Here is a 144,179-nt window from a genome sequence, read left to right on the forward strand (position 1 = left end):
CTAGATTACAAAGGTTGAGGGGACCAGGTCTCTGCTTTCTGTCTACATTAAGAAAATGAGTGAACATTATGGACCGGGTCTCACGCTCCGCGGCTACTCACGAGGAGATAGTCCGGGTTTGCGGAGCGCTTGCTCCACAAACCCAGGCTAAGGGGTGGGATACAGGAGCAGGTTAGCCGCTCCAGAATCGCGGACCTCTTCCTGGGCTGGCACTCGACTCCCTGCCCCCCCACTGAGTTGTGCATGCGTGAGTCAGTCCAGCTGCTCTCGTCGCCTTGCATGCATGTGTGGATTTGTGAGGCAACGACTAGAGAGCGAGAGTTTGTTTGTGCTTGCTGGGGCTCCTGCGCAGGACAAGGAGAAGGAAGGGGAGACCAAACAACAACATCGCCAACGCAATAAAGTGTTCAGTGGACAAGGTGTGTTTTCTTCTTCTTCCATTCCAATTATTATTTATATCTTTATTTAAAATAATTAAACTACTGGGGCGGCATGGGGGGCAGTGGGCTTGCAACTGTAGGTGGTGGCGTGGCCGGTGGGGCTGGGGCTGGGGCGGCCTTCACCCCGAGATGGAAGAGAGGCAGCGGCGGTGGCTGGCTCACGCCGCGCCTGGGGCCGGCCGCGGCGGCACTGGCAGAGAGTGATCCTTCCTGTCCTGCCTGTGTGCAGTTGGGAAACGACGCCTGGGCCAGACGGCAGGGCTTCGGCATCGCTCGGCTCAGAGGCTCGCTCGCGGCTGCTCTCATTATCCGCCCGCCACTGGGATGGGGAGTCGGGGACGGGTGCAGTGGGGAAGCATAGGGCGGAGGGCGGGCTACTATCTTGCTGCTCTCACACACACAATGGCCCCCAGACGTCCCTGAGTTGCCTCGGCCGCGCGGCAGCAGCAGGGCCGGCGACTGCCTCCTGCTGCAGAGGAGTGACTCTCTAGTCACTTGGTTGGAGGAAGGGAGGGAGAGAAGAAGACATCACATAACGCAAACCGATGGCCGCTGGGCAGTAGTCCTTCCTTCCCACACACACCCTGCCCTGAGTGCTGCTGCTGTTTACAATTCCCCATGAAGTTTACTTGAAGTTCATTTTTAAGCATTTCCCTGCCCTGAGTGCTGCTGCTGTTTCAAACAATTCCCCATGAAGTTTCCTTGAAGTTGGTTGGGGGGGTGGGTGCAATTTCAGTGCTTGCCCTAGGCACCATTTTCCCTAGTTACGCCTCTGGCTCACACCTTTGCCAGTGACTCCTTTGATGCTGGTGGATCTGACTGAGCCTAAGGAGAATCCTGCATCCACCATTGCAGCTGAGGGCAACATGCCTGCAGACCAGGGTTCCAGTGAGACGAGTGCCAGTTTATGGCTGTGGCCAGTGACTTTTATCCTTCTTCTTGGCAGGCTTCCACCTTCATTCCCGATGGTGTTTTTCCACTGGGGTAAAATTGGCAAGTGGGACAGATCGGTCTCCCAAATCACCCATGGGTGGGGTCCGCACAAGTGTGGCAGGGTACGGGCCTTCCTGCACAAAGCATCTGGCAGGGCGAAGTTGGTGCTAACCCCACACTATTGCAACCAGTGCCTAGTACTGAGAATTACGCCCTGTCGCCGTGGGGTTCCCTTACTGTTTGGCAATCATCTGCTCACTGCCGCTAAGGAACATATTTGGCGTAGGGAGTATGTTGACATCTTTCAGTTCTTGTACAGGGTGCCTAAGATGGTACCTAAGGAAGGGGAATAGGAGAGGGGCCAGGAGAAGAGTAAGAAAAAGTCCATTGACAGATAATTGGCTCTCAGTTTACACAATCTTTATGGGTGTGGTCATACAGGCCCAGTCCACCCAGTCAAATATTGGTCAAATATTTTGATATCATTCACCGTGGCTACAGGGATTTTGTGGGCAATTCTTGGCCTCGCTATGATCAGTCATTTAGGATGAGGGCGGCATTGTAGCCTGCTATGGCTTGGGATAAACAGCACCAGAAGCTCTGGCTCCAGATCATGGAACCCTCTTGACTCATTCAAGAGGAGAGAGTAGACAGTGGGCACATCATCTCCTAGTCTCCAGCACCAGCAGTTTCTCCATCGTTTGGGGCCTCCCAACAGCTGGTTAAACCCCAGCTTGTGTGTTGGGAGTTTAACAATGGAGGGTGGTGCACATGGTCCCCTTGCAGATTTTGCCATGATTGTGGCTTCTGCGGGGCTAAGCATCCCATAATGAACTGCCCCAGGATGCGGTTGTTTAAGATTAGTAGCAGGGACTCCAGGGCAGGTAGGAAAGGATCTGAGCGGTCAGCTGCAGCTGTTGCAGCTAAAGGGGCCTAGTCCTATTAGGCTAGTGGTGCTGCGGGAATGGTTGAAGGATCATCCCCTGTGGGAGAATGTGAAATACCTGTTTGAGGGGTTTAGTTTTGGTTTTCGGATCCCGTGCAAGCTTCCAAGGGTGGATTTTAACTAAAAAAACATTAAGGTCTGTCCAGGGCATGGAGGAGGTCATGCTTAGGAAAATCCAAAAGGAGGTGTCCCTCGGCAGAGTTCTGGGTCCCTCCTTGACCCTGCCACTTCCCAACTTCCGCATTTCACCTTTGCGCATGGTGCTTACAATGTGGCTCAGGGAGTTCTGGATTATCTATCACCTGTCCTTCCCTAGGGGCTCTTCCATTAATGATGGTATTCTGGCAGAGCTTTGCTTGGTCCGGTATATGTTGTTTGGTGAGGCAGTGTGTGTGGTTCGTGCCTGCGGTCCCGGTGCTCTCATGGCGAAGTTTGAAATTGAGTCGGCATTTCGGCTCCTGCCAGTCCACCATGATGATTTTGACCTTCTTGGATTTTCCTTTCAGTACTTTTTCTGTGTCGATAGTGGCCTGCCTATGGGGTGTTCTGTTTCATGCTCAGCTTTTGATACACTCAGCTCCTCTTTAGAACATTTTGTTCAGAAACCCACAAGGGTCTGAGCGATGAGCACTTGCTATGAACTTTCACAAACATCGGTGCAGAATTAGGTGTTCCCTTGGCCAATGATGAGACCGAGGGCCCCATCCATTAGGGATGTGTGAAACATCCCAACAAAACATGCAAATGAGAGTGGATTCATGGTTTGTATTGAAAAACTCATATGCTACCAGAGAATCTACACTCAGAACACCTCAGAAACAACAGAACCCTGTACCCCATGGGTTAGAAACCCTATGTTCACACCACCCTATGTTCACACTACCGCCACTCTCTCTGGGCCACCCCAGCACCCCCTAAGTGCAGTTATAGGGCTGCTGAAACCTCCATGATTCCCTATGAAGAAAAACCTAAAGAGATGCGTAAACTTCAACAAATCACCAAAAATCAGCCCTCTGCCCAAATCCTTTGAAAAAATTCTGGTAGCTTCCTTGCCCCCCTTGGGCACTACCACCAACCCCACACCACTCTAGGCCACCCCTTTACCCCCAATGTGAAGCGATACACTTTCAGTATACCTTATGGGGGGAAAAGATGCGTAAACTTCAACAATTCACCAAAAATCATCCCTTTACCCAATCCCTCTGCAATTTGGGTAGTAGCCTTCACCCATTAGGCACTACCACCCCACCCCACTCTTCTGCCCCAGATCCCACTTTATGCCCCAAATCTGCCCCAAAGACACTAAAACTTTAACAATTCACCAAAAAGCAATCCTTTGCCTAATCCCTCTGCAATCTGGGTGGTAGCCTGTGGCCTAATTTCAATTCTGGGCCATGTTACAGCATGCCCTTAAGCAAGGGGGCTGGCCCATGAGTTTTTTCCTTGCACTCAATCTGCAAAGGCATGATGTCTACTGCAGCCAGATCGTACCTATAAGCGGTATGTTCGTAAATGTTGATATTTGAAGTTTGTTTTCTCTCTCGGCAGGTCCAGCTATGGTCCAGCAGACTGCCAAAGTGTTGATTGTGGGGCATTCTATTGTGTTTGGGGCCCACAAGTGGTCTGGGGACACCAGATGGGGGATGCAGCTTGGTCTGGGCTGTCAAGCATCAATCTCGTGGATGGCTAGGAGGGGAATGGGTTTTTATCAGCTCTTGCCTATCATGCAGGAATTCCTTGCAAGCAACTCTCCCCCAGATCTTATCTTGCTTCATTTGGGTGAGAACGATTTGGTAGATAGGTCAGGGCTGGCGATGTCATGTCAGGCAATTGGGGACATTGAAACTATGAGGTCTTGGATCCCTGGGATTAGGGGGTTGTGGCCGGATTTGTTGCAGCACCGAGTGCGGTGTGGGGCTTTGAGGCCTGGAAAAGTTGACAAGGCTTGTAGAAAGATGAATCAGTCATTAAGTGGTTTTGTTTCCGCGACTGGGGGAAGTTTTATAGTGCACCCTAGCATTGTTTTCCCCTCATCCCAAGCTATTTTGAGGGGACGGGATGGATTTATTGCCCATGGGGTATGACATAGAGAGGCTATATGTGACATATTGCCTATGGGGTGTGATATTCAGAGAGGATTGGCTTAATTTTTGGATGGTTGGTGGGTGGGAGAGGTACCAAGCTCTGTTGGCTCCACCTTTGGCAGGCACAGTGTGGTAAGAAATGGGCAGTGTAGTTTCTGGTGAGCACCTTAAAGCAAGGCATGTTGGCATCAGGAGGAGTCCTTCGCAGTCCTTAGAGGCCACATGGCTCAAGGAGTGCTGGCCCTGGATTCAATCCTGCCTGGCAAGGTATCACCCTCTTTAAAGGACCTCATGGCTTGAAGGAGGTGATCTTGAGCCAGGAGGCTTTGACATAGGTCAGCTAAGATGGCAGCATTAACCACAGGGCTGATGGTGGCTGGAGCCAAGGTGCATTGCCCATTTTCTTTAGGTGGATTCACAGAGATCAGTGAATATCTAGTTTCTGCACTGTGGTGTGTGTGTGTGTGTGTGTGTGTGTGTGTAGAGCCAATCCTCCAGTTTTCCAGTTTGAATTTATTCAATTATTCTTCCCCTGGAGGAGTGAGAATATTTTGGAGAATTATTCCCCAAATCCCCAAATTTTCACGCTTAAAGTAACATACAGTTCTGGACATATTTCCAACATAATGTTGGTTATGTTTCCCATAGATGCACAAATGATGTTACACATTTAGAATTAATTCTGTTATCTTAAAAGAATGGAGAAATTGAAGTTGTTTTTATGGCGGGGAACCCAATAATGTAAATCATGTAACAGATGTCTTATTAATCTCTGGAACATTACTTAGCCTGGAACAGGCCTATATGAGATTCAGTTGACCATGTATTAGGTAGGGGGAAGGCCAAATATAATCTGATGAAATGAGAAAAACACAACACAAATCCACATGGGGATAAACTGTAGGGTGATTTACAGCAGAAACAGGGTTGCCACCTTTTTGGTTAACCTTTTTATCCCACCATTCTGTCTCAGAATGCCTCAGCCTTCATTTTCAGAAACCACAAATCTCCAGTCCAAGCTTGCTTTGATAACATGAAAGGGAAACACGTTCATGGCATATGTGGTTTCCTGGAGTGCTGGTCGCTATTATAAAGTAGCCCTTGTCCTGAGTTTCGAAAGGTATAAAAGGTCCCATTTGCAGAATTTTCTAGCATTTATAGTATTTCGGACTTGAGAAAAGAGCATTCCCCCTACATTTCATTTCCCTATGGTTCACCCCATCTTACATTCCGCCTCTTGGAGTCTGAGCTGGGGAGAAGAATTCATGAATTGTTCTCTTTGCTATGTAGGATGCACCCTGGTTTGTATTTGAATGGGCAGGTCTGTTTTAGAGAGTCCTGACAGGGAGTAGGACCTGGGGAAAATCAGCCAATGCAGGGGGGCCCTTACAGTTAATTTTCTTGGGAGTTAAAAGAGCGAGGCCCAGGACAAAATTTGTACAAATTTTGAATTGTACAAAAATGTACAAATTAATCAATCTACAGTTAAGACCATCATTTAACACTATATGGCAGGCAGCTAGTCTAGTTAATCTAAAGCATGTGTTAGCTCCAATCTCCAAGATATTTGGAAAGAAATGGGAAGCCAATTATATGGGCAACTGACACTCAGGCAATCCACATTTTACAGCAAGAAAGCAAGGATGAACTCAAATTTAAATAAACAAAACTTAGACAACAGGGAGTTATTTGTTTTATTCTGATTATTTTATAGGCCACCTTTAACCACCAATGGCAAATATAACTGATATTAAAATAGAAAACAGATAAATGGAATAGAATTGCAAACTACACTTCTTTCCTGCCATATTTATGGTGTGTTTGTGTGTGTGGTATCTATAGTGGCACATCATAATGCACTGCCTTGATACTGCTGCCTAGGACAAAACTCATTCCGCTCACTGATGAAAACAATTAAAGGGAACATTGACTGTCTGTATGCTGCACACAGCCTAAGCATACACAGAGTCGGGTGCTTAGAGCACGTGATTCCCAGGGGATCCTCCAATGCACCATGCTCATCGCATGGTGCATTGTGGGATTCCTGGAGGGTGGGGAAATGAGTCCCAGCCTCCAGTGATCCATGCAGCGGGGTGCAGTGCAGATCATGTGGCCACACTGAAGAGCAGCTCGAACAATTATCTGGCAGGAAGGTATGTGAAACCTTGCTTTCGCCCTACAAGTCCTTGCAACCCATGGTTTGGTCATGTGATGCCCATAGTTTGCTCATGAGAGTCCTTACTGACTGTCATGGAGATACCACTGTCCGGCTATGCACCTCTTTTTCAGCCCAATCCAGTCTGATGGAGCACTTGTAGACCTGGCCTCAGGGTACAGATGGGGAGGGGTTTAGTTTCACCTGCTTCCGCCTCTGCCCCGGCTGTCTGTTCCTTGTACTGGCCTTTCTCCGGAGGTTCTCATTACTTGCCCCCAGCCTCTCCCAGCCCCCCCAGCCCTTTATAAGCCTCTCTCCACATGATATGCACTGCCTGCCCCCAATTATGGGCCCAACAGCCCCCTTTATCTCTATATCTCATCCCTTCCAGCTGCTGCTGCTGCCTTCCCTCCTCCTCCCTCCTCCCACTCGGACCCCCTCCCTTTGAGAGGTGCGCTTTCAATGTCATCTCCACGTGCCTCCCTGCTGGCCCTCTCAGGGCTTGACATACTCATTGCCATCTTTGTGGCCAGTATCTGCAGCTTCTGCGGCCTGCTGGGGCTTGGTGGGGCCACTCCTCAGCCCTTCAGCTTCTCTCCCTCTGCCTCTTCCCAGCTGCAGCCCATCCTCACCTCTTCGGGTGGCCTCATGGTCATGTCTTCGGGGCTAAGGCTGTCCAGCAGGATCGGACAATCACCTCCCAAAGGGAATGGTGATCTTTATGTCTCATCAATAGCCCTGCACTCTAGACCTGTGGGGTCTATGATGTTTGCCTAGAGTTAATTAAGCTCTGTGTTTACCAGTTGTTCTCACTTAAAGAACACAATGTCCTGGAACAAAACTGTTCCTGAAGTGTTGAGGCTTTCTCAGATGGTTCCCCTGCTGAAGATAAGCCATGCGTGGACACCAGTCCTTCATCACCTCCTGTGTTTGTATGTATATGCCTCACTATCCTTTCCTGCTTGAGCTTCCTCCCATTTATGTCCGGAGGCAGTGAGGGTGGGGAGGATGTCCTCCAAAGCCTGACCCTTCCGGTTTCCTGCTTCTCCTCCCTGCCTCTGCTGTCAGCAACTCACAAGAAGGCATGAACACATGGGTTGGGTTGCCTTGGCTTCCTGATAACCTCCTTCTTTATTATCTCGGATTGTCTAGAATCATCACATGACCTGTATAGAAACCATTGCTTTCATTCTAAGCATGCCTCATTTACCCTTTGGCGTGTCAGCAAATAGTTAGATCTGACATTGTGTTGTAACATCACCCTATCGTGCAGGGGCGTAACTATAATCGGGCAAGGGGAGACAGTTGTCTGGGGGCCCACTGCCTTGGGGGCCCCCAGAGGCAGGTCACATGACTGACTCCCCCAGCCGCACACCTGCCCGGGCTTCCTTCAGTTGTATTCATCCTCCGAAATTGGTGTGAGTGTTAAGACCTGGAGCGACCAGAACAGCATGTCTTTCTCTAGCAGGGGCGTAACTACCATTAGGCAAGGGGAGGTGGCTGCCTGGGGGCCCCCCACACCTCGAGGGGCCCCCCAGAGGCAAGTCACATGACTATATATTGTGAAGTGTGTGTGTGTGTGTGTATCAGTGAGGGGCCCATTTTAAAATGTTGTCTCTGGGCCCACTCCAGCCTTGTTACGCCCCTGCTATCGTGTATGTCATCCCTGATTGGTTGGGAATCACATGAGGGGGAATAAAGCAGGAAAAAATGGCTGCCAAAACAGCAGCAATGAGGAAGATAAATGTTTGCAAACAATAGCAAGCAACTATGGAAAAGGAAGCATGGTGTGTGTGTGCTTCAAAAATGGATACAGGCATCTGAAATCACCCCTAACCCTAACCCTAAACCAAGGAGAATGTGGTGACCATTCTGCTCAGTCTTACAATGCAAAGTAAGCTCTTTAAACTTATAAACCCAATACCAAAAGGAGAAGGGGGAAAGTCACATATTTTTTCTGTGTGAGTAACCTCCTGGGATTTGGTGGCCATGGGTAAAAAAAAGCAAACAGTGATACACAATTAACAACCTCATTATTTATTGAGCACATCAACACAATCATTCAATAGAATAATTGCATAATGACCTAGCAACTAGTCCTTCTCATGCATTATTTAACCAAGTCAGAATGGCCGGTGTGTTAAGAATTCAAGAGAGAAACTCGCCTCTCCTGCTTTGGCAGAGACAAACTGTGTGATTAGGAAGGCTGTGCTGCAAGAGCTCATTTCAAAACTGGCATTGATTTTTCAGTCTTTTTCACTCCATTTCCTGACATATTTGGTGATTTTGGGGGCCCCCTTTTTAAGTTGTAGCCCCCGCCTCCTGTTTTAAACTCAGTCACCCTGAGATCTTGCAATAAAATCATGAAAGAAAAAGAAATGGCAATGCCCTTATGGACTGCTGGGGAGTGCAAACGGAATCCAAAGAACGTGCTGTGAGACTTCATTTTCAAAAACCTGCTGGCAAGCAGAGAGCCCCAAAGACCTGAATCCTGTTCCGACATTAAGGTTGTTCACACAACCAAAAGCAATGGGGGCAGGGAGGGATGGGGAAAAGTCAGGAGCCTGCCTGCCTTCTCCCATACTATTGGAGCTGCTCCTGGACTCCACAGGGTCATGCATCCCAGTGTGCGAGAGCTCCAGTGCTGGGTGCGAGTGCTGGGTGGCCTTGCATCCCACAATGCACCACAAAAGGAGAGTGGCATATTGGGGGATTTCCCTGCTGCTGGGCACTCCTTCTGCCTGGCTATATGGATGCTCGGGCTGCTGGCACCTGCATTCAGATGTCCATATACAGATACATTGTTTGGGGTGTCAAATTATACCTGCATTCATTTCTAAAGCAAACCTGAGTACAGGACCTTTGAAATGTAGGATACAGCTAGTACCATAGGAACAGAGAAAGCTGCCATATACTGAGGCTATTTACACGATGGGGTGAAATCGGGCTAGCGGAGGCTAGCCCGATTTCGCCCCATCGTGTGAACCACCGGGCTCAGCTGCAAGCCCAGTGGCTCCTAGGCGGGTAACCTGCCGAAATACCCCTGCCCTAAAACCAGGTTTCCATGCAGCGCCTACTCAACGAGGACACCCCCGGAGAGGAGGTAAAAAGCCGCCTCCCGGCTCCGGGGGTCTCACCAGCATGCTCTGCACACTTGCGTAGGGCATGCTGGAGCTTCTGGGGGCCAATCAGCCCCCACTCACCCCAGCCTCTGCCGGCTCCATCACAGAACCAGCAATCATGTGGGCTGCTGATCCGGCTGCCCAGGGCTCCCTCCGTGATCATCTGTGGGGAGAGCAGGCTTAGCCCGCTCTCCCCGCTTAGCTACAAAAAATGGGTCTCACTGATTGTGAGACTCAGCTCACTGAGTCAGACCATTGGTCCATCTAGCTCAGTATTGTCTATGCAGTTTCTCCAGGATTGCAGGCAGGAGTCTCTCTCAGCCCTATCTCGGAGATGCCAGGGAGGGAACTTTGGACCTTCTGCATGCAAGCATGCAGGTGCTCTTCCCAGAGTGGCCCCATCCTCTAAGGGAAATATCTTACAGTGCTGCTCACATGCCATTCCCATTCAGATGCAACCAGGGAGAGCCCTGCTTAGAAAAGGGAACAATGCACACTTGGTATCACAAGACCAACTACCTGGATGGCTTTAAGAGGGGTTTGGATAACTTCATGGAGGAGAGGTCTATCATCGGCTACTAGTCGGAGGGCTATAGGCCACCTCCAGCCTCGAAGGCAGGATGCCTCTGAGCACCAGCTGCATGGGAGTAACAGCAGGAGAGAGGACATGCCCTCACCTCTTGCCTGTGGCTTCCAACGGCATCTGGTGGGCCACTGTGTGAAACAGGATGCTGGACTAGATGGGCCTTGGTTCTGATCCAGAAGGGATGCTCTTATGTTCTTATGACCAGCTCTATACGGCTCTACTTGCCATCTATATGGCTCTACTTGCCAGCACTCTGTGCATGCCTTCCAATATGTTTCAGGGGCTCAAGAGAGCTCTGTTTCCCTTCAAGGTACACACACACGCACACCAGTGCTGGGCAAAGCACAGCTCAGCACAGTCAGAATGGCTGCCTCTGCTTAGTGCCAGGGAGATTCTACATAGTACTTGGCTACAGCTTCATACAGGTTCAATAAACAATTAGTCAGGGGGTTCACTTAGGGTTGATGAGGACCCCTCACGGCCCCCTGGTTCTTACGATGAAGAACACTGAGCTGTTGGTATCTGCATTCTGTACCTGCCTTCAGCATAACATGTGAATAACTGTACCTGCATGCAGATCTGTTGTAGGTGTTCCAAACCCCCTCTGTCATCACTACGCCCCTTCCTCCAAGGCATCCAAAAACATATTTGGACAGAGAGAAGGAAGAGAGCAGAGAGAAGTGGGCACTCCAGGTCTCATTATTTTTCTGCCTACCAGGGCTGGAGCATAACTACTTCTCCCCTAAATCCCCCAAATTCCACTGGCTTACACATTGAGCAACACTATGGGGTGGTGTTGGCATCAATTCATTCTGGCTGCTGTAAGAGGGGAGCTGGTCTTGTGGTAGCAAGCTTGAATTGCCCCCTTTGCTAAGCAGGGTCTACCCTGGTTGCATATGAATGGGAGACCAAGATATCCCCCCCCCCCGTGCATGTAATATGTAATTTGTGGAGAGCATCTGAGGTCCAAAGTTCCCTCCGTGGCATCTCCAAGATAGGGCTGAGAGAGCCCTGCCTGCAACTAGCATGGTGTAGTGGTTAGAGTGCTGGACTAGGACCAGGGAGACTCGGGTTCAAATCCCCATTCAGTCATGATACTTGCTGGGTGATTCTGGGCCAGTCACTTCTCTCTCAGCCTAACCTACTTCACAGGGTTGTTGTGAGGAGAAACCCAAGTATGTAGTACACCGCTCTGGGCTCCTTGGAAGAAGAGCGGGATATATTATTTGTTTGTTTGTTTGTTTGTTCCATTTCTATACCACGCTTCCAAAAATGGCTCAGGGCGGTTTACACAGAGAAATCATAAGTAAATAAGGTGGATCCCTGTCCCCAAAGGGCTCACAATCTAAAATATAAAATGTTAAAAAAAAAAAAAAAGAATCTTGGAGAAGCCTGCCACCGGTCTCTGTAGACAGTACTATAAGGCAGCTGGCTGTGTTACTCTGTGATACCTCTTAATAACCACAGCAGTGTTATCCACACAGATCAAATGGATACCCTTGATGATTTAATTAATTAATTAATTAATTAATTAATGTCTTTGGCATGCATTCCTAGAACACAGGCCTCTTGAACTGTCAATTGCAATAGTATGTAGAATCGGTGAGTTGGCCAGAAAGATTTGTGCTTTCCAGGAACAATTGCATATGGTCTGAAATATATAATAAAGGGGTGGGGGGTGATGCCTCCCTGCCCCCTTTATTAGCACACCTTTCTAGTGCTCCTTCTAGTATAAGACCCTAGGTAGATACATTGCTTCCACTGCAGCTCCGCCAACCTTAGCTGTACTGCCAAATTCAGCACCAGCTCCCAGCTATTGGATTATGCTGCCTCTCAGATAATAAACACGTCTGTTTTCTTTCTCTTTCTTTGTTAATAGGAAAGCATTGAACAATAAGCTCATTTCTTTTCTTCTCTCCCCCCCCCTCGATTTTTCACTAGCTTTCCTTAGGCTGCAAAATGTGTGCTTGGAGATATTTATTACTTCCTCACTGGATTAACTTGACTCAAGAAAGAGAACAGAGCTGGCTTGTCTTTAGCAGAAGGAATTAAAACTAAACTTTAAAAAAGATTAGAAAGCTGGAAGGTTGAATATTTTCCTCAAAGGCTTGTCTGAAATTAAGGACTATCGCCTCCAAAGAATTAAGCTATAGCTTGTGATCCTAAATCCACATAAAATGGAGAAATAAAACTAGCAATCGTGTTTAAAGTGTTAGCCCATCTTTGGGGAATCGCCTATAAAGGAAACATCGCCATTGAAGGCAAGGATTTGCTTTTAATGTGTTTATTTTTTGCAGCTAGACAACTTCTTAAAATATGCCCTTGGACACAATCAGGCTTGCCAACTTCTAATTTAACACATGCTTCCTAGTTCTCAGAGTGGCTCGGACAGAATCTGGTGTGTGGGTGGAATGGTATGGGCAAGTCCTGGGCAGAGCCAAGACAGACAGATAGAAATTTACAGTATTACATTCTGAGCCCTTTCTCACGATCGGAGAAAGGGCTCCAAAGGGGTGAGGGAAGGAAGCCTTCAAAAGCTCCCCTCTCCCGCAGAGGATCCGCCGAGACATGTGGCTGCCTCCTCAAGCAGTGTGGTGGGTCAGGGGGCTGGGAGCATCTCCCCACCCCATGGAACTCATGAGAACAGCCTCATGCTCGTGAGAAGAGCCTCAGTGTAAACAAGAAGTGAGGCTCTTACAGTGAGAAGAGCCTCAGAGAAGAACTCGTGAGAAGAGCCTCAGTGTAAATGAGAAGAATGCCCCATGCGAGTACTCAAGGCATTATAGGGATTCCCCTGATGCCGCCAAGCAGCCAGGGCTGGCAGACAACCATAGAAATGAGGTTAAGAGAACACTTGCTCTCGTAACCTCATTTTGAAGAAGAGCTCTGCAGATGGGTTTGCCGTTGTGGTGGCAATGGCAGCCGCTTGCCTCCCGCTCTTTTTCACGAGCAGCCAAGAGCAGGCTTGACCGCCTTACCTTCTCTAGACTGCTCGTGAGAACAGCCTCTCTGTCTTTCAGTACATTAATATCCCAAAGGTGATCCCTGGGATAAGAACATAAGATAATCCCAACTGGATCAGACCAAAGGAATATCAAGTCCAGTATCCTGTTGCCAATAGCGCAGAATTTCCTAAAAGTAAGAGCTGTTGGACAGTGGAACTGTGACTGTAGAAACTGAGAAGCTGGTCTTGTGGTGGCAGGAATGGCTGCCTTTGCCAAGCAGGACCTGCCCCAGATGGCATTTTATGGGTGACTACATGTGAGTGCCGTCTGATGTAAGACATTCCCCTTAGGGGATGAGGCCATAGCTCAGTGAAAAAGAAACTGCTTAGCATGCAAATTAGCATCTCTGGCATCTTCAGGGACTCTACGAAATCTTGGAGACCCACTGCCAGTCAGTGAGGCTCTTCTCAAAATCAGTGAAAAGAGCCTGGATGGGGTTTGTGGGGAGAGCTCTCCCCACAGACAAGCAGTCAGTCTGCTCCAGGCGGCCGAACTGGCCACCCACACAACTGCCGGCTCTGTTACGGAGCCAGCAGGGGCTGGGGGGATCGGGGGGGCGCGTGGCCCCTGGAAGCTCCAGCATGCCCTGCACGAGCGTGCAGGTCATACTGGAGAGACCCCCCGAGCCAGGAGGCTGCTTTTAAGCCTCCCAGTTGGGGGTCTACTCATGAGTTGCCACAGTGTGGAGCCACGCTGCAGCAACTCACGATCTTAGAGCCCGGGTTAGCAGAGCATTCACTCCACTAACCTCGGCTTAAGTGAGGGTTACTTAAGCAGGTCAACCGCTTGGAGGCCACCAGGCTCGCCTGCAATCCCATTGGTTCTCACAGTCAGGTGAAATCAGGTTAGGCTCCCCTGGCCCGATTTTGCCTGATCATGTGAACAGCCTCAGTGTAAACAATGCTGAGATAGATGGACCAATGACCTGACTCAGTAAAAGGGAGCTTGCTATGTTCCACTGAACATATGTTTCTCTTGTCCTATGGTATACCATCTTATATGAACCAAAAAAGGGAGAGAGATAATAAGGTGAAGCAACAAAAACAAAATTGGAGGCATAGGAAATTCATCCCCAAAATTATTTCTGGAATTGATTCATCGGCCATCACGTGTTATTCGGGATATTAAGAGAGATCTTTTCTGCACTGATGAACTTTTCAGCAACTTTGCACCCATGTTGGAAAGTAGGTTTTGACATTTCTCACTGGGTCTGACAGGTGTAGTTGATATTTGTAATTGCAATGTTTTGTCTTGTCCTCTTGTAAAATGCCCATCATATTGCTGCCATCGTTCGTGTTGCCAATTATACTGGAAATATACAATGGGCCTTTTTCATGATCGGAGATAAAGGGCATGAGAGACATCGGGGAGAAAGCCTCGAAAACCTTACCACCCTGCAGATATTTAACAATTGCCTATGGTCTGGGTGTGGAGATTGTTCACCCAGATGTGCAGCTGGCTTTTCTGGCAGTGCAGAGGGTTGAAGGCCCTGAATGCATTGTCCTGCCCCTCCCAAACTCCCATAATTCACCATGTGAGTGTGTGGTGCATTATGGTTATTCCCCCGAAGCCACTTGGGAGCCCCTACAATGATTAAAAAATGGGGCTAAGGGAAAACTAGCAACCTTAACCCCATTTAAGAACTAGCAACCTTAACCCTATGGCTTGGCGGGTTTGCTGCTGAGGCACCGCCAGGATTGGGCACAATCTCATAGGAACATAGGAAACTGCCATATACTGAGTCAGACCATTGGTCTATCTAGCTCAGTATTGTCTTCACAGACTGGCATCGGCTTCTCCAAGGTTGCAGGCAGGAATTTCTCTCAGCCCTATCTTGGAGAAACCAGGGAGGGAACTTGAAACCTTCTGCTCTTCCCAGAGCAGCTTCATCCCCTGAGGGGAATATCTTGTAGTGCTCACACATCAAGTCTCCCATTCATATGCAACCAGGGCAGACCTTGCTTAGCTATGGGGACATCTTGCTTGCTACCACAAGACCAGCTCTCTTCTCCTGATATCTCATCGGTTCTCATATGTGGGCAAGACAGGGCTTGGCTTCATTAACCCAGTTTTGTCTGCGCTGATTGAACAGCCTACTAGCACTTGATCTTTGCTTCTGATCATAAAATTATTGGCAGGGGAGCAGTTGCTAGGTGCTCAGTATGTTTTGTTCAGGTACCATAGATGGTGGGTGGAATGCATTCAGCTTGGTGGGTCACAAGTTGAGCAGGCCTCATTTAGAAGGTTTCCAATGCATGTTTAAAACTCTGTTTTCCCCCATTCTCCGCCAGTGGCCAGGTACAAGAAGAGTTTCCAAGTACTTAGCATTGATTATCCCCATTAACGTGTGCGCTTCCATAGATCAATTATGCGCTGTGTGAAAAAAAAGTATTTCCTTTTGTCAATCCAAAATTTCCTGGCCTTCAATTTCAGAGGGAGAACAGGATGTTTGTATCCAGCCCAACAGAACATTCATCCTGGTGGCTGTTGCTGGTGTCTAACCTGTGTTTTGTTTTAGATTATTTAAGGTGTCTGCCTTGTTTGTTTTAGATTTTGTTTGTTTGTTTGTTTGATTGATTGATTTCTATACTGCCCTTCCAAAAATGGGTCAGGGCAGTTTACATTAAAACATCACTAAAATTAATTAACTGTTAAAATCGGAAACTGTAAAAACAACATAAAACCTTTATTAATACAATTAAAACAGTTTTTTAAACCCTGGAAAACCAAGCCAAACCTTTATGGTTTAATTTGTGGGTCTTTTGGGGACAGGGGACCATCTTCTAATTGCTTTTGCTATGTAAACCGCTTTGAGAACTGGTGTGCTGAAAAATGATATAATAACAACAGAAAGATATCAAAAATATTCCAGAATTCTTATTTAAAAGATCAAAGATTTAAAAATGTATGACAACCAATAACATCCAAAAGGCAGCTCAATACATCCTTTAAAAAGTACTAAATCCAGAAAAAAATCAAATAACTGTGGAATAAAAATGGCAGTCTGCTGAAAGATGGATCTAGATGAGTCTCCAATAGAAGTGTGTTCTTCAGGCTTGGCATCAGGGCAGAGAAGACCCTGCCTCTTGTGCCTGTCTAATATCCTGATCTCAAATTGTTTAGGGAAGGGGTTCTAGAAGCTGGTTCCCCATATTTTACTGGGTTACAGCTCCCATTATCCCACTCACAATGGCTTTGGCTGGGAATGGTGAGACTCAGCTTTGGGAACCCCGGTTTAGGGCCTTAGAGGTCAAAACCATCACTTTGAATTTAGTCTGGGGACAGACTGGGAGTTATAAAGATGGCATAATACAGGTGTGAGATTATCTAACCATCAGACTCCAGTCAATAAGCTGGCAGCAGCATTTTGAACTGAAACGTGCACTGTCATCAAAACCAGCCCTGCATCCTATTTTAGGTCGCAGGAGAGCTTTGCTGAATGCACAGTGGCTCCGACCTGCACACACACCTCCAATCCAGCAAAAAGTTCTGTGTTTGTCTTGATGCTGAGTAATGGGCTTTATGCAAAACTGCACCCATGGTCCATGCAACCACACTGAAGTGAGGAAGAGGAGCTTTGAATGCATAGAGTTCTCTGTCCTGCAGAGACTGGGATCGTGCCCTTGTCATTTATTGATCCTGGCTACTTTTCAGGAATGTTATTGTGAAACACAGACACTCAGAGTACAGTGTTTGTGTGGAACATGGTGTGACATCTTAAGCAAATATCTATGTTAATGTGCTACTTTTAAAGGAAAACATTCATCATGTTTATAATTGCATAATGTATATTAATCAGAGGTGACTATGCTCTGAATCATGACGACTACAATTCCATGTCAATTACAGCAATTAGACTGAATTAAATGGTCTGTAATTGCTCCTCCAAACTTTGCTTGCACATTAATTTAATGGAAAAGTTAGATGTAAAGTTAATCACTAATGGTTGTGCTCAGGGTCAAAAGAGAAAAATGTTCCTCTAGCAGAACTTGTGGTGACTGAAATAACATCAAAATCATTCTTTGCCACAATATTCAGTAAGGAACAGTAAAAACACACAGTGGGGGACAGTGTGGCTTGTTTTCCCTTTGCTTAGAGGTGGGTATTGGAGGGTGACTAATAAAGGACAGAGGAGAAGACTTAAGTCTTCTGCAATCTTTGAAGTAATTTGCTAATTTGCACAAGTCCAGACTGACCAGGAATTATAGGTGCACATAAACAAGCAGACATGTCGAGACAGTGCTAGTCCCAAAGCAACCACAGCATCATAGAATTCCACCACAAATCATCCTGCCCAGGAACTGATTAGGAGCTCTGCCAGAGCAGGTAATGGTTTCTGACCTCACCAGCACTGCAGACAGAGGGAAAACTTGAGGAGCAACTCCTCACTTAAATTTGGAGAAAGAAGGGAGGGAGAGAACTCTCTACTTTTAGGGAGAGAAAATATTTTTTGGAGGGAATAGGAAGGCCCTTTTAAACACAGATGGTGGAAAATACTTTGGGAGGCGGTAAAAATAGGGGGAGTTCAGTAAGATGAGAGGGGAACTCCTCAAATGCTTGGGGGATCTACATCGTAGACCTCACCCCAGTAGGTGTGTGTGATTGAAGTTGCATTCATGGAAACTAAGATGGACAGTGAATCTGTCGACACCCTGGTTCAGACTTGTAATAGTGAACTAACTGGGGCAGTAGACATGGTTGCTCCTAAGCACCTCTCCCAGCCCATTTCTAAATTAGAAGAACTACAGGGACTGAAGCAGCAAGGCAGACGGTTAGAGCGCAGGTGCATGAGGACTCAACTCAAATCCAACAGATTACAGCACAGAGTGCATATGAAGATCTATACTCAGGCAATACATGCAGCAAAGAAGCAGTTCTTTTCTGTGTGCATTGCATCCGCAAACTCATGTCCAGCAGAGTTGTCTAGGGTTGTGAAGGGAACTAGTATATGAATCTCTTCTCTTGAATCAGAATTTAGAGCTATCAGTGACTTGCTATGACACGATCATTGAGTTTTTTGTGGCTAAAATCTTTTGGATTAGAGCCAAACTGGCTTCCACAGTTAATGCAGAATCTATTATGGAGGTATCCAGCAAGTCCTCTTGTATGGTTAGGTTGGATCAGTTTCAGTTTCTGACTCCTGAAGATATTGACAGGCTGCTTGGAGAAGTTCACCTTACGACCTTTTCTCTTGATCCTTGCCCTACATGGTTCATCCAATCTAGCAGGGAAATGATTGGAGAGGGCCTTGTTAGTATCATCAATGCCTCTCTAAGGGAGGGCAGGATGCCTCCTTGTCTCAAGGAGGCAATTGTTAGATCAATTTTGAAGAAACCTGCATTGGGTTGCTCAGAGCTAGGCAACTATAAGCCTGTCTCCAATCTTCCATGGTTGGGCAAGGTGATTGATAGAGTGGTGGCTTCTCAACTCCACTCAGTCTCGGAAGAAGCAGATTATTTGGACCCATTTCAAACTGTCTTTTGGGCAGGCTATGTGGTGGAGACTGCCTTGGTCAGCCTGATGGATGGTCTCCAATTGGGAATGAACAGGGGAAGTATGATCTTGGATCTCTCAGTGGCTTTTGATAACATGGTATCCTTCTGGACCACTTGAGGGGACTGGGAGTGGGAGTCGCTGCTTTGCAGTGGTTCTGCGCCTATCTCTTGGGTAGATTTCAGATGGTGTTGCTTGGAGATTGTCATTCTTCAAAGTGAGAGTTATTCTATGGAGTCCCACACGGCATTTTAACATTTACATGAAACTGCTGAGAGAGATCATCATGAGATTTGGTGCTGGGTGCTATCAATATGCTGATGATACCCAGATCTATTTCTCCATATCAGTCTTGTAAGGAGATGGCTTAACCTTTCTAAATGCCTGCTTGGGATCAGTAATGGGTTGGATGAGGGAGAACAAACTGAAGTTGAATCCAAACAAGATGACGGTCCTCATTGTGGGAGGCCAGAACTTAGGAAGTGGTTTAGAGCTGCCAGTTCTAGATAGGGTTTCAATCCCCCTGAAAGATCATGTATGTAGCTTGGGAGTACTTCTAGACCACTCTCCATGAGGTTGAGATAGTGTCCAGGAGTGCTTTTTATACACTTTGGCTGATATGCCAGCGACGTCAATTTCTTGAGACAAATGATCTTAAAACAGTGGTGCATAAGCTGATAATGTCCAGGCTTGAAAACTGCAATGTGCTCTACATTGGGCTGCTTTTGTAAATAGTTCAGAAACTGCAACTGGTGTGGAATGCGGCAGCCAGGTTGGCCTCCGGGGTCACCTGTAGAGACCACATTACTCCTATTTTAAAAGAACTACACTGGCTGCCAATTAATTTCTGGGCAAAATATAAGGTGCTGGTTATTACCTACAAAGCCCTAAATGGCTTGAGTACTCAAGTATCCTGATTGGCCCAGAGTACTTAAGAGAGCTTCTTCTTCTTCATCAGCCCTGACACCCATTGGGATCATTGGGGGGAGGTCCAGTTGTGATTGCCACCATCTTCCTTGATGGTGACCAAAACCATCTGGGCCTTCTCTAAGGTTGCCCCAAAGCCCTGGCCCATGATGGCCAGGTGAGTGCTGTGGGTGGGGCAGATGCCACGTGGAATGCCAGGCAGGGCACTGCTGCTCCTCACAGTGTCCAGGTGCTGGTGGCATTGCTAGTGAAGACTGTGGAAGATAACTCTTGCTGCCCCACTCCGATGCCCTAACCAGCCACCACTGTTTTATTAGGATGGAACCAAAATGACACAGAATTTTAAGCCAGGTTTTAAGTTCAAGAATACTCCATCAAGCTGAATGTTAAGAAAAGCAAAAGCTGAAGAGAAAGCAAATGGGAGGGGTAGAACTGAGAATGGTATAAGAGGTCAAAAAGTCTGCAGTTCATAACAGTCTTCAGACGAAGTAAAGGAGGAGTTAAATGGACTCATGTCTGTTTGCCTCACTGGGTGCTAAATAAAATTTCAGACTGCACCCAGGGCTCCTGAGATGAAAAAGAGACAAGAATGACTGTTCCCCCATTTTTCAAAAATACAAAGTACAGCAATTATTGATTCTGGATCTAAAGAAAACCACTTGAAAATTCTTTAGCGATTGTATTATTCACTAGCAACAATTCAAAGAATGTTTCCAACTGTTAATCATCTTTGTTGTCAAAGATATTTCGGCACCTTTAACCATCTCTGGGTGGATGTAGGGATGTGCAAGAATAGTGGAAGTATTTAATGAAATATATCCATTATGTAATTTGATATGAAATTCCTTTATCTCCATTAATATTTCCACCAAATTGTTCAACTCCTAAAGTTCAACCTTGGCACAAGTCTTTAGCAGTAAAAGCTTATTTACCTTATCGACATCAGAAAAAAAAATTAATTGCAAAGTCTTAGTAATAGAATAAAATATCCCACAATTGAAATGTGGTTTAGGAAACGTTGATATGTTATAGTGATTTATAAAATATTCATTCTTCCCCCTTCACACACTCAGAGCCGTTTTGCTTTTTCACTACAAAAGGAGAAGCTGTGGCATTCTTTTCCTTCCCACCCACAAAGAAAACTCAACTTTCCTTCCCATTTCTGATGTCCTGTCCTGTCACGTCCTGTCCTGAGGACAAAAGTCCAACTTGTCTTCCAAGTTCTGGAAGACAAGTTGGAGCACCATGGACAGCTCTGCAGGACAAGTTGCTCCTACAGCAGTCAGTGGTAGTCTGAGCTCTTGAATATAACTGAGCTTAGGTTACCTGTTTCTGGCTCTGACTTCATGCCTAAAACATGGAAACCTTAATGGGTCAGCCTTCTGGCCCAGAGAATGGCACTCCTCCTGCTCTCTGTGTAATCCTGCCTATGTCAGCACTGGCATGCAGATATCAGAGAGTATGATGGTGTAGGGGGGAGGGGGCTCTTCCATGTTCCAAAGCCCCCATTTTGTGGGGCTCAAACTCTGAGGGTGCTGTTTTGGAGTGCTCTGATTCTAGATTTCTTTCAGGATCTGGCTCTCTCAGGTTCTGTGACTGGATCTAGTGCTAGTCCAGTGTACTCAGGGTCAGACTACTCAGAGTGAGGGTATGACATCTGATTTCTGTAAGACTACTTGGGCTGGTGGCAGCCACTTTCCTGCTGGGACAAGACTGTACCCTAAAATATTTTATTGGCCAGTCAGTGATCTACTGGATTTGCCAGCACTATGGATCCATAATCTTCAAAAATACATTATTTATTTTCGTCAGACCAATGGAGACACAGACCTCTGCAATTTGCTAGAATTTTTAACATAAGCTAAACAGGTAAGGAGAGAAAATGAAAGTGAAAATATGATTTGGATCCACACAAACCTGGTCATAAAGAAGTATGGGGCGGGGGGGACGGGACCTGGAGCCAACTTTTAAAATGCTGCAAATTAAATGATTTTTCAAAGGATTTTTATCAAATTTGGCCAGTATGTAGCCAAATCTAGAGAATCTAGGTGGAGTCTCTGTGCCAAATTAAATGGACATCCAGACTAACACTGCACTTGAGCAAAGATTTGGAGTTTGCACTACCTGTATGAGCCTTCTGCTTGGAAACCTCTTCCTAAGCCCACATATATTGCTAGGAATATACACTTTGCAAATGCATTGTGAGCTCAAGAGATTGTGCAGTGTTCAACATACATACAGCTGTGCTTTTTGTGCGTGCATGCAACTTCGTTAACTGTGCTAGCACAGCATTAGCCAGGATGTCAGACATTGGTTTTATTTTATAATGAACAGAATTTTCAGTCTGTGATGATTGAATTTTGGAAAAGGCTCTCACTTTAACTATAGGGTTGCCCTCACAGCTCTATAATCACAAAACCTCCCTTTTTCTTGTTTTTTTCTTCTCTTTTCTTCCCCACCCTTCATTTTTTCCTGTTCACCCCCAGTTTTTATATCCTTTCCCCCAGCTAGTTTTTATATTAATTAAAAAAACCTCCAAGCATGATCAAGTACAACAAAGCACAAGGGGATGGCTGTGCCAAAAAGGAAGGAAGGAAGGAAGGAAGAAAGGAAGTCTAGTTAGGTGTGGGGCTTTAATCCACATTCTGCCATTTAGACATCTCTTCTCATTTTAGTCTCTGGAAGCACATAATGAGGACATGACCAGCCCTACTTGGATAGGGCAATGCTAGCCCAGATAAGGCTGGTCATGAGAACTGACGAGATGGGTTTTCCCCCCAGGTTAAAAGTGAGGTAGGAGGGTGTTTGCACACCCCACCACCCAACTACCTGGTCATGTGGGAGCATGGACTACCAGCACCCATTACTACCACAGAAGCCGGGGGAAGGAGCGACCCAGTCTCAGGAGCACTGTGGGATTCCTGGCAGCCAGGCTTCACTCCCCCAGCCTTTGGCGTGTCATGCCACCTACCATAGTGTAGATTGTGTGGGCACATGAGCAGCATGACGGGTCAGGAAGTGGCTGTTGTGTTGGGGGAATGTGGTTACGATGTAGGTACAATCTTGCCTTCCACAGGCCACAGCCCAAGTGGTCGTGTGAACAACCCTAATATGTGCCACATACACAATTGTTATCACTTTTCATTTTTCCTTACCTCTTCAGAGAGGGGAGCAAAAATGCTGAGTTTCTTGATGGAACATGCATATATTATTCCTCTTGTACTCACAAATGGGAGACAATTAATATAATTTTTGTACGAAGAGTGGATTGAAATCTATATCATTATCTAGGGAAATTTATTGATAAGCTTTAAATGGTTGTCTCTAGAAATCTGTATTTCAGAAATATTTGCATAGGCAAATTGTAAAACCACTTCAATTTTGCTTTATTAATTTCAAGTCACTTCCACTCCACATTGGCAGGAATGGAGTTCTTCCTGCTCACTTCCCTTTTAGATGGTTCCGATATTATTTACAAGTTTCAGATACTGTGTAAGGTATTATTTACCATAGTAGTTCATCTACTCTGGAAATAATACTTGCATTATACTTTTAAAAATGTTTTTAATTTGGAGTAGCCACCAAATTCCACTCAAACATTGGAGCTTCCTTTTCAAGTGAAATATTTGCGGAAGAAACTAGTGATGTGGAAAAAATGGGTTTTCCATTTTTTTGCTTGGTAGATTGGATCATTTCATTCGCTCGTGTAAACAAACATTTTGCTTTATTTTGTGCCCAGTTTGTGAGATCACTTTATTTCCATTCTGAGTCCTGTGTTAATAGTTGCCCATTTCAACAGGCAAATTGGTAAAATGTATGTTTTAGGACTGGATTCCATTTGAAGTGATGGAAGCTAGACCTGTGCAGCTGGAGAGTTCAAGTGGGCCTGTTGGAACAATAGTCCCCTCTTAATCACAGAAACAACCACTATCACACTTAATGGTGTGTGCCTCTTTGAACTAACACTGTAAATGCAGGGAACATGGTGGTGTGAGGCTTCTCATTGAGGCTATTCCCATGATCAGCCAAAATCGGGCTAGGGGAGCCTAGCCTGATTTCGGCTGATCGTGGGAGCTGCCAGGCTTGCAGGCAAGCCCAGTTGTCTCCCAGCGGTTAACCCACCAAACAACCCCTCCCCTTAAACCGGGGAGCGAGCGCTCCGCAAACACGGTTTTTAAAATTGTGAGTAGCCATGGCACGGCTCCACACCACGGCTACTCATGAGTAGATCCCTGGAAGGGAGGTGAAAAGCCGCCTCCCAGCTCTGGGGGTCTCTCCAGTATGCCCTGCGCGCTTGTGCAGGGCATACTGAAGCTTCCGGGGGGCGTACGGCCCCCAATCCTCCCAGCCCCCACCGGCTCTGTCACAGAGCCAGCAGTTGTGTGGGTGGCCACTGCGGCTGCCCAGAGCAAACTGGCTGGTCATCTTCGAGGAAAGCGCCCACACTCTTTGCAAACGCCATAGAGGCTCTTCTCCACGATAATGAGAAGAGCCTCATTGTGTCAGAGTTGGGGCATGGCTTTTCAGTGCTCACTTGGGATACTATACATGAATAGAGTGTCCCTTTCTTCGACTGTCTGATAAGGGCTGGTGTTGTGTAGTGTAAGTGTAGTTATTCACATATTATGCTGAATGCAGGTACAGCAGTATTCTTCCAAAATGCATCCTGCATTTCAGGGGGGGCGGTACCAGAATCATTTTAAAAATGAACACATGTATACACATTCATCAAAAAGATGTACGTGTGTACTTTCCCCCCTGCTAACTGGACAAAGAGGCACCTTTTCAAAAGTGGTGATTCACTTTATTTAGCAGAGGGAGAGCAACTGGTCCTATCCAGCTCCAGCACAACATCCCTCCAGTGGCTGTTGTTGGTTTCTATTTTATATTTCTATTTAGATTGTGAGTCCTTTGAGGACAGGGAGCCATATTGTCTGTCTATCTATCTATCTATCTATCTATCTATCTATCTATCTATCTATCTATCTATCTATCTATCTAGCTATCTATCATTTCTCTATGTAAACTGCTTTGGAAACTTTTGTTGAAAAGCAGTATATAAATATTTGTAGTCATAGTTGTGGAAGTAGTATGGACACCTCAACTCACGTACCACATCATAGGATTCTTCTCAAAACCATAAACTAGGTTGGTCAAGTGTCTTAAGCAGCTTTGGGATCTGGGCATGCTCCCAATTTTTGATCGTGAATGTGTAAAAACCTGGATAGAAGGAGTGGGGAGTGATCACTTGAGAGCCTCCTGCTGGGTAGGATGGCATTGTCCTACCCAGCAGCCATACCCAGGTGCTTAATGAGGTAGGAGGAAAAGCCACCCTACCCAGTGTGAGGCTCCCACATAATGACTTTCCTCTCCTCCTACCTGGTTTTCTATTCACGCACAGTCAAAAATCAAGAGCGCACATAGATCCTGGCACGGAGTAGATAAGCCTAATGTCTAAATAGGGCTAGAGAGGCCCCATTTTAGCAGCAATGCTGTGGAATGATTCTACCCCCCAACTATGATTCCCCCCCCCAAGCATAGACACCCCCTAAAGTAAAATGAAGAGGAAAGACTAGTGCTGGTGATAGTGCAATGTGTGTGAATTGACCATGACCACCAAAAATGGTTAGGTCTTACCTTCCTAGAAGCCTGAGGCGTTCTACTGCCCACTCACTAACTCTGGAAAATCCATCCAACTAAATTATTACTAATCCATATTCTTTCCAATGATAGTTCTGATGTTTCCCTGAAGAAATATTACATAAAGGAGAGGTATGGTTGCTATTAGGTTTTATGAGCTTAAAAATTACTTTCCATGATGGTACCTAGATTACCTTTCCCGAGTTGGTTGACTGGCTGCATGTGAAATAGCACTGAATGGTTATCTGGCCAAAGAAGTGTACTTTATGTTCAAATAAATTAGTAATACTGGTTGATTAAAAAAAAAAAAGCACATACACATTTTTACTATTGATCTGTTGCTTGGAGAGATAAGGGAAGCAGGCTTACTTGTGCGTGGCTTCACCTCTCTTCCTATGCGAATGTCACAATTCTTCTCATATTTCAGTTCCTTTGCCTCTGCAGTCCCTTCCTATCGTGTACTTTGAACCAAATTCACACGTAAACAATAGCTATGAGGGGGACAAAAGCTGTCTGCTGTGTACAGCAGTAGAGGGATCTTATAGCTATATAAATAGATAAATCAAATAAATCAAATAAATAAATAAATAGCTGATTGCCATCCCCTACCCACCACGGGGGGGGGGGGGGGGGGCGGGAATCCTTGCATCTATAAAATTGTCAAGGCATGGCTTAAACACTTCTTCCTGAGAATTCGCTCAGTGCAGGGAAGTGGTCTCCCCCATGTTTTCTTTTTAACATAGAGACACATTCAACCACCCATTTCCCCACCTGCATTCTTCAGTGACGCAGCCAAGGAATAGCTTGACGAATATTCCTTGGCTGTTGATCATTTCACCAGCTGTTTGACTGAATGCTGCCATATATCTATGTGCATCCTGACTGCAGCATTTTTGTTCTCTCCCAGTGTCTGATGAAGCACAAGACAAGAGAAAGCCAGCGTGGTGTAGTGGTTAGAGTGCTGGACTAGGACCGGGGAGACCCGAGTTCAAATCCCCATTCAGCCATGATACTAGCTGGGTGACTCTGAGCCTGTCACTTCTCTCTCAGCCTAACCTACTTCACAGGGTTGTTGTGAGGAGAAACTCAAGTATGTAGTACACCACTCTGGGCTCCTTGGAGGAAGAGCAGGATATAAATGTAAAAAAAAATAAAAAATAAAAAAAATAAGAGTCAGTCTGATTGGCTGGCTGGGGCATAAGAGCAGTTTGGATTCTTGCCCAGATCTCCATTTGGGATCTTTCAAGGCATCCCTCCTTCCCACCCTGGGGAACAGTGTGGGTTTTGACTTTGTTGGCCAGGTAGGAAATTTTTAGCTCCCATCAAATTAACTATAGATGGGGATCTTTTTTGCTTATATCATACTGTTCCCTCAAGCTAAATAGGCTCTTTCCCCAGTCACAGGTGCAAATATGAGAATCCCTAAGACATTGAGGCTATTCACATGATAGGAGGAAATCGGGCTAGCGGAGGCTAGCCCAATTTCCTCCCATCATGAGAACCACCAGGTTCGGCTGCGAACAATCACCCGCTTAAGTAGCCCGGCAGTTAAACCGGGTTTGCGGAGTGAGCACTCTTCAAAACCAGTTTTTCTGCTCATGAGTTGCTGTGGCGCAGCTCCACACTGTGGCTACTCATGAAGAGACCCCAACCGGGGGTCTCATGCAGGGCATGCTGGAGTTTCCAGGGGATGCACGGCTCCCAAATTCCCCAGCCCCCACTGGCTCCATGATGGAGCTGGCAGTCATGTGGGCGGCCGCTGAGGCTTAGCCCGCTCTCCACACAAACCCTCTCATGGCTCTTCTCATGGATCGTGAGAAGAGCCTCACTGTTTTGGTGAGCTTTCTAAAGTGCACATTTAGCATGAGGAGGTAGCCTATGAAGACCCTTGAAACTTTATGGCTCAGGGTGTTCTGGTAGATGTTTTCCTCTGTGCTTCAGAGATACCTCCAACTTTAATGAATGCATGGCTTGTGAGGGCAATCCTCCCTGTACATGCCTTGAACTTTTGGTCCACTAAGAGGAACAGCATGGGCCTCAGAGCTAAGATGATGCCCTGAGTTGGGGTATAATCACCAGACACAACATAGGCCGGGGACTCACTCATGAGGTGCAGAGTTTAGTTTCCATGCTGTAGGACCATGTCTTCATTGGGTGTGGGTGCAATCGGGCCTTCATGATAACGGTAGAAGCTGGGTGTCAGATGAGAATAAGTGAGATTGATAAAATGATACACACTAGGGTAGGGGACCAAAAGGGCTGAGAGTTATGGGTAGGACTGTGCACAGACCATTTGGTGCAGTTCGGTCCAAATTTGGACCAAATTCTGACTGAACTGTAGGTATGCACACTGGTTCATTCAAACCAATCAGCTGGGTGGTCAGTTTGATGAGCCAGCTCAAACCGGTTCAAAGCAGTTCATAACTGAACTGCTTGAAACGGTCCGGTTCAAGGCAGTCTGATTTGCAATCAAACTGGATCTGCACATCCCTAGTTATGGGAAGGAAGAGAAGAACAGAATGGGTAAAGATGGAGACCGAGTGAGACAAAGGGAAGACTGCTGGAAGGCAGTAAATAGCCAAGCGCTTTCCACATATAGGTGGTGTGCATACCTACAAGGGGACACCTTTGCATGTGTTAGAACATAGGAAGTTGCCTTATTTTGAGACAGGCTTTTGGTCCACCTAGGCTTTTTTGGTCCACTGTCTACACTGTCTGGCATTGGATCTTCAAGGTTTCAGGAAGGAATATTTCTCACCCTTACCTGGAGATGCCAGGGATTGAAACTGGGACCTTCTGCATGCAAAGCAGATGCCCTATCACTGAGCTATGGCCCCATCCCCAAATGCATCACAGCCACTGCCACACAGCCCTGTGGAACTTAATCACCTTGAACCTAAAAGAAGGGGTGGGGTATATACAAAATTACTTACATTAGGAGGTCTCAAGCTTGGGTCCCCAGCAGTCTTCCCTCTAACAGGGATTCCCAAATGTTGTTGACTATAACTCCCAGAATCCCCAGCTGCAGTGGCTTTTGTTCGGGGATTATGGGAGTTGTAGTCAACAATATATGGGAGTCCCTGTTAGAGGGAATACTGGTCCCCAGCTGTTGTTGGACCACAGCTCCATCATCCCCAATGGCCAACAACATCTGGGGATCAACACGCTGGGAGCCAGCATGTTGTAGTGGTTAGAGTGCTGGACTAGGAGCGGGGAGACCCAAGTTCTAGCTGGGTGACTCTGGGCCAATCACTTCTCTCTCAGCCTAACCTACTTCACAGGGTTGTTGTGAAAGAGAAACTCAAGTATGTAGTACACTGCTCTGGGCTCCTTGGAGGAAGAGTGGGATATAAATGTAAAAATGATAAAATAATAATAATAATAATAACATTTGAGAATCCCTGACTTAAATGAATATATGAAGTCTAGCCCCATCTGTGTTCTCTACCATTTATCTGACACACACCATCTCACTTTCTGCTTCTGAAGTCTTTCTTACATCATGCAGAAAATTACATTGTTACTCTGGGCATGAATTTACCACCCGACACTGCTTGCTTGATGACACTAAAAGAGCATATATGCAATTCTTCAATATCCTCTCTTGTTTATGCCAGTACATAACTTATCCCCAAAAGAAGCAGTAGGACTCTTTATAGGTTTCCATGTCCAGTGGCAGCACAGCTTTAAATACCAGATGCTGGTAACAAGAAACAGGAGGACTGTTGCCTTCACGTTCTGTTCTGCTTGTGGACTTCCCCGAAGCATCTGGTTTGGCACTGGCAACTCTTTGAAACAAGATGCTGGACTAGATGTACCCTTGGTCTGTTCTAGCAAAGCTCTTTTTATGTTCCTTTGTTCTTCAGGCTTCCGCCTCTTGATCTTTCTGATTACATTTCACCTCATCTTCTTCAGTTTGATCTTTAGCAAATTAAAAAAAAAAAAACAAAATATACTGGCCAAAGGGTGAACATCAGATATCCACAATGGAATTTCACCACAATGGCATTAACTCCACTTAATTTTCTTAATGCGATTAATCCATTGTAATACAATCTTGATACAAGGAGATGTGTAGGGTCAGTGTTTCTCCCCTGAAACCTAGTTTCTGGTGGCTTTATTATTTTGGAGAAATAATTGCTTAATCACTTCAGTGGGTTGTGAAGATCTAAACGGATGTGCTTCTCCATCTGTCTTGCTTAATTTCTTGAAACATCGCCATTTGAGAAGGAGGCAAAGATTAAAAAATGAATACAGTTTAGAGAACTACCCACCTGTCTGAACCAGGGGCAGGGCTAAGCAGAGGACACTAGGCTACCCGGCTAGAATGTCTATCCCCATGCATCTCCCACCCATCTCCCACTCATACACAATCTCATTCTCCATATTAGGGGAAAGGAAAGGATGTGTGTTCTTGTGCCACTCACTGGTATGCAGAACGTGCTACAAATCTTGGAAGCGCATCTGGTACACTAGCTGCCTTTCTGTGCCAGGTGTAGGGAAGGAGGACAGATGGCTTTCTTAAAGTCCTACACAGTACGGGTCATCCTAATGAGCCAGTGGGGAGGGTGGGGGCTGAGAGGCACACATGGAGCAGCTGGGAATCAGAGGCTGCTGTGCCTTGTTTCATCTCCCCCCCTCCTCCCCACCCCAGCTCAACAGGATGAGCCACTACTGACCATCCATGGCAGAACCCCTACCTGTATATAATCAAGTGCAGAACTGGGGCAGGGGGAACTTTTTGAAACATTTTTGGTTTTGAATTAGTAGAATGTCTTCAAGGGGGAGCAGCAGGCAGTCCCCACAAAAATATTTCCCACTCCCACTTGCACCAGACGGGAACTTTACAGCCAAGTGTCAGATAATACAGTCATCATATATGATGATGTTATGACTTAACGTCATTATTTTCAAAGGGCTCCGTTGTTTAAAGAAACCTCATTCACTCACTGCTCTACCCCAGAACACACAGTAGGAGCCAGGTAGGTAAAAGACTTAGAGGAGAGCTGGTCTTGTGGTAGCAAGCATGACTTGTCCCCTTAGCTAAGCAGGGTCTGCCCTGGTTGCATATGAATGGGAGACTAGAAGTGTGAGCACTGGAAGATATTTCCATTAGGGGATGGAGCCGCTCTAGGAAGAGCAGAAGGTTCCAAGTTCCCTCCCTGGCAGCATCTCCAAGATAGGGCTGAGAGAGATTCCTGCCTGCAACTTTGGAGAAGCTGCTGCCAGACTGTGAAGACAATACTGAGCTAGATGGACCTATGGTCTGACTCAGTATATGGCAGCTTCCTATGTTCCTATGACTCCTCCAGCTGGGGGGAGGCCAGATGCAATTTTGAAGCTAGTTTGGTGAAATGACATTTCCTTTGTATTTTTTCTGCAGCCCCTCCAGTGGTTGAGGCAGTGGCAGCAGCCGTGGTGTGCGGCTCTTATGAGTGACTGATTCCTAACAACTTCCATTAATTTTCCTCCAGAATGGTCCATGAATTATGCTGCATTGTGTTATCATGCCATTCCATGAAGGCTTGGGGTGTGTTTGGAAATGCTAGTCAACTGTGGGTTGAGACATTTCTTAAAATTTCCAAGAAGTCACTGAAATCCACCCCCAACCTTCATTTTTTGCCTTTTGATGATAGGGCAGAGAAAATGGGGGAAGACTTTTCAGATCAACTGTAACATAGGCTGAATGGAGATTTGAACTCTGGTCTCCCCGGTCCTGGTCCAGCACTCTAACCACTACACCACGCTGGCTCCACTAGCCTCCACTAGCCCGATTTCGTCCCACCATGGGAACCACCAGGCTTGGCTGCGAGCCCGGTGGTTCCTGAGCAGGTAACCCGCTCAAGTAGCCTGCCCCTTAAACTAGGTTTGTAGAGTGAGTGCTTTGCAAACCCTGTTTTGGGGATCATAAGTAGCCGCAGTGCGGCTCCACACCACAGCTACTCACGAGTAGACCCCTACTTCGGCTCGGGAGTCTCTCCAGTATGCCCTGTGCACTCGCGCAGGGCTTACTGGAGCTTCCGAACTCCCCAGACCCTGCCGGCTCCATCACGGAGCCGGCAATCATGTGGGTGGCCAATCCGGCCACCCAGGCAGGTCTGCCTGATTGTCTGCAGGGAGAGTGAGCTAAGCCCGCTCTCCCTGCAAACCCAGCAAAAGTGGGTCTCACTGATCGTGAGACCCGCCTCATTGTGTGGTGCATTGTGGGATGCAGGAGGACTTCATCCTCTGGATCCTAGCTCTGCTGCTCGCTCATGTGGGAGCCCTAATCAGATTGCAGATTGTGTGGGGGGAAGACAGACGAACTCCTGCTTCCTTCCCAGCCCCAGTAGATTCAATCATGTGAACAACCTCAGGGAGTTTCTGCTCACCTGTTTTAGCTCTTACATTTGGATAGATAAGTGGAAACCTGTAGAGCACATAAAAAAATACCCAGCCACACAGAAATTACTGTGATTAAGTGACTAAGAGTGCAATCTCACAGAAGTTAGTTGTGGCATTGGAAGAAAAATAATGGGACTCTGTCACACCTAACTTACATTTCATCAGTTTTAATGAAACTGTGGTTTTTAATCAGTTTTCATGACTAACTTTTGCTGGAAAGTGCCATTTTGGAACAATATAAGGTGATCCAGAACCACATCATCTGGGGAGAGACTCAGATGGGAAGAATCTCATAAGCATCCCTAGCCTGGCATGTCATCATCCTGCAGTAATTTCCTGATGGGTCTGCTGGCATCTTTGTTGAGATGGAAAAGGAGATCACTAAGTGTCGGGAACGTGGTGTGGCAGTTCCTCATGGGCTTCTGCCTCTGTGAGTTCAGGCAGTCTGTACCCGGCATCTTGGCTACTGGTTGTCAGCCAGTGAGAAAGTAGCTGACATTCAGAGCAACGAGACACGTGTGGAGTGAGCAAATTTGTCCTAGTGCAGGAAGATAGCTTTGTTGTTCTAAAGAACAGGATTTGCAGCGATGCATTATAGCGCTGTTATCTCTTGTGCAAATGTCCCCACTAAAAAAACTGAAGTGTGCAAAAGGGCTCAATTGTTGCACACATACAAGCATGCTTGCAGTAGCGCTAGGTGCTTAGTGCAACTAGCTAGCACAGCATTCTTGGAGGACAAGTCTATCACTGGCTACTAGTCTTGATGGCTATAGGATGCTTCTGAATACCAGTTTCAGGGGAGCAAAGAGAGGAGAAGGGGTATGCCTTCACCTCTTGCATGTGGGTTTCCCAGAAGCATTAGATGGGCCACTGTGTGGTCTTGGGCACTGTGTGGTCTTGGGCCTGATCCAGCAGGATTCTGTTGATGTTCTAACAAGTTTGGGCAAGTGTACTGTCCTTCTGCAAGTGGTTGCTCTGGATGTCTGCCAGTGTCTCTTGGTAAGACCTTTCTGGCATTCCCTCCTTGGAGTCTGTGTCCGGGTGACTGCTGGAGAAGAGGGCCATGACCATGAGCAAGAGCAAAGCCACAAACTGTAGAGGATGGACAGATTTTTAAATAACACGAAGTTCAAGCCGGGATGACTCATTAAAGCTCCTTTGAAATGCATTGCTGTGCAAACAGCAAGTTACTGTACATTAATTATTCATCTCCCTGTACTTCATTATTTTTACTGCTCTAAGCCAGGTTTATTTAGGCATTACTAATAAAGGATTGCTGATATTGAATATGGTAAATTCGGGGCTATTTCAATTAATCAAGAGTCAAGAAATTTAATTAGTTCATGTGTTATCTACAGCTGGGAAACACTCTCATATTTATGGCTGTTTTTCTGTGCTCTGCCATGCCCTCACAACCTGATTAATAGCTACCTGTGTGCATCCTTGCTGGGGTGCAGCACGGTGGGGGATGATTACTGGGGTCATTTATTTGTCATTAATGAAGCAATTCATTTATCCAGACTACAACAATGGTAAGTCCAGCCAGGTCTATACATGGAAAAGAATACAGTTGGAACGATCCGATCAAAAAAGGTTTCTCAGAAGTTGTGGACTGCAGATCACAGCAGCCCCGTGATGGGAACCTGAGAATTAGGTCTTCCTTCTCAGCTTGGCTCCCAGTCCCTTGCTGTGCCATGAGAGAATGTGTCATGCTGAGGCCCTGCATTTTGCTGCTCCTTTTGGCAGCCTACTATATTACAGCAGATTCCTAGGCCTTTGAAGCCCTGGACACGATCCACCCTAGGGCATCACACAATGGCCTTTCCCTGCAGGAGGAAGTATAAGAGGTTTCCTGGCTGAGGCAGACCTTGCCTCAGTATCAAGTTCTACTTGGTGTGATCCTTGCCTCCTTCATAAGGAGCATAGGGAGCTGCCATATACTGAGTCAGACCATTGGTCTATCTAGCTCAGTATTGTCTTCACAGACTGGCAGCAGCTTCTCCAAGGTTGCAGGCAGGAATCTCTCTCAGCCCTATCTTGGAGATGCTGCCAGGGAGGGAAATTGAAACCTTCTGCTCTTCCCAGATCGGATTCATCCCCTGAGGGGAATATCTTGCAGCGCTCACACATAAAGTCTCCCATTCATATGCAACCAGGGCAGACCCTGCTTAGCTATGGGGACAAGTCTTGCTTGCTACCACAAGACCAACTCTCCTCTCCTCATTCCTATCTGACCCTTGGGATCCCAATGACTCCTTCCCTTGACCTCTGGCGTGTTACTAGCTCTTGGCTCCTGTCTTGACCCCCTTGACTGTCTACCTGGTGTATTTTTGGCTCTCCCAGTCCTGGCTTCCCCCTGGTGGCCTCTCTCTGGGACTCAGCTGCCTGATGCCCCAAAGGCCTCTGTAGTATTCTAAATTATAAATTTATTTTTCAAACCCATTTTGAAACCCGGGTCTTGTCACACTTCTGACGCTATTGTCAGCATCCCAGTGGGATCTAGAGATTGCCACACTTCCCACTCTTTCACCAGGCCCCATTGACCACTTCCATTTCCCCAAGTTACTAATGAAGAGTTGGAAGGATTCTCTCTCTCTCTCTCTCTCTCTCTCTCTCTCTCTCTCTCTCTCTCTCTCTCTCTCTGTATTAGGTAGAGTATCAGAAACCCTGGGGGGTGCTGAATGTAGTTCCCATGGTATCCTGCTCCAGACAGAACCATTGGCCAAGCTAGAGTTCCAGACAGAGCAGGGTATATGGGGAGGCAAGAGTCCCAATAGGGAATCTGGACCTCAAACAGCTCTGAAGAAAACAGGAGTCTGGCAAGGGGGCTGAAAGGCATCTTGGGGAGCTCCATGGAAAGGCAGGAGAGATTCACCCCATCAGCACATAACATAAAACCGGAGTTGAGGGGGCCAGAGGTGGCCAAACCTGTACATCCGAATGCAGGACAACCACCAAAACTCCAGTTTCACATGGAGAGTGACCCAAGGTTTCACTCTCCAAACTCAAATCTGAATCCTCAGATTATAGTGAGTTTTGCTGCTCCAACCTTAGGTTAGCCATAGCCTGTGTTATGTGTGAATGCGGAACTGCAGGCTTGCCTGTCTGGAATTGGAGTTCCAGTACTCTCCGGCTGTAACTGGCTGTGCTGGCTGTCCTTCATGCAAGAAGGATGCCCATACAGCCAGTTCCCCCTCATCTCTCCCTGACTGCAGAGAGCCTGCTCTCTACTACATTTGAATTCGGGCACTAGAGCGAGGCGCAGGATCTATTGGACCTGCAATTCCATGTTAGATGCAAACGCAGCCATTGATTTGGATCCTAACACCAGAGCAAGCTCAGATTTTGCTCCAGTAAAGGTCTGGCATTGACTTCAGGTTTATGTAGGTTGCTGGCTTGTTGAGGCCTTTGGCTCTGCTCTGGCACTGGAGAAGTTTTCTGTGAGTCAAAGGACCAGTTTCAGGAGCTGGCTCCAATTGTGCAGACTGAGTGGTCGTGGTGTGCTCAAAGGCATCTTCTGAATCAGAGGAACTTTATCCTCAAGCTCTGGAGGAGATTGTGGATCTACCTCTCCTGGGTTCTTCTGATGCAAGGAGTTCCGGTGAAGTGGGGGGTAGTGTCTGGATTCTGACATGTGAGAATTTCCCAATGTGTCTCATCCCCTGAGTTGAGACGACTGCTCCTGAGGACCTGACACACAATTCTCAGTGTCCCAGACTTCAGGAACCATGGAAAAACTGGTCCCTGTGGCTCCCAGTTTCCTGGATATTGATTAACAGATTTACAGGAGCATTTAGGACCACTAGGAGCATTTACAGAGACAGTTTTTACCTCAAATCTGAGCCTGAAGTGAGTGTGTGCATTTGCACATCGGCCAGATTCTTGCTGAAGTCCCTGTGAAATCTTTGGAAGCATCCCACACTCAAATCGGGATTTCCCTTCTGGGATTCATGCTTGCCCCGGTGTATTTCTGGGTTTTAAAAACGCTGCATTTTAGCGGGCTTTTTTGATACACCAGAGCAGCTGTCAGGCAGAGGTGCTGACATAGCCTCTACATAATCATTAACAGGATAAGAGCAAAGCATGCCTTAGAAATGCAAAACAGGAAGCTGCCTTGCCTTCTAACCCAGATGCAAAGAGTGGAGAGAAAAAAACAGATTTCAGGCAGCATAGCTACCATTTTTGAACTTTGAAAGTTTTTGGAGGGGGGGATCCAGGGAGGAGAGAGGGTTTGCAGCATTTATTTATTTGAAATATTGGCAAATATTGGCAAGCAGTCAGGATTAAGCACAAACTCTGTTTTCACTCATTGCACCACAGACAGCAGTAGGAAGGAGGACTCAATAAGCAGCCAGCAATGCCAGAAAAAGTACAGCAAAGAAATTGCCCTCCCCTCCCATTCCACCCCTCCTTCCTCTCAGCAAAAGCAGAGGCAAAGATGCAGGACTGCAGCATGGAGGCAGATGGTTTGCCCTTTCATGCTCCCCTGGAAGCAAGCTGTGTGAACACACACAAAAAGGAACTTGGAGAAGAATGTTGCAAATCCAATTTGAAGTGGCTTCGCTTGTTGGATACTCCAAGACCTGAAAGCCCTGTCTGTAAAGGTTCCAGGAGTGATAGGAAATATAGCTTTCATTGTTCCTAATATCTAGGGCACTGCAAGGCAGGATGCAGGACCGAATGAAGGAATTCCATTAATAAGAAGACCAAAATAATCCCAGTAGTCATTGGCACCCTCGGTGCAATTCCAAAACCAAGTTGTTCTGGAGCACCTCATCACCATAGGAGCCACAGAAATCACCATCAGGCAACTACAAAAAACAACTTTTCTGGGAACAGTCTATATTTTGCAACAATATCTATAATAATAACAACAATATTGATAATAAAATTCAGCCATCCCAGGTCCTTGGGAAGGACTCGATGTCTGGATAAAACAAACAAGTCAATGACACCTGTCTGACTGTGTAAACAAGAAAGAACAACAACAACAACCAGGCAGACCTGGTATGTATTACAGAGATTTGGTTGGGGGAGGCTGGTGACCCAGTCTGGTCTCAGCTTCTCCCTCCAGGGACTCTGCTGAATAGCAGGTGCTGGGATGTGAGCAGGGAGGTGGAGTGGCTGTGGTCTATAAGAATAGCCGCTCCCAGACCAGGATACCTGTTGAAGAGTCTGACCATATTGAATGTCTGTACCTAAGTTTGGGGACCAGGATAGATTGGGACTTCTGTTCGTGTACCGATCACCCTGCTGCCCAGTGGAGTCCCTAACTGAGCTGTCAGACTTGGTCTCGGGTTTGGCATTGGAGTCCCCAGGCTTGTGGTACTGGGTGACTTCAATGTCCACTTTGAGACCAATCTGTCCGGGGTAGCGCAGGAGTTCATAGCGGCCATGACAACTATGCGCCTATCCCAAGGAGTCTTGGGACCAACACACATTGCTGGTTACACACTTGATCTGGCCTTTCACTCTGAACAGGGTGGTGTTCCATGAGTGGTGATGGTGATTTAACCAGATGGTGATTTCCAGATGGTGATTTCCCCATTGTCATGGACAGAACACCATCTGGTTAAGGTTGGACTCACAGTCACACCCCACCTTCACAGGGGCGAGGGGCCCATTAGGATGGTCTGCCCAAGAAAGTTATTGGATCCAGTAGGTTTCCAGGGAGCCTTGGAGGGATTTTGTGTTGGCTCTGCAGATTATCCTGCTGGTACCCCTGGTAGAGAATTGGAACAGCAAACTCACCAGGGCAGTAGACATGATCTCTCCTAAACGTCATCTCCAATCTGCTTCAAAATTGGCCCCTTGGTATACGGAAGAACTATGGGGGCAGAAGCGGGGAGGTAGACGACTGGAGAGCAAGTGGAGGAAGACTCGGCTCAAATCCAACAGATTACAACATAGAGCACATTTGAAGATCTATGCTCTGGCAATATGGGTGGTAAAGAAGTGATTCTTTTCAGCCCGTATTGCGTCTGCACGTTCAGTATGCTGATGACACCCAAATTCATTTCTCCATGTCAACATGATCAGGGGAAGGTAAAACCTTCTGACTAGAAGCAGTGATGGGTTGGATGAGATATAACAAACTGAGACTGAATCCAGATAAGATGGAGGTACTTATTGTGTGGGGTTGGAACTCGGGAGATGATTTTGATCTGCCAGTTCTGGATGGGTTCACACTTCCCCAGAAGGAACAGGTATGCAGTTTGGGGGTGCTTTTGTATTCAGACCTCTCGCTGGTGTCCCAGGTTGAGGCAGTGGCCAGAAGTGCCTTTTATCAGCTTCATCTGATATGCCAGCTATGTCTGTTTCTTGAGATAAAGGATCTCAAAACAGTAGTACATCTGCTGGTCACCTCCAGACTTGACTACTGCAATGCTCTCTATGTGGGACTGCCTTTGTACATAGTCCGGAAACTGCAGTTAGTCCAGAATGCGGTGGCCAGATTGGTCTCTGGGTCATCTCGGAGAGACCATATCACTCCTACCTTAAAACACCTACACTGGCTGCCGGTAAGTTTCTGGGTAGAGTACAAGGTTTTGGTTATAACCTATAAAGCCCTAAACAGCTTGGGCCCTGGGTCTTTAAGAGAACTTCTTCTTTGCTATGAGCCACACCACTAATTGAGATAATCAGGAGAGGATTGTCTGCAGTTGCCACTGGCTCATCTGGTGGCTACTCAGGGGTGAGCCTTCTCCATTGCTGCCCCGAGGAGTTGGAACACGTTCCTTGCTGAAATAAGAGTCTCTCCATCTCTTACAACTTTAAAAAAGGCAGTCAAGACACGTTTGTTCACCTAGGCTTTTAATTAGATTCTGTTTTAATAGTTTGATGGTTTTTAATAGTTTTGACATTTTACATTTTAAATTGTTTTAATGTTTTAATCTTTTTACATGTTTTTATTGTTTTGCTGTAAACCACCCAGAGACTTGCATTTTGGGCAGTATACAAATATGTTAAATAAATAAATATATTTATTATATATTAATAATAATAATAATAATAAATGAACAACTTTATTTGTTAGCCACCTCATAACAAATTGTTCTTTGGGTGGATTACAAAACAACATTAAAACATTACAAACATGAGATAAAGCATTAAAACATGCGATGAAATCTCACAATATGTCATAACAGACACACACAAAAGCAGAGGGGTGGGGGAGAAAATACAAAATACAATACAAAAACAATTTTAAACCACTTTTTAAAATCAGTTACAATCAGATTAAACTGTTTAGGCCTGAGTGAACAAAAAGGTCTTTACCTGGAATCTAAATGAACAAAATGATGAGGATAGATGAACCTCACTGGGGAGGCTATTCCATAAGTGGGGTATGACGGATTGCTTCTGTCACTGCTGGTAGATACGTTTGAGTGGGGAAAGGAGGTAACAGCGTCATGTGGTGATTGTGGTGAGGTAAGACCACCCCTAACTGTGCCCAAATTCTGGAGAATCTAGGCCTGATTTGGAATGGGCTGAGTGTTTCTGGACTGAAGAAATTCATTTCCAAGCTCTCCAATTCCAAACTTTGCGACCTTCACTAGATTTGATATTTCACTTTCAAGTCAGGATAGCGGCTGTCCATCCCCTGTTGTTCTGGAAGTTTCCCATGGTAGCAATCTCCATGGTAGGCTATCATTATTAATACATTACTTGTATTCACTACGTTGAGGTGTGCTTGAAGCTCCACACTCAGAGTTTTATTGCTACTAAAGGGTAATATGCCTGCAATCTTTTAATGTCACATTTTAATATGATTCCTCCAGAATACAATACATTTCTGTTCTTCTGATCTGAATTTTTTTCAGGGTTTCCAATAGTTACTACTCCTGGATAAAGGGCATCTCTGGATTGGGACAATTATAATGTGTGCTATTTTTACTTGCCCTCCAATCATATACTTCTTAAAAAGTATTTTTGCAAAAATAATTTCAAAGGACAAAATCAGTAATGGAAAAGGCCTCCTATTTAAATCTTGCAGCATTTCAATTACCCAAACTGGCATGAAAGTATGTCTCATTGAACAATGAGTATAAGTGAAAGGACCTTATTGGCTTCCCAGGTTGTATATTTCTTGAGGGGATAGCCTTGTAAATGAGAAGTATTAAACATCAAGAAAAAAGCAGAGTCTCTTAGACTTGTAAATCTCATTCAGACCCCCTTGCACATGGTATGTATCCTTCGGCTCTTTTAAAAGAAAAAAAATGGTCTATTTAAAATGTACCCCTTTAGAAAATTTGAAAACAAGACCATGTTTCAGAAGTTCAACATGGATGGAAAGTTTAGGGAGGACTGAGATGTTAAATTGCACTAATGTTCTGTAAATCCTGGATATAAAATAATAGGCAATTTGGTGTAACTTTTATACAGATGCTTTTCTTAATATGCCATAGGGATTCAATGAATATGAATGTGCCTTCTATAGAGTCAGATCACTCACCAGTCTAGCTCAGAAGTATCCACTTTGACTGGCAAGAGCTCTCCCAGGTTTCAGACAAAGGACTTTTCCCAGTTCTCCTGGAAAAGATGCCAGGGATTGAACCTGAGATCTTCTGCATGTCAAACAGGTACCTTACCCCTGACATATGGTGCCTCCTTAAATTTAAAGAACAGCCTCTTGATCATAGGAGAAGGAAACATGCTGCCTACTTTAGAGGGCATCTCACAGGGGTGTAGCAAGGTTGGAGTGGGCCTAGGGACAAGATTTTAAAATGCCCCCCCCCCCCACTGAAGCTCAGCTCATGAAGTAAAGAAAACTTAAATGAGGCTGAATAGTGGTAACAAAAAGCATAGTAAAAGATTTTTTTTATAAACATGTGTGTGTGTGTGTTTGTGTGTGTGACATATGTGCCACAATAGAATATCATCCTAAATTATTTTTTAAAAGGTTTTGTAAATTGTGGACGATGCAAGTCATTTAATGGTACTAGAGAAAGACATGCTGTTCTGGTAGCTCCAGGTCTTCACACTCACATCAATTTTGGAGGATGAATACAACTGATGGAAGCCCGGGCAGGTGCACGGCTGAGGGAGTCAGTCATGTGACTTGCCTCTGGGGGGGGGCCCCCAAGGCAGTGGGGCCCCAGACAACTTTCTCCCCTTGCCCTATTATAGTTACATCCCTGGCATCACAGAAGCAAAGATCACAGTAGATCTTTGAGTAGATCCTCTTATCACAGGAGCAAAGATCAGAGTAGGAACATAGGAAGCTGACTTATACCAGCTGTCTGCTGCATGGGAAATGTCATCTAGGGACTTGGACTGAGTTGACAACAATATGCAGATGACACTCAGCCCTATCTCTCCTTTTCACCTGATCCAAGTGAGGCAGTAGATATCCTGAACTGAGATCTGGAGGCAGTGATGAGTTGGATGTGGGCTAATAAACTGAGATTTAATCTGGTCCAGATGGAGGAGCTGTTGGTCAGTAGGAGGGCCAATCGAGATGAGGGGATTCAGCCGGTGCTGGATGGGATTGCACTTCCCTTGAAAGAGTCGGTGAGCAGCATGGGGAGCCATATTACTGGACCTGGCTCTGCTTTTGGAAACTCAGGTGGAGGCGGTGGCCAGGGGTGCCTTTGCACAGCTTCGGCTAGTGCACCAGCTGCCTGCATCCCTTTCTTGAGAAAGCAGATCTGGCCACAATTACCCATGCTTTAATCAGGTCACAGCTGGATTACTGTGACATACTCTGTGTGGGGCTGCCCTTGAAGAATATTTGGAAACTTCAGCTAGTGTAAAATGCAGCAGCTAGGATTTTTATCCAGAGCTGCCTGCTGGGATCATATTACACCCATTTTGAAAGAGCTGCATTAGCTGCCAATTTGGTTCTGGGTCCAATTCAAAGTGCTGGTTCTGAACTTTAAAGCCCTTAACAGTTTGGTCTCTGGCAATCTGAAAAACCTCCAGCTCTCAAGAGTTTCTGCCCACTTGATGAAGTCATCAAAGGGGGCTCTACTCCATGTGCTGATGTTGAGAGAGGCTCAGATGTCGAGCACATGGGACAGGGCCTTCTCAGGCATTACCCCCAGAGTTTGGAATGCTTTCCCACTGGGCATCTGTCTCCAACACAGTTTTAAGAAAGCAAGTGAAATCTTGTCTTTTTACCCAGGCTTTTATATGAGTGTTGTTTGTTGCGGCTGCTCTGTATTTTATGACCCTATTATCTATGGTGTTTAATTTTTTCAATTAGATGTGTATTTCTATATTCCAAATCCATATTTGTATTGCATAACTGGTCTATAGTCTTATATTGTGTTAAATGTTTTGTAAACTGCCTTGAAATTGTTTTAATGAAAGGCGGAATAAAAATGTAATGATATTTATTTATTTATTTAAAATATATCTATGCCACCCGAAACTGGCGACTCTGGGTGTTTTACAATTAAAATCTTTTAAAACATTAAGTCATTTAACAATTAAAATCATGTAAAAAATTAATAACATTTAAAACTAGTATTAAAATAATAGATAGAGAGATAGAGAGATACCGAGTTGTCAAAGTGAATAATACTGAGCTAGACTGATGAGTGATCTGACTTTATAGAAGGCACACTCATATTAAATGAATCCCTATGGCATATCCATCTGTGTACCTTCAGGATGTGTACCTTCAGGACTGCCTCTCCCATCCAACTTTGACCCACCAGTGAGGTTGTCTTAGGTGGGCCTTCTCAGAGTGCCAGGCCCAGGGGAGGTATGTGGGGCCCGGGCCCATGGGGAGGCCTTCTCTGTTGCAGCCCCCTCCTTATGGAACACTCTGCCTCCTGAGATTCATGATGCCCCTCCCTTCTGTCCTTTAAGAAGCTCCTGAAAACCTATCAGTTTTGCCAGGCTTTTAGTTTTTAATGTATGTGTGTTGGCGGGGGGTTCTTTTTCTTTTGTCCTTTTCTTTTTCTTTCTACCCCCCCCCCCCTTTCTTCTCTTGTCTCCATTGTTATTGTTTTAATTAATGTAAACCGCTTCGAGTTTAAGGAAGTCAGGCAGTCAATAAATCTGCTACATAAATAAATAAATAAATAAATAAATAAATAAATAAATAAATAAAATCTAGCTCAGTGTTGTCTAGACAGACTGGCAGTGGTGCTCCAAGATTTAAGGCAGGAGACTTCCAAGCGCTACCTGGAGATGCTGTTGGGGATTGAACCTGGGACCTTCTGTATGGCAAGTCAATGCTCCACCCACTGGGCTATGCCCTGTCTCCCCAAAATATAACAATGCTATCCGCATGGCTGTATACACACATTACAGCTATACTCAACAGCAGCTCAGGAGGTATTGCGCTGGAGTCTACCAGCATCCAATGCACAGCGTCACTGTACAGAGAAAAAGGACCCAGTGCACATAGCAGAAGGTGGTGGGAGGCACGGGAGGAGGCATGGGCTGCTAACACAGAACCATCCGGTCATGTGACGGCTGAGTAGTGGGAAGATCCCAGTGTGGTCCTGCTGTTAGTGACCCATGATGGTCACTGCTAGCCCCTCAGCAGCCACACATCTGCTGTTTTGGGAACAGTTAACAGCCCACATGTCTCCTTTGCGGTTTCACAGGGTGTTCTCCTTGTCCTTCATGCCTTCACAAATGCCAGCTGCTCAGGTGAACCTAGCTGCATTGAGTGTTCTTAAGTTTGGGTTTGAGGCTGGTGATTTTGGTAGGGTAGACGTCTTTCTGGAAGACACGGCTTGATCTAAGCCTTTCTCCCTCTCGGTGCACCATGATATGAGTATGTCCATTACAGCATATGAAGCTGCCTTCAACTGAGTCAGATCATGGCTTAATCTAGAGCAAGCCTACACAGCATAAGACCCAGGGGCCAGATCTGGCCTATCGGTACTTCTTTGCTGGGCCTCAGGTAGCAACAGCAGGAGTCATGAAAAGCTCTTGACCAGGTGAGGAGCAGCCAGGTGCAAGCAGCCCACAGGAGAGGAACCACCACTGATCGTCTGCAGGGAAGGTAAGCTAAACCCTCCTTCCCAGTCTGACTCAGTATAAGGCAGCTTCCTATGTTGTTCTTCTACACTTTGCTGTGGTTGATAAGATTCTAACTGTGGTGGTTTTCTAAGACATTTTCTGTGTAGTGGTGTACAAATTTCCTTACATTATACTGCCATATAACTATGTTATACTTTGCTTCAGCAAAGGTTCTCCAAAGCCCAATTTATTCTGAGCAGACATTCCAAGTTCTTATGATACCTTGACAGCAGTTTTCCAACTCCAGGGTTTTTTGTTACTCTGTAGTCCTTCACATATGGAGGCTTGAACTTCATAATGAGGCCCCACGTGAAATTAATTTTTAATTAAATGCACTGCTGAAGGACTTTTGGAGTTAGCATGTACTTATTAACTGCTGCATGCTGGTTAAGCCTCCCTCACCCTCCTCCACTGACTTATGGCTAAAATGTCAGCTCTGAAATGAATCTCTCTTGCTTCCAGTGATGGGCTGACCAGGGATAACATGGATAACATGAGAAATTTAAACATCATTTCTGGAATCCCCTGTTGACTAGGAACAGAGTGAGCTATCATTCACTCAGCCTATGGGTGTTTGGAATGGCTAAGTGCAAACTGTTCAGTGGTACACAGTGCAAATATCTAACTATGGGAAGGAGTTTCCTTTCCAGCAGCAACTGGCTATTGCAATATTATTGGTTTTTAATGGGTGAACCTGCCGTCAGGCTCATTTGCTGACAATTCAGGAGGCCCTTATCCAGAGGCAAGGCTAACATATTGTTCTCCTTTCCACTGGACATATTCTCATTTCCAGGAACAGAGAGAAATATCCTTGAGGAAAGGCAGTCTGTCTGGTATTTTCCCACCCCCACATACAAGCTGCTGGCAGACCTGGCCCCAGCAGCCAGGTCTACCATTTTCTGGAGGCCAAGACTACCAGTCCAATCAAGCAAGCTGACAGGTAGGCCTTAGCTACCTTTGTGCCGGTGGCCAGGGTCATGGGTGGCCTGCTATAAGCAGAAGATCCTGCATAAACATGATCTCAATTGCTCCTGAGGCCAGGTCTACTGAACAGGTGGGGGAGCAGGGCAACTAGATGGACCTGGCTGCCCAGTGCTCTGGAAGCCAGGAGCTTCTACGACCATTGCTGTCTAACTGGAACAATGCTGTCCCTCCTCCCATAGAACAGTTTGTTTCCCCATGAGTAAAGGACCCATTGGTTTTTAGACTTGGACTCCATTGCACCAGTCCCCAATTTTACTGGGGCCACCAGTCCTGGCCCATTCAAATCAACTGGTAGACCTGGACTCTGCAATTTTTAAATTTTTTAAAAGGCAGTGGAAAGGGTAACTTCATTTTTCAAGGTGAAAATGCAATGGCCATCTCCAGAGGGGAATCTGAGAATTTCCTGTTCTCTGTATTTAGGAAAGGTAACATATATCTTCACTTCCATCTCCTGCCTGCTATCCCTAATAGGTTGCTTGCTTGCTTGTTTGCTTATTTTATTTTATTTTATTTTATTTTATTTTATTTTATTTAACACACTTACCATATATACCACCCTATATAAAATCACAGGGCACTTTACAATTTAAACAAATTAAACAGTTAATTGCAGCCTCTGAGTTTTTGTGTATGAATGAGATTGTGTGCGTATTTGTGTGCGTGTGTGTGTGTGTGTGTGTGAGTAGATGTTGACCTTCTTTGGTTTCTTCCTCTTTTTGGATGCAGTTTACTACAATACTACTACTACAACAAACAATAATAATATAAAAAGTTCCTGGCATCCAAACTACAAATGTTGCTCACCTGCAAGAAATTAAAAAACTCCGGTAGTTGATTTATGATTCATTCATTTATTTTATAATATATTTATATTCCACCCCTCTAGCACACAGCTACTTGGAAAAGCTGACAAAAAATTGTGCTCTTCCATGAGCTATCCCTGCAACATAAATGGATGGAGGAAGAGGTTTCTCAGCAGGAGGCCGGGTTGGCTCAGCAGGAGGCAGGATGACCTCAGCAGGAGCCTCAGCAGGAGGCAGGATGCCTCTGAGTACCAGTTGCAGGGGAGTAACAGCAGGAGAGAGGGCATGCCCTCAACTCCTGCCTGTGGCTTCCAGCAGCATCTGGTGGGCCACTGTGAGAAACAGGTTGCTGGACTGGATGGGACTTGGGCCTGATCCAGCAGGGCTGTTCTTATGTTCTTATGAGGTACACTACAGGTTGCACAGCTTGTGACAAAAGCCCAAGGATGTTCATCCCACTGCTACACTAGAGATGTGAAGGCCTGGACGAGAAACCAGAAATATTTGGGAAACAGTGATTTTCTCTTTTCCCCCCCCTCCCCCTCAAAAAACCCTGGACATTTTGAGAAAAGAACAAGGCAGTGGGGGGGGATCCTTCCAATTTTTCTCCCCCCGCAACAGGCCTTCACATCTCTATGCAACACTAATCTGTAATCCAAGCTCCTGAAAATGAAGCTAGCTAGTGCAAAAACCTTGTGCTTGTACAACATGTTCACATAAGTGGTTCGTTAGGCTGGATGTCAGCCATAATTTTTAAATTTCTTATTTAGCTGGGACAAAAGTTCTTATGAGAACTTTTTTAGCTTGCACCCAGAACTTGGTGGGGAGGAACCCAACATCCAGGGAGAAATTCCCTCAGAAGTTACCATTGTGTTCCATGAGGTGCCATGAAGGCTACTTAGCAGAGCCGGGTCACAGGCTGGATATATTTCTAGTTGTAGAAAAGATTTTCTATCAGACTTTGGACTGATCAATAATGTGGAGCTATATATTTTCTCAGTTGTTTGTGTGTTATCATTTAAATGGAAGAATATTCGGTAGACAAAAATCTGCTTCCTAGATCATATTTATATTTTCAGCAATTGGGAAAATCATTAAAATAATGACCATCTGAAGCTTTTTATGTGTGTGTGGAGTGGGTTGCTATATGTTCCTCTCTGTGTGTGTTTGTTTCTCTCACACACTCTCTCTGTTTGTATACACAAACACAGACACCTACCTTACTCTCCTTAATTTTCTCATCTGCATTCACCCAGTGTCCCTCCTCCCAAAAAACAGTTTATTTTCCCAAAAGTAAAGGTTTCAAATCTTTCAATAAACCTTGAGGATGTTTTCTCTTTCAGTATTTTCATGAACCATTTGACTAAGTTATTGCTTGCTATTTTCTTTTTCTTCATCTTCCCTAACTGCCTCAGAAAACACACACACATACAATGAAATTACATTAGGAACTAATAATAAAAATATTATCTTAATCCTCCGCAATATTTTGCTTTTGTATTCATTCCTTGCATTATTGCACTTGGAAATGCTATAAATGTGCAAATGTGATTTTTATAACATGCACAGAACTCTGCTACAGCAGAGAGAATAGGATGCTGGGTTTGGGGGTTTGGGGTTGTTGGGGTTTTTTTAGAATCCTTCTATCACGGAGAATGGCTACTATCAAAGATGGGAATCATCATCATCATTGTCGTTGCCATCATCATGAGGCATTCAAATAGCATTTTTCATTTACAGATCTTAAATGGATTCATACAGAAAAATCAACATTAGCCATCCTATTTTGGGAGATTTTTAGGTTATAAAATGCAACACAGAAATCTTGAACAGCTTGAACAAAGAGCCTGATGTGGTTAGATATCCAGACTTTTGATCAAGTTATTATGAACATTTGTATTGACTTCAGTCTGGCAACATGAGGGAAATCTGTTGTATTTTATAAAATATGATGATGGTTGTTAATTCCATTCTCTGCTTGGATCACCATTTAGGGCCAGGGAGCATTACCTCATGTTTCAGACCAAATGTGATTATACTTTTAAGGCACATCTTATTTCTTCTGATTTCTAGGTATATCAAAATAAATGCTTTCGCTTTTGAGGGAAGGCTAATGTATCTGGGTATCTTCTGGGAAGGCCAAGGTATCTAAAGTAGCTTTTTAGCTTAAAATAAAAAGATGAGTAAGCAGGAGACCTGATAAAGATTTCTAAAATAACACATGGGGTGGACAAAATGGATTGAGAACTTTTTCTTCCTTTCTTAGAATGCTGGAACTCAGGATGAGCCCTATTCAGACATTATATTGTACAAGTGTACAGATTTCTCAGACATGTTTATTTGTGCTTGACTGTACCTGTGTTCATTTTAGAAATGAACAAGGATACAGGTCCTTCAAATGCATGGTGTAGATGGGAAGTATACTGCTATATCTGTGTGCAACATAATGGCTGAATTTGCATGTAACGTGAAATCGCAGGTCCATTGGACCTGCAGTTCCGCGTCCCCTTCCCCATGCTCTCTCATCCAGTTTCGGACATGCAGGAGAGCTGCCTCTCTGCAGTCAGTGAGAGCACACAGCCAATTGGGCTGGAGTTGAGGGAGGAGCTTCCACCATCAACTCCGGTTCCAAGGCTAACAGCCTGCGGTTCTGAGTTTGGACATACTGCAGGCTCCTGGGAACCTCAGGTTGAGGAGACAAAACTTCATTCAACCTAAGTGTTCAGATTGGAGTTCCAATCTTGAATCTTTAGTTTCATCACCCTACCCAACTGCGGTTCCCCAGATTCAGACGTAACATCTGCAGAACTGCAGGCCTTTTCAGCTGTGGCTCCACATTTATTTTGCCATATTTGTATACTGCCCAGAACGCAAGTCTCTGGGTGGTTTACAACAAAACAACAAAAACAACAATTAAAATGGTTAAAATATTACAACAATTTAAAATTTAAAACAACGTTAAAACTATGAAAAACCATCAAACTATTAAAACAGTATCTAATTCAAAGCCTGGGTGAACACATGTGTCTTGACTGCATTTTTAATATTTGTAAGAGATGGGGAGGCTCTTATTGCAGCAAGGAGTGCCAGAGCATCGGGGCAGCAGTGGAGAAGACCCATCCCTGAGTAGCCACCAGATGACCCAGTGGCAAATTACATGCAAATGCAGCCACAGTGTGAATAACTGTACATATGTACTTGTGTACAGGTCTGTACACAGTTACACTCATTGTGCACTCATTATATGGCTGTTGAATTATTATTACATTTATATCCCGCTCTTCCTCCAAGGAGCCCAGAGCAGTGTACTACACACTTGAGTTTCTCCTCACAACAACCCTGTGAAGTAGGTTAGGCTGAGAGAGAAGTGACTGGCCCAGAGTCACCCAGCTAGTATCATGGCTGAATGGGGATTTGAACTCGGGTCTCCCCGGTCCTAGTCCAGCACTCTAACCACTACTAGGGTCACCCATTGAAACTGATGAGCAGTGTATTCGGGGCACTTAAAAGAAAATAAAAGGGTGGAATAAAACAACTGCCTGTAAGTACTTACCAAGCAGGTACAAAAGGAACCAGAGCTTGTTGGGAGCATATGCTCTTGTCAGGAGTAATGTCTTAATCTGCCCAAGTCTGGTTCCTGATCTCAGTTACCCATGTCCACCTTAGATTTTACTGCCTTTCTGCACCCACCTGAAGCCAGGATTTGAAATTGGCTTGAAAAGGTCACTAGGGGCATAGATGGAATGTTGAGTAATGCATAGCCAGCAAGATCTCATCCTGCATGGGTGTGCGGCTGGCCGTGTGGTAGGTAAACCACTGAAATTTTGAAAAAATGAAATTCAGAGTGAATCTTTATGTACCTCCCATCTGAAAGTTAGGGGGAACCAAACAATCTTATATAAGACATGAAATTTTGGGAGGAGAGTGTTGAGAGAGAGAAAAGTCAATGCCAGTGCCAAAGCATTTGGACTTTTGAATGTTTATGCTCTGGCTGAAGCAACGTCTGGTACAGTCTCTCTCATGAACAAAATAACATTTTGGGAAGAGCAGAGAAGATTAGTCTAGACTTCCTGATTCTAGAGGCCTAGACTCAGGACTATGTTAATTCGCAATTCCCAGTTGTTCCAAGCACCTATAAAGCCTGCTTTCAGCAAAACAAATCCCAGCACTGTCCCCACGCCAAGCCCAAGTTTTCAACCCAGCATTTAGCTGAGCTTAAGCGAAACTTTGGTTTGCCTAACCTTGACCAGCAGTCATCTGGACAATCACTAGCAGGTTGAACTGCCCCCCCCCGGCCCCCTCCATTTCTGGCAGTGAGCCAGGGGGGAGGAGCCACTGCCCCGGGACACCTTGGGATGTGGGAGGGAGAAAGTCCTCCTATTCCCAGCTCCTGCTGTTGCTGTGCTGTTGCTCATGTGGGTGCATACCGGGGCGGAGAGTAGGGCAGCTGCTGGTCATCTGCCAGGAAAGGCAGGTGAGTTTCTGCCTTCCCAACAGTGCACCTAGCACTGGCCTCGAGGTTGTGTGAAAGAGCAAAAATAAATATTAATAATTCATATTTATATTTATAATTTATTAAGACTAATCCAAAACTGTCCACCTTGGATTATAATCCAATTATAAAGGCTGTCTACCTCAATTGGTTCAAATGCAAAGATTTGTTTAGTCCAGGACTCTCCCCTCTAACTGTTTTCTATTTTCCTTTTTTCTAAGGATCTTGAAAATAAGCCTTTTTGGGGTTTATTTCTTATTCTAGAAAACATCATTTCTGAAAAGGATGGTGTGAGAAAGATCTGGTGAATATTCAAAGAATATTTTAAAGCTCAGCAAAAATTCTCAGAATTTCCTACCTCATATTCTTCCCCTGAGAATCTTGGGAGAATATTATGGGGCACATTCACCCCAAGTCTAGTGTGTACCCTCTTTCCCTTTTATGTTTAATGTGGATGCAGGAGGAAGGCATTGTGCTACCTTGCTGGTGCCCTCGTAATCTCCTGCCTGAGGCAACCACCTCACCTTGCCTCATGGAAGGTCCTCCCTTGGGTCTGCCTCACCCTTCTGCCAGCTGTACTTTCCATAGTTCTTTTGATCCAGGGCCCTTGAAATGAGGAGCCTCTCTGCCTCTATATAATTAATTTTGCAATTAGATGAACAAAAGCCAATGTACAATAGAACAAATAATCTGTGTCCATCATTTAAAATAATTGAAAGTGACTAATGTAACATACAAAAACCAGATGCTATCCTTATTATGTAAGAAGAGCCAACCCATAATTAGTGCAGTGACTTTTCTTAATCTCAGCTTTTGGAAGATCAGCTGAACCTTGATAATATGGCTTGTTTTATGCATTTCCACCTGGCATTTTCAACTCGCAGTTCAATTATTTAAAAAGAACTCCCTACAAATTATTACAGCTTTCCAGATGGAATATGGACTGTAACCAAAAAGCACTGCATATCCACCAATAAAGACATTTCAGCTGGGTAAGAAGATCTAATTTATTTAAAGCAACTTTAAAACAGTGATAGGGCGGCAAAGCCACTCTTTACATTACACTATTGTTCCTGGTGTCGTGAGCCTTAATTAGTATAAGCAGTAGACATTTCCACTGCAGCTTTAATTGAAGATTAAAATTGCCCCTGACCCCTAGTTAATTGGTGGGGCTGACATTTGTAGTCACTCAAAAGCATTGACTTTCCCCCGCTTTGCAGAACTGAACTGAACTGAACTCTTTTTCCTTAGAGAGAGAAAACTTACTTTTCGCAACAAATTTTTATTAATTACTGGCAGATATTTTGCAGGTGTGGCATCAAAGAGTCTCAGTTTCACTCATTAGGTAAACGTGATTCAGAGAGGATGTTGAATGACTGTACATGTGTCTGTACACTCGTACATGTGCTTATGTGAATTACTATACCTGTGTTCATTTTAAAAGTGAACATGGATACAGGCCATTCAAATGGATGATACAGATAGGAAGTATACTTCTGTACCTGCATAACATGTGCAGGACTAACATGTGAAGGACTGTATACTTGTTGTACAAGAGTTGAACATGAACGCCACATTTGCATGTGATATGAAACCACAGTTAAAAGGGGCAGATGTTTGAATTTGTGGGTGTCTGAATGCGTGCAAAGGCGGTTTCACAGCAAAAGTGACCTGCAGTTTGCCTCAACAAACTCCAGTTTAAACCTTCAGTTTGTAGTGACTTTCACCACTGTAACCTGAGGTTTTTCAGTGGCAACGTTATGTCCGAACACGGATGCTGTCTTAACTATAACCCCAGCACGGGCTGATTTATTGGGAGCCAAAAGATTCTTACCAGGTCCCCCCAAAAGGACAGCCAGCCAAAGCCCACACTACACACTGGGATGGGGGGTTCACTTCCAATCACAGACTGAGGGGGATTGGAGGAAGAATCAAACACAGAATCACTAGACCCACCTCCAGACCCCCTCTGGCCATTTTGTTGTTTCAGACCTCCATTTTGTGGTGATCTCTGAGTCAGTCTCCATTTTGTGTTTAACATCTCTTTGAATTTCCCACCCTTCCAGCCTTCTGATCGTTGACCTAAAGCATGGGCTAACCTGCTGATGATTCCCTCCTTGTTCGCCATTGGCTCTTTTGCCTCTTGCCACTCTTTACTGACCCCACATTGGCCAGGGGAAGGGTCGAAGAAAGGGCAAGAGTTGGGGGGGAGTTCAAGGAGGGGTTTTCAATTCATTCAACAAGTTAGTTACTCCTTCGCCATTCTGCCTTTCTGCCTCATTGAAGAGAGGGAGAGAACTAGTTTGCATTGCATGGCATGCCTCAAGTTGCCATGATAATGCCATGCCATTGTCTATGCCTGCCTACCTTGTTGCCAGCCTGAGCCCAGCCTGCCAGCCTGCTATGGCTACTGCATGCCAGCCTGGGAATGGATTTATCTGCTGCATTGCTTTTTTGTTCCAGAAGAATTTTTTTCACCCCCTTGAGAGATGCCTTGCCATTGCCTATGCCTGCCTTGTTGCCAGCCTGAGCCCAGCCTGTAGATTCTCTGGTAGCATATAAGATTTTCAACGACAACCCATGAATCCACTCTCATATGCTACCAGAGAATCTACACTCAAAACATCTCAGAAACAACAGAACCCAGTACCCCATGGGTTAGCAATCCAAGGGGGTGGTTGGCACCTTATGTGCTCTACACCACCACTCACTCTGGGCCAACCCGGTGCCCCCCAAGTGCAGTTATGGGGCTGCTGAAACCTCCATCATTCTCTATGGGGAAGAACCTTAAAGACACGTAAACTCCATTAAATCTTTAAAAATCAGCCCTCTGCCCAATTCCTTTGAAATAATTCTGGCAGCTTCCTTGCCCCACTGGGCACTACCACCCACCCTACTCTGCTCTGGGCCACCCCCTTTCCCCTTGAAGTGAACCTCTGGGCAGGCACTACCACCCCCACCCAAAAGTTTTGTCCCAGGGCTGTTTTTAAAAAAATCTAAAACGTTTCGGATTCAGATTTTGCAATTTAGAACAAAGAACAAAATGGGGGCATTTCAAATTGGCTGATTTTGAACAAAGAACAAAATGGAGGTGTTTTGGATTTGGGCCAAAAACAAAACAGTAAAAAACCAAGATGCACAACCCTATTGCACAGTATGTCAGCCATCATGTTTTGTTTTTGTTCAGCAATATATTTTTCATTTCACAGGCAAATCATTTTTGTTTCCATTCCAGCCATAAACCCAACAGTCTTCTGAAGCTGATGGCACCCAGTTGAAATCTACATCAATACATCTCTGGAATGTCAACAATACTTTTGGTTTTGATACAACTATAGTGGGGAATGTTCCACCTTTCAGATCATAACATGGATGAAAAATACGTTGGCCTTTCCATTTTCCCCAAATGTGAATGGTAGCTTTTCTTTTTCCTATTAAATACTAAGTAATATCATGAAAAATTATTTCCTTCCTTCGATACTTTAAAAAAGCATATTATGGGTGCTAGACTATACCACATTGAATCCGATGATCAGTCAATTGCTGAGGACTTCAGCAGACATGGTAAGGCAGAATGTGGAGAGCAAAATGGAGCCTCATAGCAGAGTCCAGAACCTAAGGGGTATACTCGTGGGTCAAATGGGCCACAAGCCAGAATTTGGCTTTTTAAAAGCCAAATCTGGCCACCTAGCCTCATAGAGAGGAGAAAACACTGCCCTAAACACTCAGCTCCTTCCTCCTCTTGCAACTTTCCAATAAAGGTGAGCACACTCTTGGAGCTCCCTGAATCCCCCTCTACACTTCGGCCCTCTAAAGCTCAGTTATGATGAGGTGTCAGTCCAGAAAATGTGGGTGCCAATGTTTGAGGCTGTTCTCATGACCAAATGCAGTGGGCTGGAGGGAAGGCAGGATACTACCTTCCTGTTCCCAGTTGATGAGAGCCTCTCTTTGGCTCATACACCCATATGAATGCTGCAACAGTGTTATCCATAGCTGAAATCAGGAGTTGGGGCCATCAGCTATCTCTCAATGCACTGCATGAGTAGCAGAAAATCAGCCCTCAATACTGCAGCAGCTCCATCCTGCCTGGCCCAGCTTTCCACACAGCTCTATGGTAAACATGGCTGTCCACTCCTAGGAGCTCCAAAACCCAATGCAGCTGATCACCCAGACAGAATTCTGAGGGAGAACAGTGAGTATTTCTGTCCAACCTCAGTTTTGACCTGGGTTAAAAAGCTAGACTACTCACTTAGGCAGGAGCTGGGTAGCAGGAATTCCCATGACTCTAGATGAGTCTCTGTACCCTGGTTTACCCTTTCCTACCCAGAAATGGCTGGCCATGAGAACAAGCTCTTTAAGTCAGAACTTGGTTGAAATTTCCTGGCCTTTCAGTGTTGTCTGGCCTTTCAGGGTTTTAATTAGTTTTAATTCTTTTAATGCTAACCTGGTTTTCAGGGGTTTAATTGTTCTGATAGTTTAATTGTTTTTTAAGATGTTTTTAATTGGTGTTCATATTTCTATTTCTGTTTTAATTGCTATTGGTTGTAATGGTCTCTGTTTTTAATTGTAAACCACCCTGAGCCATTTCAGAAGGGTGGTATAAAAATAGAATAAACAAACAAACAAACAAACAAACAAATAAATAGACTATGGTTTGAAACTCAAATGTCATATGCAATGCTGAGTTTGCAGCTTTAGTAGGACTTTAGTAGGATTCTGGCACGTGCTGGTTATTTTCCCAGCAATATTTCATCACACTGGGTTGGCTGCCTGTATTGTTACTAGAACTATTCTGCATAACAATAAACCAAGTGGCACTTGGTCCCTGAGCACCGGAGGGCACGAGGAATCTGCACCGTGTCTGATGGAAAACACAATTTCAGCCTTAACATTTGAATTCATTTATATGGTTTGCATTGCCAGAAACATACTGGAGATATAAAGATCGATATTTTATAGCTGCAGCTTTGTCCCAAATGCATTAAAAAATTGTAGAGTGTGTGTTTTGTTCCCTGCAAACAGAACAAACGAGAACAAAGTAGAACTTTTTTGTTTAAGGAGACAGCATCTTGGCTAATGTAAAATGCCAGAGCTCCAGGGAAGTCCCAAGCCATCTCAATCAAATTCAGATGACAGTTTTACATATTATAGCACACAGATTTATGTTTTGTATTGTTACATCCCAGCCTTCTGAGCTGGCTCATGCCGCTCCCATAGACTTACACGTATGTGTGTTAAGGGGGACTTGTTCACAGGTTCTGTTAACCTGGGGGAAACACAGCCACTTGAGGAGAGCTGGTCTTGTGATAGCAAGCATGAACTGTCCCATTTGCTAAGCAGAGTCTGCCCTGGTTTGCATTTGAATGGGAATCTACATGTGTGCACTGTGAGAGATTCCCTTTAGGAGATGGGGCCAAAGCTCAGTGGATGCTTGTATGCAGAAGATTCCAAATTCCCTCTCTGGCATCTCCAGATACGACTGAAAGGGACTCCTTTCTGTAACCTTAGAGTTGCCAGTCTGTGTAGATGATACCGAACTAGATGGACCAATGGTCTGACTTGGTATAAGGCAACTTCCTATGTTCCTATGTTCCTAATGTCAGTCACGAGATAAACATGGATTTATCGTAATTCACTTGTTCAGAAAAAGAACATAAGAACAGCTTGGCTCAGATAAGCTAAATAACTGGTTATAAAAAGAGTGTGGGAAGGATGACAATATTCTGTGCCTGACTGAGACGACACATTTTGGCAATTATGTTTCTCTATCATAGTCACAGGGGATCTCCTCCCACAATCTACCTCTTCTGTGCCACTGCCTTTAGGAGCAGAAAGGAACTATATCTTAGCTCTTCCAGTGCTAAAGATATAGACAGAGGTTAATACCCATCTGGACACAGACTGCAAGGACACTGCTGTTATTTTTGCTAAGAATAAAAAATAAAATAAAAGAATAGTATACCACTGAGACGGTTGGGATTTGTGAGGGGAATTATAGTTTGCATTAACATAAGAACATAAGAACAGCCCGGCTGGATCAGGCCCAAGAAGGCCCATCTAGTCCAGCATCCTGTTTCACACAGTGGCCCACCAGATGCCGCTGGCAGCCACAGACAGGAGTTGAGGTATATACCGATTGGATATACCTGTAAGAGACCTTGAGGCCAAGAGAATATTATAGGTATGGTTAGCATACATGGGAAGCACCAATGTTTGTGTGTGTGTGTGTGTGTGTCAAATTTCACCAATCACTCCTTTCTCTCACCCCTCCCAGAAGTGCTCTGTGCCATATGGAAATATGTTCCTGAAGGTTGTGCCGCCCCCTTCTGGGTGAAGAGGAGAATAGCAACATTCAACACCTCCATCCCGCCTACAATTGCCACTGCTGAATTAGTCAAACTTGTCGGCAGGACACACACATCTCACATGGCACCCATGTTGCTTTAGTCAACTTTAGTTGGCCAACTTTGTTTTGTTTGCCTCTGAGACCACTTTAATATTAGTGTTTGTACCTTAGAGCCTGGCAGAAAGAGGAGGTTACATAGAATCATAGAATGTTAGAGTTGGAAGGGACCTTAGGGGCCATCTAATCCAGCCCCCTACTCAGTGCAGGAAATTGCTAAAGCATCCCTGACAGATGGTGGTCTGAAAACCTCCAGGACAGGAGAGCCAACTGCCAGACAACAGCTGAGAAATTCTTCCTAACTAGATGAACCTGCAGAGAGCATCCTTGCGGCAGTACACACACACACACACCCCAGCTTCTGCCCACCTCCCCGGCCCCTTCTGCCCCAGTCTCCTCTCCCCCACCCCTTCTGCCCCATCTTCTCCCCCCCGCCCTTTCTGCCCCAGTCTCCTCTCCCCCACCCCTTCTGCCCCATCTTCTCTCCCCCCACTATTTCTGCCCCAGTCTCCTCTCCCTCTGCCCCCTTCTGCCCCAGTCTCTTCTCCCCCACCCCCTTCTGCCCCAGTCTCCTCTCCCCCACCCCCTTCTGCCCCAGTCTCCTCTCCCCCACCCCTTCTACCCCATCTTCTCTCCCCCCGTCATTTCTGCCGGCACCATTATTTTTCTCACGCTGCTCCCAAAGCGGCCGTACTTCCCATCAAGCAGCTTGAGGACAGCTGCCTGGTGTCTCACCGCCTTCGATGTCATTCCCTCTCAAGGCAGTGGGTCCGGTTTCCTCCTTTCTTCCTCGTCCTTTCCCCTGACTCTGCCGATTCCCCTTCAATTCTGCTTCTTCCTCCTCTCTCCCGCCTGCCTCCCTCACTGCCATTCCCTCCCAAGGCAATGGCTGGAACTCTCGCAGGACCTCACGTGAGTTCCAGCAGGCATCCAGACGCATCCCAACATCCCCACGCAGTTCCCTACGCAGTTGGTGGTAAGAGAATTAAATATATAGATGACTAGCCTAAATCTGCTTCCATTTAATTTCAACCCTGCCCTCCAGAGCAACAGAGAACAAATCACCTCCTTCTTCTATGTGAAAGTCCTTCAGATATTTGAAGCCAGCTATCAAATCTCCCCTTAGTTTTCTCTTCTCTAGGCTAAATATATCCAGCTCCTACAACTGCTGCTCCTCATAAAACTCGGTTTCCAGATGCTTCACCATCCTTGTTGCTCTCCTCTGAACCCATTCCAATGTATCAAGATTGTCCTTAAAATGCAGGGCCAAGAATTGGACACAACATTCCCAGTGAGGTCTGATATCGTGTTAATATTTTGTTAGTGGGAGTCATTCTTCAACGTCTAGCTTTCTTTCTAGGATTTCTAGAATTAATTCTTGAAAAAGAGGCTGGATGCACCTTTTATATATTACACTTGCATGTAAATGCAAAACATAAGGCCTGGGGGCCGGATTCAGCTTGCAGGGACTTCTTTGCCGGCCCACAGGAAGGAATTGCTCTTCAGCAACAGCAGGAGCCATGAAGAGCACCTGGCTGGACCTGTGACAAGCAACAGCATCTCAGTGCATTTGTCCACTTGAGACAAGGTGTTCCTCATCCACCTTGCTGGTCCTGTCCCTGTGCCAGAGCTCAATAACAGCATCCCTCGTCCCTCTTAACCCTCCCCTCTCCCCCTACTTCAAACCTCTGCTCCGCTGCTTTCATTATTTTTTCATAATTAATTTTAGAGTAATAATTAATGTGCTGAAAGTTGACCTCGGCCCCTGAACCCCAAGAGCCAGCATAGCATAGTGGTTAGAGTGTTGGACTAGGACCAGGAAGACCCAAGTTCAAATCCCCATTCAATCATTAAACTCACTGGGTGACTCTGGGCCAGTCATGTATCTCTCAGCCTATCCTACCTCACAGGGTTCTTGTGAGGATAAAAATAAGCATGTACACCACTCTGAGTTCCTCAGAGGAAGAGTGGGATATAAAGGTATTAGATAGATAGATAGATAGATAGATAGATAGATAGATAGGGAAGGAAGACATGGTTGCTTCTGGCCCACCAGGACATTTGAGTTGTGCACTCCTGTTATAAACACATATGTGGGGAATAGGCATTTCAGGGCTCGTCCCAAGGAGAAATCTTGGGGGATTTTCTCAGGTGGCTTCTCCACATCCTGAGTTGTTGGGGCACAGTTGAGGACTGATCACAGGACAATTAGGATTTTCTATCCACCCCCACCCCAAATTTCTCTTGGAATGATGCTACATCATAATTTACCAAAAATTTGAGGGGAATTGTGGGTCTAGGGGAGTTGGTGGCTGTTGACTACTGAGAGAAGCACGACCACTGGCAGGACCACTGCACCAAAAAAGCACTGATAGAATAAGGTTAGTAAGAAGTTCACACCCCTCCCCCCCGACCCCTCCATTATTTGAGCTGAAATTTCGATTCAGCCTTCAATGAAATGATGGCATCAGCTTAAAATTGTTGCTCAAATAAGTCCCATTGAGTTCAACATGGCGTATTTCCTAGTGAGTATGTTTAGGAATTCAATGAAAGAGGGGGCAACTGGATTTATAATAAAAGGCAAAGGGAAAAATTATAATTATAGTGCCATGGAAGAGAAGTGCTTTCCCGTTAATAAGAAAACATGCAGCTTAATATTTCCAACGGGAAGGTCTTTAAAAAGGATTAGACGCTCATACTCACAGGTGGATTAGCTTGCAGTGAATAGAAAATGTCATCTGTGTTTCTCATCTCTAATACCAAGTGTGGTACACAATTCATCTTTTGCCTTAATATAGAGAGAAACACAAAAGCATCAATTGTAACAGCAGCTTTGTTAAAAAATAAAAAAAAGACAAACAAACACAGATTAGACAGTAATGAGTTTTGGGGAATTGCAAAGGGAATCATCCAAGTTCTCTCTTTATGGGAGAAAAATACACGATCATCCCTAGGTTGTGGAAGAATTGATCAAACACGTGTAATTTCAGTGTATAGTGTATTAGCAACTACTGGACTACTGGAACTCAAGCAATGCATTTTACAATCATATGTTTTCAGGAATGTGCAGAGCCCCCTGAGAAATTATATTTGTCTGCTAAATTTGCTTGACTTCCCTAGAACATTTTTAGAAGGGATGTACAATTTGGTTAGCCCACAAATCTATTTGGGTCGAATCGGGGGTGAACCGATGAGCCTATCCCGAATTGAATTGCCCTGAAAACAAAGGGCCAGATCTGAGGTAGAAAGGAATCACCCCCAATTTGACCTAAATAGATTTAGGCGATTTAGGTGCCATTTTGAGGTGTTTCTTTGAGGCAACTGGCCAGGCCAGCTGCTTTGGTTGAATCAATTTGGAGGTCTGTGATTCAATTCAATTCAATTTCCTTTTGGGAGAAAACCTGAAGTTGGCTTCCAATTTCACTTTTTAATAATTATTTTTTTTGGTACCAATCTTAATATTCTCAACTTCTGTTTTGTGAAATTTATTTCATACCTTTACCTATGAGTGGGAAGTATTGATACAGTTGTATCAATAGTAGCTGGGATGATTGATGATGTAGTTCAGCAACATCTGGAGTACCATGGGTTGCGAACCCCTGACCAAGGAGTATTTAAGAGACACTTGGCAGTATCAGTTGCATTTCTTGTAGATAATGATGTGTTTCTTACTATTTTAGGCATAGTCATAGGTGCATAACCCTATGGCATGGTTAGATAGAAAAAGATTCTTACAAAGTTTGTTGTACATTTCTGTCATTGTGGCCCCTGGGAAAAGTGCAACTACCATCATAGAGAATGCTGCTAGATGACAGTTACTGACCAGTGTACAAGAACGTTTCCCTGCACAGTTGTATCTCCTATTGCATGGAGACACTCAGTAATATTTCCTGGTCTTCAGAGCTTCGAAAGACTGGATAAGGATTGCAATGAAATGAAATGCCATATTTCAATATGAAATATGAACGCGGCAAAAGCTGATTAGCACCCCACTTAAAACCAGAAGAGATTCCTAATGCGTTTTCTTTTAATGTAGAAAAGGAGGGGAGGGCCTGGCTTTACCCTGCATAATAAGAGATACTTTAAAGACTCATGAAAGCAATTTGTAAAAGGAGAATGATGCATGAAACTCAAATTCCCAGTGTGCAAGAAACCAGACAATGCTGAACTATCCTAATTGGTGCTGTGCAGAGCAGACAGCACAGCAGAGCTGTGGCATATTCTGTTCTGCTAGACAGTCATCCTGATATGTGAGACATTTGGTGAGCACCCTGAAGGGTGCCTCATTTGTGACACTTATACTGCTTTAGCAATCACAATGCTTTATTCTTATTTCTGTCTCTAGACAGAGGCTAGTCAAAGGGATTTCCCCCCACCCCAGATGCTTCAAATTTGAATCAAATACATGCTAAGAAGTGAAAGAACAATGTGTTCTCTATTCTCCCTGGCCCAATTCATACTTGCTGTGAATTGGAATGGGAATGACTTAACCATGGGGTCTCCATAGCAGAGGTGTGCACGAAATGGATGTGCAAACTGATTTGGGTACAAATTGATTTGTACCCGAATCTAGGTGATTCGGGTGATTTGGAGACAAAACAAATCACCCCTGCGGTCCATTGGCTAGATTCGGGGACAAATCGAATCGCTCCTGATTCTATTCAAATCAATTTGAGATCCGGATCCCTCCTATTAATTCCCCCAGATTCCCAGCTTTCATTTTTTTAAAAAAATAAAAATAAAAATCTAAGCTCTAGCCTTTGTAGAAGTGGAGTTATGGAGCCAAATGTGTGGTCACTGTTTTTCAAGTGTTTGGATTCTTTAGTGTATAATAACTTTCCTTCAATGAATCCCTATAAGGATCCATTACACACCTTCACTTCTTCTGTCCATTTTGACTGTCACTGAACAGTGCCAACTGTCAACTGCCATGTGCCAACTACACCCCACTTCCACCCGCAAGGCAGTGGGGTACTATTCAGTTTAAGTTCTAGGATTTCCCCCCCAAGTGTTTAAGCTCTTTGGTTTCTAATAACCTTTCCGCATAATGAATCTCTATGAGGATTCATTATTATTACACAGCAAAGAGCCTAAACACCTCAAAAATTCCTAAAATATAAACTGGCTTGTGGGGTAGTTGGAACATGGGATGCCACTAATTCCCCACCCCCACCTGCAAAAGAGTGGGGTCAAAATGAACAGAAGTAATGAAGGTGTGTAATGAAGACACCAAAGAATCTAAACACTTCAAAAATACTGAAAAAAAATAAACTGAGTACACTAGTGTGGAGTGGTGGAAGGAGGATGTAGTTGACATATGGCAGTCGACAGCTGGTACAGTCCGCTGACAGTCAAAATGAACAGAAGAAATGAAGGCGTATAATGAATCCTCATAGGGATTCATTATGAGGAAATGTTACTAAGCACCAAAGAATCTAAACATTTCAACGTTCCTAAAAATTAAAATGAGTACCCCATTGCCTTGCAGGTGGTGATGGGGGGGGTGTAGTTGGCACATGGCAGTTGACAGCTGGCACTGTCCAGTGACAGACAAAATGAACGGAAGAAATGAAGGTGTACAATGAATCCTCATAAGGATTCATTATGAGAAAAGTTAAAGAATCCAAATGAAAGATAATGACTGCACATTTTGCTCCATCACTTCTACAAGGGTTAAAGCTTAACTCCCCCCCCCTTCTTTTTTCTTTTTAAATGAAGGCTGGGGATCCGTGTTAGGGTTAGCATATGGCAACTTCAAATCCCCATTGTTTCCTATGGCAGAAATGTTCAAAATCATTAAAAAAAATTAATAATCAACCGTGTCCCACTGCCTTGAAATTTGGGTGGTAGGTGGTACCGATGGGGACATACCCACTACCCAAATTTGGTACCCCTAGGACATTTGTTAAGTTATCTGAATTGGTCCAAATCCAAATCAAATCAAAGCAAAGACAAATTGAATCTGGGGTGATTTGGAGGGGGTAGATTTAGATACAAAACAAATTGGGGGTGATTTGTTTGGGGCACAAATCAAATCAAAAAACCCGGTTTGTGCACATCCCTAATGGATTTTGCTTTTCGTTTTGAGCTTGAAACAAAACACAAAATGCTCAAATCAATTCATCAAAACAGCAGGCAAGCCTGCTGTTTCAACAAAACACTCAAAATGTATTGAGTGTTTTGAGTGATTTGGGGACCATTTCCCCAGGGAGACCTGGTTTACCAATTGGGGTCAGTGGGTGGACCAGTCCTCCGAGATGGGCCGACGTGCTAAGGCCTTGTCTACCTGCCTCAGAATGGCTGGATCACTCATGAGGAACTATGGAACGTCCAAGGCTGCATTGGTGGGTTTGCTTGATTCATTCCAAATGTCTTGTTTCTCTTCTGTGTGTTTCCCCCATTCTTACATTGCCAGAGCATCATGGGAAGAAGTGATGAGGAGGCAGATCCCACCACATCACCATGAAGTTTTTAATAACTGCATACTTTAAAAAGAAAATTTCTTCTTTCTGAAACATACAAGAAAATGAATGATTTTGGGATGTGGTAAATTGAACTCATTCACGTGATCATGAAAAAGAGGGTAGAAGGCAGTATACTCAGGGATCATGGTTGTGTGAACCCACAGGAATCCCTCCAAGTTGTTCAAAATAGGGTAAGCCCAGTTCTGTACCATCCTCTTTACACAGGAAGGAAAAAAGAGAGCCCTCCTTCCTTCTTCTTTTAGTCATGTGGGTGCATTTACCTTTCCTAGCAGCTTCTGAATGAAACTCAGTGGCCATTTTAACAATAGAGAGCTTTGGCTACAAGGGCTGAATGTGCCACTCAGCAAAGTGCACTCTATAATCCTGTTGCTTGCAATACCATCATTAGGGCTGTCTCACCTCCTGTCCCTTTGTGACCAGCTGATGATGTAATGAGAGTTACCAGTTGACTAGCAGTGCAATGCATGCTGGAAGCCTAACTCAATCCTCAGAGGACTCAGTCCAATTTCTGCAATGGGACACCTGGCAGTTGCCTGGCTCGTCTGTGTGCTGAGTTTGCAGACCCAAACAGAGAGAGTGCTCATCTTTGACGATCAGGATAGGAGCTGTTTATCCACCTCAGGCCATTCCCATACAATTGTGTGAAAGGACTCATGTTATTTCTTTGTGTGTGTTCGCACACGTGTGTGTATGGGGGAGATAGAGGTACTTTTGCGGGGTCATTTTAGCCACATGAATATGTAGGTCAGACTCATATGATGCTGAATACCTAACACCAAAAATGACTTGTAACTTAGCCTCTTTACTGCTATGATGGATGAGGCATATGACTGATACCATTTATCCCATAACAGAATCTTAAAATAAATTAAGCCCCAGTTGGTCAAGCTGTAAATACGTACGAGCTTTTGAAAATAGCTTGGTGAAGTCCAACCACCCCCATAAATATGTAAGAAACACCTGATAAGTTTTAAACAACATTGCTGATGGCACATCAGAGAACATAGTGTCATGCCATGTTATTTCAAGAGTACCCTTGCTTATATCAGCCTAATCAGAACAGTTTTCGACAGTGTCAAAACAGGTCCCTTTTCCAAGGGTTGTGAAAACATCTGGCTCTTCATTTGCATTGCTTTGTCTTCCTTCCACTCTCAACTGATTTAACCTACCCTCCATGGCATCATCATGTAACCAACCTCATTGGCTGTGCAAAGTTGTAATATGACCCTTCTCACGATGTGATCCATATCAAAGCTGGTTGTCCAGCTACAGGGGTGAGCTCGTCATCAGCCAAATCTCCTGCACCATAAATGAAGCTCAGCAAACATTGCAGGGCAGGCATCCCAAAGCACTCTGGCCTTGCACAGAGGTAATCTCAATCCTGTGGCTGTTGTGACCAGAGAGCCACTTCATCCCTCAACATACAGGTGGGATGGCTTCAGTTGGCATCTCTCTTCCAGCCACCACACACAGACTCTACTGGTGCTGGGACTGCAGCTCTGATCATTGCTATTGTGGGCACAGAGGGATGCTAGGCATGGTTGCACCTTCTGTGTCTGTAGTTCCTCTACCACGGGTCCAGAACCTAGACACAGGGCTCATCTGAATAATACCAGCACCTATCACATGAGGAAAAATGTGTACACATATCACAGGAATACAGGAAACTGCCTTATAACAAATCAGACCCTTGGTCCATCCAGCTCAGTACTGTCTACACCAGGGATTCTCAACGTTGGGTCCCCAGATGTTATTGGACTTCAACTCCCATAATCCCCAACCAAGGGCCACTGCAACTGGGGATTATGGGAGCAGAAGTCCAAAAACATCTAGGGACCCAACATTAATAATCCCTGGTCCACTGATTGGTAGTGACTTCTTCAAGGTTTCAGGAAGAAGTATTTCCCAGCCTGACCAGGGAGTGAACCTGGGACCTTCTGCATGCCAGCAGATGCTCTGCCACTGAACAACCCCATCTACTAAGGTGGGGAATATCTTACAGAAGAGATCACCCATATACTCACCCATCCACATGCAAACCAGGGTAGACCAAAGGAAAAATTCATGCTCACTACCACAAGTCCAGAATTCCTCCCACACACCAGATAACCATGCAGGTGACATATGGAGAACAGATCTACCTTTTTTAAAAAAAGCTTGGCTTTAAATGGTATTTAAATGGATTTTAATGAATATTATGTCTATATCTTAAATGGTTTTATGTTTGATTGTGAACTGCTCTGAACCATTTTTGGATGGTCAGTATATAAATAAATAAAATAAATTGAAAATTTCTGCCAAAGAGAAACCCGGTTTCTGAACTTTGACGAACTTCCTGACAGGTTCCACATCCCACATTTATCTGGTCAATGACTGAAATAAAAACTCCGTTCCATTCCATCCCACATGCACATCCATATTCCTCCTCATGTGATATGTCCCTGTATCATCTGAGCCAGTCCATGGTGCTTGAATAAAAGAGAAGAAACAAAGGTTTATCAAGGCCAAACAGAAAGATGGGGCAATGAAAACTGCTATGATTCTCACTGACTGACATCCTGATGAACAATGCATTGGTGCAATGTGATTAGGAGTGTGCCAAACTGGTCCACGATTGAACCGGTCCACAGCAAACCAGGCCATTTCGACTGGTTCTAATCATGGACCAGCCCAGCCCTGGTGAAAGGGGTCCATTCCATGATTGAGATCAAACCCGGTTCATCTGCGAATCAGTTGGCTAGTTGGCGAGCCTATGAATGGGAATCTGGCGAGGATTTCCCTTTGCTTCCAAAGGTAATAAAAGGTGGTGGGAGAGTGGTGAGAGAGAAATGGAAAGAGAAGGCACTTGCCGGCAGTCCTGTGTGGTGCTCCCCCACCCTCTCAGCCACTGGCCTCCGCGACTGAGAGGGTGGGGGGAGTGCTACACAGGCCTGCCAGCAAGTGCCTTCTCTTTCCATTTTGAAAGCATCTCACTCTTGCCACTGTCCTCCCTCTGCCGCCCACCTTTTATTACCTTTGGAAGCAAAGGGGAATCCTCACCAGTGCTCAGACCTCTGGTTCGGCCAGATGGACCAGACCAGCTGGTCGGTTTGACCAAACCAGTTCACAGGCTGGGATCCAGTCCAAATTCAGTACAAATTCGGACTGAACTGTGCAAACCAGTTCCGCACACACCCCTAGAACTGTCATAGCGCCAGTGCTTTTGAGGAATCCCAAAGTAACGTTGAACCAGTGATATTGTGTGCGGAGGAATTTTGTGTGGAGGAATTTCAGTGACCTCCCCTCCCCTTCAAAGCCTTCTAAGTCACTCAAAAACATGTCACTAAGGATTTCATGACCCTCAGGGACAAATTTCTGGGTCACACAGAGGTCCTCCTGGGGAAGAGGAGGTCACTGAAATTTCCCCCCACTGCTGAAACAGCAGTGGGACTGCATTTGGTGAACTTTTCAGAAGCACAACTGCTTCTTCAGTAGTCAGGATGTCAGAGGTCTGGCCTTTCTGTATATCACATTTTCTTTTTCTTATTCAATTTAAACCACTAAGTTTATCAACAGCTCCCCCAGAAAGCTTTATCTCCATTTTCTATTTGAGACTTTTCTGATACTGAATAAATGTTATTTCTATTAATGCCACTTATAAATAATATAATCAAGTGATTTCTACTGGGGTGGGGAGGAGGAAGATCTTTGAGATAAGCCTCTTATTATAGATGAAAATGAACTACCCCAAAGAGTTCACTTGGCTTTCCCTTTGATCTTACAGTGGTTCTAATTGCAAACAAGCGGGGAAAAATTACTCCCCCTAGTGAAATCAAAAGAGGCATGAATATTAAAATACGATTGGAAAGTTTTGAATGTGTCCCAGAACAGGATTGTTTATGCTGCCTTTGACTATGCCAGTCAGATAAATCAAGCCACAAAATACACCATAATTACTCTTTGACTGGCAACGCTGGTGTTGACAACTCTAATGATAAATGACTACTTGGAGAGGAAATATTTTATGGGCTCTAAGTGTGTGTGTATATATGCTCCCAGTCAGCTTGTTTGGAGGAGAATTAAAATGGCATCCAGACATCCAACTTTGATAGACCACTTACAGGGTATCTTCATTTCAGTTCAAATATCTTGTAGTGGATTTGGTCATCCAACCTTGCCTTGCTGCCCAAATGATAGGAACTTAGGAAGCTGCCATATACTGGGTCAGATCATAGGTCCATGTAGTGCAGTATTGTCTACACAGACTGGCAGCAGCTTCTCCAAGGTTGCAGGCAGGAATCTCTCTCAGCCTTCTCTTGGAGATGCCAGGGAGGGAACTTGGAACCTTCTGCTCTTCCCAGAGCGGCTCCATCCCCTGAGGGGAATATCTTACAGTGCTCACACATAAAGTATCCCATTCATATTCAACCAGGGCAGACCCTGCTTAGCTAAGGGGACAAGTCATGCTTGCTACCACAAGACCAGCTCTCCACTATGATGATGATGATGATGATGATGATGATGATGATGATGATGATCATTATCAGAAGTAGCCTCACACTGAGTAAGAAGTTTGGTCCATCCAAATCTAGGGCAGTATAGGGATGTGCGCGAAATGGATTTTGCATTCTGTTTCGGAGTCAAAATGAAATGCAAACAGCTGGAACATTTCACTAAAAACAGCATTCGAGCCGGCTGTTTTGACAAAGCAAAACATGAAATGTTTCAAGTGTTTGGCATAGGGAACAATGGTGAAACTCAGAAGACCCCACTGTGCCTCATGAGTAGCTCCTAGGAAAAACAAAGTGGGTTGGATGGTAGAACATGATGGCTACTACCTAAAACCCCATCCACAAAACATATGGGCAAGCAGGTGATCCCTCCCCCCCAAAAAATTAACTTCCCCCTCAAAAAAACAAAACAAAACAGCCATAGGAAGGATCCTGTAGGGGTTTTGGGGGAAGGCTAAAAATCTGTTTAAAATTGCCAATTTGTCCATGAGAAACAGTGGGGTGTTTCAAGGTTTCCCATTCCTCATTCCCCAACAGTGGGGTGTTTCATGTTTCCCTATGGCTAGGACAAGCTGGACTACAGAGTGCATGCACACAAGTTTTGCATTGCAATTTGCAATGCATTTTGCAACCCTGCCTTAAAAAACACTGCAAAAGCACACACTTAAAGTGAATCTGTCCCTCCCATCACAGAACACAGATTTCAAAAACAGTCCAAAAATGACCCCTCCCTCAAAAAAAAAAAGGGGGGGGGAGAACAAGTGACCCAGAATCCACTGCCAGCCACAGTGTCTGTGTGGCAGTAACATCATTGGCACAAGTTGCTCTCTCTCACACTATTAGGACTCCTTACTTCCTAGCATTGCAACAGCTGTCACAACAGCACCCTTACTTAGCAGCAAGCATAGCCATAAACACAACTAGAGCAACTTCAGCCACATTTTGACTGAGTACACTTCGCAATGCAGATTGTAGAGTAGAGCAGAGCAGTGAGGGAAGCACAACTTAGTCTCAATTCCAGACATGGAAATAATCACAGCAATCACCAAGAAATATTAAATATTACACAGAGAGAGAGAGAGAATGTGCGAGAGAGAGAGAGAGCTGCCACTGTCCATTTATCACCACAACACTATCTCAGAAGCAAAACAAACCACAACTCAAGGAAGGTTGGTTTTCATTCATATATATTTTATTCTGTAATCATTAAATTTATTACACTTGTATCCCATTTTTGTTATGGGAACTCAAGGCAGAATACATAGGGTTTCCACGTAGTCTTCCATACATGAACTGACCAGACCCAGACCTGCTTAGCTTCAGCAAGATGAATGTATCATGTGCTCTCAGACCATGCCCTGAGACCTTTCCCAGCTGTTCTCGTTTAAGTGAAGGGGCTGGAGACTGAGCCTTGGGTCTTCTGAGTGCACATGCTCTACCACTGTGCTATGAGCTAAGCCTGGTTACTGAGCCTTAGAAAAAATCTGTACTGGTATCACAGCTCTCTGTGTCACTATTGACTCTATGTGGATCTTTGCTTCTTTTATAACATGGATTAGACAGCAAATGAGCCTTCTCCACAAACACTGCTGTTGTCAGCTTCAATGCATTATGGGAAGCTGATCTTTCAAACAAGCCATATCCGCTATGTTTTAAGCTATGGGGAAGCTGTCTCCAAGGTGATGGGTCACCTCAAAGTAGAACCTGAAATTGTAGTGAAGTAGAAGGGTTTGAAGAAGGCAGTAGATTGGATGGTTTGACTACCCCTAGCAGAAATCTCTTATTTATCTATCTCAGGCAAATGCTAGTGGGGATGGGGTAGGGGTGTGCAGAACTGGTTTGAATCATACCTGATTTGATTCAAACTGGCCCAGTTTGACTGGTTTGAGTTAGAACTAGACTGCCCCCCGCCCCAAAGGAGGACTCTGACCAAGCCCGGTTCTAATCAAACTGGTTCAGCCTGCAACCGGTTTGGGATGCTTGTAAAGGGGAAGCATTGGAGGGATCCCTAGTAACCAAATTAGGTTTGAAAAGAGTGGTGGTGGGGTGGGCAGGTGGTCATCTTACCCACAGGGGCTCCACTGTGGTAATGGCGGGCTGGTGGCAGCTCCTTTATGCCTCGCTGATGCTTCCCCCTTCAGTGTGGGCCAGCCTCCATGCATGGAAGACCTGATCCAGATCATGCTGATGAGAGCATCGGTGGGGCCTAGAGAAGACACTGCTGGCCCACTGCCACTGCTGCAGTGGATCTACCACAGGTAAAGTGATCTCCTGCCCACCCTTGCCACTCTTTTCAAGCTTAATCTGGGCACTAGGTTAGACCAGTTGGCCAGCTGACCCAATTCGATCTGGTTCATGTGCATGAACTGAAACGCCCTGCTGGTTCTAACAAACCAGTTTGTGGACTGGTAGTTCTTTTCTAATTCGGTTCGAATTTGAACTAAACTGCCACTGGCTGTTCCATGAACACCCCTAGGTTGGGGGTGCTTACTTTTCCGCTGTATCATCATCCCCTGCTAACTGAGCAGAGAGACACCTTTTTAGTAGTGATTCTCTTTATTCAGCAGGAGGAGAGCAACTGGCCTTAATGGCCAGGTAATCAGGATGTATGGTATTAAGAATTCCTTTTTTTAAAAAAATCACTGAGTGTATTCCAGTGTAAAAAGTAGTGCATTCAGCTAATTTCATTGGCACAATTGTTTATGTCCCCTGCTTACTGAGCAAAGAGGCACCTTTTAAAAGTGGTGGTTCTCTTTATTTAACAGGGGGAGAGCAACTAGCCAGATCCATCCCCAGCACAGCATCCCTCCAGTGGCTGTTGCTGGTGTCTATATTATGTTTCTTTTTTATATTGTGAACCCTTTGGGGACAGGGAGCCATTTTAGCCACTTTGTTTGCTTGCTTGTTTGCTTGCTTGCTTGCTTGCTTGATCGATCAATCAATCAATCAATCAATCAATCAATCAATTAATATGAAAACCATGTTGGGAAATTTTTGTTGAAAAGTGGTATATAAATATTTGTTGTATTGTATTGTATAAGAAAGGCAAAAGAGAAAGAAATACTTAATATCATTGAGAAGAAAACTTTAATATCTTGGCGATGTTATTAAACTACCTTACAGCAGTTATTTATTTATTTATTTAGCATATTTCTATACCACCCAAAACACAAGTTCTCTGGGCAGTTTACAGGAAAATAATAATTTTTAAAAAACCAATAGAAAGATTTACATAATTCAACAATTAAAATGTAAATGTTAAAACTATTAAAACATAATTAAAACACAATTAAAACAATATCTAATTAAAAGCTTAGCATCTTGATTGTGCTTTAAAAAGTTGTAAGAGATGAGGAGGCTCTTATTTTAGCAAGGAGTGTTCCAAAGCCTTTGGGCAGCAATGGAGAAGGCCCGTCCCTGAGTTGCCACCAGACAGGCCGTTGGCAACTGCAGACGAACCTCTCCAGATGATCTCAATGGGCGGTGCGATTCATAGCAAAGAAGACATTTGCTTGGGGAAGCATGCAGGGGTAGAGTAAAGGAAAAAGAAGTGTTGGAAGACAAAAACGTCCTGGCCTAAAAATTTGTGGGAATGGTTTGGATACACATCCTTACAACTTTTTAGAGCAGTGGCATCCAAAGTTAGAGTAGCCTTAATGATAGCTAACCTGAAGAAGAAGACTGTATCGTATCACCAGGAACTTTAATAAAGCAAAGACTTTGGGATATTTTCTTTACGCAAGAGCATAAGAAAAGACTTGCTGGATCAGGCCCAAGGCCTATCTAGTCCAGAATCCTGTTTCACACAGTGACCCACCAGATGCCGCTGGGGAGCCCACAGGAAAGAGCTGAAGGCATGCCATCTCTTTTGCTGTTACTCCATTGCAACTGGTATCTAGAAGCTAGTATTCATCGATAAACCTGTCCTACATGAACTTATCTAAAAAACCCTTAAAGCCATCCAGGCTGCTGGTCTGTTCTTCCTTTTGTTGGTCCTAAATTTTGTCAGTCCTAAATTTATTGGAAGATAGTTTCATTGGATGACCCCTGGATCTAGAGTTGTGTATGAGAGAGAAAACGTCCTCTCTGTCTACCCTCTCCACTCCATGCATAATTTTATACACCTCGATCATGTCTACTCTTAGTCGCCTCTTTCCAAGGTAAAGAGCCCCAGATTCTGTAGCCAAGCCTCATAAGGAAGGTGCTCCAGGCCCCTGATCATTTTGGTTGCCCTCTTCTGCACCTTTTCCAGTTCTACAATATCCTTCTTAAGAAATGGTGACCAAAGCACTATGCAGTACTCCAGATGTGGCCACACCATAAATGTGTATGAGGGCATTATAATATTAGCAGTTTTATTTTCAGTCCCCTTCCTAATGACTCCTAGCATGGAATTAGCCTTATTCACAGCTACCACTCACTGAGTCAACATTTTCAATGAGCTGTCCACAATTCCCCCAAGATCAATCTCCTGGTCAGTCACCGACAGCTCAGATCCCATCAGCATATATGTGAAGCTGGTGTTTTTTGCCCCAGTATGCATCACTTTGCACTTGCTTACATTGAACCGCATTTGCCATTTTGTTGCCCACTCCCCCAATTTGGAGAGATCTTTTTGAAGCTCCTCACAATCTGTTTGGATTTCACTACCCTAAATAGTTTAGTGTCATCTGCAAATTTGGCCACCTTGCTGCTTACCCTAACTTCTAGATCATTTATGAACAGGTTAAAGAGCACTGGTCCCAGTACTGATCCCTGGGGGATCCCACTTCCTACTTCCCTCCATTGTGAAAACTGTCCATTTATTCCTACCCTCTGTTTCCTGTCCTTCAACCAGTTACTGATCCACACGTGAACCTGTCCCCTTATCCTAATGACTGCCAAGTTTACTCAAGAGCCTTTGGTGGGGGACTTTGTCAAAAGTTTTTTGGAAGTCCAAGTATACTTTGTCAACCAGATCACCTTTATACACATTATACTCTCAAAGAACTCCAAAAGGTTAGTGAGGGAAGACTTTCCCTTGCAGAAGCCATGCTGGTTCTCCTTCAGCAAGGCCTGTTCTTCCATATGTTTAACAATTTTGTCCTTAAGTATACTTTCCATCAATTTATCTTGCACAGAAATTAAGCTAACTGGCCTGTAATATCCTAGATCCCCCCTGGATCCCTTTTTGAAAATTGGAGTTACATTGGCTGCTTTCTAGAACTCTGGTACAGAGCCTGATTGTAGGCACAATTTGCATAGTCCTGCTAGGAGATCAGCGATTTCACATTTGAATTCCTTCAGAATGCTTGGGTGGATGACATCTGACCCTGGCAATTTGTTAATTTTTAGTTTTTCAAGACAGTTTAGAACATCTTCCCATATCACCTCAATTTGGCCAAGTCCTTCAGCCACTAAACCTGAAAATCTCAATTCTGGAGGGGGTATATGATCAGTATCCTCCACTGTGAAGCTTTGGCTCGTAAGGAAGGTGCTATATACGTCCCTGATCATCTTAGTTGCCCTCTTTTGCACAATTTCCAGTTCTACAATGTTCTTCTTAAGATATGGTGACCAGAACTATAGGCAGTACTCCAAATGTGGCTGCAACATAGTTTTGTATAAGGGAATTATAATTAGGGATGTGTGAAACGGTATGGGTACAAAATTATTTGTACCTGAATCTGGCTGATTCACCCCTGTCCTCAATTGCCCAGATTCAGGTACAAAACAAATCACCCCAGATTTGGACCCCCAAAATTTGGAGATTCAGATCTCAATTTTGTGTCCAAAGTGGGTTGGGTAGTAGTGTCCAATGGGTGGAAGCTACCACCCACATTTCAAAGAAATTTGTCAAAGGGGTTATTTTTAAAGAATGTTTGAATTTGGAGCATCTTTAAGCTTTTCCCCTTAGGGAATAATGGGGATTTCAGCAGCCTTATAGCTCCATATGTGGGGTGCCAGTGTGTCCCAGAGTGGGTTGTGGTAGGTAGTAGTGTCCAATGGGTGCAAGGAAGCAACCACCCATATTTCAAAGGAATTGGGCAAAGGGGTGATTTTTAAAAGATTTTTGAAGATGGCATGTCTTTGGGGCAGAAAAGAAAAGGGGTTACAGGGGCAGAAGAGTAGGTCAGGTGTTAGTGCCCCAATGGGTGCCTGCTACCACCAAGATTTCAAAGAAATCGGTGAAAGTGGTGATTCTTAAAGAATTTCTGAAGTTTGTGCATCTTTAAGCTTTTCCCCCATAGGGAATAATGGGGGATTTCAGCAGCCCCATAACTCCACTTGGGGGCACCAGGATGGCCCATAGTGAGTGGTTGTGTAGTTCAAATAGGGTGCCAACCACCCTCAAGCTCACAAGCCCATGGGTCACTGTTGTTTGTTGTTTCTGAGGTGTTCTTCTGAGTAGATTCTCTTGTAGGAATGAGAGTGGATTCAATGTTTGTCCAACACTCTAACCACTACACTATGCTGGCTTATGCCTTTCAGCCGGCTGCATATCTTAGTAGGCTTCATGTAACCAACTGTCAAACTGCTTTTGCTTGGACAAGGCTGAATGTACTGCCCTCACAAGTTCTGCAGGTAAGGTAGGAAAGGATTCCTTAGTCTTTGAGGGTTTGTCCATGTAATGATCAGGAAGTATGTGTTCTGTGATTTTGTTTTATTTTGTGATTTTTATGATGAAGCCCACCAGCAATTGATTACACCTATACTGGCTGCATTGCCAGGTACATCCACACAATTCCAAAGGTGTATCTATCAGTAGCTCAACTTCTGTCAGTGGCTCTAAGAACAACAAAACAACTTGTGAACTGTTGATGGAAAGACTGTCTCATGCATCACCAAAGGAAGGGGGGTATTTTGGATCATATGTTTTGCATTTATGTACCGCTGATGGTTTTTATTGCCATATCTTCTGTTGCGAACATGTTTGTTTTTATTTTAGTTCTGGTCTATTGACCTCAATAAACTTTCTTAATTACTTGTTCCAATGTGTCATTATCCTAACCAGATCGGAGCCCTCTTCAGATGTGATTAAGCAAAGCCCCGCTCACGCTTACAGCTCAGAAAGTGGAGAGGATGTCCTGCCTCAGAGCTGTAACTTAGGGATGTGCAAACCGGTTAAAAATTGGTTTGAAGGTTCGAACTCATCAAACAGGTCATTGCATTGGTAATGCTGGTCCGAGTTTGAAATTACCAAGCCAGGTTCGGTTTGAGCCTATTCGAGCCGATTCGAAGGTTATAGAGGCCATTTTAGATGTTGTCCTCCATTTTGTGTTGCTTGATTTCATTGGCTGAGCTCTTGCTTCCCTGATTGGCCAGATGAGTCTGGCTCTCTGGTACGCTCTGCACTGTGACAGTCCTTGAGAACTGGCACCCTATTGGCGAGAGTGAAGGTCAAAGGTGGGGGCTCCCAAAGTAGGGAGTTTCAAATCCTATTTAAAGCCAAGTCTCTGGCTTAGCAAAATCACTCTGGCTGCAGTCTTTCTTGGCTTCCTTCTGGCCTGCTGCTGCTACTGCTGGTGTGGTGAGAGTCTGCTTGGCAGAATGCTATGTTTTTGTTCCCAATCTTCCCTTCTGCCTGTTTCTGCCCCCCGCTCCCTTGTTTTAAACCTCCCCCCCCCGGTGTGACTATGCGAGTGTTTGTTCTGCTTCTTTCCCCTGCATGAGTGAATGTCTCTCTCTCACTCTCTCCCCTCTCCTCTGAGCCAGGGGGCCCCAGGCGCTTTGGCCTGAGGCCTCTCTCTGGCCCATTTCCTTAACCCAGTCCTCACTTCCCCCCACCTTTTTTGCTTCTGTGGTGGCTGCTGCTTTTAAATCTGTTGGCTTAGTTGAGAGAGAGAGAGTCCTCCTCAGCTCAGCAAAGGAATCACTCCCCCATTCAGAAAAATAACAGTGTGTGACCTGACCTCCTTAATTGATGTGAACTCTCTGTGAACTCAGAGGTCACAGCAATTAAAGTCACACACTGCTCTTTTTCTGAATGGGGGAGGGCTTCCTATTCATTGCATTGAAACAGGCTAAAATCTTTTTTTAAATATAAAAAGCAAACCATGAACCCCACTGTCCTGGGGCTCATGGGGAGAGTTGTGGCCATACCTGCCTTGCATCCAAATCTACATTTATGCCCAGGCACCCCCAGGGAGGCAGTTGGGGCATCCTCAATTCCACATTATACCCTATGGAAATAATGCAAAAGATTGATTTTTTTAAAAAAAAACCTATTAAAAATTGCAAGAGTGTCTGATTAGAACATAAGAACAGCCCTGCTGGATCAGGCCCAAGGCCCATCTAGTCCAGCATCCTGTTCCACACAGTGGCCCACCAGATGCTGCTGGAAGCCACAGGCAGGGGTTGAGGCCATGGCCTCTCTCCTGCCATTACTCCCCTGCAACTGGTACTCAGGGGCATCCTGCCTCTGAGGCTGGAGGTGGCCCACAGCCCTCCGACTAGTAGCCATTGATAGACCTCTCCTCCATGAAGTCATCCATACCCCTCTTAAAACTATCCAGTTTGTTGGCTGTTGCCACATCCTGTGGCAGAGAGTTCAACAAGTGGATCACACGTTGTGTGAAAAAGTACTTCCGTTTGTTGGTCCTAGACCTCTTGGCAATCAATTTCATGGAGTGACCCCTGGTTCTAGTTATTGCTTTGAGGTTTGGTGGGTGGTAGGCACCCCTGGGTGCTTATCACCCACCCTAGCTTTGTGCCCCTAGGTGCTCTGCATAGAGAATAACAGGACAGTTCAAGTCCCCATTATACCCTATGTAGAACCTTTTAGAACCAGTTTGAGTTGAGTTCAAATTAGAACCAAATCAAGGGGAGCTTTGAGCATAACCAAAACTGAACCTACCCACCTTGGTTCAAATTGGGTTCGAATTCAAACCAAACAGGCCAAACTGGTTTTGTGCCCATCCCTACTTGAAAATAACTGTACAGTCATCCATGGAAGAGATGGTTGGTACTGCATTGGAAGAAGAAGGAAAAGCAAGTTTAGAAGCTTGCTTGAATTGGAACTTCAGTATCTTCTGGTTTGTGTTTTACTAACCCTTGTAATGAGCCATTCATGGTTACAGAGAGAAGTTCAAACAGTTCTGTGATCTTCCAAGAATTCAGCACCACCTGACTCAGTCCATTGACTCCTCAGACACCTCCTGGCTATAAATACTTCTGAGCTGGGCTTTGCCTTTGGGCTATGGCAGGATTCTGGATATGTTTGGCTATCTAGTTACCTGTAAGATGATGCTAACTTGAAAGTAATCCCAATATAAGTCTCAAATTGAGATTCCCAACTGCCAGCCTTCCTTCTTGTACCACTTGTACTCTGTTTCGTCTGCAAGGTCAGAAAACTGAGCCCCACATCTCAGGCACTCTCTAGGTTTCAGAATTATCATACCTGAACATTTGTCAGCTGAATCCCACCCCATGGGCCAACCTCCATCCACTAAATCCTATAAATCAAAGAGCAGGGCTCCTAAATTGTGGTCCTCCTGTTGGCTTACAGTTCCTGCTGTCCCGGGTTACTGGCCATAGTGACTGGGGATAACTGGAGTTGTAGTCCAACAACAGCTAGAGGGCCACTGTTTGAGACCCCCAGCTTAGAGCTTGCTCCTCAGCCCAAGAAACTGCCCTCCTGATGGCTGCCTTGGCTCTCAGCTCCTGCCTGATTTCAGCTATGCAACTGCTTCTGGCCCTCATGACCCTTCATTGCTGTCTCTGCCTGGTTTCTATGACACAGCTTCTTCTGGCCTTCTGATCCTTCTTTGCCTTCTCTGGAACTCAACCCTTGCCTGATTTGGACGTTCTTTGGTCTACTTGGACTGATAGCTAAACAGTGAGGTTGTTCACACAACCAGCCCTAGTGGGGTAGAAGCGGGCTGCCCCAGGTAGGGCTGTTCATGTGCAGCACTGGATCGCTACTGTTCCTGGTTCTCTACCCTTGGGTAGCCCTGGTTTTTAACCTGGGCTAAAAGTGTGGGTGATCGGCAGCCATTTTGGTCATAGAGGTTGAGGGACAGAGTGGCTTGACCGCAGGGAGATATCCCAATGCATCACGCTGCTTGTGCAGTACATTGTGGGATATATGGCAGCCCAGCTGTCTTTCTGCCTCCCGCTCACCTTGCCAGTCATGTCTGCAACATGCTTCTGGGAGTGCAAGTGGTGGAGCCCTCTTCAGGCTCAGATCATGTGGGGGAAGACAGTTAGACTCCTGCCTCCCCCACCAGCCCTTCCCAGCTCCAGATGATTTGGTCGTGAGAGTGACCTTAGGAACTTCCAAACACCTACACTCCCAATCATTCTGCAGTCTTTTTGATGCCACAGATCTAATAATCACAGTGCATTCTGCTTTGTGTTTCCTCACTTGCACCATGCCTGTTTCCATAAGTGAGCTCATCCACATTTTCATTTCACAACTGGTACATTTCCAGCAGCAATTGGAAAAGTACAAGGGTTTACTTCTCTGATCGTGGTCAGCCGTCTGTTGCTTTTTATAGCAGCATATTGCTGGAGGATATTAATTTGTCCTGGAAAAGTATAGTACAAGCTGTAATAACAAGGAAGATAAGATTTGATTTAGTGTGCTTTCCATGGACAGTACGTGTTATTCTGGCATACAGAAGAGATGCTCTTGCATTCTGATAGATGCCTTACCATTTGGAATTCTGTCTAAGCAGGGAGGCTGAAGAAAAGATGGCCAAGCAGATTCTAAGCCATTTAATGTTAGTAGCTGTGGTCAGAGAGGCACGTAGCCTAGGAGAAGCTCACTTGTTTCAGTCTTGTTCTGTTGGTAGGCACATATCAAGAATTTCTTGAAGGCCAAACTAGTCTTCATCAACCCCAACATTTGTGAAGATCATCTGGGGAGGTCTGGTTGCTGGTGAAAAATCCTAAGGCTCTCCTCTCTGGCTGCCATCCCAATAAGTCATCTGGCAGTGTGTGCTCACTGAGAAACTCCAGTTCCCGGCTTGCTGACTTCCTGAGGACTGTGCAAATCCACCCAGAGTCTCAGGCAAACCCTAGGTTTCATAGGGATCCTACTGCTACCCCCATCCATAAGAATGAAATAAAGGCATTTTGTGAATGCCCAGATCAGTCAGAGTTTGGTTCTTGTCGGTATTCATGCACCCGAACATGTGTACACAATGCAGCTTATGACCTTAGCCAATAGGCAGTCTCAAATGGAATGAAATAGCCTCTGGAGTATTAAAGCTTTTGGGGTACTTTAAGAGAACCCGTCTTTCTTGGTCAACCCCACCACCTCTCAAGATCATCTAGGGAGGTTCAGTTGTGGCTGCCACTGGCTTGCTTGGTGGCGACTCGAAACAGGGCCTTTTCTAGAGTTGCCCCGGGACTCTGGATTGTGCTTCCTAATGAAATTAGAATTTTCCCTTCTTTGAATGTTTTTAAGTAGGACCTAAAAACATGCCTGTTTAGTCAGGCTTTAAGTTTATAGTTTTAAAGCTTTGGTTTTAGAGTTTTTATTGTATTTTAAATTGTTTTAATTATGTTAACGTTTTAATTGGTTTTATATTGTGAACCGCCCAGGGAATTTTTGTATGGGGAGATATATAAATGTACTAAACAAACAAACAAACAAACAAACAAACAAAACCAGCTGGCATCCTAACCCAGTACTAACAATAGCACTAGTTTCCCTGCGTGGACATTAATGTTCAAGAGCACAATAATTTTCACCAGAAAATTCTCCAGAAGTGCTCTCTGACAGTGAAAACACATACCTGAGGTTCAAGCAGCTATTGCACTTTGATGTTAGTAGCTGTAGTCTGAAAATTGTGTAAGCTAACAGAAGCTCTCTTGTTTCAGACCTCTTCTGTTAGCATGGACATATCAAGAATTTCTTGAAGCCTGAACTGTAACACTGGCTGACATCCTGCCTAACTGCACATGTGCATCTAACAAAAGCATGCATGCAGCACTAGCCTCTTGCTCCCAAAGCACAGGAGCTTCTGCCAAAGAGCATAATGATTTTCATCACTGACCCCTTGCTTTAGAAGCACTTATTTATTTATTTATTTATTTATTTATTTATTTATTTATTATGCTTTTATACCACCCCAACCCGTGTCTCTGGGCGGTTCACAATGATAAAACAGTTAAAAACACATATAAAAACACATTAAAAAAAATTAAAAACTAACAATTTAAAAGTCAATCACAGAATTAAAAACCTATTAAAAAGATGAAAAAGCCTGAGTAAAAAGATGGGTTTTTAAATATTTTTTAAACATTTTACAGTGGAAATATGTCCCTTAGGGTGATGTAGCCTTCAGGGACATTTTCCCACAGCTCAAAGAGGACTAGCATAGCAAAGGCATAACAACAAAGGCCTCTGGTGTAAGAGTCCCTGTGCTTCAAGAGTGTGTAGGCTAGTGCTGTATGTTCACTTTTGTTGAAAGCATGATCAGGAGGTTGGCCACTGTCATGTGCTAAGTCCCCAACCAGGCTTCGCTCTAAGATGCGTGCATGCATACGCGCACCAACACCCGGGCCCCAACACAGCAATTTCTGGCGGGCGGGCAGTCTCTGCTATGCCTGCCAAAACCACCGTATTTCCCTGGCCAGGAAGGGAAGGGAAGGGAATCATTGCCCTATATCCCCCTCTCCCTGGACAGGCCACTGCTGTGCCACTGCCTCTCTCCCCCCTGGCCTGGCTTCAGTCGTCTCCTCCTCCTCCTCCAGCCAGAGGAGGAGGGAGGGAGGAGGATGGGTGGTGGCTCCCCTCCGGCAGCCCAGAGAGACGAGAGGTGGGGACCTGGGGCAGGGGGAGCAGAAAGCCAGAGGAGGAGGGAGGGAGGAGGGAGGATGATGGGCGGTGGCAGCAGTTTCCCCCAGAAAGACTGGAGCTGGGGTAAAAAAAAAGGCTAAATCTTTTGTGCATTAATTATTTCTGGGGGCCCTGGAGCAATTTAAAACAAATTATTCCTGGTGAGTGTGTGTGTGTGTGTGTGTGTGTGTGTGTGTGTGTGTGTGAGAGAGAGAGAGAGAGAGAGTTAGTTTTGTGCTCTGTTGTATAACACTGTCTTGATAGTGCCGCCCAGAACAAAACTCTTTCCACTCACTGGTGATATAAATTAGAGGGGACACTGTCCTCAACCATGAGACTGAAAAAGTGCTTCCCCAAATATGAAAACAATATATGGGAGAGGGATGCTTCTATAGGCATGAATAGGGACCATTTGGATATAGGAAACCCTGACCAAGAGCATGGGACTGATTTAACTAGAACCGAGGCAGATGTTTGCGATTTTCAGTTGTCTAGATGAGGTGGGCATGCCAAAAAAGGAGAACCTTCTACTAAACAGCGATGCAAACTGCACAATAAATGAGAGCATTTATCTGGGTTTTTTTTGTGCCTTCAACAATAAACATGGTCAGATGGAGCTGGCAGGTGTTCAAAGCTCCAGGGAATTGTACAGTTCCTAAGTCCCACACGACACAGGTAAAGGAAGCTCCTAAACATCAGATGTATATGAAACCATGAAAGTCAGACTACGTAGAGAGAAATTCCTTGTACCGGGTTTCATGATCAGTGAGGCGGGGGTGGTGTGAGTGGGGGCCGCGTGCCCCCCACAAGCCCCAGTATGCCCTGCGTGAGTGCGCAGGGCATACTGAGGAGACCCCCCCGGAGCCGGGAGGCGGCTTTTTGCCTCCCGGCTGGGGGTCTACTCATGAGTAGGCGTGGGGCAAAGGCGTGGGCAGCTATTCACGATCCCAAAAAGCAGGTTTGCTGGAGTGCTCGCTTCGCAAACCTGCTTTTTAGCAGGGGTTCTCTAGCGGCTTACCCACTCACTCTAGCCTCTGCTAGCCCAGTTTTTGTTGATCATGAGAATCGCCCCCTTGACTCCAAATTACCTAAATCTCGGAGTCCCTTTATGTACTTTTTGTATGCCTTCCCTTCAGCTTAGCAAGAGGTTAGGGGCAGGGCTATAGTGGGGCTCTTATCAGTCATATGAGAGTCACTTCATAATGGAAATCTGCCTAAACTTTACCCTATTTTGTGCCAGGGAATATCTCTCTGCATGGTCAGATTAACTGAGGAATTTTATAGCTCCCAAGGCATGGAAACCTCTCTAATCTGTGCTCTGAGCTAGCAGCACAGTGAATGGACAGTTCATTAGAAGAACATCAATAATCTACTTTTGGGGGCTGTTGCAGGTCACTGCCTCAGCAGTGATTAGTGTCAAGGACTTAGGCTGGAAAAATATAGACAAAATTTTGAGTGGCAGTTGAAAGCTCACTGAAGAATGGAGATACTTTCTCATGATAAAAGTGAAAGTGAAAGTAACATGACTCCTTTAGCTCAGTTCTAGATGAGACTAGATCAGTTCCGCACAACCTGTGATCAAGACTGTGTATTGTTGCTCCTCACCTCCTCATGTGGTCAGAGGTGCACCTAGATAATTTTGGAGCCTCGACCTAAAGTCCTTCGGAGCACCCCTGCATCCCCGCTGCAAGTTAAGCATCAATTTTTACACATAGCTTCTTGAGGGCACAAACCACACCACTCAGGATTTGGGCGGGGGGAGGGTGTGTGGAGGCCCTGGACCTAGGCAATGAAGTCTAGGGGTAAGAGCACCTCTGAATGTGGTGAGAGTTTACAGGGGTGACAACAGCAGGGTTTGATTCCCTTTGGATAGAAGAGCACTGAGGAACTGCAACATTTTTATAATGTTTGCTTTGCTTACATACACAGGAAGCTGCCATATACTGAGTCAGACCATAGATCCATCTAGCTCATTATTGTCTATATAGACTGGCAGTGGCTTCTCCAAGGTTAGAGGCAGGAATCTCTCTCAGCCCTGTCTCAAAGTTGCCAGGGAGGGCACTGGGAGCATTATGGGTGCTCGGGGGGGGCAATGTGGGGCAAAGTGTCCAGCACCCTGACCCTCAGAGCAACCAGCAGCAGCCAGTAATCGTCTAGGTGGGTGATCTGCCCACCTAGAGGGAAAGACCTACTCGTCTGTGGGGAGGGAAGGTTTTTGAGGCTTCCTCCTCACTAACCCTCTTGCCCTTTTTCACTGGTCGTGAGAAAGGACTCATTTAATTTAAGCTTGGATTCGCCAAGGATGAGAAGGTGATGGAATAGGTGAGTGAGGATCTGTGTTCCCAGACAGGGGCCAGGTCAGTGTAATGTCCACTTTGTATGAGGGGGATTGGGATGGGCTGCTGTTAACTCCCCCCGCCACACACACACTGAGGTGGGTCTCACAATCAGTGAGACCTGCTTTTGCCTGTTTTGTGGGGAAAGCGGGCTAAGCCCGCTCTCCTTGCAGACGAGTAGGGTGGGAGCCCACACGGATCGGCTGCCCACACGACTACCGGCTCTGTGACGAAGGGGGAGTTCGTGGGCCGCGCGGCTCAGGGCATACTTGGGAGATCCCCGAGCCAGGAGACTGCTTTTCAGCCTCCTGCCGGGGAGTCTACTTGTGAGTAGCTACATGGCGGAGCCGCACTGCGGCTACTCACGATCCCAAAAAACGGGTTTGCAGAGCACTCGCTCCGCAAACCCGGTTCAATGCACAGGCTACTTGAGCGGGTTACCTGCTCAAGAATCACCGGGCTCGCAGCCGAGGTTACGTTCACAGAGTTCACAGGGCTGTAGGAAATCAGACTAGTGGAGGCTATCCATTAGGATAGAACTCTGCCAGTCCCTTAATCTGCCTTTTTGGACTCCATCTTAGGTTTCCAACACCCTGGCTCTTAATACAAGGAGCAGTATTTCTTTCCACTAATCAGGTATGGATAAAAAAAAAAATCCTTCTATGAACTAAAAAATAAAATATTTGAGGGTGGGTGTGTAGTTAATTATAGTTTGTTTTGTTATTAACTCCTTCCCATTAATATACATAAGCCTAAGTAGTCCATTACGGTTTAATTATACAGCCATTAGGAGGAGAAAATTGCTAATGAAAGCAGCTATGACAAAAAAAAAGTCTATCATTTCCAGAGGGGAAAAACCCTCAACCCATAGAAAACACACCGCAGATATTTTCAAATATTGTAGCAAAACTGATGACTCCTCAAGGATTCCAGTATTCCAATTAATAGTTTTTGTACCTTATCAGCCCTTTAATTATGTAGAATTATGAGCGTGCTGGCATTGGGAAGCCATTTATGTATCATTTAAAATGAGATGGCTTGTTATACAATGCAAAGTGGGCACTTTTCTTACACCTGAGCTTGTTCTCCACCATCTGGTTTTTTTTTTTAAGCAATAAACTTCAAAATTTTCATTAACCTTCAGTGTAGGAGTTTTTCATCTCAGCCTCCCTTCTGTTGCCTTAATCAGTAATTGCCTGATATAGTTACTCTCCCTTTCCTGTCTGTAATGTTTTGAGTGACGGTATGTGTTGTTGTCAAAGAAATCTCAGCCTTCTAAATTGATTTACAATAGCATTTGGCAGAGAGTGTGGTTGTCCTGTATCCTTCAGGCAAAGAGGGGGTACAAGATCATTAAGATGATATATTTTGTAAGCAATTGAAGGCAAGGGTATGTACGTGTCCACGTTAAGTAGAGCTTTTTGGCTTTGTTATGCTGCTGCCAGGGTATTAACCAGTTCTTGCAAGCTGAAGCGTATAACATAGATTAAATGTCATTTTCATTGGTTACCAAGAGAGGCGAGGAGAGGAGAGCTGGTCTTGTGGTAGCAAGCATGGATGCTTGCTTTGCTAAGTAGGGTCCTCCCTTGTTTGCATTTGAATGGGAGACGGTATGTGTGAGCTCTGCAAGATATTCCCCTTAGGGATGGGGCCATTCTGGGAAGAGCACCAGAAGGTTCCAAGCTCCCTCCCTGGCAGCATCTCCAAGAGAGGGCAGAGAGAGACTCCTGCCTGCAACCTTGGAGAAGCCGCTGCCAGTCTGTGTAGATAATACTGAACTAGATGGACCAAGGGTCTGACTTAGTAGAAGGCAGCTTCCCATGTTCCTAACCCTGTGAAATAGGTTAGATTGAAAGATGAGTGACTCGCCCAGAGTCACTCAGTGAATTTCATGGCTGAGCAGGGATTTGAACCAAGTCCTCATCCAACACTCTGACTGCTACACCACACTGGCACCCATTATTTTTATTTATATCTGGCAAGCAGAGAGCAATTGGCCCTATACAACCTGAGCACAGCATTTCTGAGATTCTTCTTTTCCAATTGTGAGCCCTTTGGGGATAGGGAACCTTCCTATTTATTACATATTTTTCCATGTAAGTTGCTTGAGAACTTTTAATGAAAGTGGAATATAAATGTGCATAGAAGTAGTAATTCTAGTGAGATATGGGGGTTGATATGTCAAAGGCTTCATTAAAAAGATGGATTTTAAGGAGAAATTTGAAAAGAGTAGTTTACATTTCTCTCCCCCTCCCCAATTTAATATAGGTATGGTGTCAAGTTAGCCTTTCAACTTAACCACAGTTCCAAGCAAACATGCAAAATTTCATTCCACTATCTCCATGCTCAAGGGAGAAATTATTTATTTATTTATTTAGTCATTCATTTGGTTGGTTGGTTGGTTGGTTGGTTGATATACTTCCTGACTCCAGAGGCTCACAAAAACAAAAACAGGACCAGCTATTAAAACAATAATTTAAAAAAAAAAATTCAGAAATTACAGGAATTACAAAATCTAAACACCAATTAAAAATTTAAAAGTCAGAAATTACTAAAAAGCCTGGCTTCAAAAATGCATCTTAAGGGCTCTTTTGAAGGCTGGTAAAGATGTTAAGCCACAAGTGAATATAGGGAGCACATTCCACAGCCTTGGAGCGACTACAGAGAAGGCCCACTCCCGAATTACAGCTAGATGAGCTGGAGGTATATGGAGACGGACCTCTCTTGATGATCTTAATGTGCAGTGGGGATCATGCAGAAGGAGCCCTTCTCCCGGGTAACCTGGTCCTAAGCCACTTAGGACTTGAAAGGTAATTACCAGCACTTTATATTTAGCCCAGAAACTTGTTGGCAGCCAATGCAACTGCTTTAAAACAGGCATGATGTGGTCTCTCCGAGACATCCCAGAGACCAGTCTAGCAGCTGCATTTTGAACCAACTGAAGTTTCTAAACCACATAGAACTCATTGCAGTAGTCAAGCCTAGATGTTACTAGAGAGTGCACCACCGTTCTGAGATCATTATCCTCAAGCAATGGACGTAGCTGTCATATCAACCAAAGTTGATAGAAAGTGCTCCTGGCCATAGCCTCAAACTGAGAAACCAGAGTGAGGCCTGGGTCCATAAGCACTCCCAAGCTATGTACCTGTTCCTTCAGGGGGAGTGCAACCCCATCAAGAACAGGAAGATCTATCATGTCCTTCAAAGTATGCCCTCTCACCATGATTGGATTGGATTCAGCTTCAATTTATTATCCCTTATCCAGTCCATTACTGCCTGTAGGCAGGCGTTTAGCGGGGCTATGCCATTTCCTGATGATGATGTCATGGATAGACACCCAATAGATTTGGGTGTCATCAGCATATTGATAACAGCCTGCTCTTGCCCAGTGGTTTCATGTAGATGTTAAAAAGTATCAGAGACAGTATGGAGCCCTGTGGGACACTACAATAGCTCTCATTTCAGAGAGCAACTATCACCAAGCTACACCATCTGAAATCTACTGGAGAGATAGGAATGGAACCACTGCAAACAGTGCCACCTATTCCCAAATCCCCCAAGTGATTGAGAAGGATACCATGGTCGATAATATCAAAAGCTGCAGAAAGGTCCAAACGAACCAAGAGGGTCACACTCCCTCTGTCCATCCCTTGGTAGAGATAATCCATCAGGCTGACCAAGGCTGTTTCCACCCCATAACCTGCCCTAAAGCCCCTTTGAACTGAATCTAGATAATCAATATCATCCAAAACTGCCTGGAGCTGATCAGCCACCACCCTCTCAATTATCTTGCCCGCCCAAGGGAAGTTGGAGACTGGCCTATAAATATCCATCACTGAGGGCTGTAGGGCAGGCTTCTTAAGCCAAGTACTCACAATTGCCTCCTTCAGACTTGGAGGCATCCTGCCCTCCCTGAGTGAGGCATTTATGATGTCAACTAGGCCATCTCCAACAACCTCCCTGCTAGATGTTATAAGCCACATTGGGCATGGCTCCAAAGGACAAGTGGTAGGATGAACACCTCCAAGGAGTTTGTCCACATCTGCAGGAGTAAAAAACTGAAACTGATCCATTCTAATTGAACCAGAGGAAATTCTGGACACCTCTGCAGTTGACCTTGCTATAACCGTGGAGTCCAATTCGACTTTAATGCGAGAGATTTAATCAGCAAAAAAACAAGAACCAAAAACAAATGCCTTTGTTTTATCATGTCACAAACAAAGGAACATATGCCAGTCCAACTAGTTACAGCCAAGGTCAGGATGAAGTTACATATAAGAGCAAATAAAAGTCCCCTCCCAGGGCTTTGGAAAATGCTCCCTGAAAATAAGAGCATCTCCATCTCTGAATGCTTTTAGAAAGACCCGCAAAACACACCTGTCTTCTCAGATATTTAACTGAAATTAATTTCAAACTGTTTAATTGGCTTTATCCTATGAAATTGTTTTCACTTTTTATTCTGCTGCCATGGCTCCCTGGCCCCGCCCCCACATCTGATGTCAAATGTGCCGGGCTAGCCATGCCCCTGCGTCAATGCAGCATGGGCCGATCTCTCTCCTAAATGGGGCCGCAAGATCAACTGGCCCCACTGCGCTGTTTAAGGCAGGGAGAGTCACTTCGGCTGAGCTGCCAATGCAGAGTGGGCTGATTTCGGCTCCAAACGGGGATGCGCGGCACCGTTTGGGACCAAAATAATGCCCCCGTGTCTGACGTCAGGTGTGGGAGTATGTCTGGGGCCATGGTCGTGGCCCCTACTTGGGTGTGGCCCGGGTTCTGCGAACCCGTCCGCCCAATGGTGGCTCCTCCCCGTTTACTCTGTTTCATATTTGTTTTCATATTGTGTACACCACCGGGAGATACACATATCAGGTGATATATACATATGGTATGAAAAATAAATAAATACATGCACAAGTTCTGCACCAGTAAGTAGCCACACATTCTCTCTGTGTCTATATTGGAGGGGGGGTTGAGAGAGGGAGAGGGAGAGAGAGAGAGAGAGATATGGTTGTTTAAGACTACAAATCCAAATTGCCTAAGTGAGAGACAGAAAACTGTCTTCTAATTGACAGGTGGCCTCTATATACGACCTGTCTACTTCCCAAAACTATAGCATCAAAACAAAATCAAAATTACTGGTTTGAAACAGGAACAGGCATTTTGCACAGCAATTTCATCCGAGGGCCTTTGTTGACAGAAAACAAATGTCATTCTTGGGAAAGAATGAACAGTTGAGTAATATGAAGCTCTATATATAGATTAGCCGGTTCTGAATGGCACCAGAACAAAATGAAATCCCACCATTCATATAAATACCCATTATGGTGAGCATGGAGCACGTTTATCTCCCGGGAAGTGCTTCTTGCCGGGATGGGGGTAGTAGCGCCTTGCAAATGAGGCTATGTATTAGAGCAACTGTTGCTTCTTTAAAAGAGGCAGGTGCAGCATGGGAAAATAAGAAGCTGCATACCAAGTCAGATCATTGGTCCATCTGTATTGTCTATACTGACCGGAAGCAACTCTCCTAGGATTTGGCAGGAGTCTCTCCCAGCCCTACATGGAGATGCCAGAAAATGAACCTGAGTGCAAGTATACAGATGCTCTTCTTCTGAGCTGTGGCTCCATCCCATAAGGGAACTAGGGTATTTACCTGAATGCCTGACTGCCCCCTGCCCCAAGTTATTTGATGTTAAGAAGTCCCTCATTCAGAGTCCTTTTGCTTTTGGGTCAAGACAGATATAATCTGGATTTAATCTGGATTTTAATAGGGGGTCTTCTTAAATCCAGAGTTATCTTCTATTCAGGTAAATAAGATATCTTATAGCACTCACATGTCAAGCATCCAAATGCAGACCATGGGGGACAATTCATGCTTGTTGCCATAAGAACAGCTCTACTCCCACAAAACAGGAATGTAGAAAGTTGCCTTGTGTGTTGAGAGCATTGATTGATCTAGCTCAGTATGGCCTCAGTATTGCACTGGCAATGGCTCTCCAAGGTTTTAGGCAGAAGCTCTTCCACTAAGCTACGGTCCCATTGTCATCAAGGGAACATTAGGGATGTGCAAAAAATTTCGGGCACAGAACGATCTGTGCCCTAAATGAGTTATTTCGGGTGATTCGGGGCCGAACCGGATCACCCCTGATGTCCCCCGATATTTTTCGGGCCCAAGCCGAATCACCCGAATTTCGGGCATGAAAAATTCGGGTGATTCGGTTTATGTTTGATTTGGGGGGATTTTTTGAAGTTTTAGTGACTTTGGGGCAGTTCGGGGGCATAGCATGGGATCTGGGCAAAAAGAGTGGGGTGGGGTGGTAGTGCCTAATGGGTGCAGGCTACCACCCCAATTTCAGGGGGATTGGGCAAAGGGCTGATTTTTGGTGAATTTCTGAATTTTTCATGTCTTTGGGGCAGATTGGGGCAGAAAGTGGGGCCTGGGGCAGAATAGTGGTGTGGGGTGGTGTGGTAGTGCCTAATGGGTGGAGGCTACCACCCCAGTTTCAGGGGATTGGGCAGAGGCCTGATATTTTGGGAATATTTGAAGTTTTGGTGTCTTTGGGGCAGATTGGGGGCAGAAAGTGGATCTGCCCCAAAGGAGTTGATTGACAACTCTCATGACCCCACTTTCACTTTTTCACACTCTCAATTACTATGAATATGAGGAAGTAATCAATTTAGCACACTTCACCTTATGAAGACAAACCTCAGAATTCACCAGAATTCACCCCTCTGCCCAATCACTCTTAAATTGGGTTAAGGTGGTAGCCTCCACCCATTAGGCACTATCTACCAGCCCACCCCACTCCTTTGGGGCAGATCCACGTTCTGCCCCCAATCTGCCCCAAAGACACCAGAACTTCAAATATTCCCCAAAAATTAGGCCTCTGCCCAATCCCCCTGAAACTGGGGTGGTAGCCTCCACCCATTAGGCACTACCACCCCACACCACACCACTATTCTTCCCCAGGCCCCACTTTCTGCCCCAATCTGCCCCAAAGACATGAAAACTTCAGAAATTCACCAAAAATCAGCCCTTTGCCCAATCCCCCTGAAATTGGGGTGGTAGCCTGTACCCATTAGGCACTACCATCCCACCCCACTCCATTTGCCCAGATCCCATGCTATGCCCCCAAACTGCCCCAAAGTCACTAAAATTTCAAAAATTCCCCAAAAATCAGCCCTTTGCCCAATTCCCCTGCAATTGCGGTGGTAGACTCCACCCATTGGGCACTACCACCCCACCCCAAAATTTTACCCCTGGGCCCCTTTTTTACCCCCTGAATCAATTCGGATTCAGATTAAATCCGAATCCGAACCGAATCAAGGGTGATTTGGGTGGCCCATATTCGGGCACAAAACAGAACAGGGGTGATTTGGTTCAGGTCCTGAACCGAATCACCAAATTCCTGAATTGCACACCCCTAGGGAACATGATTTTCACAAGGCATTATTTTTCCAAGGAAGCGCTGCTGTTTCACAGAAAATTATGCAGTTCCTGAAACGGTTGCAAAAAATGAATCCTATAAATATCCAGTGCAGCCCTGGCCAGCTCTTAACATTCTCCTCTTCTCATATTCTGTCAGAGCTGTGCCATCATCAGTTTACTGCAAAGTCATGGCTGGGAGGGGCATCCTGGAGAGACCCCTGAGCCCAGGAGGATGGCTGCAGCCACCTGATCAGGGGTCTACTTGTGTGTCGCTGTGCGCCACGGTGACACATGAGCAAAACAATATTAATGGACTGCTTGCTCAATTAACCTCATTTACAGAGAGGGGGAGTTAGGTGGGCTAGCCACCTTGGGAGCACTGAGCTCGCCTACGAGCCCGGTGGTTCCCACAATCCCTGGAATGCGGGCTAAGCTCCCTTAGCCCACTTTCCAGTGATTGTGGGGATAGCCTCAGCGGAAGGAAGGCAGCTTTCTGTGTAATGGCTCCCAGTAATTTCATGCAGCAAAGCAGTCTGGAACACAACTAAGGTGGACAAAAACACGGCCCTTACTGCTGTCGGGCAGAGGTGCACCTAGGTAATGTTGGAGCCTGGACCTAAAGGCCTTTGGAGCCCCCACCCCTGCAAATTAAGCATCATCATGCTCGGCCAGGCAATCACACCACCCTGGGGAGAGTAAAGAGGATTTGGGGGGGCCCAGGGGCTGTGGAGGCCCTGGAGCCCCTCTTCTGCCAGGGTATTCATGAAGGTCAGAGGCAAGGTTTGTTTTCAACTCTGTGATGTCCTTGGGTGCACTTCTTGCCTTCTCCTGTATAAAATGCTGGTTGCCATTATCTCCTAACAGCTATGGGAACAACCAAGTTCTGTACTGTAAGCTCTGTCCCTAACTAAGAAGGGGTCATTCCCAAAAAGTTCAGTAAGGCTGCTTTCACACATTCACAGCTATCCTGGTTGAAGAATTAACCAGGTTGGCTGATTCATGTAGAGCTTATTGTGAGAACCCAGAATTTCTAGACAATCCTGGTCAAACGACTGTGGTTAACCTGTTTTTCGCTAGGATAGACAACCGGGTTCAGAAAGGAGGTAGGATTCTGGATGTTTCTTCCTGAAACTTGAAAAATAAGATATGGCCTGAAAAACCTGTCTGTAGAGGTTAGTATCAGAAGAGGTCATGCACCGACTGTTGAAAGAGAAACTGTATAAACTTTCATGCTATTGCCACTCTAATTCTAGAGTAGATTGCCTTGATAAAATGCAGATGATTCATAACATTTAAGCATCTTTGCAATCTGTTCACAAACTATTTGTGGGCAAGGGGAAGGTTGCGGAATTCACTGAATAAATGCTTGCCTCAGATCTCTTGGGGACTCACTGTCCTCAGTTTGGAATTTGTACTTGCTTGTGAGTCCTCCTGAGTGACTTAGAACCACTGTATCAGCTTGACATTTTAGTCGGTGGAAGTAAATAAGATAAATGGTGACACTGAGGAGCTCTTGGGTTGCATGCACATGTTAATATTAATGTCCCTGTCTCTCAGGAGAGCTGTTGCGAGGTAGATTGGCTCAAACTTCCATACATTCATCAGCAATGTCCTTTGCAGAATTTTTGCACTGCCAGAAGTGAGTAGACAAAAAATGTTTCAAAGATCCACCATGTTTTATCAGGGAGAGGACACAGAGAGATTGGGGAACGGGATATATTTCTGCTTGTTGCTATTTATTTATTTATTTATTTATTTCACTTATAAACCGCCCCATCCAGAGACTCTGGGCAGTGCACAACAACTTTTAAAAAGACATAAAAACACACAATTCAAAACATAGTGCTAAAAACAATATAAAAACAATTCAAAAACAATTCAAACTATTTAAAACCAATTAAAATACTTTAAAAAAAAACCACAACACTTTACAGACCTTGGAAGGCCTGACCAAACAAATAAGTTTTTAGGGCTCTCTTAAAGGCCGACAGTGAGCCTAAACTGTGGATATCTGCCAGGAGTGCATTCTATAGACCAGGAGCAGCTACAGAAAAGGCCCAGTTCTGAGTCATCACCAGATGTACTGGTGGTAACTGGAGGCAGACCTCTCCAGATGACCTCAACGAGTGATGGGGATCATACCGAAGAAGGCGCTCTCTAAGGTAACCTGAAGGGAAACTAAGGAGTGAAAGATATACTCATGTCTTTTACCTACTGTATTTACCCCAATAGAAGATTACTCTGATTTAAGATGATCCCACAAGTTGTGCCTATATTAACCCAAAGGAAGAGGACCCTGATCCCCACCCCCGCCACACCACAAACCTCCAACATAAATGAACCTGGGGGGAAACTAGTCTTGGATTCAGGCAAATACGGCATCCTCCATGGATTTTGTCTCAATCCTCGAAGGGTTGACATGATCTGCAGCCCTCCAATGGTGGAATGAGGACTGTGGAGCCTTGCAGATCTGTGAGCAGCTTGAAGTATCCTTGCATGTGCCTGGCACAGCAGACCAGGTGCAGAGGGGATCAGAAGGGGGAGCAATTCACACCCAAAAGCCCCTTTTCTACTTGTACAAATCTGTTCTTGAGGACTTCATGGCCCTCAGGAACAGATTTATACAAAATTGCTCCATTCTGGATCTGCTGTGCAAAGTAGCCTTCAACATAAGGACACTGAAGGACACTTGCAGATATGCAGCCTTGCTCAGCCCTATTTCTGTTGCCAGAGAGCTGCGGCTCATGTTGGCCACCTAAGCCAGTAGCCATCACCCTAGGTGCAATTTCCATGATTCAGTTCTACATTGTGTGAAGACGTGCTTTCATTGGCTTACTCTGAACCAACTATCCATCCGTTTCATTGGGTGATGCCAAATTCTAGAAATACGAAGGCCAAATTATGCATTATATCAACACAACTTTGGCTCTGGTGTGCATAGGTATTTTGTTATTTTTATTTTTTGCTGCATAGCTGCAAGATCAGAACCATGGTGTGGGCAGAAGGTGGTTTTAAAAACAATGCAAGAGCAGCTGCCAGAGAAAAGATCTGTTCCAACATGTTTCTATATCTGATCTTTTTCAAGGAAAAATTTCACTGGACTCTCTGCAGACTGATGAATTCTGGCAATAACATATCTCTTCTAGGCAGCCCAGTGGAAATTTTCCATGAAAAAGATGAAATGTTGCAAGACGTTGGAATAAATCCGTTCTTCAGCAGCCGCTCTTGCATTTATTTATTTATTTATTTTTGACCATCCCGGCTGATATTGATCTGCTGTTTCATTTTGGAAGGTGGCTTGAACCATTTCCCTTTTCCGTGGTCCCAAATTGGATAAGTTCCTCCTAGGGCTTCAATTTGCCCCAACTGGAGCTTTTCACATGTGGCAAATTGTGGCTGCTGTAGTCCTAATCCAGACTGGGGTCATGGGGGAGTGAAAGGCTGCTGTGTGTGACATGTTGCACATGAGTTTCCTTCGGTACATGCAGCAGCGCCAGCTGTACACAATTCCCATAAGATGCAACACTATGCGTGGGCCACTGTCTGCAGTCCCAGCAGGAACTGCCTGCAGTCCTCTTTCCAACCAATAGGGTTGCACAGGATGTAGAGTACCAATGTTCCACCTTTAATACAATGGGAGTGGAACTGGCTGTGTGGGCTTCCTCTTATCCAGGACAGAAAACTGCGCCAGCCAATATAATTGAAGCAGCAGGAAGAGCTTCCTCTCTTAATTCTGGTTCGAGCAATTTGCCCAACATGCTCACACGGCAGCCTTCGCACCCTTGGTTAGGTAAGCTAACCTTAATTTCAACGGAGGGTTCATCTGGAGGTTGGAGGAAGGAATCGGAACTGCAGTTCGGTCCTGCAACCACGATTCCAATCATTTGGATGTCACACGGGGACAATCTGAGGTGGCTTTACCTCAGGTTCCACGTGAAGTCTGAAGGCAGTTAGTTTGACCCTTGTAGTACCTGTCCCAGGTGGTTCCAATTCCTTATAAATATGGTCCCATGCCAGCTACTTGGTTTCTGAACAAAATAATCAATGGGAACACATACTTGAGGCAAGGGAGTTGGTGCAGACGGAAACATCTACTTTGGTACTAAAATAATTCAAATAGCTCTAGGAAGATAAAATTGTTTTTTCAGAGGGTTTTGCAATCAGAGAACCAATCTTTACAGATGTTTTCCCCATCAAAAAGCATTTTGCATCTGAGAAAGCTATCCACGTTTTTTGCCGCTGATGTAAATTGCCAGCCGTGTGTGCAGGGCTCTTCAAAACATCTTGCTGCTATAAGATTCATAACTGGAACGAGAGAGACTGGAAGAAGACGGAGGATCAGGCCTCCCTGCCACATTCACGCCCCTTTCTTAACCCAATGATTTAACTGCATTTGAATGTAATAGTACATTTTAATAGTACATTTTAAGATGCATCCCTCTGAGACTAATTCTACCCTGACAGCCCATCATATTCTCATATGGTACTCAACAAAACCCTTCAAACCATGCCATATTTCTCTGTTAACATCCAGTAGGGATGTGCAAGCAGGCTCACATTGAGCCAGTCAGGTTCGAGAAGTCAAAAGTCGAACTGGACCGGCCACCAAGGGGGTGGTGGTGACAGTTCAAGTTTGAACTGGACTCCTGCCCCTTGGTTCACAGAACCAGTTTGTGGGTCAGCTTGGGGGGTATACATGTAAAGGGGAATCCAGCTAGGGTTCCCTTTTACAAATACAGGGGATTCCATAACCTAAAAAGGCTTTCTTTTACCTTTAAAGTGGGGTGGGGGTGGGAGAAAGGCTTGGCTTTTGCTTTAAATGAAGCCCTGCCTATGGTGAGAATGGCTGTTGGCTGCTGAGACAGCTGGTGCGGTGGCAAAGACATGGGAGGCAGCGGTGGGGGTTCCTCAAACCGCCCCACCAGCCTCCCAGATGACAGTCCAGGCCGGCGGCTGCTCATGCTTAGAGGCCCTTAGAGTGGCTCTATGCACGTATGTTTTAACCACTATACCACATGTCCTCTGGCTCCTCCCGCCTGATCACTGTGTCCATCTGCAGCCATTCTGCCTGCAGTCTATTCTACCTTTATCAGAGATTTTGCTGGTTAAAGAAAGAAACAGAGGTTAAATTTGTATATAATGCTTTTTCAGGCTGCTTTGAGGGGCTTTTATGTCAAAAGGTGGGGGTGGTAAACCTATACCACACTAGACTGGTTGCATTATTGCCAGGTTCAAATGGGTGCAGACCTATGAAGAGCTATCTTCCTCTTAAAATGCCTTCCAATATCATATGGATGAACATGAAGGGGGCACAGAATGTAGCAACATGTGTCTTGAGAAACAAAATAATTAGTTTATTGAAGGGGTAACTGGGGTACAGAACATGGAAAAAGGGGGCTGAAGGCAAAGACTAGCACCAAGTTGCTTCAGTAATGATAGTCTTCCCATAAGGGGGGGGGTTGCAGACCCTCTAGAAATGGCTTAGGGTGCCCCTATTGCTTGTTTGTTTGCTTGCTTGCTTATTTATTTATTTGACATATTTGCATACTGCCCACTACCAAAGTCTCTAGGTGGCTTACAGCAATTAAAAAACAGTTAAAACATATAAAAAGATCATTAACCATATAGAAGTGCGGAGGGAAAGTGACAGAGGCTTGTGCTTAAAGAGTCTTACCTCAAAACTGCTGCTCTTCCCTGGCACCCTCCATCTGGAAGCCGGCAAAGGGGGTGGAACTTCCTCTGACCCTGGAAGGACAGCCCATACCAGCCAATAGAATAGAATCTGCAAGAGCACCTCCCTCCCTTAACAGTAGTTTGGGCTATTTGCCCAATGGAACTTCTGGACCCTCGGTTTGGTAAGTGAAACTGAATTGCAACTGAGGGTTCCATTGGAGGTTTGGCAGAGAAATCTGAACCATAGTTGGGTCCTGCAACCATGGTTCCAATTATTCGGATGTCACAGGGGGCCAAATGGAGGTGACTTTGCCTCAGGTTTCCCATGCCATCTGAAGGTGGCCTTCACTAGTGGAGCCATACCACGGGCAGCCCTTATCTGGCCCCTGTGGCAGTCCCATACACCCCACCCCCCTACGTCTGATGTGGTCTGGCTCCCAAACGGGGCCACGCGGCCCCTTTCAGAAGTTAGACCCAGGCCAGCACTGCGTTTGCAGCACGGCTAGGAGCAGCTCTTCGCTGCCTTAAAGGCAGGGAAAGCCACTTCTGGCCACACTGCGAATACTGTGCTGGTGATCCAACTCCCAAATGGGACCATGCAGCCCCGTTCAGAAGCCAGACCATGTCCCCTGTGTCTGGCATCAGATGCGGGGCATTGCTAACCCCCACGTCTGACATCAGACGTAGCGGGCGAGGTAAGTGGGGCTGCTGTGATGGCAGAGGCATATCTAGGGAAAATAGCGCCTAGAGCAAGGACTGAATTTGCGCTCCCTGTCCAAACATCTGATGTCCATCTTTCAGAAAACTTTACCATAATATCAGCTCAAAAATACAAGTCAAGCTCATTAATCTTTTAATATTTCAAAAACTATTTAGCAGTGGATGGAGCCAGACCAAAAAATGCTGGAAAATGACAAATTTCAGTATGCTGGGGCTCATGAAATACCCAAATACTATGTGGAGGTGTACTTGGAAAGCGAAACAGAAGTGCCTGTCTTATTCTCTACTATGCATTGTAGCATCACTATTACATAAGTTTTAAAAATAAATGGAGAATTTGGCTTTTCCCAGATACTCTGAAAATAATTAAAGGATATGCAGAATAAACTGTGCCACTGCTTGGAATATATTCTAGTGTTTCAGAAAGACAGTTAAAATAAGAGAAAGAGAGTAAGAAACTCCCAGTGGGCCTTAATACTAAGGATTTCACCCTGATTCAAAGACAAACTCACCATTAATGGCCATATTATTAAGATATCACATTTAACTCACATCACAAGGAGCAAAGTAAGAGCAAATGAATACAATCCTAGCTCATAAGCTACATCTCAGTATTCACAAGCCCTGATTCTCTGTACATAGTGCCAAACTGAATATGTGTACAGTGACTTATATTAAATTAATTTTTTTACCTGTAACCCCTTTGGGGGGCTTCCTCAAAGCTGTGGGGGTGGGTCTGCAAACGTGGGGGCTTCCTCAAGGCTGTGGGGGTGGGGGGTAGGTCTGCAAACGTTCCCCCTCCCCCCACTGGCCTCTAGTGACTCACAGAGACCATTTGAGCATGTGTGGTGGCCATTTATATATCTATATCTATATCTATATCTATATCTATATCTATATCTATATCTATATCTATCTATCTATCTATCTATCTATCTATCTATCTATCTATCTATCTATCTATATAAAATGGCCACTGAAAACAAAGTGGCCACCGCACATGTTCAAATGGCCTCTATGAGGCCTGGCATGGCCTAGGGCCTCACAGAGGCCATTTGAGCATGCGTGGTGGACATTTTGTTTTCAGCAGCCATTAAAAAATAATAATTTTTAAAAAATGGCGCCCCCTTCAAGTGGGGCACGTGCCCTGCCTGCCCTACCCTAGATACGCCCCTGCGTTGTGGCCAGATTAGGGCTGCCTCTCCGCTAGTGAAGGCCACCTTCAGATGGCATGGGAAAACTGAGGTAAAGTCACCTCAGTTTGCAGTGCCAGCCATTTAACTCCCAAACAGGGAACTGCAGCCGCACTCAGGAGCTAAACCAGCACCCCCCTGCATCTAATGTTAAGTGGGGGGCGTGTTTGGGCCGCGAGGTGTGGCAGCCCAGGTTCTTTGAACCTGGTTGCTGAATAGTAGCTATGCCCCTGGTGGCCTTAGAAAAAGAGACAGAGGAAGCCAGGTACATATCTATCTGTGATCTAGATGGAGTCCTTGAGGCTATTCTCATGACCCACCAAAACTGGGCTATGGGAGCCCTGCCTGGTTTTGGTGGGTTGTGTGCTACAATCGGAGCAACGCAGCTCCCGGCAGTAAGCCCAATTAATTTCTCCCTTCTGTTAAATGATAGCAGAGCGCATGCACCGCTAACTCCCTTTCGCTACTCATGTGTCGCCGCATCTGTAATAAATTTTTATATGAAATTCCCTCCTACTTCAGTAAATGTGTAAAGAGCATTCAGAAGGTTTAGGGGTTGTTGTTGTTTTGTCTTTTGTCTGGCTGACTTTTATCCCTCTGAGATTCAAGAAGACATACATAGAAGGATAATAAAATCAAGAATATTTAATCTCACCCAATTCCTTGATAATCTCAGAAGACAGCAATGCAATGCAGCACTCAGGGCACAGATAACACATTCTAATCAGAAATAGACTTAGATGTTCTAGCCGGAATCTGTCTGTCCAGTTTTTTCTTGCTTCTGCTTCCTGCCTGCCTCTGCACTGCCTTATTAGCCCACTCTTATATCCTTATTTATTTATTATTTCTCTGTGTAAACCACCCTGAGCCATTTTTGGAAGGGAGGTATAGAAATCGAATTATTATTATTATTATTATTATTATTATTATTATTATTATTATTATTAATAAAACTCAAACATGTCCCCTTGTTTTTCATAATATAGATTGGCCAAATGAATTCACACTACTCTTGACCTATACAATATTTTGTCTATTAGTCTTTGATCATGATTTTTGTAGAATTTAAGCAAATGATATAGATATTTTTTTACATATAGGTGTTTTTATTGAAATTTCTACTTCAAAGGGTGTATCATGAGAGCTGGTCTTGTGGTAGCAAGCATGACTTGTCCCCTTAGCTAAGCAGGGTCTGCCCTGGTTGCATATCAATGGGAGACTAGAAGTGTGAGCACTGCAAGATATTCCCCTCAGGGGATGGAGCCACTCTGGGAAGAGCAGAAGGTTTCAAGTTCCCTCCCTGGCTTCTCCATGATAAGGCTGAGAGAGATTCTTGCCTGAAACCTAGAAGAAGCTGCTGCCAGTCTGTGAAGACAATACTGAGCTAGATAGACTAATGGTCTGACTCAGTATATGGCAGCTTCCTATGTTCCTATGTACATAACCAGATGGGGACTTCTGTGATTTATGCCTATCCTGTCAATATATGTCATATCATCTTGATTTCTTTGGTGTAGAACCTCGCCCAAAGCAGAAAAAACACGCAGGTATGTCTTCTGAAAAGTATGTCTTCTTCTTTTTTGACATTTGGAAACTGTCTGGAAAACAAATTATATCAAAGACTGCATGGAAGGCGTATTCTTGACTTTACAGGCCCCCAAACGTGGATTTTCCTAAAACCTTTGTCAAGTAGATTCTTCAACTCGGGCATAGGAAATGCACTTACTGTATGATTACATGGTGTGGCTCCTCACCATGGTGACTTATGAGTAGACCCCTGGTGGGGAGGCTACAACAAGCCTCCCAGCATTGGGGGGGGGGCTCCCCAGAATGCCCCACATACTCATGTGGGGCATTCTGGGACTTCCAGCCCCCGATCCCCACCTCTCCTACCAGCTCCATGACAGAGCCGGTAATCGTGTGGGCAGCCAATGCAGATGCCCAGAGCTAGCTGTCTGATCATCTGCAGGGAGAGCAGGTCAAGATTGCTCTCCCCACGAAACCCCTTTAGGGCTCTCCACACTGCTCGGAGCCTCCTTCCCTCAAGCATGGTGCCAGGAGGTGAAGAGTGTGAGTGAGGTGAGAGAGAGCGATGCCATTTTTGAGGGTGTTCGTATAGGCAAGAGCATACTCTGAGGCATGATTGGAGAGTTTCAGTGGAGGAGACTGATAAAGGGGTCGCTTAAGGTGACCCTAGTGTTCTAGTGTTTGGGGATTCTTGCACCAAATAAGGCATGGATATTGAGTACTGATTAGGTCATGGTTGGGTGGCTTCCCTTGTATGCCCCTTAAACAGAGAGCTGGTCACAAAGAGATCACTTAGAGCTGTCACCTGAATGGAGAGGGGAGGGAACACAACACACACATTCTGGCATTACTCACTCAGTTCTGAGAACAGTGGGGAGGAAACGTGGTGAGAAGTTTTGCTTAGCCCAACCTTTTCTTCCTAAGCCAGCTTTTGTGTACTGTGCTGGTTTGGGGGAGGTGAAAAAAGAAAAGAGAGATAGAAGGAAAGAGTGAGAGGGAGAAGAAGAGCAGAAGGGGGGATAGAAAGAAAAGAAGGAATACACACCTTTGCACGGCCCTCATAAAAGTAAATAAACCAGATAAATGGTCTGAAATCTGGGACAACTTCCTTGGATTAGTCTTAGAAGAAGAATCCTTTTGCCTTGAGTCTTCTTATCATCATACATGGGAGGAAGAGAGCTTGCACTCCTTACCTTTTGCTCTCTTTTACTCTAATTTGGGTCTGCCCCGCACCTTGCTCTGTATATGGTCAGAGGCAATCAGAGGGGCATTTCCTTTAGTCCATTACAGCCTGTTGCAAATGGCCTGAAGGCACCCTGGGGAAAAGGGTGCTCAAAATGACCTTTTACCTGGAATGCAGCCAACTACAGTTTCTCTTCCAAGCAGACTAGAGAAACAGCTATATTTTTCTGCTTTGAGGGGTCCGTTGAGGCACTCAAAATGGCATAGCGAGTGTGGCTAGTGACCGCATCAAGGGCTCAATTCGCCAGGACGTTCTTCTGGGCAGAGCACAATTCGGAGATGCACAAGAGCACAATAATTTGGAAGAGGACCTGCCTCTCCAACTGAAAAGGAGCCTAAGTGACATGTAACTGCCTTTGCTCATATCCATGCCTTGTCATCCATGGCCTAAGTTGAGCAGGCCTGACCTACTGTAACTGAGTCCAAGTATGTAAATAATAGCTGGGCAAAAAGGCACATTTTAAAGTGGCGGAAATCAGCATCATAACTGTGGCATGGAAGTTGATCCTGTCCCACTGAAATTGCTGCCCCCAAAGTGGCCTTTTGATTACAGAGCGAAGCTGCCATTGATGGTGATTGGTACCATGCTGTGAGAGAGAAAGCATTCACCTCCCTCCTCAACTGGACTGGTGCACCCACAATGGTCTAAGAAATAAGTGACAAACACAGGTAGACAATGATGTCTAGTTTGACCCCTTCCAAAACCAGAGCTAGATATCTCTGTCCCACTTGCAAGAGGGTAGAAAATATTCTGCAGCTCTGACCCACCAGCTGCTGCTTGCTTCAATAGCACAGCCATGCCTTGATGGAAGTGGAACTGAATGTTAGAAATGCATTTTCTTTATTTACTGTCGTAATTTAAGTCTTTCCATCTCACCTTTCCATGATCAAGTTGCCCAAGGTGTCATATAAAATGATAAAACCATTCTTACAAAAAGATATATAAAGAGGCCATTCACACAATCAAAAACTGTATCCTACCTAGGTTTGGGAGCTATGTGTGCTCCCAATTTTTGGTTGTGTGGAAGCACGGTAAGAGGAGAACCTGGGCAGAAGTGACTGTATGGAAGCAAGGTAAGAGAAAAAACTGGATAGCTTGTCCTCCTACCTTGCTTCCAGACAATCACTTCTACCCTGGTTTTCCTCTTACCTTGCTTCCACTCAACCAAAAATTGGGAGCACATACAGCTCCCAAACCTGGGTGGGACACCATTTTTGGATTGTGTGAATGACCTGAAAATCTCAGCAACAATGCTAGCACACGGAAGTTAAACCCGAAGTGGCCAGAAGTACCGGAAGTGGCCAGTGTGCATGTGTGATGTGCGCACATGCACCAGCCACTTCTGGTACGATGCTGAATGGGGCTAAAAAGAGGTACGCAGCATCCCTGAAGTACCCAGTTGGAGACAGTGCCAGTGGGGGAAAGGGGTTTGGGGGGAATGGACACCCTCCCAGCTCCTTAAGGGTAACCCCACCACCACTGAACCACCTAAACACCAGACCTCCAAACAGGTTTGGCAGTCTGTAAAAGGTCTGCCAAACTGGTTCGTTCACATCCCTACCCAGCAGCAGGCTTTCTCTGCAGGTATAGTAGATGGAAGGAAACGAGCCTCTGAGTGGGTCTGCTGGGTGAAAGGTGTTAACTGGAGGAAGATTGGCAGATGATCGCTGTCAAGGCTGGGAATGACCTGGTCTTGTGGTAGCAAGCATGACTTGTCCCCTTAGCTAAGCAGGGTCTGCCCTGGTTGCATATGAATGGGAGATTTGATGTGTGAGCACTGCAAGATATTCCCCTCAGGGGATGGAGCCGCTCTGGGAAGAGCAGAAGGTTCCGAGTTCCCTCCCTGGCAGCATCTCCAAGATAGGGCTGAGAGAGATTCCTGCCTTCAAACTTGGAGAAGCCGCTGCCAGTCTCTGGAGACAATACTGAGCTAGGTGGACCTATGGTCATACTCCGTATATGGCAGCTTCCTATGTTCCTATGTTCCTACCTCAAAGCTCTCAGTGGAAGGTAGCAGATTCCTGGAAATAGCAATATAACAAATACTCATTTTGGAGCCAGAAAAATAAGTGAATTGCCCTGGATAATCATCTCCACGTGAGCCATTTAATATAAAGTGTTTTAATCTGGCGGTCACTTGTGCTAAACAAAAGCTGGCAAAATTTTATCTCTGATCCTTGGAGAGGTGAGGGAGGGGAAGGCGGTCAATGTCCAAGCTTGGGGCGGGAAGTGCTGATGTTGGGAGAATAGAGCATAATCGCCGGAGCCCAACCTGGCATTCAAGTCACCGCCCAGCACCACAAGCATGTCAGGATTTGCTGCTTATCTAACACAGCTTGAAGTTCTGTGTTCAAATTCAGCCCATATGGAGCAAATTTCGGATTTCCAGCACTGTGGGGGAAGGTATGTGTTGATTATCAGTACTGAGCTGGAGCCAAAATGGATTAGGATGGCCATGGCATAATGTTTAAGTGGAGTATGGGATGTTGTTGTAGCATGTAGGGAGGTGGAGACCAATATCCCCAAGCCAACCTTGAGTCTCCCTCAGCCTGCCCCAGGTACCGCCCCTTCTGTGTACGAGGGAGATCCATTAAGTCACCATCTGGTCACTTACTGGACGTGCTCCCTAGATAGAGGCTGTCATCCTGAATTACACTGCACTTTCACAAGGATGTTGCACTAACTAGTTGTGCCATGTCTGGAACTTGCATTTCAGATGAGTGTTACACTAACACAAAGATCCTTGTGTTTGCACAACAAGATGCACAACCTTTGGCACACTTCATACGTTTTGGAGGGAACTTTTGCACGATGGTGCAAGAGCACAATCCCAAAACTCTCTGTGATTTAGCACAGCTATCGCTCTTCTTGCCCTAGCACAACTCTGTTCATAGTGCAAGCACATGGATAGCTTGGATGTCAGCCACAGATTACGGACTCTGTTCATAACAATGAGGTTCTATAGCCTCTTAGGGTTGTGCATTTTGGATTTTTTGTGTTTTGTTTTCAGCCAAATCCAAGGCCCCCCCAATTTGGCCAGGGTCTGAAATGCACCACTCTGAAACCTCCAGTTTTCGGTTTTGGAGCCGACTTGCTCCGAAGCTGAATGCAAAATGGGGGCTGCCAATCTTCCTGCCGCTTCCCCCACTTCTTGCCCAGTCCATTCCCCACCTTCTGTTCTCCTTCCCCAGTCCATCCCCGTCCTCCGGCAGCTTTCCCTCCCCATACCCCGGCAACGCTTTCTCTCCCCGGAGCCGGGCTCCCTCCTTCCCTCCCTGCCATTTTCACCATTTTTGCCCGCCCGCCTCGCCTCCTCTACTAGGGCCCGCCACCACCACTGCCTCCATACCCCGCCATCCGCCTCCTCCACTGCGTCCCCGTGGCCATGGCTGTGGCCAGTCGCCACGTGGGACCGCTGCCACCACCCACAAGAGTAAGGAGCTCTTGGGCCAGCAAGCTCCCTTTCCCTGCCATGCCGGAAACTCCTTGCCACATCCAGCCCTGCGCAGGCCAGGCCTGAAGGGCGGGAAATTCAAAGAGATGTCACTCAGAAGAGGAACTAAAGAGGGGATTCTTGAAAGACTGCAGCGATCACAAAACACATCCGAAAAAATCTCAAAATACAAATCTTCGATTCCAAAATATGGTTGTATTGTATTGTATATGGTTGTTTCGATTCGGGTACAAAAAGATTCGCTTTGAGATTTTTCATTTTCGGTAGGTGTACAAAAAGTCCAAAAGTGCCATTTTTAGAAATAAAATGTTTTGTACCCGAATCGAAATGCACATCCCTCTAGGCTTTAAGGCAGAGATATCATTCTCATGATCAAACAGCAGGGGGAGCAGGAGGAAAGGCAGAAACCTACCTGATTCCTCCCACATGATTGGAGCCTCTGTTGGGCTCTGCCGCCACACGCCCACATGAACAGCATGGTGGCAAGCCCAATGGCAATTGGGAGGGAGGAAAGCAAGCCGGGGCCACCAGGTATCCTACAATGCACTGTGCATGCAGTGTGGTGCATTGGGAAAGCTCTGCACTGCCTGACTGCTCCTTCCCCCTGGCTCTGTCATAAAGCTGGCTTCCAGAAGACTGCATGGCGGCCCAGACGAATACGATGAATATGACAAATATTTATATACCGCTTTTCAACAGAGGTTCCCAAAGATGCATAGATATGAATATGTAAATAAAATGGCTCAGTCTTCATGGAGGAGAGGTCTACCAACGGCTACTAGTCAGAGGGTTATAGGCCACCTCCAGCCTCAAAAGCAGGATGCCTCTGAGTACCAGTTGCAGGAGATTAATAGCAGGAGAGAGGGCATGCCCTCAACTCCTCTCTGTGGGCTTCCAGTGGCATCTGGTGGGGCCACTGTGTGAAACAGGATGCTGGACTAGATGGGATTTGGGCCTGATCCAGCAGGGCTGTTCTTATGATCTTAAAAAAGAAACATAAGATAGACAGCAGCACAAGAGAGGAGAGCTGGTCTTGTGGTAGCAAGCATGACATGTCCCCATAGCTAAGCAGGATCTGCCCTGGTTGCATATGAATGGGAGACTTGATGTGTGAGCACTGTAAGATATTCCCCTCAGGGGATGAAGCCACTCTGGGAAGAGCAGAAGGTTTCAAGTTCCCTCCCTGGCTTCTCCAGGATAGGGCTGAGAGAGATTCCTGCCTGCAACCTTGGAGAAGCCACTGCCAGTCTGTGAAAACAATACTGGGCTAGATAGACCAATGGTCTGACAGAGTCACTGGAGGGATGCTGTTCTGGGGATGGATAGGGCCAGTTCCTCTCCCCTGCTCAATATAGAGAACCACCACTTTTACAAGGTGCCTCTTTGCTCATTTAGCTGGGGATGACCTACCTCATGACCAGCAAGTGAGGTGGGAGGCACATGCTTGTCTTCCTACCTCACTCTAAACCTGGGTAGCTGATCAGGGCTACCCAGGGGAGGAGAGGTGGGATCAGGGGCAATCTCAGGGGTCAAGATGACTAGGCCTACCTGGGTAGGATAGGGCTAGCCCATCTAGGGCTCCTATGAGACTAGATTCACAGACTGATTTTGTTGGTGGGATGTTTTGAAAACCTGTGCTTTTCATGGGACTTCCTCTATGTTGAGCAGAGACAGTGATAATGAGAGTTTCCCTTTGAGTCTGGAATATGCCAAAGGGGGTGGGTGGCTAACAATGAGGCATCCACAAATATCTTTATTCTAGAATTGCACTTGTCCCACTGTGTGATGACTTAAGGCAAAGGCTTTTGTGTACTTCCTGATGAGAACAGTAAGATTCTAATTAACTGTGGATTTATCATCTGCAGTGCCATTTCCACATGGCAATCATTTCAAGAGCTTAATATAGGTAGGAAATGTCCCTCCGCCCCCTTCCCTGCTCCCAGGGCAAAGCAGTCAGGTTTGCACCAAACAATGGCAGCAACAACTCGGAACCAAATGGAAAATGTTCAGACTGTGGCATACCAATGGGAATCAGAAAGTTACAGCCTGCTGTGGGTGGGTTCTGTATGTGGAAGAATTGAGAAAGATGAGTTGGCTAGTACGCTGAATTCCCAGAGTGCAATGAGCCCAGAAAAGTTATGTGATGTTGGAGTTTTTGGGAACATCAAGAGCTGGCTTTAATTACATGGTAACGTTTGGGGAGTATTTTGAGCTGAAAAATGCATAAAAGCCAAGCGTTGGCTGGGGCAGCTCTTTTGCATTCATGAGAACTCACTGTAGAGACCCTTTAGCCCTCATTTTCAGATTATTATTATCATTATTGGGCCTGGGAATACTGTGTGATTTAAATTAATTGAATTAATTTATTATACTTCTGCTGGAAAAAGAGGAGATAATATTAGGAGGACCTAATCAAAGATAAGCCTTTGGAAAGGGGAAAAAAAGAATATTGAGCACACTGGAGTATTTTGTTCCTCTTTGTTACAGTTACGTGGAGTCCTATCTCCGTCTTCAGAGGAAGACTCATCAAACCCTGAAGTCTTCAGGCAGGCTTGATGGGTTTAGTTTGCTGAAAAGATGCTTCGATACATCAGTGCTTCATAGAAACACCCCAAATATTTACCTACAAACATTACAATGCCAGCATCTCAGTTTGAAGTAATTCAAGCCCATGTCTATGGAGGGCTTTTAACCAAGTATTATTCTCTACAGCCTCCTTAGTGCTCCTGATTGGATGTTGCATGTGCTATCAGAGGAGCCTATCATCTCCTCTGATAGCACAGATGACTCTGGGGCAGCTATGGAGGTGGGGAATCAACAAAGATAGGCCAGCGGGCCATTACAGGGGGAGGGAATTCTGAAATTTAATTGTTGTTGCCCCTTCCAGCATGCCTACCACTTCTTTGACCTTGGAGAGCAATCCAACCACCCACGGAACCCCACCTTATTACCCTGTAATGCCAGGTCAGTTCAAAATAAATCTGAGGTGGTCCATGACTTGATTATGGATGAAGGAGCCAACTTGGTATGTCTCACGGAGACCTGGTTGGGAAAAGCTAATGGCCCAGTTTGGTCCCAGCTTCCCCCAGCGTGTTACTCCATGGTGGAGCAAGTGAGAAGATGTGGGCCGGGAGGTGGAGTGGCTGTGGTCTATAAGAATACCTTCTCCCTTACCAGGATCTCTGACAGGGATTTGGCCTATATTGAATGTGTGTACCTAAGCCTAGGGACCAGGGATAGACTGGGAATTCTGCTGGTGTACTGATCACCCCACTGCCCAGTGGAGTACCTAATTGAGCTGTTGGACCTGGCTGCTGAGTTGGCATTGGAGTGGACCAGGCTGCTGGTGGTGGGGGACTTCATTTTGGAACCGGGTTGTCAGGAGCAGCTCAAGAGTTCATAGTGGCCATGTTGACTGTGGGCCTATCCCAATGGGTCTCTGGACCGACACATGATGCTGGTCACATGCTCAATTTGGTCGCTTTCTTTGATCAAGGGGTTGATCCATGGGTGGTTCTGTGGGTGGGGACTCCTGTCATCTGACCATTGTCATTGATCACCATCTGGTTAAGATACAAGTTACAGCCACAACCCACCTCTGCAGGGGTGAAGGAACTATTAGATTGGTCTGCCCAAGGAAGTTGTTGGTTCCGATAGGATTCCAAGAAGACTTGGAAGGGTTCAGGGTTAGGCCTGCTAGTGATTATATTGATGCTCTGGTGAAAACATGGAATAATGTATTCACTAGAGCAGTAGATGCAATCGCTCCTAAGCGTCCTCTCTGATCTGCTTTAAAGACAGCCCCATGGTATTCAGATGAACTATGGGAACTGAAGCAGCAAGGTAGATGACTACAGTGCAAGTGGAGGAAGACTTGACACAAATCTGATTGGGCACAACACAGACCACATTTGAAGTGCTATGCTCTGACAGTGTGGGCGGCAAAGAAGTGGTTCTTTTCTGCCAGCATTGCTTCCACAAATTTACATCCAGCTGAATTGGCTAGAGTTGTGAGGGGGCTAGTTTGTACCCCTTCCCCCTTGAATTTAAACTTGGTACCATCGGTGACTCACTGTGACATTTTTAATGACTTTTTGTGTGGATAAGATCTCTCCTATTTGGGTTGCGCTGCTGCCGAGTCTACTGTGGAGGTGTCCAGCAACTCCTCTTATGGGATTAGATTGGATCATTTTCAGTTTGTGACTCCTACAGAAGTGGACAAACTGCTTTGGACTTTGCATCCTACAATGAATCTGTTCTCTTGACACTTGCCCAACTTGGCTTATTTTATCTGGTAATCATATTATCAGAGAGGGTCTGGTAAATATTATAAATGCTTCTCTGAGGGAGGGCAGGATGCCTCCTTGTCTTAAGGAGACTATTATTAGACCACTTTTGAAGAAACCTACATTGGATCCCTCAGAGTTAGCTAATTACTGATCTATTTTCCATCTTCCATTGTTGGGCAAGGTGGTGGCCTCTCGCCTCAAGGCAGTTTTGGATGATGCAGATTATCTAGACTCATTTCAAACTGGCTTCTGTGATGGCTATGGGGTTGAGATCGCCTTGTTCAGCCTGATGGATGAGCTCCAAATGGCTATCGACATAGGGAGTGTGACTCTGCTGATCCTTTTGGATCTCTTTGCAGCTTTCGATACCAGTGATCATGGTATCCTTCTGGATCATCTGAGGGAGGTGGGATTGGGTGGCGCTGTTTTACAGTGGTTCTGTTAACTTCCTACCTGTCTGGTAGATTCCAGGTGGTGTCACTTGGAGACTGTTGTTCTGCAAAGCGAGACCTAAAGTGTGGAGTTCCACAAGGCTCCATACTGTCTCCAGTGCTTTTTAACATCTACAGGAAACTTCTTGGAGAGATTATGAGGAGACTTGGTGCTGGGTGTTATCAATATGCTGATGACACCCAGATCTATTTCTCCATGTCAACCTCACAGGAAATGGCATATCGTTTCTAAATGCCTGCCTGGAGGTAAGGGGCTGGATGAAGGATAACAAACTGAAGTTGAATCCAAATAAGAGGGAGGAAATGACTGTGGGGGTTCCGGACCCAAGAGATGGTTTAGATCTGCCTGTTTTGGGTGGGGTTTCACTCCCCCTGAAAGTTCAAGTATGTAGCTTGGGAATGCCCCTGAATCCCAAGCTTTCTCTAGTTTCCCAGGTTGAGGCAATGGCCAGGAGTGCCTTTTTATCACCTTCAGCTGATATGCCAGCTAAGTCCATTTCTAGAGGTGAATGACCTTAAAACAGTGGTACATATGCTGGTAACCTCCAGACTTGATTACTGTAATGCTCTCTATGTGGGGCTGCCTTTGTATGTCATCCACAAGCTACAATTGGTACAGAATGCGGCAGCCAGATTGTGGCAGCCAGACCAAATTACTGTGGTTTTAAAAGAACTGCACTGGCTGCTGCTATGTTTCTGGGTGAAACACAAAGTGCTGGTTCAGCGTATTTAAGAGAGTACCTCCTTGAACCCCGCCACCTGTTACAGTCTTCTGAAGAGGTCTGGTTATGGTTGCCACTGGCTCATTTGGTGGCGACCCAGGACCAGGAATTCTCTGTGTCTGCCCCAGGGCTTTGGAATATGCTCCCTGATGAAATAAGAGCATCTACTTCTCTGTTGTTGTTTTCAGGAAGACCCTCAAGACAAACCTGTTCTCTCAGGCTTCTAATTAGAATTAATTTTAATAATTTGATTTAATAACTGTTTAATGCTACAGTTTTTATTATCTTTTTGTTTTATGCCTCTGTTTTTTTTCTTGTTTTGTGTATTTTAATCTGTGTTGATTTTTGAACATTGTTTTAAATGTTGTACACCACCTAGAGATGTACATACCAGAGAGAGCTGGTCTTGCGGTAGCAAGCATGACTTGTCCCCTTAGCTAAGCAGGGTCTGCCCTGGTTGCATATGAATGGGAGACTAGAAGTATGAGCACCGCAAGATATTCCCCTCAGGGGATGGAATCGCTCTGGGAAGAGCAGAAGGTTTCAAGTTCCCTCCCTGGCTTCTCCAAGATAGGGCTGAGAGAGGTTCCTGCCTGCAGCCTCGGAGAAGCCGCTGCCAGTCTGCAAAGACAATACTGAACTAGATAGACCAATGGTCTGACTCAGTATATGGCAGCTTCCTATGTTCCTATGATGAATAAATAAATAAATGTGGTGTTCAGGGGCAGTACTAGTGGTCACCATTTTGCTATCCCCAGCCCATGCTGAGTATCCGGGTGCCAAGCCCCCATGTTTACCAAGTCATATGGAGGGAGCATGGTCCAGCGAAGCATCTGTGCCTGAGAAAGGCAGTGTGGCCAGGCAGCAGGCAGCGAGTCGAGGATGAGACAGCCCAACACGCCAGGCTGCAACCAGGAACATGACCATGGCACAACAGGGCGATGCTGGCTGTTGACATCAATTGGCCTGCAATGTGGGTGAGGGTGGGGGAGGTGGGAAGGAAATGAGACTAGCAGCTGAGGCTGGCCAAGGCCTGATGAATAAAGACTGTGAGGGGTGGGAAGGTGGAGGTGGTGGCAGGACATCTGCTCTGTGAGGCACTCTTGAAGTAGGGTCTGACCACGAATGAGCCACTGAGAAGGGGCTGGGTCCCCTGGAGAGGGGCCAGCCATGACGAGGAGCTACCGCAGGGAGGAAGAAAAGGGTGGAGATATATATATATATATATATACACACACACACACACACTCCCCCACTGCTGAGGCCAGCCGAGAAATCCCCTCCTGGCTGCCCCACAGGCTGGACTAGTCAGAGTTCCCACACTGAATTTCCCCATATTTTAATCACCTGCCTAAAAATTCAGTGTGTGAACCATAGAGTCTGTAGTGGCTCATAATGTAGTATGGCCAGAACCTAGGGGTATTCTTGTGAGTCAAATGGGCCGTAACCCAAAATTTGGCTTTTTAAAAAGCCAAATCTGGCAACAGAGGAGCCTATGGCTGGAGCAGGAAGGGTTGTAAACAAACCACTCACCTCTTCCCCCCCGAAGATGCCTCATTCTGCCTCAATTCCCCTGCTGCTGTGTCCACACATACACGGAGGTTGGGTAACCGGGCCGATGAGCAGCCTGCATGCCTGGGGCAAAAGAGGCAAAGCAAGGCAGCCAAGCTGGGGAGAGGTGAGGGGCAATGAGCCACACCTGCAGCTCACTTGCCACCCTCCTTTCTGCCCGTATAGGCCACTACTGCTCACTCCCTTGGAATTCCCCAGAGTATTACTTACCCAGCCCAACCCTTCTCTGAATTTGGGCCTCAACTAATAACTTGGCACCAGACGCCTCATCCGTCCAATTCCCTTTCTCACAACTTGGTGTGGGGGAAAGGGGAAGGAGGGAACTGGTAGAAAGGAAAAATGGTTAGGGTGGATAAGTTTCCCTGGGTTTGGTGTTTCTGACCCTTGGAGAAGTCTGTGGGGGGTGGGGAAGAGAGATTTTTCTGAGAATTCTCCAAACAAGTACAAAAAGTTCCACTGTATTCTGAACCACAGTGTACAGATTTCACCTGTCTCCATAGGAAAGTCATCACATGCTCTGCAAGGGTGATATTTCCTATCTTTTCTGCAGTAGTCATGTGAAGGAAGAACATTTTGTTGCCTATATGGGTTATTCCACTTATCCTGATTCAGAAGCCATCTTTGCCCCAAGGGAGCATCTGTTTTCAGCTGCAAATAAATCTGAGAAAATAAATTTACTCAGGTATGAGTAAACAAACTCAGTTTGAGGCACATGGTCATTGTTTCACCTTCATGCTCTTGAATGGCAATACAAACCCATCCCTCTCTGAAATGTCAACTGCCGTCTCTTTGATTCGCAGGCAGCAGCAGGCTTAACTATTATCCTCTCCTCCTATGGTTGCAATCCTCACTGATGGGTAAATCCAAGGGCTTGTTAATCCTTTTGCCGCCCGTAGGCAGAAGGAATTTGCCGCCCTACCCCCCACCCCCGAGCTCCAAAGCCAATCCCAGGCCTTTCCCAAATCTCCTCGAATCCTCCCCAGGAAGCGCAGCAGCAACAAGTTGCAACATAAAGGTTTAAACACTCTACACACAACAACTCACATCTCCTCTCTCGGATTCTCGGGGGACGGAGGGGGCTTCCCGCCAAGCACCTCTTGCCCCTCTCTCTTACGGGCGATGTTGGCTGCAGTCATCTCAAGTGTCTTGGCTGGGCCTGGGGGTGTACAGAGGGTGGCAGGTGCAGTCAGCACCATGACTGAAAGGAGTGAGGCCCACCGCCCATCTCGGAGCATGAACAGCAGCCAGAACTGGGGTCGGGAGTGGGCGGGCAGGGAGAGAGACAACACAGTCCCATCATCGTTGTTGTCGTCTCCCCATACTGCAGGCAGCCGCCACCGCCAGCCCCGGAGGAGTGCTCCTGTCCTTGCCTCCTCCGGGCTCCCCTCCCTTGGAGAGACAGACTACTAAAGAGATCAAGGAAGAAGAGCCTCTTCCTGACCTCTCTGCATGCTGATGCTGCGGTGGACCCGCCCTCTTCTCAGCCTAGGCTCCTCTCTTCCCTTCCTACGTGCTGTCAGCGCGGGAAGGGAAGACAGAGAGTTGCTGAGGACATGAGAGGAGCGAGGCATTGCCCGCCCCTGCCCCCCGCTGCTGCTGTGCTGCGACTTGTTTTAGAGAAGAAGCAGCAGCGGGGGGGGGGAGAAATCAATCGATTCCTTAGTTTGCCCCAGCTGCGGCAGGGCCCCCGAGCAGCAGGAGCTAAGAAGCTGGAGCCCCTTCTGGCTGCAAGCCATACTGGTCTGGCTGCATGCTGCTGCCATCCCTATCCCTTCCGTTCCACCGCTGCCCATGAGTTTTGACGAGAAACACACACACACACAAACACAAAAATAAACAATGCAAATAATTTATTTACTCAAACTATTGGTCCATCACACTCAGAATTGTTCACATGCAGTATTGTCCACAGTAGCGTCTCTCCAAGGTTTCAGGCAGCAGTCTTTCCCAGCCCTACCTGGAGATGCTGCCAGGGATTGAACCTGAAACCATCTAAATGCAAAGCAGATGTTCTACCACTGAGCCGTGCCCTCATCCCCATTATGAGGAATACAAATACTATTCGCAGGAACCACTAGCTTCATATCCATTCCCATTCTAGAATAGGTGACATTATCATTAATTGAGAGTTCAAATTGCCTTGTGATACCACCTTTTCAAACTGAGACACCATTTGGTAGTTGACTTTATACATGCCTTTTTTTAATCCTACGCAGCTGAATACTACTGATGAAAGGTAGCCAAACTCAAGAATCTACTGTAACCAGAAGGAAACGTTGTTGGCAATTAAAAAACATGAAGCCAGCTTAGAAACATTATTATGCATGAAGGTACTGAGTAAATGGGCAGTGAATCATTAATTGCAATTAAATTGTCAGCCAACAGGTGGATGTCTGAGAGCAATTTGGCTTATTCATTGAGCAGTAGTCTGTTTATGCTGGCCTCCATTTTGATGGCTGTGTGGAAGGCAGAGATTACAGAGGTCAACGTGGATGTCAAACCTTGGATGTATGATGGATGTATAGGCATTTGGTAATCTCTAGGAATACAGAGAATTCCCTCACAAGGGCTTCCTGCAGTGTATTAAAGTTCCACAATAGTCGTGGAGAGGTTCCATAGATATGCTGCATGCTGGAGAGAGACACCAGGTTCCTACCATGTATAAAAACGTTGATCTGAATCTGCAAGAGATGTAATGAGGTCATTCACACAATCAAAAAACATGTTCTATCTGGGTTTGGGAGCTGTGTGTGCTCCCAGTTTTCAGTTGTGTGGAAGCAAGGTAGGAGGAAAACCTGGGTAGAAGTGATTGTGTGGAAGCAAGGTAAGAGGAAAATCTGGATAACTTTTCCTCCTACTTTTCTTCCACACAATCACTTCTACCCAGGTTTTCCTCTTACCTTGCTTCCTCTCAACTGAAAATTGGGAGCATACACAGCTCCCAAACCCCGGGAGAACACAGTTTTTGATTGTGTGAATGACCTCAAAGAGATCATCACTGTGCTGTTGCTGAGTAGAAGAGGTTGTATCTCAGTGGTAGAGTATCTGGTTTGCATTCAGGTACATAGGAACATAGGAAGCTGCCTTATACTGAATCAGAGCTTTGGTTCATCTCATCTAGCTAAGTATTGTCTGCATAGACTGGCAGTGGCTTCTTCTAGATTATAGGCAGGTTTCGCTCATCTCAGCCCTACCTGGAGATGCCGGGGAAAGAACTTGGTTGGAAACTTCTGCATACAAGCATGCAAATGCTCTTCCCAGAGCACCCCCATCCCCTAAGGGGGATATCTTACAGTGCTCACACATGTAGTCACCCATTCAAATGCAAACCAGAGCTGGCAGCATCTCCAGCAGTTAGGGCTGGAAAAGAATCCTGCCTGAAACCTTGGAGAGCCACTGCCATTAGGTCAGTGTAGGCAGCGTCCTATGTTCCTTTCTTTTTAAAATAAACATTCATCATGTCCATTGGCTAGAGATGAATAAATAAGTTTGTCAGGGACAACAAAAGAATGAAGGATGACTGCATTATCTTTTAAGGGCTCATGCATTCATTGATCCCAATCAGGGAATAAAGCAATAGTAGTCTTATCCAAGCAAGGAGGTTCTGGAGCTTTGGGGTGAACAGGTATTCACTGGCCAACATCCTGGCTCAAAATGAATGCCTGGGCAATTTGTTTTGTTGTAGGATAATTTGTAACACCATTGCAACAACTTGCAATCGCATCACCCATGACAAAAGGGTGATATACAGGCTGCATTCGCACATAATGCAGAACCGCAGTTGAAGGAGCCAGGATACCGTGCACATTACATGTGAATGCAAGCAATTTGGAGTTTGGTGCAGCGACAAACCTGAGGTTTCAGATTTGGAATTCCAGTTGGAACCCTTTGGTTGTAGTGAGTTTCGTCGCTGCAGCCCGAGGTTGGGTGCAGCCTATGGCACCTCCAAATGTGGAACTGCAGGCAGCAAATCCCCTTCAACTGGGGTTGAGAGAGGAAACGCCTCCCTCAACTCCAGCTGTGATTGGCTGTGTGGGCTGTCCTTCAGTCAAGAAGGAGGCCTGCACAGCCAGTTCCCCTTCCTCTCTGCAGTCTCACTGACTGCAGAGAGGACACTCTTCGTTATTTCCAAATTCTGATAGGAAAACGTGGGGAGGGGAGGAGCAGAACCATTACATGTGAATGTGACCATTGTGTGTAATCCACAGGCTGAGTCACATTTTGGAGTAATGAGAGGGCAGACATGACACACATTACATGACATCCTCCTACTATTATATAGAGAAGTGCACACATTGGCTAACATTCTGTGCATTTGCGCGATGTCCCACCTACTTTTCAATGGACCATGCACAGTTGCGCAAGGTGCAGGAAATGCACAAATGCAGTTGTGCGATTGACAGCTATTGGAAATAATGAGTGCTCTTGTGCAACTGAACACCTGTTCCATTAAAAGGCAGATGGGACGTTATGCAGTATTTCAGCCAGTTTGTACGGACATGTGCGCATGTCTATGCAACAAGAATCCAACACTCGCAAAATTCAATTATTTCACTACAAGTAATTTAAGCATATGCTTATCTCTTCCACGGGCATCAACCAGACTTAAAGCACTTTACTTTTAAACTAGCTGGATCATAGCCACAGAATTTGACCACCTGATTTCTACAATAACTCAAACGCTTCCATATGTCTCTGGAGAACAATCCCCAGAATTGTCTTTCATCTTTTTGACATGCTGTACCATTTTAAAGTCACTGCACTTCTGTGGTGTTGCTCATTAAGGCCTGGATGTGAAAGTCAAGGCAATGTGGCTAATTAGTAGTGAATCCTCTATTTATGACTCCCTAAAAAGGAGTGAGTGACCTTTGAGTTAACAGTGTTGAAGAATTCACATTTAATTGGCTGCCGTCTTGTTTCTCATTGTGTCTGGTACAAATTGCCAATTCTCACTTCAGACGTCCGATAGCCAGGCTGGCTAATGAGGGTGAGCATTTATGGAGCCAAAGGTCACATTCCATGCGCTCTTTTTATTTGGAGGTTTTCATGGATGCAAAGTAGATTTTAAGGTTGTTCACACGACCATAGCAGGGACAGGGAGTGGTGGGGAAGGCAGGGCCGAACCTCCCTCCCTCCCAGACAAGCAAGGAGCCATTACACGCCCACATGAGTTGCCCTGCTCCTGGCTGGAGGTAGGGAAAATGAGTCCCAGACTCCAAGAATCCCATCATTCACCTGTGACAGTGGTTTCCCCCTGACTCGGGTGCTCTAGACCAGGGATTCTCAACACTGGGTCCCCAGACGTTATTGGTCTTCAACTCCCATAATGTCCAGCCCCAGGGGCCTTTAGTTGTGGATTATGGGAGTTGAAGTCTAATAACATCTGGGGACCCAACGTTGAGAATCCCTGCTCTAGACTCTGTGTGTGCTTGAGCTGAATGCAGCCCAAGCATACTCACAATCTCGAACCTGGGGTGGAGGGCACGCTCATGCCGCCTAACCCCAGTTAAGGGACAGCGTTAAAAGTTGGGCTAGAGGGGGGAGAAGTGCCAGGATTGCTCCTGATCCAGCACTCCACATGAGCAGCCCAACCCAGCAGTTTCAGCATACATACCCTCTTTGTATGCTTAAAATGCCTCCTGAGACCAGGGTCTGGTCTGGCTAAACACTTAAATATCTTCCCTGTGTAGATGCTTCTATTAGAATGCTTGTCTATCTATGGCCTGGTGCTGACATGGTGAGTCCCTGAAAAATTGGGGTGGGAGTTAGTTGGACATCTATAGGCAGCTCACTTTAGAGGTAGAGCCACATGCCAAGTAGTCCATCCAAAGTGGGGGTCACAGTGAGGACTAAAGCTAGGGTTGCCAACTTTTATAGAGGACTGCCCCTGCTAACTGAGCAGACCTCTGCTAACTGATCAAAGACACACCTTTTGAAGTGGTGAGTTATTTAGCAGGGGGAGAGCACCTGGCCCTATCCAGCCTCAGCACAGCTCCAGTGGCTGTTCTGGTATCTGCCTTATGTTTCTTTTTAGATTGTGAGCCCTTAGGGGACAAGGGACCATCTTACTTATGTATTATTTATTTTTCTATGTAAACCGCTTTGAGAACTTTGGTTGAAGAGTGGTATATCAGTATTTGTAGTAGTAGTAGTAGTAGTAGTAGTAGTAATAGCAGTAGCAATCATCATCGTCGTTGTCGTCATATTTCGGGAAACAAATGACTTTCTTTCTTTCTTTCTTTTGCATTGGAGGAATAGAGACAATTTGGGGTACCAAACAACTTTTTAACATGTCTTGTGGAGTCCGGCGTTCTGGGGAGCAGCTGGAACATTTTGTTTGCTCAGACTTTGCTCTCATGCGCAGCTTCTCTTCCTCTCTGCCTTCCCCTCCCCTACTGACCATCCATCCAATGGGGAACAGTTTCTGCTTCAGTAACAGGATGCAGGGTCATGGGTAGGTGGGCCCAGCAGGTGTGGTGGCAGTGAGAAGTTAGCAGTTACCTGGGGTAGAAAGATGGAGGACTGTGTGTGTGGTAAACCTAACCAGGAGATGAATTCACAGTTAAGAAGCCAGGGCATTGAGAACTCTGGTCTTAGGCAGCAGGTTCAGCAGACATAGAGCTCCCCTGGTCATCAGCTTCACAGTGGTGAGCTGCATTTATTCAAAATATGCATATATAATACTACTATACACATGTAAAATGTATGCAAAGTGGATACATTTTGGAGACCTAAGCATCCTCTATTTCCATCCTCTATCCATACTGCTTTTTTTGGTATGTATAGCGACTTTCCAATCCATTTGAAACTGGCAACACAAATTCAGACAGGAGGACAAGCAAGTGGATAAGAAATGGGGCATGCTGAGAGGAAGCAGGCGAGTGGGATTGGGGCCATCGCAGAGGTAGAGCATCTGCTTTGCATGCAGAAGGTCCCAGGTTCAATACCTGGCAGCATCTCCAGGTAGGGCTGAGAAAGACTCCTGCCTGAAACCCTGGAAAGCCACGGCCAATCAGTGTAGACAAGATTGAGCTAGATGGACTAATGGCCAGATTGAGAAGGTGCTCTCCTTCTGCATCTTCAGTGGCACAAGCTTTGGCTACCACCAAGTTCATTGGGGCTTACTCCAAGGAAAATGTGTATAGGATTGCAGCCTTACTAATATCAGTTTCCGGATTAAATCAGTCCAGCGGCCTTACAAGATTGATTTAGTACCTGAATAGACCCTTTGTGGATGGCAAGTATCCTATACATATATTTCCTGATTTTAATTCACTTACTCTTCCTATCAATATTTTACACCCCTCATAAATATTTGAGGCCATAAGCTTTTCTTTAGCATTTACAGACTAGAGTAAAATGATGCATAATTTAGGAGCAGAAATACAACTCGACACATACAGATATTTATTAAAATAACAACTCTGTATGCATTATCTTCAAAGGTTTTCTTGTACTTTAGCATATACAGGAGAGATATTTTGCACTGAAAACTGTATGTTTGCTCGTCGAGCTATATATTTTAAAAAAGATTTTATCAGGGTTGGGGGGAAATGGAAAATGCAAATGAAGGATGCACATTGAAAATGGCACTTTGACTGAGGTCAGCTTGCCTTTGTCACTCTGAATTGTGATGATAGTCAATGTGGAGAGCAGCACTGAAAACTCAAGCAAAAATAACACATGGAGGATGTTCTCATGAGCAGCCAAACCCAGTCTTAGCCTGGGCTTAGCTGCATGTGTATTCTGGCACTGCTGCAGTGCCAAACCTGGCGTTCAAGCCTAACTTTTAGCAGGGGTGAATGGAGAGAGAGTGGAATTTGAAGAAGCAAGATATAAAAAGCATTGACGCTTTTGAACTTTGGTGTTGGAGAAGACGTTTGAGGATACCATGGACAGCCAGGAAAACAAACAAATGGATCATAGAATGAATCATAGAGAGAATTTTCACTCAAGGCACAAATGACCAGGCTCAAACAGTCATACTTCGAACACATTATTCGAAAACCCAGCTCCTTTGAGAAGTCCATAATGCTGGGAAAATTTGAAGGAAAGAGAAGAAGACCAGCAGCAAGGTGGATGGACTCAGTTACAACAGTTAGTCGACACTAACTTGATGGCACTTATTCAATCAATCAATCCATGGAGAGAGTGCTCCATTAACCTAGGAACCGGAATATTCAAGCCCCGCTGACACAGAGATGGGTGCCTAGAGCACCCATCTCCTAGGGCAATTCCTCAATGCACTGTGCTCATCGTGCAGTGCATTGTGGGATTCCCCTGGCCTCCAGTGGCTGCCGCAGTGGTCATGTGCACAACAGTGTGGTGCAGCTGAGGTCAGTCCAGGATCATCTGCGGTGCAGGTAGGCAGGGTTAACCTTCCCGTTGCCCATCTGTCTGCCCACATGATTGTGTGAAAGGCCCCTTAGTTGTTTTATTTATTTAAACTTCTAAACTGCAATCTAGGGAGATCTAAGAGCAAACCTGTGCATACTTTGGGGCACTTCAACTAAACATGCTCTGTCCTGTGTGCCTGACAAACAGGCTTCAGTAGGGAGAGGGGAGGGTGTGTGCAAGTCAATGAGTAGGTGAGTGAGTGGAAAAGGGCTTGGGGGACATAGGTGGGTGAGTGGGTGGGCAGGAGGGAAGAGTTTTTCTCAGAATGAAATTCAGGAAGGAATTCAGGTGTCATAATGCTTGTCTTATTTTTATGATAATCATTATGAGTCACTGAGGTTCGTATGCTGAGCCAAGGAAACACAAATGTAGGTTTTTAATGCAGTGCATAGACTGTTCAAAACATCTCACTCACATATATATTGGGTGACATACTGCACAACATTCTGGCTGCTTTTTAATGGAGCATGCACACATGTGCACAAGAAACACCCAGAGAGCCATTGTTATGGGGCAGCAAATAAAGTGGTTGTTATGCAAAAGCAGTTGCATTTCCACTGGGAAATAATTTACACAATTATTGTGTAATAATCTGTTAATCTGATCTGTTAAAGGGCAGACTGACAGCTGTGCAGTATGCCAGCCCCTTAGTCTAGTCCCAACCTACCCCACCCCAAAGCACTACAAGACCTTTGGTTATGGGCTTCACAGAAGAAATTCCCATGCCTCTCATCTCATCTTGTGCCATGCCCTGCTTTCACTTGCCCTTGTCACTTCAGGCTACATATGAGCCGAACCTGACTCACAGACGCTCACCGGAGCTGTCTGCCGATGCAGAATTTATACCATTGACCTGAGCGGATGGCAATGCAGAGTAGAGCAGCTGGCTAACATGATAACTCATCCCTGTCTGGTGGGCAGCTCAAAGAGAAAGGAGGTTTTAGTAGCACACAATAGGGCCTCTGAGAAGTTAGTTGAGAGTCCCAGTCAGGTCTGAGGGGGGTGGAAGGAAGAGATGTTGCAGTGGGTAGCAGAGCTGGGTCTCGCAGAGTGTAAACTGCATGACATAGCGAATCTTAGCCCTGCCTTCCCTGTGCTTCCATGCCACCAAGAGAGTGAACTTTGTCTTCTGGAAAAATCCAGGAATGAATATGTCCCATTTTGCTGCTAGGTCAGAAAAGGCTCACTTGTCTTTCCCCTTTAATTATTTGCAGAGAAGTCAGCAAAAGAAAACACAAGTATCTATCTATCTATCTATCTATCTATCTATCTATCTATCTATCTATCTATCTATCTATCTATCTATCTCCTAGGCGTACCCGTTGCTAATCCCATACGTAGCAGCTCTCGTGAGAGTTCAGGATAGTGATGGGATGGCCGGGGGGGGGGATGGTGCTGGCAGCCAGCCGGCCATTTGGCCAGCAGGGAAACAAAACTCTGGTGAGTGGTGGCATGGCTGGTGGGTGGGGGGAAGGGGCTGGCCAGCCGGTGGGTGGGGGGAAGTGGGGGCAGGATGGAAATGGCATCAATGGCAGTGGGCAGGCGATGCAGGGGGGAAACAGTGGTGGAGGCAGGTGGGCTGGTGAGGAAAAGGCAGCGGAGGTGGGTGGGGAAGAAGATGGTGACAACGACAATGGTGAACTAGAGGCCTGGCCAGATGGCCGCCGAGGAGGGGGGAGGAGAAGTGGCAGGTCCTCCAAGCCGCTTACAAAATGACAACACTGTAAAGCTGCCACATTAAAGCTGCCACAAAGAAATATAGCAGCAATAAAATGCCAGCCTCAAGAATAAAACAATCACATGACATCAAAAACCCACAGAATCAAATGTGACCGATGTCAGACGGAGAGTTATGGCAACAGGTGCTAGGTGTGGAATGTTGGGAGGGCAGCTAAAGACTGTTGGGGAAGCAAGGGGAGAGAAGGAGGAGGAGGAGGAGGAGGAGAGGAGCTGGGATTTTGCTGGGGGGCGGAGTCCTCAGGAAATAAAGGAGGCCTTCCTCCCAGGATGCCTCATCACCATCCTTCCTCCCAGGGGCCACATCACCAGCCATCAGGCCAAAAAGGGAAGCTCCTCAATGGCTGTGAGGAGCAAGCAGCGAGCAGCAGTAGCAGGCCTGCCATGCAGAAGGCCAGAAACTCAGAGGTTTTACTTGCAGCTGCAAGTAACCTCAGATTCCTGCCCTCCACCATCTGGACTGTCCTGTGCACACATGCAAGAGTAGAAGTTCAGGATGGAGGGACAAAGGTGTGGTACAGTTTTTTCATAGTAAGGGGAGAGGGGAAAGTTGTTCGTTTATGAGTAGCATACTATAAAGTAAACTATTGTTGTATCCAAGTGTCTGTCTGGATCAGGACCAGAAATCATCCCACATACTCATCAGCCAAACCTCAGATGGTGGTGGGATGCATCATGTGTTCTTTCTTCTTTCACCATTTCAACAACATTATTTCTATGGCCTCTCGCCTACATCTCTGAGGTCAGAACACTATTGTGGATGGTCTCCCTTGTTCTTCTGGATTGCCTCACTGCTGCTCTCATCTCTACGGTCTCTGGTCAATATAGTTCCAGCCATTGGCAACATCCAATGGGACCATGGAAGGTTGGAAACAGCAGGCATGCAAAGTTGTCTTGAAAATCAGGTTGTGTGTCCTGGGATAAGGCTAACCAGGAGCAAAAACCCTCTAAAATATCTACAGTTAGGAACATAGGAAGCTGCCTTATACTGAGACAGCTGTTGTTCCATCTAGCTCAGTATTGTCTACCCTGATTAGCAGCAGCTTCTCCAGGGTTACAGGCAGGAGGCTCTCTCAGCCTGATCTGGAGATGCCAGGGAGGGACCATGGAACCTAGATGTTCTTCCTAGAGTAGTCCCATTCCCTAAGGGGAATATCTTACAGTGTTCACATGTAGTCTCCCATTCCAATGCAACCCAGGGCTGACCCTGCTTAGCAGAGGGGACAATTCATGCTTCTTACTACAAGACCAGCTCTCCTCACAGTTATTTTATTTTTCTCAAAATTTGCATGGATCACAAGAAGTTATTAACTGACTGCCACTAAAGAAGTCCAGTGAAAGGTCAAAACGTGTTTCACATTGGACCAGTTCATGTGTTCAGTTTAACTGCAGTTAAAGCTAACAGAGTTTGTAACTATAGTATGCCCGAATGCATAAAACTGCAGTTAAGCCTCAAAAGGAAACTCCAGTTTGCCCTGACAAAGTCCAATTGGGACCTGATGGTTCCTCCAAGGTTCTCCACTCATAACCGCAGTTTTGCCATAGAAGCATTACGTCCGAATACAACTCATTTCTAACTGCAGTTAAGCACCCATTTCCAAACTCCAGTCATAGAGGTGGTGGTGCAGACCCTCCCGAGGACATGATTGCTCCAGGCTTTTGGCACTTCTCACTGGCAGCCGCTTAGAAAACCAGCCCCACCCCTCCTGTCAGCCACGCAGCTATGGAGTTGCCAGGCTACAGGGATTCCAGCACACCCCCATATCTTACCAGCCATCCTGTCAAGCCAATCAGTCACTCGGGATGAGCAATCATGGGTGTCCACAAGCACAAACATCCCAAGTGGAAGCACAAGCAGAGGACCTAGAGGGGAAGCCCAGAGGCAAACCCAAGTAGGAAAGCTGGAGCAGCCAAGTTCTATTGTTTACAAATAAAGGGTGGGGAAGAGGGCCATAGCCCCTTCCTCGGAGGAGGGAGGGGTTCTCCCCAAGTCTTACTCATTAGAAAAAACATCCAAGGAAGCTATAAGAATTCTCCTGTGTTGCATCTAGATATTTCCCTGCCATAACAGATTAGGACTGCTTTCTCATGACAGGCCATGGAGCCACACATACAGGCCAGAGGGATGCAGATGCCCAGCCAGGATACTATGCCCTTGCACGCCCCAGAGACCACCTTTCCTGGTCTCGGTGGATGATGGAGTCATGCTCTCACCAGGCAGTCAGGTTACCCCACAGCACATATGCATGGATTTCTCTGCCCACCATGCCCAAGCGGCTTGGCAGGGGTTGCTGGAAATCCCATCTCCCCTCGCCTGCGGTTTCCTGCAGTGGCACATCTACTTACGACACAACAATGGCTCTGGCCTGGGATTTTTGAATGACTAGAAGGATCCACTCCTCAGCCCACTGCCCACACTGTCCATTCAAATGATTTGGGGGGGGGGATTGGCAGGGTCTGAATGGCAGACCCCCCCCCACCAGAAGAGATTCCAGAGCAGCCAAGTTCTGTTTTTCACACATCAAGGGTGGGGAAGCAGGTCCACCCCCTTCCCCCTTTGGGAATAGATGCTCACAGAGGCTAGCTCATGAGCAGCACAGGTCACTGAGGACAGTCTTGGGTCAGCTGAGATCCTTTTTCAAGGAAACCGCTGGCTAGCCCGGGGCACAGCACCCGGGCATGAGAGTGACAGGCCACGGGAACACCCCCAGACAGCTCATGAGAGGAACCATCAGAGTGGAGAGGGGGGAAGTAATGTGCCCAGAAAAAGCATAGCTGATTCAAGAGGCCAGTACATCCTCTTCTCCACCTTACACCTCCCTCACAAGAGTGTCATGCCATGTGTGCTCTGGATAGAGCAGGGATGGTTGCTGACTCACAGCTGTGGGGACTGCTATCCCGGGGAACAGATTCCTAGTCTTGGGGACCACGGGCAAGACGCCGCGATACCTGCATGTCCATGTGCACAGGTGTATTCTTTCCAGCACCCTGGAGCAGCAATCCTGTTCTCCAGTGTGGTCCCTGATCCTGTCCATCTCCCCTGCCTGGCCTGCAGATCTGCATATGGCGGTAGGGTGGACCAGGAACCAGGGGTTCTGAATGAGCAAAAAACCTCATGCCTGTGTCCATCCCTTCACCAACACCGTGCATGTGCAAGCAAAAGGGGGAAAGGGGCATCTGGCTGCCATCTAGGTGCTTGCAGGTCTGCATAGGGGAGCAGTGTGGGGAGGTTTTGTGGGGATCTATTTTATTTTTTAGAAAGAAAGGGTGGGGAAGTGGGGTCCAGCCACTTTCTCTGTGTGTGTGTGTGTGTGTGTGTGTGTTTGTGCGCGCAACCTTGGCTTACTCATGAGCAGGCCAGCAGGGTAAGAATCCCTCCAGTTCTGGGAGCAGTATTTCCTCTGTGATGAAGATGGCTACCAAAGCCTACATGGACTATGCCCGCTCACGGGTGTCAGTCTATGAGTGCTCTAAGTACAGCTATGCTGGCATCCAATGGGCAGAAGTGTCCCAGAGACTGCTTTCCTGTTCCCGGGGATGGCAGCCAAGGTGCCAGGGAAACCACCCCCCTGCCAGCCGGCTGCACCTGTGCACAGGTGTGCTGTCACCAGCAGCCCCAACACCCAAGTGGATGCTCCCGTGATTCCCCATGCCCAAAGTTCAAAAGTGTCAATACTTATTCTATCTTGCTTCTTCAAAGTCCAGCTTTCACATCCATAGAGTGTCACAGGAAAAACATTGTCCGAACGATTCTAATCTTTATAGGTGTAGACACAACACGGCAACTAAATATTCTTTCCAAGGCCTACATTGAAACCCTACCAAGTGCTAGTCTGCGGCGTATTTCTTGACTGCTGGATCCTTTATTTTTGATGGTTGGTCCTAAAAGGCAGAAGCTATCCACCAATTCAGTGTCTTCATTATCAATTCTGTGGCTGGTTGCTGTACCCATTGTCATTAGTTTAGTCTTCTTGACATTTAGTTGTAGTCCCATTTTTTCACTGTGCTCCTTGACTATCATTACTAGAACTGGCAGATCACTCTGGGGCATTTAAAGGGTTTTTGACGTGCTTCGCCTGCCGAGGGCAGGCGTGGTGCCCCCCAAAAGCACGATCTCTCTGGGCACACCCTGCTGGAGATTGTAGCCAATCACGGCTGAGCGGCTGATGCGGTGATGCTTTGCCCACAGTCTGGCCTGTGGAGGTGGCTGGGTCCGGGCTGGGAGGCCAAGCATCAGGGAGGGGCTCCCCTCTCCCTCTACTTCAGTTTGGCTAACAGCGGTTAGTAGTACGTCTGCGGCGTGAATGGAGTTTGTAATTTTAACTCCGGTTAGAGTTACTGTTGTTAATGTGTAATTCTGAAGCTGACCATTGTAAACAACATTCCTTGGACTGTTTGTCTATATATCTGGATTTGCAGTATAGGACATCTTGAGAAAAATTGCATCATAATGAAAATACCTTTTCATTATGTCAAAGCCCCTTTGTTTGTTTATAAATCTGGACTTCTGGTATTTGACTTCTTAAGAAAAATCCCTTGACTCACTTGTTAGTGAATTTGGACTTTGGAAGAGAATTTTTAGTCTATGGGTCTTGAGCTTCATGCATCATTTATTATTATTATTATTATTATTATTATTATTATTATTATTATTATTATTATTAACAACATCAACAACAACAACTAGCCAACCCTGCACAGAGCATCTGTGCGGCGCTATGGGGCCGGCTGTTTTCCCCTCCCTCTTCCTCTTGCCCCGGTCTCTCTTCTCTTCCCCTTCCCTCTGGCCCGCGATCTCCAGCCCTCCTCCCTCCTGTTCCTCCCTCCACACAGAGCCGCGGTGGGCAGCCAAGAAGGGCCCCACTGCCACCGTTTTTACTCCCTCCCATCCGCCTGCTGCACACCGCCGCCTTTCTCTCCGCCCGCCCGCTGCCCATCGCCGCCTTTCTTTCCCCCACCCGCTGCCCACCACCATCATTCTCTCCCCCGCCTGCTGCCCACTGCCTCCATTCTCTCCCTCCACCCGCTGCCTTTCTCCTCCCCGCCCGCTGCCCGCTGCCTTCCACCTTTCTCTCCCCCGCCTTTCTCTCCCCCTGCACGCTGCATGCCGCCCGCCTCCCACCGCCTCTCTCTCCGTCTGCCCGCTGCCCGCTGCTGCCTCTCTCTCTCTGTGCCTACTGCCCACCACCGCCTCTCTCTCCATCTGCCCGCTACCCCCCGCCGCCTTTATCTGTGTCCACCCACTGCCTGCCGCCACCTTTGTCTTCCCCACCTGCTGCCTGCTGCCCACTGCCTTTCTCTCCCCTGCCCACTGCCCGCTGCCTTTCTCTCCCCCACCCACTGCCTGCCACCGCCTTTCTCTCCCCCACCTGCTGCCCGCTGGCACCTTTCTCTCCGTCTGCCCGCTGTCCCCAGCCACCTTTCTCTCCCCCCTCCTCTACCCACTGGCCCGGTGGTAGCCACTACTGGCACTTTCTTCCCCCTCTCCTCCTCAGTCCTCACTTTGGCTCACAGCCTGTTGCAAGAGTTCCGCTGCCAAATCCTGGGCACGCATGTCCCACTCACCCCCTCTGGCACCAGTCCCAGGCTGCAGCCAAGACAGCCCCTCCTCACAACGGCCAGGCCAATGCTCAGCCAATCAGGTGCCTCCGCCAGCCAAACAGAGCTCAGCCAATCAGGTGCCTCTCTCGCTGGCACACATTGTCTTGCCACATCTCCACGCCAGCTGGCTAAGGGAATTAATTATATATAATAATAATAATAATAATAATTTAGCTGCCCCCAAACAAATTGTTCTCTGGGCGATTCACAATGCAATATTAAAACATTCAATAAAAACACACAACACATTCAATCATAATAGACCAAAAGGAAAAATGAAATAAAATACACAATACAATACAAAGCAATTTAAAAACTCTTTAAAAATCAGTGAAAGCTCACATTTAAAAATCAAAATTTAAAAAGCCTGAGTGAACAAAAAAGTCTTTACTTGGCATCTAAAATAACAAAGTGGTGAAGCCAGGTGAACCTCACTGGGGAGGCTATTCCATAAGCAGGGTACAACCACCAAAAAGGCCCTCTCCCTAGTAGCCTCTGCCACCTCACCTTGGCAGGGGCACTTGAGTGCTTTCCAGACTAGCTGCTCATCAGAAGCAAAATGACTCCATTTGGCCAAGTCGCATTCAGATCGTAAACAGCAGGGGGAGCAGTCTCGCGGAAACTAATAACCCGAAAAAACAGTAACTTTTTCACACCGGATAGACGACGTCCTTGCTCCAAATCACAGTGATTAAATTTGCAACAAGGCATTGGGGATGTGAACAGCACCCTGCTGTCTATGTGGGGACTGCAGTGTCACAGTGCAGGAAGTGTGGAAGCACACTTCCGAGATCCGACGCGACCTAGTTGCAGGGTTTAGTCTGGAAAGTGCCCTGGAGTAGGGCCTGCGAAGAAGGCTTTAAAAGGGACTTAGACAAATTGATGGAGGACAGGTCTATCAATGACTGAAGATGCCTTTAAATATCAGTTGCAGGGGAGCAACAACAGGAGAGAGGGCATGCCTTCATCTCTTGCCTGTGAGCAGTACCTCGCCCTGCAAATAAGGTCTGCTATATCATCAAAGGCATTGGAACACATCAAGCTGACTTATCAGACTATCAGCCCATCTAGATTAGGTCAAGGTCAAGTCAGTGTTGACTCCTGGCAACCACAGAGCCCTGTGGTTGTCTTTGGCAGAATACAGGAGGGGATTACCATTGCCATCTCCCGTGCAGTATGAGATGATGCCTTTCAGTATCTTCCTATATCGCAGCTGCTTGATATAGGTGTTTCCCATAGTCTGGGAAACATACCAGTGGGGATTCGAACCGGCAACCTCTGGCTTGCTAGTCAAGTCATTTCCCTGCTGCGCCATTAGGTAGCCCATCTAGCTTAGTATTGTCCAAACTGACTGGCAGCAACTTCTCCAGAGTTTCAGGCAGGAATCTTTCCCAACCCTACCTGGAGATGCCGGAGGTGAACCTGGGACCTTCTGCATGCAAAGCAGATGCTCTAAAAAATATTGTACCACGTGCCATTAAGGGTCACTTTACTATATCTCTTCCAATCCGTAGGCTTTTGAAACCAACTTTCTCTCCCCCACTCCATTCTCTCTATCCTAATGTGTGTAATATATACTTGCCAACCTAATGCACTTAATGTACCTGATGAAGTGTAGTCCACAACAGCTAATGCTGAAATAAATTTGTTGGTCTTTAAAGTACTACAAGGCTCTGTTGTTTTTGCTGTAATGTGTTCATATTTTTCACTATCAAAACGAAATAGCCAGTGTAACATCATATATTTGATTCATTTCATAGTTAAGGTTGGATGTATTATGTTGGCTCCAAAAGCATTCAATAATTACAGCAAACAATTTGAGTCAAATTTATGGCCAGAAATAACTCCAAGATTGAACTATTAGACCAGGAACTCTTTGAAAAATAAAATAGTAATCCATTATACCTAGTAGCACCATAACAAAATTTGTCATATGGTAGAAAGACAGAAGACAGAGGCTGATGTGTTGACCAACAAGACAAAGTGGGGCAGGGAGTTGTATTGATTGATTGATTGATTGATTGATTGATTTTCTATACTGCCTAACATAGAAATCTCTAGGCGTTCCAAAATTGGACTAAATTCCAAGTTTTACATAAGGTATGTTCATTTAAAGTATGTGTGCATGAACCATGATTCGAGCACCGGTTCGGCACCACAGTGTGGGGAGTGGGGAGCTTTAAGAAAGAGGAAAGCAGGTCTTCACCTGCTCTCCACCACTCCATGTAGCATCCTGCTGTGGCAGTGCTCGTGCCAGCACTCACATGGCGTCCACTCATGTGCGGTGCCATGTGCGCGGTCAACATGGTGTTGCTGACCAGACAAATGGCACATGTGCAGATGGCCTGTGTGCTGGCACCACCTGCTGCGGGGATACTTGGGCTGAGTGCCACCCCAGCAGGAAGCTGCATAGGGGGACAGATATCAGGTAGGGACCTGCCCTCCTCTTTCTTACAGCTCCCTCTCCCCACTTCCCTTCTCACAGCACCAAAATGGTGTTCAAACCTCTCTTCATGCACACCCCTAATTTACAATGAGTTCTAATGGAAATAGGCTTATTGCAAGATAACTGTTTTTTGCTAGATTATTTATTTGTTTTGTGGCATCTTTGCCAAGTAAAAACAAAGCTTTATTATTACTATTTTCCTTGTCCTTTTTGTAAGAATATTTTGGGGGGTAATGCTATGGGGCCTTTTAAGCCTGACTGAGCCAGAAATCTTCTGCATGCAAAGGAATATGAGTTACCACTGGGCCACATAGCCCCCTCCCCTTAACATATGCAGCTGCCTTCTATTGAATCAGACTATTGATTTGTCTAGCCATTGTCTAATTTGATGGGCAGCACCTCTCCTGAGACTCAAATGGAAATCTTTCCAGCCCCACGACCTCAGATCTTTTTCAAGTGGAGTTGCAAGGAATGGAACCACAGCACATACTCTCCTACTTAGCTATATTTTCTTTACTCATAGGAGTAAAGGAGAGATCAGTTCCTCAACTGATGCCCTAGAGACCAGAGCAATATACATTCTGCATTACTAGTTTGTAGGACACATCAGAAGTAGTGTCAGTGATGCAGGTTGGAGGTTTAGTTGAGGATCTTGCCCTTCAGATGCTGGTGCCAGCCAGACATTCCCAGTTCCATTTCCTGGGAGACTAGTTCCGCGGTTTCACCTCTTTTCAAGAACTAACCATAGCTAGCCAGAAAATGCAAGGGGAGAAAATATTACTCCACTCTGACTACTAAGGAACACTGACATAAAAAGAAGAAATTAAGGTGAGTGTCATGCTCCCCTAGGAGGCTGGAAATATTCCCTGCGTGATCTGCTTAACTACTGCCTAATGTCTATATATTGCTCAATGAGGAAGAACATTTCTCATTTTATACTGGCAAATATACAAACACTATATGGACAATAAAATGCTTCTGTATTGTTTATTGGGCTTCAGTTCAACACCTTGTTACAGAGGCCACATTCAGACATAACAGATAACTGCAGTTAATCATGGCCAAGGTTGTAATTTGTTACACCTGAACACATGACACCATGGTTACGGGCTGAAATCTACATCCAGTTTGCCTTGCCAATCTGCAGTTTGAACTTTTGGTTATCTCTAAGGTTTGCCCCCGACACCTGAGGTTTGGCCGCTGAAGCGTTATGTCCGACTACTGATACAGCTATAACTGCGGTTACACACTGATTTTCAAACCACGATCAAAGAGTTGGTGGTGCAGACCTGCCTGAGGATGTGGCTGCTCCATGCTTTCAGCAATTTTTGCTGGCAGCCTCTCAGAAAGCCAGCCCCACCCCACTTGTCAGCTGCACAACTATGGAGTTGCCAGGCTACAGGGATGCTGACACGGCCCATACCGGACTTGTCAGTCAGCCCCAATCCCCACTCTGTCCTTTGCTCCCCCTGCCTGGCAAGTGGTAGGGCGAGGGCATGGGATGACAGGATGGGCACCAAGCAGTGTTCCCTCTCTAACAGGGATTCCCAGATGTTGTTGACTACAACACCAAGAATCCCCAGCTGCAATGGCTTTTGCTTGGGGGTTATGGGAGTTGTAGTGAACAACATCTGGGAATGGCTGTTAGAGGGAATATTGGCACTAAACGGGTTGCCAGTTGGACACTCAGACATCTGTGCTATATCTTTAAATTTCCCAATGTGAGCTCTGTAAGATCTTCCCTTTCAGAAATGGGGCCATAGGTCAGAGGAAGAGCAGCTGCATACTTGCATGCAGAAGGTCCCAGGCTCACTCCCTGGTATCTCCAGGCAGAGACTCCTGCCTGCAACCTTGGAGAGCTGTTGCCAGTCTGTGTAGACAATACTAAGCTAGACGGACCGATGGTCTGATTCGGTATGAGGCAGTTTCTTATGTTTGTAGGTAATGCTGCAGAAGACAAAGCAGCCATGGCTTCTCCCACCTGTTCATCACCCTATCTTATTGTCTGCTCCTTTCCCCTACTGTGTGTTATATCTGGTCATTATAGCAAACTGAGAAGGGAGGACAATAGGATTGGGGATAACCTGCAGGAAAATCCATGCTGCCCCATCTCCTGCTGTCCGCATCTTCTGGAAATTGAAAAGTGTTGCACATCTCTGGCTGGAACTTCAAAACCCCAAAGGGCAAGAATGTTGTCTAGATAGGCTAGATGACAAACCCCAGAAGCAAAACGGTCCAGAGTATCAGAGGAAAAGCTTCTTATATAATTTTTGTGGGGGAGAGGAAGGATAGTTTGGGGAGGGGAGATATGGGTTGTTAGGTCTGGAAGGAGTAATTTAATACAATGAGGAGGGAACTTCTCAAATGCTTAGGGGAGATCTGCAATGCTATTATCTTGTGGAAGAGATCAAGCAGATCCAGATGAAACAAAGGTGGAGTGAAAGCAATATGGCTGAGGCAAAAATCAATGGGCTAAGATGCTTTTGGTAGGGCTTTGTGCAATTTTCACAGATTTTTCTATCTTCCTGAATTCTTCCATTGCATATTCGAGAGCTCAGCTAATGTGTAATTCTAAGACTGATGTAGACCTTCTCCCTGGTAGCCACCCATGTACCTTCTTAAGGTGGAGGGACCCATAATAAGGCTTCAATGAGGAGTGCAGACAGAGGGAAACCCTGAGGAGCATCTCCTCATTTTTTTTCAGGGAGAGGGTGCTACACTTGAATTGTCCCCTTTGCTAAGCAGGGTTGACCCTGGTTATCATTTGAATGGGATACTACATGTGAGCCCTGTAAAATATTCCATTTGCGGATGATCTAGGAAGAGCATCTGCATACTTTCATGCAGAAGGTTCCAGATTCCCTCCCTGGCATTTCTAGATAGGGCTGAGAAACTCCTGCCTGCAACCTTGGAAAAGCCACTACCAGTCTGTGTTGACATTACTGAGCTAGATGGACCAATGTTCTGACTTGGTAGAAGGCAGTTTCCTTTGTTTATATGTTCCTTAATGCTGTACAGTTAATCTGAAGATCCAGGTTCTATGTTCCTGTGGCCTCCAAGGTTCCTCCCAACTCTAACATTTATGATTCTATGATGAAGGCACATGCCACATGGAAGCAGTTCCCAAGTGCTCTACCATCTGAGATGGACACAGCAAGGAAGCAAACTTCTTCCCTAAAGGTGAAGCAGGATTCCAGATCTTCCAGGGCTCTTGGTGAGAAAGATCTTAACAATATCTTCAAAGTCGTGAAGCTAGTTGGGACATAAATATTAGTTGCTATTAGTTTAGTCTGTTCCACATTACAGCAAAAGTCCAGGAAAAACAAAACAAAACAGGCCCATCCTATTTTGTGATTTAATCACCATAAACTATACTTGGGTTCCTATCTGCAAACATTTATGGCTTTGTACCACAAGGAAAAATTTCAGTGAGTGTTGAAGGTTGTTCCTCTGAAAAATTATCTCAACAAGGAGAAGATGACAGGGACTTTTAATGCAGATATTAATCTGGGAGCGCTGCTTATGTTAAACAATGCCATGGAGATAACTTTTCTGGGTGTATAATAAAGGGAGCGAGCAGCACTCTGCAATTAGAGCAGGTAGTTAAAAGTTGGCCTGCTTTCTGCCTACTGTGTTGAACTGTGTGGGGGGACAAGAACTCTTACAAGGGAATTCAGCTTGAAAGCAATCGGTTCTTGGACACAGAACTTGTATAACATGGGAGAGCAGCAATAAACTGCGATGGAGCAGAATGCAGTCCAGGGCCATAAAAAGGGAGGAAGAAAATAATTGGGTGGAAGAAATCAAAACAAATCTTGTGTGGCTTTCTCTGTGCCATAAAGGGGTGGATTTTTAAGTGCTGGATACATAGTCCTATTTGTAGGATAAGTTAACAGCTTGTGATGCGTGCGCGCCTGAGTGCTTTCAGGTCTCTGGTAAAGCAAATATGCAAAGGGAGACCTGAAGGTGTAGTTGTGAAATTACCAAAAGTCATACTTCCTGGCTTGAAAATGAAGTTAGCTTTCCTAATTGCCCCCCCCGCCCCCACTGTTAAATGAGGTTAGCGGAGCAAGTGCTCTGCGAACCCCATTGTTCGGATCATGAGTAGCCATGGGGCAGCTCCACACTGCAGCGACTCGCAAGGAGACCCCCAACTAGGAGGCTACAGCAAGCCTCCTGACATCGGGGGGGGGCTCCCCAGAATGCCCTGTGCACTCATGCAGGTTATTCTGGGGCTTCTGGGGGCCAGGCAGCCCCCATTCTATGCTGCCCCTACCACCTGCATGAAGAGCGGGTCAAGCGGCAGCCTCCTCTCCCGAGGAGCCCTGCAGGCTCTGCACACTGCTTGTGTGGAGAGAGCCCCACTGAGTCAGACCAGCTAGCATAGAACTGTCTACACTGATTGGCAGTGACTCTCCTAGGCTTCAGATTGGAGTCTGACCTAGTTCTACCTGGAGATGCTGCCAGGGATTGAACCTGGGATCTTCTGCATGGCAGATGCTCCACCACTGAGCAATGCTCCCCACCTCAAATGCTGCAGATATGAGGTAAGTATAACAAGCCCTGAATTTGGCTCCAGCCCACATTTTATTTCATCAGAGAACAATTCACCCCCTTCTCCCCATTTTCTCCAAGCTTTCCAGTGGCCCCCACCTTTGGACACATCATTTTTCCAAAATCCTTCCCTCCCAGCCAGCTCTTTCTGGGGCTCTGGCAAAAAGCCAGAGCCCCATCCTTAATCCCACTAGCCACTGCCACCAGGGTATCAGAAGCAGGCAGCTAAGTGTGGCAGGGAGAAAAGGGAAGGACATTTGGAGGACTGGTGAGAGGAACATAGGAAACTGCCATATACTGAGTCAGACCATTGGTCTATCTAGCTCAGTATTGTCTTCACAGACTGGCAGTGGCTTCTCCAAGGTTGCAGGCAGGAATCTCTCTCAGCCCTATCTTGAAGAAGCCAGGGAGGGAACTTGGAACCTTCTGCTCTTCCCAGAGCTGCTCTATCCCCTGAGGGGAATATCTGGCAGTGCTCACACATCAAGTCTCCCATTCATATGCAACCAGGGCAGACCCTGCTTAGCTATGGGGACAAGTCATGCTTGCTACCACAAGACCAGCTCTCCTCCCTAAGAGAGGAAGGAGGTTTCTAAGGATGAAGATAAGGGCTTGGAGACTCCTGGATGTTGGATAGAGCAATCATACTGGAATGGGTTTGGAAATCAGAACGCTATTTCCCAACTTCTTGGGAAATAGCCTGGCTAATGTCCAAGTAAACCCAATTCAAGCTGAGCAGGGGAGCTCACCCATCCATACTGAGTCGTAATTCAGAGGTTACAATACCTTGGCTGCAGGCCAAGGCTCTCACACAGGTGGTAAATGTGTACACGGGTTGTTGAATGGCTGACCTTGTGGAATTGAGCATGAATTGTCCCCTTTGCTAAGCAGGGTCTGCCATTGTTTGCATTTGGATGAGTAACATGTGAAGATATTTCTCTTAAAGCCAGGGGCCATAGCTCAGTGCTGAAGGAGAATCTACTTTGCATGCAGACTGTCCCAGGTTCAATTCCTGGCATTTGTTTGTTTGTTTGTTTGTTTATTATTTAACTCATTTTTATACCACCCAAAATGCAAGTTCTCCTGGCAGTTTACAACAAAACAATAAAAACGACCAATACAAAGATTAAAACATTTCAACCATTAGAATTTAAAACATTAAAACTATTAAAACACAATTAAAACAATATCTAATGAAAAGCCTGGGTGAACAAATGTGTCTTGACTGCCTTTTTAAAAGTTGTAGGAGATGGGGAGGCTCTTATTTCAGCAGGAAGTGCATTCCAAAGCCTCGGGGCAGCAATGGAGATGGCCCATCCCTGAGTAGTCACCAGACAAGCCAGTGGCAACTGCAGACGAACCTCTCCAGATGATTGATCTCAGTGGGTGGTGTGGTTCACAGCAAAGAAGATATTTCCAGGTATGGTTAGGAGAGACTCCTGCCAGAAACCTTGGAGAGCTGCTGTCAATCAGAGTAGACAGTACTGAACCAAGGGTCTGACTTGACATAGGGCAGCTTCCTATGTTTTGAAAGGCGCTCACATGCCTTAATGCTCTTCCAGAGAATATTCTAATATTCAGGGGAATGGGTTCTAAGCTATCCTTCTCCCTGACATACTAGTTTTCTATCCAAGGGGACAGATATGTAGTCATGTAAGCTGCCCAGAGAACAATTTGTTATGGGGCAGCTAATAAATAAATAAAGTTTATCATTGTTTATTATTATTAAGCCTCCAACTGCTTTCTGCAGTGGTACACCTCAGACACAGGTTTGCTACCCACTGAGACAGAGAACAATGCTGTCATGAAACCTACCAGAGCCAGAGGTGGGGGGGGGCGTTCACTGGGGTTGAATCCCTTGTCTAGAAGGGATTCACTGTAGGCTGCCTCCATCCATGTTATTTTGATGTGGGACACACAAGATTCCTGGGGTTGGGGGGGCGTGGTTTGTTAAAGCATATACTTCTTAGTTTTTATCTTTTTAAAGAATTTAATTTGGAATTTTAAAAGCTAATTCTGATTGTGGTGTCAGCATGGTTTTTAAAACTTGTTTAATTTGGTTAATTTTGGTCAAATCCAGACTGATCTATGAGCTTAACAGTAATATTCTGAAAGGAGAGTTTCATTTTGTGAGGAGCTGTATGCTAAAACATTAAGAAATTATCTGTAAAATATTGGTGCCATAATCTTTAACTTAATAATTCTTCCATCTTTTAATACTAGCTGACCTGGTGCAGAGCATCTGCACCCCTAGTTTGTTTGTTTGTTTAAGATTTCTTATATACTGCACCCTCCAAAGACTCTAGGTGATGAACAACAATGAATAATAATAATAATAATAATAATAATAATAATAATAATAATAATAGGACTCGATGTCTGGATAAAACAAAACAGTCAATAACACCTGTTTGACTGTGTAAACAAGAAATAAGACATGGTCTTAAGAAGGGCCCTGAAAGCAGCCAGGGAGGGGGCTGAACAAATCTGGGGGGTAGAGTGTTCCAAAGAAGAGGGGCGTCCACAGAGAAGGTCCTCCTGCAGGCTCAGGCACCACGCACTACACTAGGGCCTGGGACACTAAGGAGGGCCAGCTGAGAAGACCTCAAAGGTTGGGATACAACTGGCCAAGAGAGGCGATCCTGGAGATAAACAGGTGCTAAGCCCATAAGGGTTTTGTAGGTGAGAACCAGCAATTTGAATTGGACCTGGAAGTGAATAGGCAACCAGTGTAGCGAGCGTAAAAGAGGTTTGACACTATCAAATCTACAGTCACCCATGAGGAGGTGGGCCACTGCATTCTGGACTAGTTGAAGCTTCCGAATTGTTTTCAAAGGCAACCCTAGGTAGAGCGCATTACAGTAATCCAAACGAGAGGTAACAAAGGAATGAGTTACTGTTGCCAGGGACTGCCGGTCGAGAACCAGCCGAAGCTGGGCAAAGGCAGCCCTGGCCATGGCCTCCACCTGCTGTTCAAGCAGTAGCCGCGAGTCCAGGAGGACCCCCAGATCACGAACTGTCTCTCTCAAGGGAAGCTCAACCCCGTCAAGAGATAAACTCACACAGGGCAATTGGCCAGACTGCAAATTGAACAAGAACAACTCATTCTTGGAGGGGTGGAGCCTGAGCTTGTTTTGGCACTTCCAGGTCCTGGCAGCCTCTAGGCACTGAGACAGCACATGGATGGCATCACCTGTTGGGCCAGGGGTAGAGATATAAAGCTGAATATCATCAGCATATTGATGAAAACTTACCCCAAACAGATGGATGACCAGGTCCAGCAGCTTCATGCAGATATTAGAGAGTATGGGACCAAGGACTAAGCCCTGTGGAACCTCACAAGAAAGGGGCCAGGGTGCAGAACACTCACCCCCCAATTGACACCGACTGGAATCACCCAGTGAGATAGGATTGGAAGAACAGTGCCTCCAATGCCTAGCCCACTTAAGTGCTCCAGAAGGACAGCATGGCCAATGGTATCGAAAGCTGCTGAGAGATCAAGAAGAACCAAGAAAGGTGTGCTTCCCACATCAAGGTATTTGTTTGTTTGTTTGTTTGTTTGTTTGTTTGTTTATACACATTTACATACTTCCTAAACTTTCATCTCTGGGCGGTTAACATAAAACAACTAAAACACATATAAAATGTTAAAACAATTCAACAATTTAAAATCAATCACAAAATTAAAACCAACAAATTTTAAAAGGCTGAGAAAGCTTGGTTAAAAAGATGGCTTTTCAGATGTTTTTCAAAAATTGCCAGAGATGGGGAGGATCATATCTCAAGAGGGAGTGCATTCAACAATCTTGGGGCAGTGACCGAGAAGGCCCGTCTATGTGTAGCCATCAGACGAGCTGGCGGTAACTGAAGATGAACTTCCTCAGATGACCTCAATGGGCGGTGGGGCTCATAGTGAAGAAGAAGCTGTCTTAAATACCCAGGGCATAAGCTGTTTAGGGCTTTATAAGTTATAACTAGCACTTTGTATTTTGCCTGGAAACCTATTGGCAGCCAGTGTAACTCCATCAGCAAAGGAGTAATGTGGTCTCTCTGAGATGACCCAGAGACCAACCTGGCTGTTGTGTTCTGAACCAACTGAAGTTTCCAGACTATGTACAAAGGCAACCCCACATAGAGTGCATTACAAAAGTCAAGTCTGGAGGTCACCAACAGATGTACCACTGTTTTGAAGTCATTGATCTTGAGAAATGGGTGCAGTTGGCGTATTAGCCAAAGCCGATAGAAAGCACCTCTGGCCACCAGGGTAAGGTTATGATACAGGTCATCCAACAGGGTGACCAATGCCATTTAAGTGCTGTGCTGAGGCCTAAAACCAGACTGGCAAGGATCCAGGAAATCAGTTTCCTCCAGGAATCTCATCAACTGGGCACAAAACACCTTCCTCAGAATCTTACCATGAAAAGGAAGATTGGAGATTTGACGATAGTTACCCAGCTTATCACGGTCGAGAGGAGGCTTCTTCAGAAGAGGGTAGACCACTGCTTCTTTAAGGGCTGGTGGAACAAATCCCTTCAGAAGAGAGGAATTAACCATCTCCCGAAGCCTGGACAGAACATTTCCCCTCACAGCCCTAACGAGCCAGGAGGGACAAGGGTCCAGGCTAGAGGTCGCTGGGCAAACGTTGGCGAGAATCCTTTCCACATCATCAGCCTCAACAAGCCTGTTCTTTTCACCTCAGCTGCTGTTTCTCCTTCTCTTCATGGATCTGTGCATATTCAACCCTTTTTGCATCCAGCTTTGATCTGTAATAAATATTCCCTTCTTCTCCCTGGGTCCTCAGCAACTTCTATTAGCTCTCTTTTTCCTGATTCTTGTTTGGTCTCTGAGGAGCTGCCTGGGGTGAACTCCGGGATAATTCCTCTCTTTTTTCCTCTGCTACTTCTTATCTTCATTCCTTTGCACCTGCTCTGTCTCCTCCTTTCTCCTAGCATTTTCTACTGAATCTGTTATTTTTCTGTGCTTGCGCTCTGTTTCTGTTAATAGGGTTTTTATTTTCTTTTGTTGTGTAAGCTATGTTTTTATTATTTATTTATTTATTGGTTTTATTTCTTGGGCTCCCTGGCCTGATGTGGGTGCCTTTTGGAGTTATCTGGGATGGGTGATTTGGGGCGGCCTTTCCCCACAGTGATGGGATTTGGGAGGTATGGCGTGAGGAGGCTGCTTAGCCAGCTTAGGGGTAGCAATCCCTGCAATTTGTGTCAGGTTTCTGCTTCCGACCTTCCTTCCTCTTCCCTGGGACCATGTAACTGGATTGCTGGCTCTTGAGGTCTCGGGTTGCTACCTTTCAATGTCAGGTTGGTTCGCAATAAGACCTCTTCAATTTTTTTATCTTATTATGGAGGAGCAGGCCGACCTGGTTTGTATTACGGAAACCTGGCTGAGTCATGCTGGTGATGTTGCCTTATCTGAGATCTGCCCACCAGGTTTCTGTGTGTTCCATCAGCTCCAAGTCCTTGGTCCTTGGCCGGGGAGGTAAAGTGGCAGTGATTTATAGGGAAGTTCTCACACTGATTAGGGGTCCTGCCCTGCAGGCAACAGGTTGTGAGTGCCTTTTCGTGACACTGGGTCTTCGCGATAAGATTGGGCTGTTGTTTGGGTACCGGCTGCCCTGCTGCCCAGCCTCAGCCCTTCCTGAGCTTCTCGACCTTGCTGCAGGCCTGCTGGTTACAAACCCCAGATTTGTGATACTGGGGGATTTCAACCTGTCAGCCCTAGGTGAGAGTTGGATGATGGTCTGGGATTTCATGGCCGCCATGGCAGTCATAGGCATATTTTTTTTAAGTGTTCTTACTGCTTCTCAGAAGGCTTTCAAATATAGAGAAGGCTAAACATACCAAAGAATATTATATATAACTCACTAGAAAACCATATTTTTATATGGTAGCCACTAGCCAAGTGAGTGAGGAGAGGAGATGTGGAAAGGAGTTGGTATGGTGGCAGACTAATTAACAGTCCAAATGTCAAATGGTTGTGTCCGGTTGGTAACTGAAGTATGTTTGTAACAGATGAAGTCTGTTATTATATGTGCACCATCTAGGCAAATAGAGCTTGTGCAGCATAGTAATTCAGAGAGTAACCTTAGAGGTCCCCAGTTCAAATGTTATCCTAGCTATAAGAACATAAGAACAGCCCTGCTGGATCAGGCCCAAGGCCCATCTAGCCCAGCATCCTGTTTCACACAGAGGCCCACCATATCCTGCTGGAAACCACAGGCAGGCGTTGAGGGCATGCCCTCTCTCCTGCTGTTACTCCCCTGCATCTGGTACTCAGAGGCATCCTGCCTTGAGGCTGGAGGTGGCCCTCTTACTAGTAGCCCCTGATAGACCTCTCCTCCATGAAGTTATCCAAACCCCTCTTAAAGCCATCCAGGTTGTTGGCTGTCACCACATCTCATGGCAGAGAATTTCACAAGTTGATTATGCGTTGTGTTCTCTAATCTGACCTCAAATGGCAGAGATACATATCATGGACAACTAGCTTCACAACACCTACTACCTGAGACTCTCTACATATGAACATATCCATATCATGGTTGCGTGGGAAAGACCTGCCTGAATGACCCTGTCCCTGAGATGCCAGGCATGATGGTAGCAGTGTGAAATGGATAGAGTCATGGCTATGTAGTTCCTCCACTGCTGCTACAGTGCATGGAAACTGTCATACCTGAGAAAGGCTGGGCAAGGTTTTTATTTATTTTTATTTTATTTACTTCTCAAATTTGTAGAACGCCCCAAACTACTGTCTCTAGGGGGGTTGCAACCAAAATGGAGTGTTGGTATTAATGGAGTGTTGGTATTAATAAGTGACACCCTTCACTGGTTTGCTGCAGAGAAGCCCTTTTAAATCTGGAAACGTGAATACATTTGCAACTGGAAAAGATTCCTCCATAGCTCCTCTCTCTCTCTCTCTCTCTCTCTCTCTCTCTCTCTCTCTCTCTCTCTCTCTCTCTCCGCAACATCATCAACCCTACAAATTTGACTGTGTAGTCAATGTCCTCATTTGCATTAACAGACAACATAATTAAAACTGTGTTATCGGGAAGTGTGATGCCTCTAGTCATCACAGACAGCAGCAGCATTGATTCTATTACCGGAGGAGCCTTTTCAAGGAGGGAGGGAGGGGGAACGGGAAGGTATGCTGTTGATGACCGAAGAGCCTCCCAAACAGCAAACACAACAAAGTTAACCATTTATCCCAATGTTTTGGTTCAGTGCTGATTAATTTTCCCAAGCATCTGCTTAAGTGCTTGATTAAACTACTCTGTGGGCCCATCTGTTTCTGGCTGATAGGGAGTTGTGCTCATGGAAGGGGGATTTTTAAAAGCCTGCACACCTCATTTAACAACGATGTTATAAAATTAGTGCCCTGATCAGAAGAAATTTCAGAGGGTGAGCCCACTCTGATAACAACATTAATCAATTCATTAGCTATGTGTGTCAGCAGCTAAGGTTTCAATGACACTGCTTTAGGGTAGACAGAGGGAATTGTCCTATGTCCTTTACAGATGGATGTTATATTCCCCATATGAGAGAGAGAGAGAGAGAGAGAGAGAGAGAGAGAGAGAGAGAGAGAGAGAGTGTTTGCATCACTGCCTAGAGATGCACATATCAGGCAGTACAAAAAATATGATAAATAGATAAATAGACAAATAAATAAGTAAGTAAGTAAGTAAGTTACCCTAGCCAGGAACTAATTGGATGGTCAAGCCACTAGCTCTCAGTCTCAGACTAGCTCTCTGTGAATATCGTCCTATATTGCAAGATTCTTATATGGCCTATGGGAATAATGTGCATGAAGCATTTCGAGTGTTGTGGTTATAACGTTGTGAAGCCATATACATGGCCATTAAAAAAAAAAAAAATCAAAGCCAACAAGACCAAATCCCAACAAAACTCAAAAATCAAAATTCTTAAGAAAGTTTATGTTGTTTTCAGAACTGAATAATATGTATTATATATAGTGATGGCTAAGCCCCTTCCAATCAGGCTTTAATTTGTGTTCCTTAAAAAAGAGAACTACGCCACACATATGCAGAAAATAGTTCTATGTTTTCTTAAACACAATGTTGTGTCCCTAGTCATCAGGAGCATAACAGTATCCAATCCAGTTCCTCCCACTTTTTTTATTTTATTGACTAAGTGCTGTCAAGTTGGTGTAAACTCTTAGGGACCACATAGATAGATTCTTTCCAGGATGATCTGTCTTCAGCTTGGCCTTTAAGGTCTCTCAGTGGTGCATTCATTGCTGTCATAATCAAGTCCATCCACCCTGCTTCTGTTGTCCTCTTCTTCTCTTTCCTTCAACTTTTCCCAACATTATGGACTCCTCAAGGGAGCTGGGTTTTCACATAATGTGTCCGAAGTATGATTGTTAGCCTGGTCATTTGTGCCTCAAGTGACAATTCTGGACTGATTTGTTCTATGATCCATTGGTTTGTTTTCATGTTATCCTCAAAAGTCTTCTCCAGCACCAAAGTTCAAAAGTGTCAATACTTTTTCTGTCTTGCTTCTTCAAAGATCAGCTTTCGTATCCATAGAACATTACGGGGAAAACCATTGTCTGAACAATTCTAATCTTCGTAGGTATAGACACGTCACGGCATCTAAATATCTTTTCCAAGGCCTTCATTACAACCCTAACAAGTGCTAGTATGCTGCATATTTCTTGATTGTTGGATCCTTTATTGTTGATGGTTGATCCTAAAAGACAGAAGTTTATCCACCATTTTAATGTCTTCATTATCAATTCTGAGGCTGGTTGCTGTACCAATTGTCATTAGTTTGGTCTTCTTGACATTTAGTTGTAGTCCCATTTGTTTTTATTGTGCTCCTTGACTTTCATTACTAGAGCTTGCAGATCATCTGCATTCTCAGCAAATCTGAGTGTTGTCATGAGTAGAGCAGGTTGTTGATGTTTCTTCCTCCAACTTTAAAATCATGCTAATCTTCTTCCAATCCAGCTTCTCTCAGTATATGTTCAGCATATAAGTTGAATAAATAAAGAGAAAGTAGACAGCCTTTTCTTACCTCTTTGCCAATCTGGAACCAGTCTGCTTTACCATGTTCTATATGAACTGTCACTTCCTGTCCTGTGTATAGGTTTCTCAAAAGAACAATGAGATGTTCTGGGATGCCCATTTTCCTATGGATTTTCCAAAAGTTGACATGGTTGATGCAATCAAAGGCTTTTCTGTAGTCAGTAAAGCACATATTGACTTCCTTTTGGTATTCTTTGGCTTTCTCAATCATCCAGCATGCATCAGCAATGATGTCTCTTGTTCCTTGGCTATTTATGATATCAGCTTGAACATCTGACATTTCCTTTTCCACACAGGGCTCTAATCTGCATTGGATGATCCTGAGCATCCTCCCACTACACCATGTAAATATTAGGGATGTGCGAAACGTTTCGGGTACAGAACGATCTGTACCCGAAACAGCCAATTTCGGGTGATTCGGATCCGAACCGAATCACCCCCAAAGAATCCCGAAAAATTTCAAATCCGAAACTAATCACCCCTGTTTCGGATCCAAAATATTTGGCTGTTTCAGAGCTCCATTTTGTGGCCTTCTTTCCCCCCTCCATTTTGAGCAATGACGTCTATTTGAATTTCCCGCCTTTTTGCCTCCCATTGACTTCAATGCAAAAAGGTCTGATGTGATGTCTGCTCAAATTTCGGGTCCCAGGGGCAAAATAGTGGGGTGTGGTGGTAATGCCTAATGGGTGTAGGCTACCACCACAATTGCAGATGGATTGGGCAAAGGGCTGGTTTTTGGTGAATTTTTGAAGTTTTAGTGTCTTTGGGGCAGATTGGGGGCATAACGTGGGATCTGGGCCAAAAGATTATGGTGGGGTGGTAGTGCCTAATGGGTGGAGGCTACCACCCCGATTTCAGGGTGATTGGGCAGAGGGCTGATTTTTGGTGAATTTCTGAAGTGTATGCGTTTTTAAGGTTTTCCCCCATTAGGTAGAATGGAGGGTGTATAGCTTCACATCAGGGGGAAAGGGGTGGCCTAGAGTGGTGTGGGGTTGGTGGTAGTGCCGGGTAGGGGCAAGGAAGCTACCTGAATTTTTTCAAAGGATTTGGGCAGAGGGCTGATTTTTGGTGAATTGTTGAAGTTTACGCGTCTTTAAGGTTTTTCCTCATAAGGTATAATGGAGCTTTCAGAAGCCCCATAAGTGCACTTGGGGGGTGCTGGGGTGGCCCAGAGCGAATGGTGGTGTAGTGCACATAGGGTGCCAACCACCCCCATGGGTTGCTAACCCACAGGGTACAGGGTTCTGTTGTTTCTGAGGTATTCTGACTGAGTGTAGATTCTATGATAGCAAATGAGATTTTCAGTGAGACACCATGAATCCACTCTAATTCGCTATCATAGAATCCACTCTCAGAATACCTTAGAAGTTTCTTTTACCCTTCTTGGAGTGATGGGGAAAGAAACACACTGGGCGACACAATATTCAAAATGGGGGGAAAGGTTGAGCATTGCTGTTGAAGGATGGGGAACAAGAGATAATCTAGATAATAGATTAATAATAGATAATCTAGTATGCACCTAATGCACACAATGGCATTTATTCATATTAATTGCCTGGCACACTGGATTCATCCTCATCTCTCTCCCCATTGTCTAAATTTAGATTATAAGATATTTGCATAGCACCACTGCAGCATTAGTCTAGATGTCAG

Source organism: Hemicordylus capensis, chromosome 5 (assembly GCF_027244095.1).
Source record: "Hemicordylus capensis ecotype Gifberg chromosome 5, rHemCap1.1.pri, whole genome shotgun sequence".
In the NCBI taxonomy this organism is placed as follows: domain Eukaryota; kingdom Metazoa; phylum Chordata; class Lepidosauria; order Squamata; family Cordylidae; genus Hemicordylus; species Hemicordylus capensis.